The following is a 144,179-nucleotide window of genomic DNA, read 5'->3' as shown; positions in this document are numbered from 1 at the left end:
CTAAAAGATGAAGGCATGACTCAGTACAGGATTCATAGACCTTTTTAGAGAGAGAAAATCAATCATGAGAGAGAAAGTAGAGAGAGAAAGTGGAGAGAAAATCTTCGTATCTTTCAAAAGTGACAATCATGATTGAGATCATCAGAGGTTATATCAGGGTGACTTAATATGGATTAACCATGATCGATGTTATCAATTTCGAATAAGGATCGGATCGAGATTCGATCTACTGCACAAATTTTGGAGCAGCTCAGATTATCATATTTTCATTATCCTAAGGTTTGTGATACAATCAGAGAGAGAATGATCCTAGAGAGATAAAATCCATAAAAAGAGATAAAATATCTAGAGAGAGAAAATAAGAAAAAAATTTAGAGAGAAAAATAGAGAGAGAAGGTAGAGAGAGGAGAGAGGAAAGAGAGAGAAAATTCTCTCTTTTTTTTTCTTTTTCTTTTTTTTCTTTTTTTTCTTTTCTTCTTTTTCTTTTCTTTTCTTTCTTCCTTCTTCTTCTTCTTTTCCCGTTTTCTTCTTTCTTTCTCTTCCTTGGCCGAACAGGGGGAGGACCAAAGGGTGGCTCGGCTCCAACGAAGGCGGCAGTACGATCGGAGATCTGACAGTGACGGTCGATAATGGAGAGCAAGGGATCGTCGGCAGCAAGGCTCGACCGACAGGAGAAATATTTTCGGAAAAATAGGGGATCCGCCCCTTTTCTTTTTATTTTCCGATCATTGGCCGGTCACCAGCGGCCAAGACCTCCATGGAAAGAGAGGTAGAGGTGAGGGTTCCATCCTAAGGGTGAGACGCCGCAAATGATGGTGCCGGTGGCCGAAAAAGAGAGAAAAAGGACTCGTTCGAATAGGACAGAATAGGATCTCATCTTTTCATGGATTTTTTAATGATCTCGATGGCCGGTGAGGGTGCATGAAGCTATGGGAAGGAGGGGAAGGAAGAGAAGGAGGATCGGAGCTTACCTTCGATGCCGGTGAGGCTTTCCGACAAGAAATTGGATGGGCACAGATCAGATCTCCATGGTGGTTTTCTGACGATTACCGCCAACTGAGTCTCGGATCCTTGGTGAGAGGGAGAGAGGAGGGTTCTCCTCCTTAAATAGAGCCAGAGGGGGCTCTTTCCGACTCTGATTGGAAGCCAGTGAGAGGAGGAAGAAGACTCCCTTTGGGAGTCTTTTCTTCTGTTTTCTCTTTTTTTTTTCGTGTTTGGGCTTTGTGGGCTGATTTTGGGCCCAATTGGGCCGGATTATCACATTCTACCCCCTTAAAAAAAATTTCATCCTCAAAATTTAACATACCTTCATTTTGAAATAAGTATGGATATTTCGTCTTCATATCATCTTCAAGCTCCCATGTAGCCTCTCTCTCTTCATGATTACTCCAGTGAATCTTCACATATGGAATGATGCACTATCTTAGAACTTGCTCTTTTCGATCAATAATCTGGAGAAAAAATTCTTCATAGGTTAAATCTTCATGAACTTGCAATGGCTCATACTTTATCACGTTATTTGGATTAGGTACAATTTTTTTTTTTAGTAGTGAAACATGAAAGACATTGTGCACTTAGAATAAATCTGGTGGTAAAGCTAGTTCGTAAGCAACATCTCCTACTCGACTCAAAATTTCAAAATATCTAATATATATCGCGGACTCAGCTTGTCATGTCTCCCAAACCTCATGATACTTTTTGTAGGTGATACTTTTAAAAAAATATGATCGCCGAAGTGAAATTCTAATTCTCTTCTTTTTTGATCTGCCCAACTCTTTTGTCTATCCTGTGCTGCTTTGAGTCTTTCCTTAATCAGATAGATTTTCTTTATAGTATCCATTTATTATCAGTAAAATTCTTCCTTATTTACAACTAACGTATTTCATAATATCTTTTGATATAAAGGATTAATATTTCTAATCAATTCAGATCATCACCTTTTACTGTGCACTCTGATCTCAACTTACCAAATTATCTAAGTCTATCAAAAATATCTTTGTATATTAAATCAATCAAAGATAGATCCAACTTTCAGATTTCATATAAAATTTAGGATAAAATTTAAGGTTTCCTTATCATTACTATCTCTTAGGTATAGCACATCAAAATTAAATCTTCATCCACCTTCTATGTTTGAACTTATTACATAAGCTTCACCACTCCTCAAGAATCCAATATATCTAGAATTAATTTGAGTTAACCTTCGATTTACCTTACAATCATTTAGACAACTTTCAAACCAATTTTTCTTTGCAAAAAAATTAACATCAAAATCAGCAAAGTTATCACGTCCTTTATCCATATTAGTTTAGCATTCCAATGTCATCGAATATACCCACCATAATATATCAATACCTTCCACTTCATTCTAGGATCAGCACTTCTCGTACTCATGTCAATCTTGCTAATTGAAATCTAAGATATAACTCGTCAATTCTATTATAGACGTCATATGCCACTTATGCATAAATTTTATCATAATACCTATTGATTCAAAATCAAATTATTGAACATTTCTTTTATATCTATCATGTTCCTCATAATCTTAGCTTCAAGTTCAAATATCACTAAAGTCACAATCCGAATAATGATAACCTTAAGTTCAAATACCACTTAAGTTATATTCTCTAGTAATCATAACCTAACTTTACATCATTCTATCACGTCCTTAATGATCATAATCTTAAGCTCTGATATTATCCATTATACTTCACTCGGTCACATCCTATTGATCATACATAAAGTTTTGATATCACTTTATAATCTCAATGATCTTAAACTTAAGCTCTGATATTATTCTATCATATCCTAATCATTTATATCATTTATATCATAATCCCTAATGATTATAACCTAAGCTCTGATACCATAAAATGTCATACCCCAAATCGGGACATAACACGGCCATGCTACCGAGGATGAAGCCCAGGATAACACGAAGCCAATCCATCATAATCATCTAAAATTCATCAAATAAAAAGATTCAATTCATTATTCATCAAATAATTGAACCAATATTGGTTCAGAGCATCTAAACCCAAAAGCAAGTACCAACCCGAATCTCAACATTCATAAATAATTATAAATCTATGATTATAAAATAAACTAAACTTCTACTGCAAATTTTCAAACTTGCTATGCAGATCTTCAAGTTTGGATTCTTTTTGCCGATCCTACCTTATTCCTCTGTTCAAACAGAAAGAAAACAAAAAGAATATGAGCTACACTAGCCCAGTAAGTAGAACTTGCGCTTCTTTATCGGATCAAACATAATTTTTCATGATAATACAATATTTAAAAAATAACAGTAATACAAAATAAATATTTCATAGAGCATATAACAAAACAAGTTATAAACTCATCATGTATGCATAAATCATATATATTTCACAATCATGAATCGTAAATCATTTTCATCATGTATTCATGTCATGTTTCAAAATATTGCTCATAGATATTCGTGCTAAGGTCACTATTATACCCGTGACAGGATATGTTTCTTAATTGACAGAGTTCTTAATTCATGTACCAACTTTATATCCACTGGCAGGACCATGTTTCGTGTGGATGCTAGCTCCGGATGTCGATCTTCCCAAGAGATTCATTCATAGCCATCTGAGAGTCTTTTTGAAATTATTATATCTTTTTCTTAAAACATACATATACATAGATAGAAAATAATAAAATTTCATGCTTCATAATCATGCAACTTTTTATAAACTACATTCATGCAATCAATGCTCATAATAAAACATGCTTTTTCATATCACATATGCTGATCCCTATTTTATGAAAAAAATATGACTTCATCAATAAGAGATCATATGCATGAAAATCATGAAGATTTAAAAATAAATAAGGAGCGTAAGATCCACTTATATCATTCATCTTAGATCTTCAATTTCGTTAGAAGAATCAACTAATCCTATTTAAAATATCAAATCATCGTCAATTTCTATTCTATAAATATAATAAGATTAAATAATAAGGAAAGAGGACTGTTGATCGGATGTGTCGGACCATCCAGATACCAAGGCAATTCAGGATCTCTGATCTGAGGGTCAGATTCAAGTGATTTGATTAAGAAATTGTGAAGTACAGATTAGATCAAGATCAATCAATAGAGTTCATTAATAATAAATTTGAAAGATCCTTGATATGATCAAATGAGGTTGACATACAGTATGGATATCAAAGTAACTTCGGATCATCTTGTTAGAGTCAATATGAACCCCTAAAAGATGAAGGCATGACTCGGTACAGGATTCATAGACCTTTTTAGAGAGAGAAAGTCAATTATGAGAGAAAAATAGAGAGAGAAAGTGGAGAGAGAATCTTCGTATCTTTCAAAAGTGGCAATCATGATTGAGATCATCAGAGATTATATCAGGATGACTTAATATGAATTAACCATGATCGATGTTATCAATTTCGAATAAGGATCGGATCGGGATCCGATCTGCTGCACAAATTTCGAAGCAGTCTCAGATTATCATATTTTCATCTCAAGTTTATCCTAGGATTTGTGATACAATCAGAGAGAGAGAATGATCCTAGAGAGATAAAACCCATAAAAAGAGATAAAAAGTCTAGAGAGAGAAAATAAAGAGAAAATTTAGAGAGAGAAAATAGAGAGAGAAGGTAGAGAGAGGAGAGAGGAAAGAGAGAGAAAATTTTTCTTTTTTTTCTTTTTCTTTTTTTTTTTTTCTTTTTTCTTTTCTTCTTTTTCTTTCTTCCTTCTTCTTCTTCTTTTCCCGTTTTCTTCTTTCTTTCTCTTCCTTGGCCGAACAGGGGGAGGACCAGAGGGTGGCTCAGCTCCAATGAAGGCGGCAGCATGGCTGAAGATCCGACAGTGACGGCCGACAATGGAGAGCAAAGGATCGCCTGCAGCAAGGCTCGATCGGCAGGAGAAAAGTTTTCAGAAAAATAAGAGATCTGCCCTTTTCTTTTTATTTTTCGATTATTGGCCGGTCACCGATGGTCAAGACCTCCATGGAAAGAGAGGTAGAGATGAGGGTTCCATCCTAAGGGTGAGACACCGCAAACGGCGGTGCCGGTGGCCGACAAAGAAGAGAAAAGACTCGTTCGAACAGGGTAGAACAGGATCTCATCTTTTCATGGATTTTCCGACGATCCCGATGGCCGGCGAGGGTACGAAGTTATGGGAAGGAGGGGAAGGAAGAGAAGGAGGATCGGAGCTTACCTTCGACGCCGGCGAGGCTTTCCGACAAGAAATTGGACGGGCACAGGTCGGGTCTCCATGGTGGTTTTCCGACGATTGCCGCCAACTGGATCTCGGATCTTTGGTGAGAGGGAGAGAGGAGGGTTCTCTTCCTTAAATAGAGCTAGAGGGGGCTCTTTCCGACTCCGATTGGGAGCCGGTGAGAGGAGGAAGAAGACTCCCTTTGGGAGTCTTCTCCTCTGTTTTCTCCTTTCTTTTTTTTTCGTGTTTGGGCTTTGTGGGCTGGTTTTGGGCCCAATTGGGCCGGGTTATCACATATACAATCAAAATTGTCCACAACAAGAATAGTGAATCTATAGAAATTTAGGACAAAATATAGATCTACTATAAAAGTTGGTGGTAAATCTTATGAAGTATGAAAGCATGTAGCCTACTATTATCTTGAAAGACATGAGAGAAATCTAAATAGAATATTTTTTTTGTATATCTATCCATTAAGTATATTTTAGTTCTTTAAATTTTAAACCACTTATTTTTTAACAGCATTAGATGGCATTAGTATATATGCAAAAAAAAATATACATGTAAAATAAATATTTTATGAGACTATATATAAAAAATAATTTTATGAAAGTATTTATATAATTTTGTATATTGAGGCGGGTATATACTCAAAAAAAGCCTTAAAAAAAGATGAGCATATTGAGATAAAATCAGAAACAAAATGAGTTGCATAAGATCAGTTAGCAAAACCACCAGAGCACCTATGACCAAATCGTGATTGCTAGCTCAAGGATATGTGCTATTTAGGGAAGCTTGGAGGAAGATGCTAGGGTGTCTCTTAGATCAACTCTAACAACAAAAGCGACAACCTAACTATCATCTCTTTCTCTTAGTTTATTTTTGGAGTAGTTTAATTTCTGTAGTGCTCTAAGCTCTCTAGATATTAGGAGGAGCCTATCCTTAATTGACCAGGTGACAACCATTTATGCTACTTTGTTAGTAAGGATTAATGAAGATGCCAGTTTAATTTTTTTGTTTTATATTATCTGAAGAGCAAGTGTAACTTGGTCTACACAATTGTTTGGAAATGCGAAGTTATCTTCAAATATAGCTACATGTGCTTGCCTTTGAGCTGATCTTTGCTTTCCATCCTAACCTCTTGTGCATTATGTGAGCGGGTTTGTGACCTTGTTAAGCGAGCGCATGCCCCTTAATCAACCAAAGGGTCAACGGCAACACTTCCTCTTAGGGTAGTCTATAAGTGTTAACAAATCTCCCAAAGTAATGTATTTCAAAGCCTCAAAACTCTAACCTACAATGGCATAGCAACAACCTATTCTTTCCATGTTAGGCATGATTATGCATGGTTCCTTCACAAATTAAGTTTTTTTTATTATAATATGCCAAAGCATGCGAGTTATAATTAGTTAAATTCTGTTCGCACTGTAAAGAATTCTATGCCCAACCAAACTCAAGAACTCTCTATTTATGTCAAAATATTTGATATAGAAAACATCATGACCTATCGTACTTATCATATATATATATATATATATATATATATATATAATATATATATATATATATATATATATATATATATATATATATATATATTAAATTATAAATTTATATATATTAAATCGGAGATTTTTTAATGGAGAAGTCTCCATCTGCCATGTGTATCAAATATAAATATCTCTGTCCACCATGTGTTAAAAAAATAAGACGGACAACGCCCTGGGAAGGTGCAGGAGTCCGTGCGGATGTCCCGGGCGCTCGAGGGGTTATTGCATAGGATGGCGAAGCAAATTACAACATATTTCAACTCACTGCTTTGTAGCTTACTTCTGTGGACACTGTATCCACTCTAAGTCGACTTGCTTTTGGTTGCACAAACAAGATCGAAAAAGACTTTTTTAAAAAAAAAAAAAAAAAAAAAAAAAAAAAAAAAAAAAAAAAACTTAAAAAGATATATATATATATATATATATATATATATATATATATATATTAAAATAGAGATATCTGTATGTGTTGACAGTATCTCCATTTGACACATATAAAATACAAAAATCTCTTGTTTGACATGTGTTAATATTTGGTATTTAATGGCAGCCGAAGAGTTTGAAGGATACTAGGATCTATCTTTATTGCATGGCTTCCTCAAGAAAGTGGAGATCCCTCCCAGACTTCTTGTCGGTGATAGGCAGGCTAGCGAAAAAGATAGTGCAACTGATGATCTTGCCCTCATAGGTGACCTAGAGGATGAGGCCAACGATCTTATGGGCGGATTGCTGGTTGATCATATGCCTTCCAAGATGGCATAGGTCTCCATAGTAGAATCGAGGCCCAAGTCGTAGATATGCGAGTGGGTACTGATACACTCAATCTGAATAAAGTCCTGACTCTTTGACAACATCTTGAACTCCACCATGGCAGTGAAGAGGAATAAGAGAGAACAATCTTTGGAGGTGAAGAACAAAGCAGACAGAAAGCCTAGATGAGGATCTCGATCTTGACCATCTTTAAGGGAGAAGAACTCGAAGTCGGAGATGATGACGAAGGGGATCTCCTAACCTAAAAACTTGACGAGACCCATGACAATATATATAGAATAAATATTAATAAATCAGTAAAATAAAATATATTTTTTATTATTTTAATTATTTTTAAATATATATAAAATAGATATTAATAAATTAATAAAATAATTTAAAAAAAATTGTATCCCATGCAGGCACAGGGTCATAAGCTAGTTGAAATTAAAATATTAGTGCGTCTCACAAACATATCAAGAAAAGACATCCTGTCGTAAATTTGGTTCTTCATAATTTAGGCCACTTATTTTATGGAGCCAATGATTGGATGTCCATGTTCAATGAAACCATGCCCAAAAAAAACATATTTGCCGCATTCTATAGCTCTACATTTTCCCACACTCTAATCTAATATCCAGCAACAGATTTTATAGCTACCATGTAGAATCATATCAAGAAAAGAAAATATATTTAAGAAGTTAATAATTGGAGATCCTTTTTTTTTTTAAGAAATTGCACCAGAAAAAATGACATATTTGCTGCCCCTATGGTTTCAGGCTTTTCTGAACTTTACTCCAACTTTTATCAATAAATTTCATAGCGATATGTTGGAACATATCATATTTACCAAGGTAATGAAAGGACATATTCAATAGAACCACGCTAAAGAAAGCAGCAAGTGATTGGATGTTCAAATTCAATGAAACCATTCCAAAGAACAACATGTTGGCTGAACTCAACGATTCTAGACTTTCACAAATTCCAGTCCAACGTTCGCTCAGAGAGATCTCATAACCATAAATACAAGAAAATCTCAATAAAATTAAAATCTTCTATTTAAACAATCCACTAAATTTTCACATATAACATTTTTTTTTAATTAGTAAACCCTACCATATCAGAAACTTCGTTCTAACACCCTTGTTAACCCTATGGTTGATGTTAATGATTATCAAACGTTGAATAATTAGTATTCTAATCATGTATTTCAAGAATTGGATATAGAGCTTTCCAAGATAAAGATGAAGAAAATATCATAAAAATAATCTCCTTAAAAGAAACTAAGTCAAGACAATTCAAGATGAAATTTTAAATTTTCATTGCTACAAAACAGATCTATGGCAACGCTTACTACGACAGCAATTCAAAAACCACTGTCATAGCAAGTATAGTAGCATTTATTCGTAACCACTGTCATATGTTGGACATATGGCAGTGGTTATAAGTAACCACTGTCATAGATTGAACCTATATCCTGGTTAAACGTAACCACGGCCATAGTCCTAACCTATGGTAGTGATTACAAATAACTACTGCAATAGGCCGGTTGACTAACCGCGGCTATAGGTTGGAGATATAGCAGTTGTTACAAATAACTGATGTCATAGTTTGACTTATGGTAGCAGTTATGTGTAGCTACTTCTATAGGTTCGACATATAGCAGCGGTTATAGTAACCGTTGCCATATCTCTGACCTATGGCGGCGGTTAGGTGTAACCGCTTCTATAAGAAATCTATAACAACGATTAATAATAACTGCTGCTATAACTAATACAGCAATGTTTACGTAACCACTGCTAAAAATGTATAGCAGCAATTTGTGCAACCGCTGCTATATAGGCTGAATATAATTTTTTTCATATTTTTCTCTAAATATGATATAATTTTAAAATTTAAAATCCATCTTTACCGTTCATTATCTAAATAATTATCGTTAGATGTGATCACAAAAGACTTCCTCGATCTGATAGCCCTAGCTATGTCGATCAATAAAATTCGATTTCGACAGTCACGAATAATCGCATGATGATCTGATAGATAGAGACCACCAATGGATCCGAAAACTTACAATGATAATCTCATGATGTTTATAGCACACTATCAAAATTTACTTCAATCGAACATCATTATCATGGTTAATTTAGTATGGGATGATTTTGACTGTTAAATAAAAAATAAGTGATGAAAAGGCTAAACGACGTCCGATTATAAGATGATTTTTTAGATAAATAATTTTTACTACTACTTTAATTATTTATGCAGTGATGATCATAAAATCTAAACCGTGCCTATATGAACTGTCCATGTTAAGCAGATCTTACAAAAATACAGGCATAATTACTTAAAGACTTTAAGAATGAGAATCAAGAGATACATAATTTTGGATCGTTCATATACGTACGGTTTGAATTTTACGACCATCATTATACAAATGATTAAAATATGGCAAAAATTATTTATCTAAAAAATTATCTCATAATCGAATACCATTTGACCTTTTGATCACTCATTTTTCATTTAACGGTCGAAATCATTTCGTACTAAATTGACCATGATAATGATATCCGATTAAAGTAAAATTTTGACAGTATACTAAAATATCATTAAAATCATCGTTGCATATTTTTGGATCCATCGGTGGTCTCTATCTATCAGATCATAATGCGATCATTTGTGACCATCGAAATCAAATTTTATTGATCAACATAGTTAGGACTATCGGATTGAGACGATCTTTTGTGACGACACTCTAACGATAATTACTTAGATCGTGAATGGTGAAGATAGACTTTAAATTTTAAATTTACATCATATTCAGAGAAAAATATGAAATTTATATTCTACCTATGGCAGCGGTTATTCATAACTGCTACCATATGTACCTATTACAGCGGTTATGTATAACCACTGCCATAGGTCATGTATGGAAGTGGTTATGGATGGCATATGATAGTGATTTTTAAAATCGCTACCATAGATTAGAGCTTTTTCCTAGCTCACCCCTCTTCTTCATTTCGCGCCAGCATTTTGGTTTTCCTCCTCTCTCTCCTCTCTACCCGAGCCCTACCCTCTCCGCCGCCAACCCGCCCCGTCGCTGCCCCCTCCCTCTAGTGCTGCTGCCAGCTCCCTCTTCCTCGATCTCTCTAGCCCCGCACCCTGCCTCCTGTTCCCTGGCCTTCCCTAGCCCCGCCTCCCTCTTCCCCGATCCAGCCTCCCTCGGCCACGCCTTCTCCGACCCTACCTCCCTCTTCCCCTAGCCCTGCCTCCCTTGACCTCGGCCTTCTCCAGCCCCACCTCCCTCTTCCCTCGACCCCGGCCTTCCCCAGCCCAACCTTCCTCTTCCTCGACCCTACCTCCCTCTTCCCTTGGTCCCGTCGTCGGCCCCCTTTGGCCCCACGCCCCGCCTCCCTCGACCCCGGCCACCTTTGGCCCCCGACCCCCTTTGGCCCTGCATTGCGTCCTACCACCGCCCCCTTCCTCTGTGCCACTGCCGAGACCCCCTCCCCATAGCTGTAGATATGACTTTTATTTTTTTCATTTCATATCATATTATTTTTATAATTATATTTATAATTATATCATAATAATATTTAATAATAATTATGTCATAATAATATTTAAAGAAAATTATCGTTGGTGGGTTCTGGGCCTTGTCGATGGCTGTGGGTCGTGTCGTCAGATTCTAGACTGTGCCGATGGGGTCTGGACCATGCCGGTGGGTTCTGGACCGGACCGACGGGTTCTCGATCATGCCAGCAAATTTTGGACCATGCCGGTAGGTCCCAGATCGTCGGGTTCTGGGCCGGACCGGTGGGTTCTGGGCCGTACCGATGGGTTCTCGGTCGTCGAGTTTTAGGCCGTATCGGTGGGTTCTGGACCGTGCCACTTTATAAAAAGTATTTTTTTTCTTTCTTTCTTTTTTTATAAAGAGGCTGTGATGATTTTGGATAGAAAATAATTAATTCTTAGCATAATTTTAGTGATATTTCTCTCTTATTTTTTCTATTCTACAAATATTTTAATAATTCTGAATGATAAGGTGATCTTAGATGGCCTACGGCTGTTTAACGAGCAATCGTTCGCAGCCGATTTGGTTTACTTATAGCAGATACCTGAAGTAATGCTGCAATGCATGATTAAATAGTGAATCTAAGCCTCCCTTTTACTTTAGAATTAATGTAATTCTTGTTGTGGAATTTATTGCATAAAATTCTCTGAGTTACTGTTTAGTCCCTGTTGCTTTTGCTTGTTGCATTGCATAATGATAGATCCATCAATTGATTAGTATACATAATCTACGACATCCATACATTTATATATTTTTGAACAGATGGGAGAATTATATACAAAATTTACCTGATGTTATCAAGGTCCCAGATACATTTGTTAGGAGCGATGGTGATGTCCATATTGTAGATGCGATTAGGTGATGAGTTCAACATGCTGGTATAAATATTAGTGTTTATTTATTGATACTCTACTAATATTATTGTTCAACAATATGTTATATTAGTTAATGTTTATTAATGTTACAGGTCATGATGGCACTGAAACACCATCTAGCTTTTACCTCCATCCCTCAGTGGGCTACATGGAGCTCCACATCTAAGTTGCTATCGGAGCATACTCCATCTACTTTCGCATTAGCTTTGGCTTTGTAGGCACCACCAACATCTGAGCCTCCACCGACAGCCACATCTTCGACACATACTCCACTCACTGATGAGGCTCCACCGACATCTACATCACACAATCCCAGTGAGAGTAGATTTTTATTGTGTCAATTATTTATTTATTTATTTTTTATATAGTTATTGTATACTCTTACATATTCATAATGTATTTTCATTACAGGTGCATCATCCAGTAAGATATTTCATGGTCCCACATGCATGCTGCATATATGGAACCGCCAGCATTAGGTCATGATGGAGTACGATCAGGACGGGAGGTCAGTAGGAGAGACGACGTGGGAGATGCATTCCTTTTTGGAGTGCTTATGAGGCGGTCCGACATCATTTCTATACTGCTTGTAGTCTTGCGATTGATGGACACTGGTGTCAAGGACCAAATGTGGGAGGAGATTTGGGTAAGTGTATCTTAATTATATATATGTATGTGATATGTTTACACAATGTTTGATTAAAATAATTTTGTAACTGACTTCTGATAATTTTGTACAGAGGAGGTACAACTTTTCGGATCAGAGAGGACTCAAGATGCCCGACTGTAGAAGATTGGAGAGTTGTACCGAAACTACAAGGTCAAACTCCACAAAGGGTGGCTAGAGCACCGTAGGGATACTGAAGAGGAGCTTGTTCCATGGATATAGGACTGTCCCCTGAGTCAGTGGGAGGGGATGGTCAGCCATTAGAGGAGCTAGGAGTTTCAGGTTTAATTTGTAACTTGTGAATTTTTTATTACACTAATGATTATATTTGATTTTAACTTATATGATTTAAATACTTTTTAGGCTGCCTCCTGTCAGAATCAGGAGAACTGGACTGCTCAGGAGTACACCACACTCTCGATCATGAGTCTACGGCCAATCATATGCATAGAGAGATAATGAATTTTGATCCTTAGTTTACAAGTTATTGAATTATTGTTTTTTTGTATGTTTCTAACAAGCTAATTGATTGTTATAGCTAACGAGAGAGGAAGTGATGCCCACCTGTAGCACAATCTTTCGATCCAGTCATATGGATAAGAAGGGCAGACCAATGAATGCTGTAATCGAAAGAATTTTTATAAATAATAACTAAAGTATGATTAGTATAATAGCATATTCTTATAAGATTTTATTTGAATTTGTAATTACAAAAGTAGTTAGACATGCTTGCGAGCAAGGGCCCGAACACCTCTGCCCCCATGACCATCTTTCTCAGGTCTTGGGATCTGAGCACTTTAGGAGGATTCATTGCAGGCCCGGACATATGCCGACGAGCTACTGGTCTGAGGTAAGCATCTCCTCGCATGCTTTCGGGGTCATTAGTTAGGAGCAGCTTGATGAGATCTTGACGCAGATAGCTCAGGCTCGGGAGTGGGGCATCTCAGGCTAAGGAGTGCACATATCAACTACAGAGCATTAAGTCCACTATGGTGACACAGCTCTCTACTCATCTTGGAGTTAATTTTTTAAGTATTTAGGATATGTTGGCCAGCATTTCAGCTCCAGCCCCTCCAACTCCTGCTCCAGCTCCTATTTCAGCCCCTCCCAGTGATGATGAGATGCTTGGAAAGGAGGATTTAGATTTAACAGATTTTTGATATATTTTATTTTTATTTAAAAAATATTATAATATAATTTGATCAGATAACATTTGAGTATTTGAGACATATTCTTGCATTATTATTGAGTTTTATATGAAATTTTTTATTCTTTCAAATTTTAATTTGAGCAATTATATATTGAACAGCATTTATCAGATTAAAAAAAAAGATAAATTTATATATTTTTTGTTGTCCAACAGCCTATGACAGCGGTTGTGCAACCGCTGCTATATCCGTGCTAACCACTGCCATATATTTGTACCAACTGCTGTCATAATCTATAGCAGCGATTACAAAACTGCTGTCGTAGAGGATATAGTAGCGATTTTCTAATCGCTGTCAGAGAAGCTATAGCAGTGGTTTAGGAACCATTGCTATAGATGCTATAGCAGTGGTTTACCAACTGCTGCTATATACCGCTGTGATAGATCGATTTTAGTAGTAGTTTAATAACCCCTGCATTCCCATGTATGGTAGTGGTTGCAGTAACCGCTGTAACAACCATTGTTATAGACTTACGACGACGGCAACAGTGGCAGCGGTTGTGAAACCACTACCATAGGCTATGGCAGCGATTTTTTAGGCTATGATAGTGGTTTCGAATTACTGTCGTAGCCCTATCCTGTAGTAGTGTTCAGACTTAGTGGAGTCAACCTCAAGAAGAAAGGAGCCAACTCCTGCACTACAACGGACTTAAAATAGAAGAAAATTTAAATTTAGATAGTTCAGGAGTCGACCCCAATAAAGAGGAGTCAACTCTGACATGTTGGAGAAATTTGACACGTAAGTGAGCTGACTTAAAGAGGATCCGAACTAGCTCTCATAGAGAAGATAGAGTTATTTTTCAGACTGTTGCTCCAAGAATTGATTTTAATGATCACAAACTATTTGAGGGGACTACTAATATGTTTCTTATCTTTGAAAATTATTTTTATGATGTTTTAGGTAGTCCAAGAAATTGAGTTTAAAAAGCCTCATCTAGCGTGCCAAAGTTGAAGTTTCTGCAAGTTGGAGAGATTTTCGAAAGCTTTTGAGAGTGTCCAAGTTATTTGAAAGTATTTGAAAATGTTCGATAAGTTTTAAACTTTAAATGCATGAAAAACTGAACTGACATAAAATGAAGCGACCCATCTGAGTCATCCCCTTTCATTGGGTAGCCGGCACGCTTCATTTTGGCTCATGGCATGCAGTGGGATGATCCACCTGGGACGACCCATGCAGTGGGATGATCTATTTGGGATGACCCCTAAGATCCTGAGACTAAAACAGAAATCTAAAGTTTCTATTTGATCAATTGGGATGCCCCATGGGACGTCCCATTGCCAGTGGGATGCCCCATGGGGCGTCTCATTCCTGCAAGCACATGTAACGGTTAGTTTTCAGTCCATTTTTTATGTATTTAATGTGTATTAAACATACTCCAACGGCTCAAAATTAACTCTAAGATATTTTCAAAGGTAAATGGTGAGTAAAAATGCTCTCTTGAAGTGAAAAATCATAAGGTTAAGCAAGCATTCAAGTTCAAATCTGAGAAAAGCTCTATCAGCCCTAAAGAGAGAAATAGAAGTATTTAATCACTTTACCAACCACTCTCCAGTAGCAATCAAGTGTAAAATTCATTGAGGGTATTCAGCAAAAGCTTCTTTTCCTTAAGTATTGTATTTCTATTGTATTTATTGTGTTTATTTAAGAGATATTATGCTGAATTTTCTATACCCTATTTTTCTTATATTGTATTTAGATTTTTGAGTTTTAGGGTTTCAAAACTCAATTGGATTGATCCGAACTTTGAATCGAATTATTGAGGGTTGGCTTATATCCAAAAAATAAGTATTCTTGCTTGGATAGCAAGGGTTGGAGGTGTCTGATGTGGTGTAATCCTTGAAATTCGTTTAGTGGATTGAATTTCCAAGTACGGACTTGGAGAGTGGATGTAGGTGCAAGGTTGGCACCGAACCACTATAAATTCTTTGTGTTTGTTGTGCTTGCCTCTTTTTACTTGTTCTTTATGTCTTATACTTACAATCTTATCATTTGTATTTGAATTCATTTTTATTGAAAATCAACCTTCTCCACTCAAACACTTTAGCACATTGTTTAAGTGCACTAATCTTTAAAATTTTAAAAAGACCCAATTCACCCCCTCTCTTGGCTTTATATTTGGGCAACAAGTGGTATCAGAGTCCGGTGCTCTAGTTCTTACTTGATTTAACCATCAAGAGCTAAAGGTCTATGGCAGTCTAATTTGGCACATCTTTATAAGAAGGAATTTCAAGAAGTAGGGTGGTTTGGTCTCAGTCACAGGGCTGCGAACTACTCCATTGACAGCTTAGGCCTTGGAATTTGCTAAGAAATTCTATGTTAAGGGACTTGTTTTCCTCGATTGTTGCTCTTTTCTCTTTTCCAAATTTCCACCAGTAAAGCTCTTCTCCTTGGCTGATTAGGTCTTCTGTTTTAAAATTTCTATATTACCCCAATCAGGTGATTTAGAAGTTTCATCCGACTTGCTGCAATCCTCAGGGGCTCCTATTTCTGATTGTCGAGGGATAATGCACAAACGACCTTCACTTTTCAATGGATCAAACTACACCTATTAGAAAGCTCGGATGAGAATTTTCATTCAAGCACTTGAATATGACATGTGGAGTGTCATAGTAAATGGATCATACACATCCACTAAATTGATTGATGGTGTGTCTCTCCCTAAGCTGGAAGGTGAATTGGATGAATTTGATAAGAAAATAGCTCAACTCAATGCTAAAGCCATGAATGTTTTATATTGTACTTTGGATGCTAATGAATTTAATTGTATTTTCACATGCAACTCAGCTAAAGAGATTTGGAATAGATTAGAAGTCATACAAGAAAGCACAAACTAAGTAAAAGAATCTAAGATCAATATGCTTGTACACAACTATGAACTGTTTAAAATAGAACCTGAAGAATCAATAACTCAAATATTCACTCATTTTACTGACATCATAAATAGTTTAAAAAGTCTTGACAATATTATTCTAACAGTGATCTTGTGAGAAAAGTACTCAAGTCCTTATCAAGATCATGAGAGGCAAAAGTCACTACAATCTAAGAAGCCAAGGATTTAAATACTCTACTATTGAAGGAGCTGCTTGGATCCCTCATGACTCACGAACTGACTATGAAGCAACATACTAAGGAGGAAACTAGAAGAAAGAGGATCATAGCTCTCAAGTCGACAGATCAAAAAAAGAAGTCACAGAAAAATCAGACAATAGTGAGGAAGATGAGGACTTGGCTCTGATTACCAGAAAATTTAGATGCTTCATGAGGAGAAAATGATAAGGGACCAAGAGAAGACCACCAGTCAAGGGGAGCTGAGCAAAAAAAAAGAAAAGAACAATCCATCATCTGCTATGAATACAAGAAGCCGGATCACTTCAGATCAGAATGCCTCCAGCTCAAGAAAGGTCAAAAAAAGTTCAAAAGAAGAAGGCCATGATGGCTACATATAGCGACAGTGATGACTCCACCACTGATAAAGAATCTCATAAAGAAGCCAACCTGTGCCTTATGGCATATGGAAATGAGGTAACACCTGAAACTCAAAATGAATTTACTTATGATGAACTGTTAGAAGCTTTTCATGAACTTTTGAATGACCTAAAAGAATTAGGAACAAAAAATAAAAATCTGAAATCAAGAAACCATTATTAGCTAAGGAAAAAGAAGAAGTTGATAAGAAAAATAAAGAATTATAACTAAAAAATTAATCTCTAATAAAAAAAAAGATGAACATTTTAGTCAAAATGAAACTCTTATAAAAGAAAATCAAAAACTAAAGGAAGATGTAACCAAGTTAAAATCTATAGTTGACAGATTTATATTAAGTTCAAACAAACTTCAGATGATCATTGACAGTTAAAAAGCTATATATGATAAAGTCGGACTTGACTATAACACTCTAAGAAAGTAAAAGTTTTTTAAAAATATTTTTGTCAATGCATCTACAAAAAAACTGTCAAATATTACTTATTTTTGATATGGCAAGGTAGGGCATAAAGTTTATTCATATTTAACAAATAAATTTGATACTAGAAATGTTAAGAAAATATGGATTCCAAAAAGAATCATTATGACTAACTCCAAATGATCCAAGTTAGCTTGGGTACCTAAGATTAAAACTTGATTTCATGTGTGCAGGTGTATCTTGCATCCCAAGTAACAAAATAGAAGTGGTATCTCGATAGTAGATGCTCAAGACACATGACTGGTAATAAATCTCAATTCATCACATTAGAAGTCAAAAATGAAGGATGGTCACCTTTGGAGATAATGGCAAAGGGAAGATCATCGGTATTGGTAATATTGGTATCACTCCCTCCACTTATATTAAAGATATATTACTTGTAGATGGTCTTAAGCATAATCTTTTAAATATTAGTCAATTATATGATAAAGGTTATAAAGTAGTTTTTGAATACATAGTTGATTTTGATGATCTATCCTTACGAAATATACAATGTCTTGTGGCCATGAATACTAAAATTAATGAGACTAGTTGGTTTTGGCACCACAGGCTTGCACATATTAGTATGCACATACTTTCTAAAATCATTAAAAAAGATTTAATTTTTGATTTGTCAAAAATTAATTTTGATAAAGATAAAATTTGTGATGTATGTCAATTAGGTAAACAAATAAGTGTTTTCTTTAAATCTAAAAATATTGTTTCAACTTCTAAACCTTCAAAACACTTACATACGAATTTATTTGATCCTACAAGGACAACTAGTCTAGAAGAAAAAAGATATGATTTTATAATCTTTGATATTTTTTACGTTTTACTTAGATTTTATTTTTAGCTTCTAAGGATGAAGCATTTTCAGCTTTCTCTAATTTTATTGAAAGATTTCGAATGAAAAAAATTTATCAATTATTTCTATTTGAAGTGACCATGGCACTAAATTTGAAAACAAAGATTTTGAAAAATTTATGATGAAAAGACATAGATAATAACTTTTCAGCACCTAAAATACCATAACAAAATGGAGTTGTTGAAAGAAAAAATAGAATCCTAGAAGAAATGGTCTGTACCATGCTATGTGAAAACAAGCTTTCAAAGTACTTTTGGGTAGAAATAATTAACACAGCAGTTATATTTTAAACTGTGCCTTAATAAGACCAATTTTAAAGAAAATATCTTATGAATTATGGAAGGATAGAAAACCTAATATAGGCTATTTTTATATTTTTGGCTGTCGGTGTTTTGTTTTAAATAATGACAAAGATAGCTTAGGTAAATTTGATGCTAAATCTGATGAAGCTATCTTTCTTGGCTATTTCATTCTAACAAAATTTTAGAATATTTAATAAAAGAATACTAGCAGTGGAAGAGTCAATTCATATTATTTTTGATGAAACTAATGATTTTCTATCAAGAAAGAGAGAGGATGCTGATGATGCAGGTATATAGAAGATAGAATGAAAGAGCTCACCCTCAATGACTCAAATGAGCAAAATAAAGATCAATTAGATAAAAAATATGAAGATAAAAGCATCAATGATCAGAAATTCAAGAACAACCTCAAGACACAGGTAATCTCTCAAGAAAATAGAGGTATGCCCATAATCACCTTAGAAAATTAATAATTATGATCCAGCATAAGAAGTAAGAACTAAATCCTCACTTAGAGATATTTGTAATTATGTAGCCTTTGTTTCACATTTAGAACCTAAAAAAATAGATGAAGCTGAAAAAAATCATAACTGGATAATTACCATGCAAGAAGAACTAAATCAATTTGAAAAAATAATGTATGGACACTAGTTGCTAGACCTAAAAACCATTCGATAATAGAAACTAAATAGGTATATAGAAATAAATTAGATGAAGATGGAAATGTAATAAGAAATAAAACAAGATTAGTTGCTGAAGGATTTAATCAACAGGAAAGAATTGATTTTAATAAAACATTTGACATGTTGCTAGATTAGAAGCCATAAGAATGCCACTTGCTTTTGCTTGCTTTATGAATTTTAAATTATTTAAATAGATGTTAAGAATACTTTTCTAAATGGTTATATTGTTGAAGAAGTATATTTAGAAAACCTTCTGATTTTGAAAATCATAAATTTTCAAATCATATATTTAAGTTAAACAAAGCATTATATGGATTAAAACAGGTTCCTAGGGCATGGTATGAAAATTAAGTAATTTTTATTAAAAAATAATTTTTCAAAAGAAAAAATTGATACTACTCTTTTTATAAAAAGAAAAAATAAAAAAATTCTAGTTATATAGATATATATTGATGACATTATATTTGATCTACTAATGAAGATTTGTGCCAAGAGTTTGCCAAACTCATACAGGGGGAGTTCGAGATAAGCATGATGGGAGAACTCAATTTTTTTCTCGAATACCAGATTAAACAAATGAAGGAAGGGATCTCCATCACCCAAAGTATGTACACAAGAGAATTATTAAAGAAATTTGGAATGGAGAGTTCAAAAATTATAAGTACACCTATGATCCTTCTTGTAAATTAGAAAAAGATGAGCATGGTAAAAATATTGATTCAATTTTCTATAGAGGCATGATAGGCTCTTTATTATATCTGACTGTTAGTAGACCTGATATAATATTCAGTTATGCATGTGTGCTAGATATCAGTCAAATCCTAAGGAATCTCACTTAAATATTGTTAAGAGAATTTTTAGATACCTAAAAGGAACGCAAAATCTAGGACTTTGGTTTTAAAACAATCTTCTATAGACTTAATAGGTTACTCAGATGCAGACTTTGTTGATATAAACTAGATAGAAAAAGTATTAGTGAAACTTATAATTTTTAGAGTAAATTAATTCTTAATTTAGCAAGAAGTAAAATTCGATAGCATTGTCTATGACCGAGGTCGAATATATTGCAGCCACAAGTTATTGTGCTTAAATCCTGTGGATTAAGCAACAACTCATAGATTTTGATATTGAACTTAAAAACATCCCCATAAGATATGATAATACTAGTGCCATCAATTTGATCAAAAATCTAATTCAACACTCTAGGTCAAAATATATTGAAATTAAATATATTTCACAAGAAAAATGTTCAAAATAATGATATAACACTTAAATACATAAACACTGAAAATTAATTAGCTGATATTTTACCAAAGTACTTAATGAAAATAAATTTTATGAAATTAAAAGAGAATTGATCATCTTAGACCCTTCTGCTTGAATTTCAATTATAATTTTACTCTCAAAATTTATTTAAAATTTTTTGACTTCATTATCCTAATTTTGAGAGCCATCTATCATTTTTTGAGAATTTTTTAAGTTAATAAAAATTTATCAGTGCTATTCAGATGCCTTTTCAGATTTTTTTCTATGAAATATTCAATCAAAAATCTCATCGAAATTTATCTAGACCCCTTATGATCATCTTAACTCAATATGATCAATTTCTATTTTTTTTTTAAATTTTTTTTATTTTTAATTATTTTTTGAATCATCTGATGCAACCCTAGATAGGGTGTCCCATGGGACATCCCATTTGTGCGATAGACTCTTTTTATGTGAGTCGACCCAAATCTTATTCCATTAAAAGGGCCTCTGGGGTGTCTCAAACCTCAAAACCCTTCATCTCCCTCTCGTCCCAAATCTAGGAATCTCATTCTAGATCTCTCAAAAATCCCAAAATCCCATAAAATCATGGATTACTCTCAAATTTTTTGATGTCACGGCTCACTCTCTTGATTTTCCTAAATTTCAAATCCTAACCCATAAAATCTGTGAGAAACTCTCCAAAATCATCTTCTCCTCTTAGTTTCATTTCAATTTACATCCTTCTCCACTCTCTTGACCATTATCCATCCTCTTCTTGGGATATGGTCTCCAAAATGAAAATGTCACAAAGAAAAAAGTCGGTTAGATCCTTGGAGACAGAAGAAAGGAGGAAGAAGGCAGCACATCAGCCGACCCAAGCATCCCCACCAATCACTCCAAGTAAGATTCTCTTATCTGCAAGGAAAGTTGCTTTAGGTAGAAATGTAGACTTCAAATTTTTGAGGCATGATGATTTTTCAATTGGAGATAAACTAATTAAACAAAGATGGAAGTTTTTCTTAAGTTTGTCTGAGCTGATGTATATTGATTTGGTCAAAGAGTTTTACTCAAACTTGGTGTTCTCTGAGGGTGTTTTAAAGTCTGTTGTGAAGGGAGTCCAAATTATCTTAAATGCATCTAGGCTAGGAAGGTTACTTCAGATGCCTTGTGAGGATAGTTGTCTAGATGAACTACCTAAAAAAGAGATTGGACTCAGGACTATACTTGGGAGAGATGATGTGGAAGGATTCTGAAGATTGAGGCTAAAGATCTTAGTGCGGAGATGAGGCTACTCCACCACATGGTGTCCAGAATTTTTTCTCCAGAGGGGGAAGATATGACTTGATGACCGGTAGAGATATTTGTCTGATGCACCATATAGTTTTTGAGACTCCCCTGAACCTACCTTTTCTGATGATAGATGTCTTGAGGGAAGCCTTGAACAGGTTCAAGGCTTCTTTGCCTTATGGCATGACCCTCACTATGATTTTCAGAGAGTCAGGAGTAAGTTTTGAGGGAGAGGTTGTCTGTAGATTGTCATATACTGACACCTACAACAATCACTCCCTTAGGCACATGGGTTTTGTGAGAGTTGATGGTCGTGGGCTAAGAGACGAGCTGCAGCAGTTGAGGAGGATGATGAGGAGGAGGAGCATACTAAGGGAAGTATCCATCTTCTCCTGTGCCCAGGTCGAGTCCAGTTGATCATCATGTTTCAGAACCTGAGGCAGGATCCTTGGTCAGAGTATCCCCTTTGAGCCGTATCGTGCCTACTTTTAGCTTGGGGGATGTTGATATGGGATAGCTAGCTGAGAGAGTGGCAGTAATCTTATCTGTTCAGTAGCAGTAATTTTAGGATCAGATACTATAGCAGCTCCATCAGTTTCAGCTGTACCAGGAGCAGATTCTACAATAGGTACAGCAGCAGTAGCCACGGCAGCCACCGTAGTTTCACCCAGCTCCTTTGAGTGCCTTCTCTATTCCATCCTTGGATTCGTCCATTGTACCACATATTTTCTCTTTGATGGAGCTTCTGTCTGACTTGACTATTAGATTGGAGGGTGTGGAGAGCTCCCTTCTCAGATTCAGTGGCAAAATTTTCGATATAGAGAGGGAGGTCAGATAAATTATAGACACTCTCTCTGCTGGAGTGGGCACATCGACTTCTTCTACACTGCAGATGGATGACCTGGCCCAAGAGATAAAGAGTCTTCACAGTCAGTTTCGTTCGTCTCTTTAGGTAATTCGGACAGATATCAGGGACTCCAGAGACTTTGTATCAGCTGATCTGGATGGACTCAGACTTACAATACGGGGTATCCTGTCCCAGCTTGATGGTATTATGACTCAGCTTCAGTCTAGATCCTCTAATCTAGTGAGCCTGCATTCATTCAACCCACTGCTTTCTATCCTTCGACATCGTCATCTCGGATCAGACCCTTCGATCAAGGATGAGGCTGATCCTGTTTCACTTATCTTGATCTCGTGCTCGATGCCCAGTCTCACTGATTTCTCTATTTTGTATTAGATTACTTAGTTATATTTTGTAGATTGGATGTATGAGAGCTTTATGCTCATTATGACTCTTGTAACCTCTCTTTTTGGTGTAATTGAATGAGGTTATTATCATTTTATTTGGCTCATTTCTTTTTGAATGAATGAATGCCTATTATCATTTCTTTTTGGATGGATGATTAACTATTACACTTGAATGAATGCTCGATTATTTTGATACCTGACCTACCACCATCTTACTCCCTTTAGTCCATTCTTTTTGATGATATCAAAAAGAGAGAGAAATAATGATAAAAGCAGTATATTGTCTATAGTCTAGTCTAGTCTATATACATATTTTTTAACAAATCTTTGCTACTCTTTTAATTTTTTGCTCTGATACAGTATTTTGCACTGATACGTTTATTTTTTTCTCTGATACATTTGTTTTTTATCTTCATTTTGATACTATTTAAAAAATTACACTGATATATCTATTTTTCTTAAGTTCTCTGATAATTTTATTTTTGTATTAATACCGAAATGACTCGATACATTCATTTTTGATTTTATAAAATACTCAATTTCTTTTCTTTTAATTCTTGTTCAGGTGTGTCATTCTTGCTTTAAGATCAAAACAAGAAAAAGGGAAAGAAATATTTTTTCACACTTATTGCTCTGATAACAAAAAAAATAAGGAAGAAAAGAACAAAATTCTTTTATGAATCATCTGTGCGTCAAAAAAAATTTTTTTTTTTAAATTGAACACTCGTTATATAAGAAAGGGGGAGATCTTTTTCAAAATGATCAAAATAATCTAATTCATATAAGAAAGGGGATGATTTTGATTGAATAAGAATAATTTTTTGAAATACTCTGATACCTTCACAAATGGTTTCAGCAAAATAAATTAAATCATTAAAGTTTGCTGAAAATATGTATATCATGATCCTCTATGTTGAATCTTTGGCATAATTCTACTAGTGCTTCATAAACTCAAATTCTTTGAGCTTTAAAGATATATTTTATGAACACTCAAATATTTTATCATCATCAAAAATGGAGAGATTGTTGCTTCAAAATTGATTTTGATGATCACAAATCATTTGAGGGGATTACTAATGTATTTTTTATCTTTGAAGATTATTTTTATGATGTTTCAGGTATTCCAAGAGATTGGATTTAAAAAGCCTCATCTAGCATGTCAAAGTTTAAGTTTCTGCAAGTTGGAGAGGTTTTCGAAGATTTTTGAGAGTGTCCAAGTCATTTTAAAGCATTTAAAGTGTTCTGATAAGTTTTGAACTTTAAATGCATGAAAAACTGGACTGACACAAAATGGGACGATCCATCTAGATCATCTCTTTCATTGGATAGCCGGCACGCTTCATTTTGACTCATGGCATGCAGTGGGACGATCCATCTGGAACTACCCATACAGTGGGATGACCCTTGAGACCCTAAGACCAAAATAGAAAGCTAAAGTTTCTGTCTGACCAATTGGGACGCCCCATGAGACGTCCCATTCCTGCGAGCATGCGTAACGATTAGTTTTCAGTCCGTTTTGGGTGCATTTAATGTGCATTAAACATACTCCAACGGTCAAAATCAACTCTAAGATATTCTAAAGGATAAATGATAATATAAATGCTCTCTTGAAGTAAAAATCATAAGATTAAGCATGCAATCAAGTTCAAATCCAAGAAAAGCTCTATCAGCCCTAAAGAGAGAAATAGAAGCATTTAATTATTTCACCAACCATTCTCCAACAGTAATCAAGTGTGCAATTCATTGAGGGTGTTCAGCAAAAGCTTCTTCTCCTTAAGTATTATATTTCTATTACATTTATTTATTTATTTAAGGAGATATTGTGCTGAATTTTTTGTACCCTATTTTTCTTATATTGTATTTGAGTTTTTGAGTTTTAGAGGTTCCAAAACTCGGTTGGATTGATCCGAACATTGAATCGAATTGTTAAGGATTAGTTTGTACCCAAGAAATAAGTATTCTTGCTTAGATAACAAGGGTCGGAGGTGTCCGATGTGGTGTAATTCTTGAAATCCATTTAGTGGATTGAATTCTCAAGTAGAAACTTGGAGAGTGGATGTAGGTGCAAGGTTAGCACCGAACCATTATAAATTCTTTGTATTTATTGTGCTTGCCTCTCTTTACTTGTTCTTTGTGTCTTATACTTGCAATCTTATTATTTGTGTTTGAATTCATTTTTATTGAAAATCAACCCTCTCCGCTCAAATATTTTAGCACATTATTTAGTGCACTAATCTTTAAAATTTTAAAAAGGCACAATTCACCCTCCCTCTTGGGCTTCATATCTGGACAATATAGATCTTGTGGATCGAGCCAACTCATGACAAACTTGAGTTGACTCGAAGTCACAAGGAGTCGATCCCAAGAGAAAAAGAGTCGACTCCAAGTACAGAGATAACATAACAGTTAGTTTTCTGCAACATCTTCAAGAGCTATTCTTTCACTCTAACAGCTGGTTCAAATCTTCTAATGGTTTAAACTCACTCTTCAGCCATTGTCAAACCAATTAAAAGGTGGAGAATCAATTGAGAAGCAAGAGGAGTGGATTAAAAAGAGAAAAAAATATTTTTCATAAGTGAACTTTATTGAACACATTTAAGAAAAAGGAAAGAGAGGAATTTGAGCACCAAATTCAAAGGGCATTCAAGAGCAATCTTCCATTTTCATCATCCTCTCCAGCTTTAAAAAAGAGTGATCAAACTTCAAAAGAGCAATCTTTCAACCTCTTCTTCGTGCATAAAAGAGTTCTTTTCTGCTTTTCTTTTTGTGCTGAAATTTTATATCTTGTATTTTATTTTTTTTACAAGTAAACTTAGGGATTAGGCCCATCCAAACTCAGAATTGGACTTTGTAGATTTAGATTGATGAGCCTGTAAAATCAACTAGATTGATTGTGAGATCAAAAAATAATTAGTGTAAGATTTTGGTTGGTGATTCTAAAAAATTAATTGGATTTGTTTGTGATCTCGGATAAAATAAATTCTCTGTAATATGACTGATTATAATGGAATTCTCAAAAAGATCTTGAAGAATGAACGTAGGTGCGAGATTGCACCGAATCACTATAAATTTCTTTGTATTTTATTGTGCCCTCTCTTATTTTGCTTGCTTTCAATTCTTGCTTTATACTGTTTTAGAATTTTAGCTATTGCATTGTTTCTCTTATATCTTAAATCTGCTGTTGCATGTGTCAAGCACCTCATAATCACTCAAGTTAAACCTAAATTAAAGCACATATTGGCTTAGACTTTGATTTAATTAAAATTTTTAAATAATCCAAGTCATCTCTCCTCTTGGGTTGCTACCTTTCTGAGCAACAATTGATATCAGAAAGATGCTCTATTATTTATTGTTGACCTAACGGTCTAAAGTAAAAAATAATGACAATCTCGATTGATTTCTCATTTGTCGAAGATCAATCTACATCGAGACCACCACTCTTCAATAACACTAATTAGACTTTTTGGAAAGCTAGAATGAAGATGTTTATACAAGTTTTAATTATGATATATGGAGAGTCATAACTAGAGGACCACATACACCTACAATTATAGTTAATGGTATGTCTATTCTTGAACTAAAAAAAGATTGGGATGAATATGATAAAAAGATAGCTTAATTAAATGCCAAAGTCATCAATTACTTTATTGCTCTCTAGATGTATATGAATTTAATAGAATATCTACATATATTTCTGTCAAAAAAATTTAGAAAAGATTAAAAGTTACTTATGAGAGAATAAACCAAGTTAAGGAGTCCAAAATTAATTTGCTTGTTCACAAATATAAAATATTTAAAATAAAAAAATATGAATTAATTTTTGATATATTTTTAAATTTACTGATATTATTAATGTATTAAATGGCCTTGGCAAAACCTATACTAATTACGAACTTGTGTGCAAGATTTTAAGATCTTTGCTAAAGAAATGGGAAGTAAAAGTGATAGCCATACAAGAAGCGAAAGACTTCACTAAGTTATCCTTAGAAGAGTTGATAGGTTCCCTCATGACTCATGAGTTGAATATGGCTCAAAGAGAGAAAAAGGATGAGCCAAAGAAGATAAAGACCATTGTTTTTAAATCCACTGCACATTATGAGGAAAGCGATGAGTTGGAGGAAGAAGAAGATGAAGAAGAGAGTAAAGATGATGAGGATATGGCACTACTTACAAAAAAATTCAAGAAGTTTCTCATGGAGAGAAGTATAAAGAAGAAAAAAATGAAGAAGAAAAAGGAGTGTCACCTGCTACAATTGCAACAAGAGGGGACACTACAATCTAGATTGTCTCTTACTCAAGAAGCACCCCAAAAAGATCAAGAAAAAAGCAATAGTTGGGATTTGAGGACATAGTGACTTATTAAGTTCGGATGAGAAAGAAGTAGTAAATCTTTGTCTCACGGCCATTGAGGATGATGTATATATTGAAAACTCCTCCCAATTTATATTTGATGAATTACTTGAAGTCTTCAATGATTTAATAGATAAATTTAAAAAGTTGAGACTGAAAAACAAAAATTTAGAATATCTAATCAATCTTTGGATGAAGAAAAAAATAAAATATTAATTGAAAAGAAAGATATTTTGAAGGAAAGAGAAATATTAGCTAAGAAAAAAGTGAATTTAGTAAAATTTAAAAAATCCTTGGTTGATGAAAAAGAAAAGCTTTCAAAATCAGAAAAATCTCTCTTGGAAGAAAATGACAAACTAAAAAAAGAGATTGAAAATTTAAAACCCATGCTTGAAAAGTTTACAATTGGATCTTATAAGCTTCAATCTATTTTGAACAATCAAAAGGTTGTTTTCAACAATGCAAGAATTGGGTATAATCCTTTAAGAAAATAGAATTTTGTAAAAAATAAGTTCACAAAAGCTTCACTTGAAAATCATTCCATTAAATGCTTTAAATATAACCAAATTGATCATAAAATTTTAGAGTGTAACATTAAAAGAATTGACCATACGTTAGTCAAACAAATTTGAGTTCCAAAAGGAACCATGTGTTTTAACTTCTATGGATCCAAGATGACTTGGTTACCAAAGTTTAGCAAATGATTTTGCAGGTGTATTAAGAATTCAATAGAATGGAAAGATAAAATTCTTATAAATAGATGTCTTGGGAATAAAGTTAGATGGGTGATGATGGTTAGTAAAACTAAACTTTTTTTTTACATCATGCCATCATCATTTGTTAGATATATTTGATTAATTAATTGATTTTGATGATTTATTAGTGCTTGCAATGATTGTGTTCCATGATTTGAATATTTGGATATATTGATTTTACATTAAATACAAAATTCACATGCCTTCTTCTATGAATCATGTGTAGTTGTTATAAGTATATGCTCTCTTCAAGATTTAGCATGCTCTCTTAACTCCTCATGTATTGTTATATACTTAAAAAACTTAAATTAAAATAAATTTAATTGTATATGAATCTATTTGATTATAAAAATGATAAATAAACTAATTTTTGACATTCCCCCATAAGATGCTTAACTATCTAAATTCTCCTAAAAATTTGTATGATCTAAGCACATGAAGATAAGACACTCTAATCATAAGAGATCAAGTGCATGATATATTAATCTACACTGCATATTAAATTTTCCTCTAAGGATTTGAAATTTTCATAATTGAACCAAAATGTATAGAGCCTACATCTAGATTTCTCTCATTTGATATCTCTGATTTGATTGATTCTCTTGCCTCCAATTAATTGATTCTTGATGCCCCAACTTTATTTGAATGTCAATCTTGCCCCTCAACTTGATTGCAAATTTATCAAATTTTTCTGATTGAAAATGCCCTGTGAGGAGTCGACCCCAGTTTCACTGGAGTCGACACCTCTCAGGAGTTGACTCATTTTTAAGTGGAGTCGACCCCTATTTCAGGATAGGGTTTTTTAAACAAAGGGATCGTGGCTCTGTTTATTTCTTCTGTTTCATTCCCTTTCGAGCCGAAATTGAAAGATTATGCCCTACAAGCCAATCGCATATGGGATGCGATAGGGTGTTAATTGTAATTTATCTTTCAAACTTATGTAAATGATATTTATATTATTAATAAAATAGGTATTTTTGATTCATTATATGCTGCATCTTGTTGTTCTTAAGATTATAATAAACCCCATAGGTCCGGACAATGATTTTAGGGCCGTGATGAGATCACGCCAGTGAGACCTAATTCTTTGATAGTCCTAATCTAAAATATTTTTAGTCATTGGTACATTGAGTCAGAGATTAATGATATCGATAAGACTGGCATGTCCTATGTATGCTAAGAAATGAAAGTGATTGATCTCACAACCACTTGTGTGATGACACTAATACAAGGATATGGATGCTCATTAGAGAATGAGTTCACTGAATTAGCCTGTGAGAGAATATCAAATGAAGTCTTATTTACATATCAACTGATGATTCTCTAGTGGGAGTTGTATAAGTGATCCTTATACCTAAGGTAACTATGGTACCTTGTGTACATGGATCCATATTTTGGTTCACTATCTAACTTGATTCTTTAATCTTTGTGTGGAGTGTTTTGGATATGATGAAGTGTGTATGGAGATTGTGAGTGATCAATAAGAGATCAGTCACTCCTAACAAGGAGAGCGAACATCCTATATGATCTCATAGATCGATGATTCGGAAGTCTTTGATCAAAGCAGGATGATAATTAGAAAAAGATTTATAATGTATCATCAACTAAATCATTATCTTCAAATTGAGATATATATAGATAAATGATTGAATTTGATATATTTTCATATCCACAGCTCATTTGAGATGTTGTTTGACTGAAAGATTGAATTACACGAAAACTTGCCACTGAAGGATATTTTGATAATTTTTTACTAAAATTTTAAATCTTTTGGATAGTCATGACACATTGGTAGACATCAATTTTAACTTATAAAATCATTAAAATTTAAAAAATTTAATTCTGGAGTCAATTTAAAAGAGTCCAAGTTGATTGAAACTCTTCGGGTGACCTAATCTCATTAGATTGGGGTTACGTCGAAAGTCTTGATCTACTGCTGGCTAGATTTGAAACTTAATGGGTCATACACTTTAAGATTTGATCTAATTAGAGTTTAATATAAATTTTATGGGTTAATTTGATATGCTAGCATATTGTATTAACCTAAGTTCCTAAATTGGTTTGGTTCAAAATATTTGAGCTAACCTAAACCAGTTGCCTTTGATCCAATGTGATTGGATCAATTTAAATTGGAATCTTATCCAACATGGATCAGTTTTAAGTAGAGAAGGACTCCTCTGCATCCACCTAAAGCCATGGCAAAAAATAAATGCCGCCCACCCCTTATCTACATGTGAAATGAAGAGTCCTTCTTAACGAAGGCTCTTAATTTTTACGTGTTGCCATAATTTTCCAACCAGATCTCCTATGTTTTGTCACCCTTTTAATATGAATTTTTTATGACATGTAGAAGAAGGAGAGTCCTTCTATTGCAAGTATCTGAATCACTAAAAATTTATATAGTGAATTTATTCACTGCATGGAAAGTTGAAGCGCCAAAGGTTGGCACCCCTTCATCCCATGTGACATCCCTTGGTCCCCTATTTATAGGGGATGCCCCAAATGGCTGATTGTTGTGATTTTTAGTTAAAACTAGAGAGAAGGGATATGGTAAATATAAAAAAAAAAATTATAAAAATTTTAAAGAAAAACAAAGGAAAATTTGAGTGGCAAAAATTGCAAGAAGGGTGGTGAGATTTTTAGCAAGTGTTGCCAGTGTTCCCTAAAGTTTGATTTTTCTATGTGTTGGAGTCAAAAATCAAATTTTAGGTTGTATGACATCTGAAAAGTATCTTCTTGGTATCATTCTGATGGTAAGATCAAAAGTAACTGGATTTTGACACGATCATGACGCAAGTTCGAAGTCGACAGTGTTCTTGAGAAGATAAGGCTATGGCAGTGCACCGATTGGGAAGGATCTTGACCAACTTTCATGTGGATCACTATTGGAGGACTTCTACCTTAGAGTCTCATGGAGAACACCAATGTGCCACTTTTTATTTTCATAAAAGTATAAAATTCTATCCCTTTTTGCATGTTTGTTTTTGTTTTATCGATATCGGCAAGGTGATTTTAGGGTTTGGATTCTATCTCGGTAGTTTTATGTGATAGAACTACTGATTTGTATGATTTTAAAATTTTTAAAAATTACTTTTCGCTGTGTGATCGGAACTCAATAGTAGTATCAGAGCCATCCTTGTCTGATTCGATCAAACAAGTGTAATATCTTAGCATAGAATTATTTTTGTTTATATTCTGTCAAAATTTTTGCATTAATTTTTAGCATCAATTCTTTAAACTCAAAAAATATTTTTGACTTTATATATACCATGATGTTAAATTTTAGTTATTAAATTATAAATTTATTATAATTTTGAAATTTATATTATTATGGTAGTATGATGCTTAAATTGATGTATTGTTAAGGGTATTATGCATGTCTAATGTGATTAGAGTTTGCTATATTTCTTCGATATGCTTGTCATATGTTTTGATCTCAATTACACTCTTATATGATTTTTGGCATGATAATGTGATAGCAATTTTGAATAGTTGTAACATGCAAATTTACTTAATTTATAGTGTACATTTTATGCGCCTATAGTTAGGATGTGCCGAGATCAGTTTAAAGTCTCTCGTAAAAATTATATTAAGTTGTAATGTCGGGATTTACTTTCAATTCTAAAGTTAAATTTTTTAGATAAATTGATGTCAAAAAAAATATAAAAGATAATTTTCTAATTAGATCCATATGCTGGCCTGGCCAACTCTGTTGGTATTTAGAAAAACAGGCATCGAGGAGCTGAAACATCTGTTTTGATGAGATAGTCAAATCGTTTGGTTTCATCAAAAATATGGATGAATCTTGTGTGTATAAGAAGAATAATGGGAGTGCTATTGTCTTTTTGGTCTTGTATGTGGACGACATACTGCTCATTGAGAATGATATCCCGATGTTGCAATCGGACAAGACTTGGCTATCACAAAAATTTTCCATGAAAGACTTGGGTGAGGCATCCTATATAGTTGGTATGGATCGAAAAGGATGCTAGACTTATCTCAGTCTAGGTATATTGACCTTGTGTTGAAGAGGTTCAACATGGAGAGAAGTAAAAGAGGTTACTTGCCCATAGGTCATGGCATACAACTCTCCAAGAAGATGTCTCCTAAGACACCTGAAGAGAGAAATAGAATGAGTTCTATTCCTTATGCTTCAGTAGTAAGATCAATAATGTATACTATGTTATATACCAGACCTGATGTTACTTATGTCTTGGGCATTATAAGCAGATTTCAAGCTGATCCCAAAGAGGATCATTGAAAAACTGTGAAAAATATACTCAAGTACTTAAGAAGGACTAGAGATATTTTTCTGATATATGGTGGATCTGATTTAAAACTGAAAGATAATATCAATTCTAGTTTTCAATCTGATCCAGATGATAGTAAATCTATATCTAGATATGTGTTCATTCTGTATGGTGGTGCAGTAAGTTGAAAAAATTTCAAACAGTAAACTGTTGCTGACTCGATCATTGAGACTGAGTATATTGCTGCAAGTGAGGCTGCTAAGGAGGCCATCTGGATGAAAAAATTTATCACAGAGTTGGATGTGGTTTCGGAGATTGAACAACCAGTGCCTCTTTATTGTGATAATACTGGAGCAGTTACTCAAGTCCAAGAATCAAGATCTCATCATAAATCCAAACACATCCTAAGATGATTCCACCTCGTTCGGAGATAGTCGAAAGATGCGATGTGATCGTGGAGCAAGTTGACACCAAGAATAATATAGTGGATCTGTTCACTAAGATCTTGTCAATGTAGCAGTTTGACTGCCATCTTGATAGCATGGGTATCAAGTATAGGAGCGATTGGCTTTAGTGCAAGTGCTTTATTAAAAGATTATGCGCTACAAGTCAATTGCATATGGGATGCGATAGGGTGTTAATTATAATTTATCTTCTAAACTTATATAAATGATATTTATATTATTAATAAAATAGATATTTTTGATTTATTATATGCTGCATCTTATTGTTCTTAAGATTATAATGAACCCCATAGGTCCGGACAATAGTTTTAGGATCGTGATGAGATCACGCCAGTGAGACCTAATTTCTTGATAGTCCTAACCTAAAATATTTTTAGTCATTGGTATATTGAATTGGGGATCAATGATACCGATAAGACTGGCATGTCCTATGTATGTTCAAAAATTAAGGTAGTTGATCTCATAACCACTTGTGTGGTGATACTAATACAAGGATATGGGTGTTCATTAGAGATGAGTTCACTGAATTGATTTGTGAGAGAATATCAGATGGAGACTTATTTATATATCAATTGATGATTCTCTAGTGGGAGTTGTGTAAGTAATCTTTAGACCTGAGATCACCATAGTATCTTGTGTATATGGATTCATATTTTGGTTCACTACCTAACTTGATTCTTTGATCCTTGTATCGAGTGTTCTAGATATGGTGAAGTGTGCATGAAGATTGTGAGTAATCAATAAGGGATTAGTCACTCTTAATAAGGGGAGCGAACATCCTATGTGATCTCATAGGTCGATGATTTGGAAGTCTTTGATCAAAATAGGATGATAATTAGAAAAGAATTTCTAATATATCATCAACTGAATCATTGCCTTCAAATCGAGATACATATAGATAAGTTATTGGATTTGATATATTTTCATATCCACAGCTCATCTGAGATGTTTAACTAAAAGATTGAATTATATGAGAACTTGTCACTAAAGAATATTTTGATAATTTTTTATCAAAATTTTAAATCTTTTGAGTAGTCATGACACATTGGTAGATATCAATCTCGACTTATGAATTTATCAAAATTAAAAGACTTTAATTCTGAAGTCAATTTAGAAGAGTTCAAGTTGATTGGGACTCTTTAGGTGACCTAATCTCATCGTATTAGGAATACATCGAAAGTCTTGGTCTACTGCTGGTTAGATTTGGAATCCAATGGGTCACACACTTTGAGATTTAGCTTTAGTCTGATCTAATTAGAGTTTAATATAAATTCTATGGATTAATTTGATATGCTAGAACATTGTATTAACTCAAGTTCCTGAATTGGTTTGGTTCAAAGTGTTTGAGCTAACCTAGATTAGTTGCCTTTGATCCAATGGGATTGGATCAATTTAAATTGGAACCTTATCCAACTTGGATTAAGTGGAGAAGGATTCCTTTGTGCCCACCAGAAGCCACGGTAAAAAATAAATGCCGCCCACCCCTTATCTGTGTGTGAAAAGAAGAGTCCTTCTTAATGAAGGCTCTTACTTTTTACGCATAGCCATAATTTTCCAACTGGATCTTCTATGATTTAATGCCAATTTAATGTGAAATTTTTATGGCACGTAGAGAAGGAAGAGTCCTTCTGCTATAAGCATTTGATTTGCCAAAAATTTTATATAGTAAATTTATTCACCATGTGGAAAGTTGAAGCGCCAAAGGTTGGCGTCCCTTCATCCCATGTGATGTCCCATGGTCCCCTATTTATAGGGGATGTCCCACATGACTGGGTGCTATTATTTTTAGTTGAAACCAGAGAGAAGGGATGTGGTAAACATAAAAAAAAATTGAAAAAATTTTGAGAAAAAAGAAAGAAATATTTGAGTGGCAAAAGTTGCAAGAAGGGTGGTGAGATTTTTAGCAAGTGTTGCTAGTGTTTCCTAGGGTTTGGTTTTTCCATATGTTGGAGCCAAAAATCAAATTCTAGGTTGTATGACAACTGAAGAGTATCTTCTTGGTGTCGTTTTGGTGATAAGATTGAAAGCAACTGGGCTTTGATGCGATCGTGACACAAGTTCAAAGCTGGTAGTGTTCTTGAGAAGACAAGGCTGCGGCAGCGCACCAGTTGGAAAGGACGTTGGCCAACTTCCGTGTGGATCACCATTGGAGGACTTCTACCTTGGAGTCTCATGGAGAACACAAACATGTCACTTTTTCATTTTGATGAAAGTATAAAATTCTATCCCTTTTTGCATGCTTGTTTTTGTTTTATTGATATCGGCATGGTGATTCTAGGGCTTGGATTCCGACTCGATAGTTTTATTTGATAAAGCTATTGATTTGTATGATTTTAAAATTTTAAAAATTATTTCTACTATGTGGTCGAAACTCAACAGTGATATCAGAGCTATTCTTGTCTGATTCGATCAAACAAGTACAATATTGTAGCATAGAATTATTTTTATTTATATCCTGCCAAAATTTTTGCATTAATTTTTAGCATCAATCCTTTAAACTCAAAAAATATTTTTGACTTTATATATGCCATGATGTTAAATTTCAGTTATTAAATTATAAATTTATGATAATTTTGAAATTTATATTATCATGGTAGTATGATGCTTAAATTGATGCATTGTTAAGGGTGTTATGCATGCCTAATGTGATTAGGATTTGCTATATTTCTTCGATATGCTTGTCATATGTTTTGATCTCAATTACACCCATATATGATTTTTGGTATGATAATGTGATAGCTATTTTGAATAGTTATAATATGCAAATTTACATAATTTGTAGTGTATATTTTATGTGCTTATAGTTAGGATGTGCTGAGACGAGATCAAAATTCCTCATAAAAATTATATTAAGTTGTAATGTCGGGATTTACTTTCAAATCAAAAATTGAATTCTTAAGATCAATCGGTGTCGAGAAAAGTATGAATTTTGAGTTTTTGAAAAAAGAAGGCTTTGATTTTGGACAGAAAATTAAGAGATTAGGTTGAGAATTTGCACGAAAAACTTTTGTGTATATGATACGGCCAATAAAAATTTCTTCAAAAATTTGCATGGAGATTAGGTTGAGAATTCTTAAGATCAATTGATCTCTTGTATATGATACGACCAATAAAAATTTCTTCTCAAAGATCGATAGATTTGATTTTATATTTGGCCAAGACATTCGCTATATGTATCATATCATTCAAGAGATTTTCTTAAACCTGGACTAACCGTGTAGAGATCTCCTGAACCAACCGTTGTAGATAAAAGTACTATCAAATCTTTTATATTCACTCTTTTTCATTTTGCTTTCAAAATTCACTTAATCAAATGCGCACGCACCTGTATATATATATAGAGCTAGATTAGAATCAGATCTATCAAATTTGGACTCAGATCCGATCAGATCAAAACTCTATAATAGAGGTCCTACATTAATGATCCAAGCTATTGAATATGATTAAAAATCTCAAACCTACTTGCATGCAAAAAATCATATGATTTAGAGATCCTACCTTATGCATCAAGTAGTCAAAAATTAGACAGTCTAAAAAAATTGAATTAGATATATTCTTTGATCATTTGATGCATAGGCTAGAAGTCTTCAAATCATATGATTTTTTATGTATAAGTAGTTTTGAGGTAGTAGATCACATCTAACAGTTTGAATCATCGATGAAAGACCCACATTATCCAATTTTGATCTGATCGAATTTGAACCCAAATTAGATCAATTTTATCCAAATTTATTCTACACACATATATATATATATATATATATATATATATATATATGTAAAATATTATTTTAAAAATAAAAAATGATATCAATTCTTAACTTATTTCGTGACAGAGAAATTTTTTATGCACTGCGGGCGATGTAGAAAATCTGATGTGGAGCGCACCGTCTTGTCCGATTGATCTACATAGTCACCATTTTTCAAAACGTATTTAATATCTGCAGATTGACTTTTTCATTTAAAAATTTTATATGACAAAAATATTCCTATTTTTTGAAAAAAATTATGATATCTTGTGGTGTATTATAACCTAGGATATTATAATATGGTCAGAGTATCATAATATGGAAGGGATATTTTTGTCCAACCACTTTCCAACGCGTATTTAATACCTTCAGATCAATTTTTTTATTTAAAAATTTTGAATGATGAAGATGTTCCGGCTCTTTGAAAAAAATTATGGTACCCTATACATATCATGACATCCTGTATAATATTATGACATTCTGTGGACAAAAATTATTACTTTATAGAAGTAAGATGCTATAATATAAATATAAGATAATATAATTAAAAAAAATAAAATATTTTTATTATATAAAATTTTTAAATAAAAAATTTAATTTTTAAATATTAAATATATATTAAAAAAAATAATAATTATATAAAGCAATCGGATAAGGTGGCGCGTTACATGTCAAATTTTCTGCACCAGCGGCAGCGCACAAAGAATTTGTCCAGTGAAGTGATATGTCCAGGAACCGGCAAGTTGGGCAAGCCCATGGTAAAGCCCACTTTTTTCCGTCGGGGTGGTTACGCTAACCTACAAAATCACACTCCGTTGAATGCTGTCCGGGTGGAGGGGATTCACCGCTCCTCGCCTCCGGAACCGATCTCCTCATGCCACCCTTGTTCTCGTCACCCGATTTGGCATTAATTCCTTCCCCCTTCGCAGTGCGATTTTCTCGCTTCTTGCCTCCCTTTATACCCCGTCTCACCCACCCGTTCCTATCCGCCACAGGTGAAGTATGTCCGAGCAGTGAGAGAGAGCGAGGAGAGAGAGGAAGAGATTCGAGGCCCTCAGGAATCCTTCGGTGGTCGACCCAGTTTTCTCTTTCTTCTGATATCCCGATGTGAGCCGCCAAAATCCCTGCTTTTTTCTCCTTTTTTTTAGGCAATTTCTCGTTTTTTGGGTGTTTGGATCGATGGTTTTCTTTTTGTTGGAAAGGGTTGTTTTATTGGTGGATTTAAATTCGGTTTGCTAGTTTATGGATTCTAGATTTCTTCGTTTTATTGGAGTTTTTATTCAGTGGATTGTGATGGACATTCGATTAATTTCGCGTTTTTTGGTTTTAATGCATGCCTTGTGCTGTCAAATGGCTTTCTTTTTTTTTTTTTTCCGGCAAATCCTTGTTAAAGGATTTGGAACCTTTTGGAATCGCTATTGTTTTCTGCTTCTAAAAACCCAAGTAGAAAATGAACTAGATTGAGCAGCTTGTGTGACGAAACCCTTTTTTTCTGAAATTTCTTGCAAAATTTTTAGAGCTTTTCTGAAGCAAAGATCTATGGTTCTCAGAAAGATAGAAAATAAAAGTAAGGAATAGCAGAAGTTTTTTGTGCAAATGCTGTTTTCGACATCCATCTATGTTTGGGCACTTTGCTAATTTGTAGAGAAAGAAAACACAAAAAGCAAGAGCAATACCAAACAAGCCCTTAGTTGTTGCTTGGTTGCATGTTTTTGAATTATTCTTTGGCTGTTTTGTCTATTAAATTTGCTTCCTTTTGTGATTTGATGCTCATCCACTGTTCATGAAATGGCTCCCTTTCCGAGTGAACTTTGTTCTGCAATTCCAAGCCCAGTTTTAAGAAACCCATGTACTTCTTTTGGGGCTTCACCTTCTTGTTTATAGAGTATATTTTTATGTATCTGTGCTGATTCTTAATTTTGCCATATCCATGCATGCTTTTGGAGTTCCTTTTCCTCACCTTTCTTGTGCTATTTTTTTGTTCAGTTTAATTGAATATCAAGGAACTCTATTTTAATTCCACATTGTTTATGTTTCTTTGTTATTGAGTGTTTGTATGGTGATTACTATTCTACCAAATTATTGTTAAAGGATTTGTTATTGAGCCAATTGCAAAAAGACAAGAATGAATCAGAACTATGCTAATTTTAGAAATCTATTTTGAGGTTTTCTGGCTGAACTCAAATAAACCATTAAATTAATAGGAAAAGACAGTGTAACTATGTGTATTTTGTCTTAGGAAAGCAGTACTATTTGCTAGTGCTTGTGAGACTCCATGGGCTGGTTTGCTATTAACAGGATTACTGAATCTGCTGATTTCAAGGGGAAGATGGAGGGAGGTCTCTAAATTCCTGTGATATACTAGGGATTTTCCTTTTTTTTGTTGCTTTCTTGCCAAGCCATCTATCAATGGCGTTACCCATTGAACCCTGTGGTTCTGCTTTGAAGCGCAAGCAAGCAGAAAGTTCTGGATTAAGAGATGGTAAGACTCCCCGTGTCAGTGTAGAACATGGGCCCTCCTCCCGTTCTAGTGTCTGCAACTGCCACTGCTGCCGTGTGCAGCCCAACCTTGCTGAGACTTGCTTCAACTATCTCAACAGTGGCTTGCCACGCCGCATCATGTTCTACAACTGCGGCGACTGGTCAGACTTTCCAGAACCAGTGAAACAGTCTCTTATAGAAGGGTTCAAGGATGATAAGTCATCTGTTATGGTCATGGTTAATGGCCAGCATCTTCTTGTTGATTTTGTGTCAATGGTCCTGGTCAACTTGAGAACTAGGAAACAGTGTTCTGTGGCATGGATTGATGATTCTGACAAATGCTTCTTTCCTTCCCTTTTTTTTGATGATGTGGCTGAAGAGTTCTCTGAGTTGGGTTCAGGCATCATGAACAGCAGTTTCCAGAGACCAGTGCTGGTGAGGGCATTATGTCCTCCAGCTGAGGTGGTAAAGCGTGTTGTTATGGAAAATGCAGCTTCAGTTTCACAGCCTTTAACTGCAGAGTCATTACGCTCAAAGATTGAAAATGTGGAAAGGGACAGCGAAAGCTTTCTTTTTGTACAAAACCTCTTTCTCTTAGGAATGGGTCCTTTTGCTACGCCCCAAAACATATTGCAGATCCATCGCTATGCCCCAAAGGATCTTCCTTCACAGATTAGATGTGAGGCCTTTGAGAGACAGATACGGTCCACTAGAGCACAGCGAGGGGATGCAAATGTACGTTATGGATGGTTTGGTTCAAAGAAGATAGACATAGCTGGAATTCTGATTCATGGTTTTGGCATGGTGGGGAAGCCTACTGAGGGAGTTTTGGGCACTGGTGTTTATCTCACACCAGATAACCGTGCTTTTGCCAGGTGCCTTGTATAGTTTCTACTTTTTTTTTTTTAATACTTACAACACTTCCCTTCTCTGTTCAAACATTTCCAGTAGTTCCTGTTGCTTTGATTATACATTTTGTATATCCTAGTCTTCAGTTGTGCGAGCAGAGCAGATGTTACTTTCCATAGTTAAAAAGTATAGAAGAATATACAAGTTCAGGCCTGCACACTTATATTTAACCCTGTAAAAAACCTGCAGTGTTAATCTTTGTGATGTTGACGAAAAAGGTGTACAATGCATGCTGTTATGCCGAGCAATCTTGGGAAATATGGAACAAGTCCGGCCTGGGTCCAGACAGTGCTTTCCCAGTAGTGGGAATAGCGATTCGGGTGTAGATGATTGTTTGAGTCCAACATGTCATGTCGTGTGGTCTAGCCACTTGGGCAATTATATTCATCCAGAATATGTTGTTAGTTTCAAGCTGTCCTCACACATCCGAGGTAATTAGAACTAATAGGGTTGATGTACTCAGCAATGCTGTTGTGCCATATACAGATTGACAAATAATTTGGTTTCTTTAAATATTTTTTTCTCAGAGTACTTATTTGGACTGAAGGATGTACGGTTCCATGTAGGAGCAACAAAAGTTGTACAAGACTTTTCCTCTCTTCATCCTGTGAGTCAACCTTCCTTCTGTTTTGCATTGTGTAACTTTCAGAACCATTCTGGTTGTTCTGTGTTCATATGCTACCTGAGATGCTTGTTTAGTGATCACAGCTGGCAAATGGAAGTTTCCCTTACAGAGGCTGTGCTTTGCGGCTAAACTATGCTTGGTTTTTCTCTTTTCTGTTGAAAAAAAGACTTTGGATTTGTCGTATAGGTAATGTTATTCCTATTTTTACTTAAATCTTTTGTTCAGGTAAGATGTGAGCCAACAAGAGGGCCAACTTCACCATGGATGCCATTTACAGTGCTGTTTGCCGAAATACAAAATCATGTGTCTCCATTAGCAAAGGAGTTACTGCTTCGCCATTACGAAGAGTTGAAGGTATTGCTCGACATGATTTGGGTGTTATAACCGACCAAAATATTTACTCATTCATTTTCCTTCTTTAGTTGGATTAACATGTTTGTTGGGCTATCTCTTAGAATAAAGCAATAACTCGAGAAGAGTTAGTGAAGAAGATGAAAGCAATTGTTGGAGAACAGCTGCTGATGAGTACACTGACAAGACTTCAACGCAGTGTAAGTTGTTTTGTTCTTTTTGACAATCTTCATAATTTGTAATTTAAAATAAGCAGTGAGTGGAATACTTTGCTAATTGATGAAATCTGCATTTGGATTTTATTTGGGGTGTGCATGGTTTGGGTCAGGTTGGTTTAGAGATATTCTTGAAAACAAACTAATTTAAATCGGTTTCTTAAAATCAAAACCAAAATCAAACCAACCGTCTACAAAAACTGGTTCAAACCAACCCGAGAAATTTGGTTCGGTTCGGTTTATCGGGTTGAATAAGTTTGGGCCTGAACTTCTTTCAAATGGGCTAGGGCTAGTTAAAATACGAACGTCTTATGACTAGTTCAAAATGATGCTAGGTGGTGTAGTCAAGCGCATGTTAGGCTCGGCCTCGTACAAAGCAAAAATTGTCCATCCTATGGTCGACTTTAGCGCAAATGAACAATTGCCATGGGATGGAGCAAGATCCATGATCCTGCAGTTGTTACTTTTACAGCAGCCACCGAAATGATGTGACACCAACTTTGAACGCCAACCAGTCCCACCACAGCCACAATCCCCGCAAAATATCCCGTAAAGAAATAGAAAATTAGAACATTAATCTCTAATAAGGACCAAATAATGCTGTTATGTTGCTATAGCGTCATTGATCAGAATATTGGTGGTTACTTAGTTGCCTGTTAAGGTATCTACAAACCTGTGGTTCCATTACGTTGCTAGTTTTAATTTTCCTTTTTAAGTTAAGATTTCAATTCCATGTATTAAGGAATAAAATTAATAAAAATAAATAAAGGCTAATGAGGTGAAGAGTTTTCGCTCAGATCAGAGGGCTGGTGGAGTTGGAGGGAGTGAGATTGAGGGCCTCGTCTTCTCTGTTGACTTCCTTCATCTGATCATCTCCTTCATCCTCCACCTCTTCTTCTTCGCCGATCCCATCATCATCACACCCATATCTTCTCGTCATTGCTTGCCTTGTATGGAGTGGTGGCAGAAGTGGCTATGTTTTGGTCAGGGAGGGGCCAAGGGCAGAGATGATGGGGGGAAGGATGGTGAAGTGCTGTGGACTGTGGTTTCATGGGTCTATTTTTTTATGAGTATAAACTAGAGTTTCGAACTTTCAATCTATTTTTGGAAGAAGTGAAGAAGAGAGGAGAAGAGATCTCACCTGAGCCACTGAGTGAGGGACTGGGGGAGGATGGAGGCAAGGTAGAGTAGGTTGCTTTGCAAAGGGTGAACCCGAGTGGCAGAGTGGGAGGAGACATAGGAAAGCATGAAAAGAATGGGTTGCTAGGGCCGTTGAATTATCGAACCTGTTGGTGTACGTGTATATATGGGCTGATTTGATTTAAGTTGGTTTTTTTAAAACTCAAGTCGAAACCAAACCAATTTTTCTGGTTCGAAAATTTTTCAAACTGAAATCAGGTTGGATGTGAAAAAACATGATCCAATTGAATCGAAATAACCGGTTCGGGTTTGTTTTGCCATTTGGTCGATTTTCTTGCACACCACTAATTTTTATAACGTTAGAATTTTGTTTTTTTTATTTAAACAAATAGCATCTCATATATAGGCTTACACATTTGGTGGCATGATTAGAAATACCGAGATAAGCTTTCTGAGAATTGGAATTTTCTCTATTGAGGTGGAGTTACAATTTTCCTAGCCTTTGTTCTTGCCAAGGTCCATTGTACCGATCGCTATCGTACCATATTGGGTGTACCGTACTTGTATCAGTACCGAATTGGTATGCAGTCTTGTACTATACCGATGTTAGATACACCTCACTGTCTTGCACTGTACTGCGTACAAATACTGTAATAGGATGATACCTATGCAGGGTCTGGTACCGAAACAATGAACGTTTGTTCTCATGGTTCAGTTCTTTATTCCATGCTTATCTACCTCTAGTATTCTAAATGAACAAATCTTGGATTTTCTTTACTATTATAATGCCAAGGTTTGGGGGTTGCTCTCCACCCTATTTTGGACTTTGTTGTCTTTTTCCACATATTCCATCTTTCTGCCCATCTTTTCTCCACTTCTAGGCCTACATGAAATTATTTTCAAGTAGGAAACTTCTAAAATTGGCTGCTTGGCAAGATTTTTAAAGATAGAGATCTCGGTTATCTTGGCAGGTGGTGAGATTGAGATGAACCGAAATTTGGTTTATCTTGGCCAAGGAAAGTGGTCAATTTTCAAAGTAACCTAGGTCTTCCAAGATCCCAATCGATATTTTAGGGCCAAGATATCAAAATCTTGTCCAATATGGTCAATCCAAACACAACTATATAAAGCTACCAATTTAGAAATTTATTCATTGTAAAACTATATAAAAATGGTAACAAGGTGATTAAAAAAAAAGTATCGGCTAATATGTTCATATTGTATTGGCTGATATTTCTGGATTTCTTGGTTTATATGGCTGAGTTGTTTAGGTCTGAGATGTGTTCTATTATCACATTCAGAAGGTGCTGATACCAATACAAAAGAGATTGCAGCTGAATCTTGGCCAAGATGAGAACTTTGGTTCCTTGCTGATTTTAGTGGCCTTGAACTATAGGTCTGATCTGATTTTTTTAGGTAAATATAGAAACTTCATCTGGATATGGTTTGGCTTGAACTACGACTCCAAACTTCTCTAGTCTCTATCCTTAATTTACTGTTATAATTAAGTTTTGTTGTCCGACTACAACATAAAGTTTAGACTTTTGCAAGTCACATTTTTGCACATGCAAAACTCTAGAAACATCATAGTGGTAAAATCCCTTTAATATCAATATTATATTGTTAGTTTTCTAGACCAGCTTCACAGTAAATTTGAGTGACAGTTCCATGCTTCTGAACCTACCTTTTATATTTCTTATCTGCAAAGCTATTGATCAAGATTATCCATTTTCGTGGTTATTACTTGAAGTTGTTAGGCACATACTGGGAATCTTGAGTGAGTCTATATTTGTTGTGTCTACCCATTGATTGATCCATAAATGTTGTGGTTCCAGCACACTGACCACTGATACATTCTTATATTTTGGTGTTTGAAAAATTGCTCTCTTGACATGCAAATATCATTCATGACATCATGAACTTTTTTGATGACAGATTAGTTAACCGTTATTTGTCAGGTGATCAAACTTGGTTTCTGAGGTATCCCACTTTATGTGAAAGTCGGTTTGTTTAATTTTCTTAACTAAGCAAAATTTTTTTTTTAGTACAACAGTCAAATCGTGTCATTGACTGATGTGATTTGTGTACATTATTCAAGGAAGGAGTAGGTTGTCGGATTTGTTATCATTCAGTCCTTAGGAGTTTTTTTTTTGTTGTCATTGCAATTTTCAGTTTTTAGTTTGATGGCTGGATGAGATTAAATCATCTTATGGACAATGGGAAGCTGACTTATTTTTAATCCATAACTGAAGCTTTATAATAGCTTCACTCACTAAAAGAAGTTGGGTTGGTGGAGATGGTTCATAATTCTGGGCCTCACCTCTTAAGAAAGGAGAGAAAAGGCTTTTGGAAGTCTTAAGAATGGAGGAGGGGTTTGCTTGGAAGAATTAGCAGGTTCTGCGGTGGAAATTTTAGATGGAGAAATATGACTGCTAGAAAAATTTTGCAGTTTGTGATAGCAGAAATGCAATGTCAAACATCCTTTTCCCTTTCAGAAACTTTTACCTCAGAATGACCCTTCAATCATTGTGTACTTTATTTACTGCATTGTTTCTGCAGATCGGAGACTTTCTTTTAAATTTTTGGACTGTCTTCTTCAATGGAAAAATAGCGGACTGTCAGAGGAACACAACTTCTAATGTGCTCATACCATCAACTTTGTAGTGGACCTAGTGTCATGGGGAAGGACTCGACCTACAGTTTTATATTCCTTTTTCAGCTAGCATTTCACCTTTCTATCCAAAATATCTGAATTAGCATGTGACACCCTCTTATAGTCTTCCATACATTTTGCAACTTACAATTTCTTGTTATCATCTGTTGTAACTTTATTTGTAATTATATATGACATAAAGAATTTACATTAGGAAAAAAAGGAAAGTTCTTAAACCTATTACACCAATTTTTAATTTTTTAATCATGGTTCTTATATATTTTGGAATGACATGTCTTGCAATTTAATTAAAATTACTTTTTCTATTTTTGATTCTGGTCAAGTTTTTGAATATCTATCATGCATTTTAGGTTTTTAACTAAAACTCGAAAGCGGCATTTATGCTTTGGCTTTATTTGATAGCTGCACGCCCTAGAAGCTCCTAACTGGAAGCTTTTCTACTTTTATATTGATTGTTATGTTGCTTTTGTTTCTTTTTAAGCTCTATTTTCTTTTTTGTGCTTAATATGAGAACTTGATGGCTACTCATCTTAAAAGCTTTTATTTGAAACATTTTATTTTTTATTTCTATGTTTATCTATATGTTGATTTTGTTTCTAACATTGAGCTTTCACCACCTACTTATCGAAATCTTTGTTTTAGCTTATGATAGTTGAGGCGTAGAAACTACTTATTATCTAGTGCAAGGTTTGCCGAACCGGTATTAGGGCACATACTAGTCAGCGACCAGTTCTTGAAAGCTAATACTTAATTGAATCTCTAAAAGTATTATCATTTGCTATCTTTTTTGTGTTGTTCTCTTCATTCTTTTAGCAATAAGACATGATCAAACCAGTTTTACCTTTTGTTCTGTCATAGCCTTTTTGTTCTTTGATGACATAGGCTTCACATTTCTTTCATCTATTGCACCATTATTTCTTACATTTTTCTCCTTACCGACTTTTCCAAAGCTTTGAGTTCATGAACTTTAAATCTGTGTTGCTACTACTGCTGTCTCGGGATAATATCTCTCTGTCAATTAGCTCTTTGAATTCTTAACAAGCTTGTAAAAAATTGATTTCTTACCATGGTCCTCAAATTTGCTTCTTTAAAAGGTATTTTTTGAACATGTCATAATGAGTACTATAATATTTTTCTTCTTTAATCCTTCAATTTTTTTAAGATGCAAAGTCAGATTATTATGCCCTTCAAGTTTCCAACTCAAGTTTGTCGACTCTAAAAGATCCCTCCCTCCCTCCCCCACGGTCCCCCAAACCCCCCCTCTCTCCCTCCCTCCCTCTCTCTCCCTTTCTCCCCTCACCTCACCTACCCACCACCTCAATATGATGTATGAGATCTTGAAAAAGATTTCAATGCAGACTCTTATTTATGGCTTTAAAAAAATTGACAGTAATATATTTCCTTGAGACTTCCACTTTGTATTATGTACGATTTCTTTGTGTATTTGTCTTTTGTGTTCTACTTTTCCTTCTATCACCATTATTTTGATGCTCATTCAATATGTTTTTGACTTATGAAAGATGCAAGGATGTATCGGCATCAATAAATCCTGCCATTCTTGGACTTCTACTTTGATGATTACAAATCAAAGTAAAAAAAAATTGACACTTACCAAATATCCTATAGGCCGTTTTATACTATTGGCATCTTTGCAATGTTTTAATGATAATAACGTTGCAAAGATGGCATCTAGCATTGTGAACTTAAGAATTTAAAAAGGAGAAAGGTTTGCAATAAAAACCTGATCATGCATAGAATGTTGACCTTTCTTACCGCTAAGTTGAAAATGACCATTAGAAGTTTTTCATTATGCTATCTTAAGAGAAGATGGAATAAGAAATGAAGTCATTTGTAGGAAGGTGGAGGTAGCATGTTTACTGAGGACAAATTGAGAGGAGGATGGCTTAGATGGTTTGGACATGTATAATGAAGGCTGAGGGATGCACCGGTATGAAGGAGTGATTTGATACATGTAGAAGGAAGGAAGGATAAAATTTGACTGAAAATTACATGGGATAAAGTAGTAAGGAAGGATTTGAAATCGCTACATCTTATAGAAAATGTGTCCCTAAACAGAGCAGAATAGAGGAGAAGGATTCATGTAGCCAAACCCAACTATTTTGGGATTAAGGCTTAGTTGAGTTGAGAGTATCTTAACACTACCCTCCCTGTGACTGTCAGGAAAAAGGCAAATATAGGTTGATATTGGAGATAAATAACTCGTTCTAATTTTAGAAGGTTGTGAAGAAGAAACATATGATTATAATGATGAAGTGGTCCTCATTGGAAGTGCTGAAAAGTTTTTTTTTAGGTCTGTTTGCTGAGTAGTTAATCAGCATGTAGCAACCACACGTAGCTATAGGCCTATGAATATATTGATGCTAAAGAATTATTGCAATTCATTTCTACACAAAAGCACATTTTACCTGAAAATTATATCATTAAGGTCACTCTCTTAGATGATGGATACTTAAATTTTGCTTATGATGATGTTGCTTCTTGGCGTATGTATGTATTACACGCCCGCGGTATAAGTATAAGTATGTAGCATATTATGTATGTAATATGAATTCATAGAGATGTTTGATATGCAATAATTTTAACCATTTCTAAGGTTCTTTATGTTTGAATGATGGATGATGTGTTTTGTTCTTTTGAACAATTTCTCATCTGTATCTTCATAAACTGCACGAGCATGTCATATTGTGAATGCTATGAATTTTGTGATTATTCCATTTTCAAGTTTAGCCAGTGAGAAGATAAATGTGTAGGTACAAAAGGATGTGAATGTTAAAGATGGAGGTGAAGATATGTAAACTAATTATAGTAAGAAAACTCTGATTATAATTGTTGAAGCCATGGTAATGGTTTTAATTTAGAAGGCTACCATATCATACTTGTCTCCTTGACAGTGAAGTGATATTTTGCTTATGGAAAACATGCTCGGTTTTACAAATAAAAACTAGCATGGTAACCATAATGTTTTCATGCAGACGCGTGCACTTGTACAACTTTGTAAATGTTCCACCCAAGTTTTGGGTACAGGGGCATGCCATGTCATACCAGTACATTGTACCATACCGACACTACCATACTGTACGGGACCACGTACGGACACTAATAGGATGGTACAAGTACAGATTTGGCATCGAGATAGCGAACCTTGGTTCCACGCATCTTTACTTACCTAGTTTTGCTGGATGATATACCACCTATGGTTGAACATCCAGTCACACAATTGTCAACCTCCCTCGGACTTGGTCACGGCTAAGTGAATACCTGCAATCCTCATAGCACCTAAAATAAAATATCAAAACTAAAATTGCCTTTCATCTTGGTGACTGGTTAGATATGCCAATATTACCAGTGTTTCTCCTAATTTGCTTCTACTGGTTGAATTGCTGCATTCAGATGTTGCTCACATTTCACATGCAAAATATTGAATGCATGCTCTTTTTTGTGTGTGGGGAGGTGGGGCTTTTTATGAGCATATCATGCTGTCTCAGAAGATAATGCAATTAAATAATTGCATGATGGATCATCTGTTATACATGTATACTATCGGAAGCATTTCATATCAGTATAGCTGGACCATGATTAGGCCAATATGCTTCTGAACCCTGATCAGGTTGTCCTGTTTTGGAGTTTGAATTCTTTTGCTCTTGTACCCAATAAGATTCAAACCACCATACCGGAAAGATTCGGGTGTTGTCTATTGAGGAAAACTTTATGAAAGGGGGAATACTACAAAAGAAAATAATGAGTGGGAAATTACAAAAGGATATGCAAAGATAGCAGAAACTAGTCTTATTTCATCTTTGGTTTCATCACATGTTCAAAGAGTTGAAATGGAAGTATTGATGATACTGTCATTAGTTTGATCCTTCCTAGTCAATGAATCTGTATATCAACCTGTGCTGCATTGGGTGTTCTGCACTTGGCCAAACCATCAAAGACGTTTACTCCTTGGTTAGTTCATCGTTGTTATTGCTCTTAATTTCCTTTTTGCCTAGTTGTATTGTATTCCTAGTTTTGTTACATTTCTTTTCTGACATTCTTTAATCGTCTCCTGATATTCTGACATACAAAGACTATGGCAACCTGAAAACTGTGTCATTAAATTCGGTGGTTTTCTGAATAGCTGAAATTTGGCATCAAGTATTACTTCAGTTGATGGGATGGTATGGAGTTCCTTTTTAGACCCAAAGAGATCAGATACATATTCAGCATGCCAAGCTAGGGCACAATGTATCCCCTAAATGTTTAATGCTTGATCTACCTTTTGTAGATATTAGCTGAGAACAGTAATAAGAACAGAGATACCAAATTCTTGGAAAATATGTGGATTGATTAATGGTTCTAATTTATTGTGACATGTCAACCATATAATCTTTGGGAGGCTTCATTAGTACAAGTTAAATATTCACATGTTTAGATCTGATCAATATTTAATTTCATCCTATGCCGGAGACTCTGCTATTGCACTCAGTTGTTTATGATGCTGCCAATGCTATAACTGGAATTTGCCCTACAGAAATTGTATTTTGCATTTCAGGGACACTTGGCCTTGAGAAGTAGGGTATGCGAAGCTAATCTCACAAGGCCTCCTATCTGTATGTTATGTTAGATTTGAATGAATATGAAAGAGCACATTTCTTTTGCTATCTTGAATTTTCAGGATTTTTAATTCTTCTGGGAAATGAAGATGTGCTTTTACTATTATTGGTTCGCCTTAAGTTTTGTTCTAAACCTTTGCTGCTTTGGATGATCCATAATGTGCAATTTTTTCCTCTTATCTTTATGTAGCAAGGAGTATGTTCTGTAATATTTCATGTTCACTTATTTCTTTCTGTAATATATTATAACTACTTGTGAATTTAAAAATCAGATGCAGATCGTATTTTGTTGTGTAAATTCGGTTTTCTTTTGTCTACCAAAGATGCATGAACTCAAGTTACTCTTCCCAAGAAAAATATGTCAAACTGCATAGAGTCACTACCTTGTTTTTTCTATGTCATATTCTTTTGCAGTGAGTGCACATTTTCTGAAATTTTTATATAAAGTTGACTTGAAACTAAGGAAGAATTAGTGAAGTGTCTATGTTGAAGCTTACATTGATGTGTATATTACCATGTTCAGGTAATGATCGCATCTCTCAAATCTTCATTATGTATCTTTGGTTTTAAGTTCTTTCTTCTCTTTGCTCATATTGCAGCCATCCTCATGGTATAATAACTCTACTGCAAAAGAGAAGCCTATTGATCCTGATGAACCAACATCAGAGGCTAATGGCTCTGCTACCATGACAATGGAGCCAAATGAATCCTGTGCACTTAACATGGTAGCTATTGATGGTGCTGCATCAAACATGGAACCAATTGACCGTGTCAACCTATACATGGAGCCTCATTACTCCACTGCACCAGACATGGCGCCTACTGACTTTGCTGCAGTGAGCATGGAAGCTAATCATTTTGCTGCAAACATGGCACCTAACAGCTTTGCTGAACCGAACATGGAAAGTACCAACTTTTCTGCACCTAAAATGGAGCCTGGTGATTCTACTGCATCAGGCACGGCACCTCCTGTCTCTGCTCCACTGCAGATAGTGGGTAATGACTCTGATTCACCTAATAAGATGGAGACTGACTCTGCTGCAGAAAAGATGGTGGCCACTGACTCTGCTGCTCCAAAGATGGTGGCTACTGACTTTGCTGCATCGAAGATGATACTTACAGGCTCTGCTGCACTGAAGATGGTGCCTAATGACTTCGCTTTACTGAAAATGGTGCCTAATGAATCTGCTTCACCAGAGATAGGGCCAAATAACAGTGATGCACCAAGGATTGCACTTCCTGAATCTGCTGCAATGCCAAATGATGCTGCTATGCCATGTATGACACCTAATAATTCTGCTGCAACAATAATGGAGCCTGCTGAAGTTGTTACAGCATGTTTGGAACCTGAAGACTCTGCTCTACCAAGGATGGGACCTAATGATACTAAAACTCGATCCATTGTACAAACAAGCGAAAGCTAGTGGACAGACTCCAGCTCTAAGCCAGGTAATTTGTTTAAACTTGCAATTTACACATACAACTTTAGAGTCAGTATGACTTACAAAGGTCATTTCCTTATCTTACCTTGTGAATATGACTTTTTGCCTAGTTTGGTGCTCTGTTAGGTGTTTTGAGCCCCGGTGGATGCAACAGGGATCGATCATTTAGTGCTTTTCTTTTCCTCTTTGATATATGGGCATTAAAGCCTCAGCGCATGTATATGTGCATTGATGCACATAATGAAATAGACTTGTTGACTCTGAACCAACACCTTCAATCTTTTAAATTATGTTTGGTAAAAATTGAAGCATGGTTTCATCTTAATTTGTCTCTGAATTTGATGTGGCTTTTATTTCCTGGTTATCCAATTGGAAGCATGTGTTTTTTGTGCATTGAAGCACAGTTTGATATTTATTATTTATCATTTATTGTTGTTATTGGCTTATTGCTGTTGTGGTGGAATTAATGGATGAGAGATTTTTTTCTGGTGGAGATTTCTATAAACATTGGCTTGTTTGTCTCCATATAGTTAGTCGGAAGTCTATTATGGAGAATATTTGCTCAATATCGATAAAAAAATTCTAAATCCTGCACAGATATGACTGTTAGCGTGATTCAGCACTCCAACATAATATTGATCAGACATGTTTCCTATTGTCAATGGATATTGTGAAAAACAGTGATCATCAACTTAAAAATTGCTGAATGTGGTTATCCATACATTGAAGGAAGAAATATGTGAACCTGGTCTTCTTGAACCCATATCTTATAGGCCATTTTATAGATCATTTCATGCAACTTCCAACATGATATAGAACTCCATGGCACTTCAATTTTTGGCTTAATGCCTACAGGTTCCCTGCATTACATGGACACTTTAATGCTTGGAAGTGAGAACACTTTGGATACTTGGACATGGCACAACCTGATGTGACACATGACACAAGACTTCGTGGCACTCAGAAAAGGGTTGTCTTGCTTATGTCAGTTAAAATTGTTTGATACTTGGGATGTCTATTTGGAGTACCGTGCTGAAAAGCACCATATTGCAATTAATGCCACATCTATTTTCAAATCTTAAATGGTTCTAAAGTGTTCAGACCCCATAAGTGATGTCACATGTAATTCCTTTTTTTTATAATGTAATTATGATATGAATGTAAGTTTTCTATAACAAAAATTGCTATTGGATGGTCAACTTACTCTAGTTTTTTAAGTATTATATATTTTTTATTTGTATATTTTATTGTATTAATGGTTCCATGTGTTGAGATTTTTGAAGGTTAAACCATCAGATGCTGGGGGACCCCTGGACACTTGGGGCACTTGTCCCACGCATCTAGGTAAAACTATTTATTTGTTTATGAGATGATCAAAGCATTGTGCTTGCTGTCTCGTTCCTATGGATTCTGCTTTATAAGAACCTATTGGTTCCTTTCCTGATTGTACATGAACAAGAAGCAGGACACACTTCTTCTCTCTCCTGTCTTCTGATGGATTCTTGTAATTGGTTTCTGATCTTAAGCATTGTGGATTGCTTCTAATGTAGAGTTTGATGAGTGTCTATGTTTATTACAAAACCTTAAGGTCCTATGTGAACAAGCCTGTAGAGGTTTTTGTTATGAGGTGATGGCCATTGTCAGGCATGTTAGCTGATGTAGTGCCTTTAGGGGCTTGTTTTTCTTGAATGAGAACTCCTATTAAACCATTCAAGTCAACATAAAGCCCTTAGATGCAGTTCATCGACAATGACTATTGTTAGACAAACAAAACTCAACATGATGGATGACCTGTTGGGCCTGCTTGATAAAGTATCAGTTTTATTCCCTTCAGCTTGATGAGAAAGCCTTGTTTATGCTTTCCAGGAAACTGGGGCCACTTTTTGGGCTATTGTATTGCACATTAAATCCTTTGCATGAATTATGCTTGAACTATATACTCAGATATGATGCCTATTGGAGCATGCAGCAAGAATTCTGTGCAAATATATTAAATCAAAATGGCCTTACAAAGATATCGTAAGAGTTACTTAATATTGGTATATTCTTTAGAGCCAGTTTTTTTCATTTAATCAAATAGCTTAGTGCTGGGGCTTGTTCGCAACATTGGGTCAATAACTGGCTAGTTACTTCAGAAAGACATGCTTAATGGACCCTCCCCTTACATTGAGCTTGACCAAGATAAGAAGCAAAGATGCTTACTAAAGCCTGCTTAATAATTTTTTTGGCCAAAGTGGATGATTAGTTTATAAGAAATTAGCCTTTGTGGCCTAGTTGGCTAGCTGCAAATTATCGAGTTTATGTTATTTTTTGAAAGTCCGACTAAGTTGTTAGGCCTTGGATTGTTTTCACGACCTTGGCCCAGTTGTATGTTTATTGTAGCACCCTTTCTTGGACCTTAGTAGAAACTAAATTTAGGCTTTGGTACTGGAAAATCATGGCACTATTTGATGAACACTTGCTTAGGAATATTCAAAGGTTTTAGACATGAATCCATATATAGCCTTTGGTACAACAAATCTCACCCTCCTGCCTGTAACTGAGTCAGATCATTCTAGATTTGTGGATTTTGAATCTGTAAAAAATTTGGGCATGAACACTTGTCCTTTACATACTTCATAAAGTATGGATTTGTTATGGATTTGGTCCTTGTACCTATGCCATATCTGGACTCTATAGACCAGATCATTAAAATTTTCCTCTATGATCTCTAAAATTTAGCTTTAGATTTTGGAACATGTTATGGTAGAATTCACAAACAACCTAATGCGATCCCTCTGCTGGTCCATATTAGGCGGCAATGAGTCAAGTCCGGTCACGTCTAGTAAAGACAGCAATATACAAAACCTTGACTCATACCTGACTTGACCAGATATTTGGTCAAGACTTCTTGACCCAAATACCCACCCACCAGTTAGTTCAGGTCACCCATTTGACTGTGACCTAGTTTATTTGGTAAAGCTCAAACCCTAATAAACATATGCTAATCTATCAAATCTAAATCACAATTCTTTCCAGCTAATTTCCAAAATGGATTGAGCAACTGATGTGAAGAAAAAGACCAATCACTTAAAAAATTCTTATCCAAGATCATGACTCAACCGAACCTAAACTATTTGGACCCAAAATAGAATACTACCCTCATGACCTGAGTTGGGTGAACTTTGACTGATACCCAACCCGTTTAAAGTTCAGGTCAGAAAATCTGAGCCATACCCAATGATAACTTTAAAAAAAAAAAACAAAGACTCTTTGACCCAAATAGGCTCAGGTCGTGTTGAGTTTTTTGGGTCGGGTTGATTTTTGCCACCCCTAGTCCATGCCATTGTTTCAGTCGCTGCTCTACCAAGTTAGTATTGGCACCTAACACAGGTGAACGTGGCATGTATTAGTCTATTTTTTGTGTACTTGATTTAAATAGAGCCTATTTTTGTTTGTTGATAGGCTTCTGCACTGAATGACATATGTGCCAGCATGTTGATTGGCTTCTGCACTGAATGATGTGTGCGCGAACATGTGCTATGTAACCAATACGTAAATCGGTGGTACATGCCCGATTTGAATTACTTACAGTTTTGGAACCTTTTCCTGTAACAACCATGAAGTTTGGAAACCACCAAATTTTGCTCCTCATACGTATACTGTTTGGATCTGTAAGGATTCTGGTTATTGTACCAACTAAATTGGGGCTTAGATATCACTAAACTCTGTTACTTATTTGATTCACCCACAATCTGGATGACTTGAGGCGCCTTCCTGGGTCCAATGCCACTGCCTGTGTTGGGTTAACTTTATTAAAATCTCTCTGTAATTTTGTTTATCCTTTATTTGAATGGCATAAGGGCCTTGATTCTCAGGCTACCAAATTTGAGCTTATCTTTCACCAAATGATATTGCTTATGTTTTATACCAAATCCAAATTTGAGCTTATCTTTCACCAAATGATACTGCTTATGTTTTATACCAAATCTGGATGATCAAAAGTTCCTTATTTTGAGTCCAAACCTGATAAAACATCACTTAAGATTACTGGATTTGAATTTCTACCATATTTGTGCTTTGGTATCTCCCGATATTTCCCCTTCTCTCAAAATTTGAATGACTTGTCAGAACCTAGCCTAGGAATAAATGAAATCACTTCTATCATAACTGGTCATTTGACTAAATAAATGATACTCTAAATATCTGATCTAAGCTACGTCCTAGCAAAATTGTAACTGTTAAAAACATCTTCAAATTATCTGCATGATAGAGGGTCTCTTGCATTGATTCAGTGAGGTCTGGAAGGGTCTGACACTAGCAAGTAATGTGATGATTTGGTTAGAATCAGTTGATCTCCACTAAACAGTTGCTTAAAGGTTTGTCTATTATTATGATAGAAAAATCAATTATCCCAACTGAGCTTATGAATTTAAAGACACTGGAAGCATTAAACTTGTGTAGGTTTATGGGCAGCCATTCCCTTTGATCTGTAGTAGTACCCTACTCTGAATTCTGAAGAACTACTTGGACTTAAGCCTTTTTAGTTACTTGTTCTCTTGGAACTGCACAGTCCTTTAATGTGTCTCGTAAGATATATGTACCTTCCTGCTGTAAAGGTGTTCATCCCAAAATGGATTTTAACTCGAGCAATTTGGAGTCTAATCCTCATTTGATCTTGAATTAGATGCATATGCAACAAATTGTAGCATTTGTAGCTAATCTTTGAAGATAGATTTGGGTGAGTAAGTTGATTTAGGCTGCATATCTAGATCATTTCAAATGTCAGTAGTGGGGGAATCTTGTTTAACAATAATTTTATTTTCTTGGATGGAGTTGCAAACTGCATTGACCTTCTTCCAAGTCTGATGCATAAATAATTTAATATAAAAATCTTCACTTTTTTCTTGAAATATATATGTGAATGATTTTTTCCACTTCCTATGACATTATTATAAAAGGTTGATACCTTTAGTTAGGTATTCCATCATAGATTGTTATTAGTTGGTTTCAGTTTGTCATCCATTAGAGTTTCACCAAAAATATTCCTCAAGGATAACTTCTATTCATTGTTCATCCTCAAAATTGGTTCCCTCACTTGGCATTGTATGTAAGAATCCTCATCAGCTATTGGTTCATTAAAGACTTAGAATTTCTTGTAATTATTTGTACACTTGATTGTCTTTAAATTAGAAATAACTAATTCTGTTACAGCATGTTGAGGCAATTCTTGAAGCATTGGTGTTGGTTACAATTCATGAACTGGCAGAACTGCTCACTGGTGTTTGCCAGTATGTTCATCCATAAGATCTAGGACATCAAAGTTGCATCCATCTTATAGCGCCTTCACATAATCTTTTGCTTCTTTACTAAAATTTTGCGTGTTTAAGACAATCTTCACTCATATCTACACAATATCAATAAGGAGGTTCCTGTTTGTGCAGGACATTGAAGTTGCATCTATCTTACAGTGCCTTCATATAATCTATTGCTCTTTTGCCACTCAAGGTTTGCCGTCTCGGTACAGGACTCCGTATTGGTACCATTCTATTACAATATCGATGCGTGGTTTGGTACAGAACGAGATAGCGGACTGAGTGTTGGTATGGTAGGAGACACTGTACCGATTCGGTATTAGTATGGCACTGTATGCCCCATACTGGGCGGTATAGAAAACTATGTTGCTACTCGTTAAATTTTGCTTGATTAAGATAACTTGTTCAATCATCACTCATATCTACACAACATCAATATGGCTCACAGGTTCCTGTTTTTTTAGTTGGTTTTTATGTACTGCATTGATGAAATAACTGGTAATGTCAGATTATGATATTACATGGTGCTTTGACTTTCATCCAAATAAGAAAGATATGCCAGCAAAGGGAAGCCATGAATCTCTAAAAGTCTCAGCAAAATTCAGCATATTTCTAGCTCAAGTCAGAAACTTGTGGCACCACCAAGGAACAATATGGACTGCTGTTTGTGCAACCCAACTTTACATATGACTTCCAAGTTAATGAAACAACCATAAATCAGCAAAATGGAGTCTGATGTACAACAAAAGAACAAAAAGCTAATAATGAGCAATAGATCCAGAAACCTATCAGAATTTGGACTGCTGTCTGCAAAAGAATTCTAATACTCTAAACTTTAGAATACAAATTGTTACATAGATACTGAGTTGGGTCTTTCTCTTATGTACATATCCCTATAGAGAATTATCGTGCTTAAATTTTTCGTTGAATATTTTGAATGGAAATAGGTTTTATGATATAGTGCAACCAGACTTCTGTTGCCACAAGACAGCTGAAATATATCAGAAAGAAAATCTTAACCTGGACTTACTGAAATTTTTGGTGTTCTGGATATAAACACTATGCATTGAGACCTAACCACATCTAATGAGATCACACCTGCCCCGGTTGATTCAGCCGAGGGTGCAAAGGACTGCTGCTTGTTGACGAACTTTAGCTGGTATCAATTTTAGATTTTTTTTTGACCTAATTGTAGCACCAATTACTGCCAACAGATTGCTGTAGTTGCCTTGAGGTTGTTGCATAATGGTGTCAAAGTAGTAGTATATGAAGCAATGTGAATTAAAGAGGCAATTGGATCTGTTTAACGTCTGAGATTTTATCCCCTTTTGTCTGCTTTGAACATCTTTAGCTCAATTACACTGAAAGAGGAAGGGGAGGAGCTTAAACAGGAGAGAGATGAGAGAAAAGGGAGCTGGTAGAGAGTAGGATAAGCATGTGAGGGGATGAAAAGGCCATCATGATCCTAGTTTTCTTTCTTATTCAAGTAATACTCAATATTCTTCATAAACAGCTACTCTTTCCTCCTTTAAATAGGTTCATGCAGCCGCTTGATAAATCCAATGATGACTTTTTGTATAAGAAATATGCTAAACAGCACGAGTTAAATGCCTTTTGCTGGTGGCATGCCAGCATAGGACTAGCTCGGTTTGTGATTTATGCCATGCCAGTGCTTGGCACGCCTGGCATATGCTAGAGTTGCAACATCCAAGTATTGGCATGCAAATGATAACATGCCAGTGTGTTGCACGCAGCATCTCATGCCTATGCCAACTGGCACTCAAATTCTATGCTAAACATAAGTAGCCAACTAAGATCTATACTTAAAGTGGAAAGTTAAGCACTTGTTATTTTTCCTGTTTGATTCCTTTATTGCTTTTTAAAATTATGATATGATGACTCCTTTTTGATTCTTTAAAAGGATAATATCCAAGATGATTTTATTGCATAAACTAGACATTTTTGGGAGTTTATGGCATCTGAACTAAATCAGCTAAAAGAGCTGATACTTCCTAATGCCCAAAAGTCTCCTAACATGACTTCTAATAAAATCAGAATACATGGGGTTCAATTAAGCTGTTCGAAGATGATTTGGAGAAGGAAATGTACTATAACTGAAGTGAACAAAGATGAATTGGAGAAGGAAACATGGGGTTCAATTAAGCTGTTCAAAGCCTTAGTTCTTTCCTTGACCAACAAGGCTAGCTAAGGGCTTCATGGTTTTGGTTTGGTTTTTTTTCCCCTTGACCAGCAATGGCCAGACAAGGCTCTATTAGTATTGGGTTTGGTTCTTGGCTATTTTTGGCCTTGCCAATTTGCTTTCACTGCATGCAGCCACTGCACACGGGATTGTCCTCAATTTTGTTTGGGTGACTGGGTTGGCTTCCAACGTGGATATAGACCCAATATGTGCCTTCACCATGATTAGGTGCAATCATCCTGGCTAAGCCCAATTCAAAACCGGCATTCATATGGATACTATAACTGGACGTTGGCTGTAGAAGCCAGTTTACATTATATGTTACTTCTAGCCTACTTAACCATTTCTCTCTTAATTCAAGTTTGGATCTTGCCTGAAGTTTGAGATCTCAATATCTATCATGAATCAGTGAGTCAAATAGGGGAAAACAGGTTTCAATGCTTTCTTTTTCAAAATTGTAAATGTGATTATTTTGAAAGAGAATTATTTATCTTCTAAGTAAGACACAACTGCATGCATCTACACACAAGTCGATGCAAGATTCAACTTTTTCTCCTTTTTTTTTTGGGTGAGGGGTTGAGAAAAGAATGCCCCTAATTTCTCCAGCCAAGAATGTGGAAATTGTGCAAGGAAGAATCCCTAGTTCAGTTTTGGTCTGTTCTTAGCAAGTGACAATGTCTATATCCCCCAATCATGTCATTTTTTTGAATGAAAAACTAATTAATAACCTCATTTCGGAAGACCAATATTACAAATCTCCCAAATAATTGTTCTAAACCTTTAATCTTCTGTATCATTCATTTTGTGTCACATTAGGTGATAATTTACATTTTCTCAACAATCTGAATAAATTTAGCCCCACAAACAATATTGGCATGATCTTTTGTATCCTTCTTTTCGACTTATTTGTTCAAAGAACTTTGAGTTGCTTTAAGATGAAAGGCATCTGGATCTACATTCTTCTAGAGCTAATCAATGTGTCACAACTGGCAAAAGTGTAAGTACCAATATGCATAAACAAACAAGTTTGTCAACTGGTGCAGGTCATGCAGATGAAATGACAATAATGTATGACAATCCTGCTTGACCTACTGTGCCTTGCCCCTCCATAAGCATTGGTGTTGGCTGCAATCAGATATTTCAAATGAAATATACAACCGGCATTTTTCTATATATGAAAAACTTATCTAATTGCTACATAGATTGAGAATGTATGGTTTACTATTCTAATTCCTTTGGTCCAGTGTCCAATGAGCAATCCGAGTAACACTGGACTCACACTTGCTCTTGTAGTGATTTAATATTGACCTCTCCTTCAATTTAATAATGAAGAAAAAGAGGCCTTTCTCCATGGTAGGCAAGGTTTTAAATCCCACGGCACGGGGCTGTTTCAATTTTTTTATGGAACGGGACGCACCGCCATCTCGCCTTGTCTCAAAATTTGGGACAAAGGATGTTCTAAGATGTCCCGATTAGATGCTGGGATTCTAGTGGGACAGTCTTGTCCTGACATATAAGATGGTATCCTATCCCGATGTCTCGCCGGACGTCCCGTTGGGACCTGAATCCTTGATGGTAGAGTAAAAAATGAAGTCTTTAGGAATAAGGATGTGGTTTCTATCAACATGATCGATCTACTGACGTTTGTTTGCTGAAAAGAGCTTTAGTGGTTTTAAACATGATCTTAGACACTGTTTGGATGAATCTTCAATGCTTTTAAATAGCATGTATCCAAGAATCCAAGTTGATGACTATTGTTTTTGTGTTTTTGCTTGAAATCTTACCATATTATTTATTTATGTTGTATGTCATCAAATTTGAAATGAATGGTTAAATATCCCATCATAAGTGAAACTTAATCAAAGAATCAATGTTTTTGAGAAGACATCAAATAATTAATGTAAAACTCAATTTTTCTCAGTGTAACTTTTTGGGTGTTTTTATTATGTTCTTTATCAATCTAAATATATTGATGTAACTTAATAAGTTTGAACTTCATATCCATGCCTATTTCACTAGATTTAGTTATTTGAGCATTTGCTTTTATGAAGTGGATCTTTCTGGGATCCTGCAGTATCTAAAGTGTGCTTGGTGGATTACAGTATCTATCCTTTACTAGATTGGACATATGTTCTGCTTTAAATAAGATACAATATTCATCAGTTATGATGTAAATAAGATGCATCATTCTTCTTCTGCCTTAGGTATCTCATCATCAAGCAGTAGAATGCATCCTTTGCTATCTCAACTGGAACATGTCTTGGAGTCCCATTTAAAGATTTTATGTTTGGCGGAAATTTGATTTTAGATCATCATTTTGGGCCAAATTGAATTTTTTTTGGGTTAGTGGTTTTGGCAAACGGCAGTGGAGGTCGACTGCTAATTTTATTTTTTTAGTGATTAGAGATATTTATGGTTATTTATTCATTTCTATGTTTATTTTGGTTTAATTTTTTGGATTATTTCTTTGTTTCATTTAGTCAAGGCTCAAGACTAAGGAGCTTACTCATGGGTTATAATTTTTCAATTTTTGAGAAGAGTTTTCTTAGCATTATTCTCAAATGTTGCCAGTTTTGAATTAGAATCATTTGAGTGTCTGACTTCAAGAAGCTTAAGAAAATTCAAAAGTTTGATATATGTTCAGGCACTCTCAGATATTTTACAAGTAATTGAGAATATGTTTTTGTAGCTGGCCCACCAAAAATTAGCTTAATGAGTTTTGAGCTTGGCTTTGTTGGGTTTAAACTCAAATGTCTGAAGAATTTTGATTATTATGCATTAAAATGGTAGATCTTGTTGTATGATGATGCGAAACATAATTTTTAAGTTTTTTTTTTTCTTCCAATGTTTGATAATTTTGATATTTTTAACTTGGAACTGCTTAAAACATGCGATGAACAGCTGCAAAGAGTACAATTTGCTCTTTGCATGATCCAGTGCTGTGTCACTCTTAAATTTATACCTCCACTTCTCATTTACTCTTGACCCTTAATTTTCTACAAATTACATGTTTCAAGATTTTTTTTTGTTATATTTGTATATAATCTGAGTCAATATAAAACACTGAATTGATATGTTTTTAGTTTGAATGGTCCAATTGGTGATATGGCCTTCAGTTCAATCTGATGTGGATTCTGAATAATCAAAAAATCGTACTTCATCATGATGAGGCTTGTTTCTGGCTCTCATGTAGTTTCATCCACCTTTTCGTTATTGTTGTCTTGTACAGACTGTATGGTTTTGCATAGGTTGTTGGTGAGGTACTGAGGAAATTATTTTGTCTCCCTTGTTATCAGCAAGCATGTTAATGCAATTTTTATGCACCACTATCAGTCATTCCAGATTCTTCTGCTTTGTGTTATTGGAGATGACCAGGCACAACTTACTTCACCTCTACATTAGTTATAGTCTTGTGATTTTAGGTGTGCATTTATGTAATGATTTCTGTGTTCCTTGTTGCTTGCATTGAGCTCATCAAGCCTATTCTGGATGCGTGGATATCTTAATCTTATGTTTCGCTCAATTATTTGGTATTTCTTGAAACAATATCAACTGATCTTTGCTGTTGCCTTGGTCACTGAGTTGCCATTTTTTCATTTCATAGTGATTTATGTGGCATCTCGTGCTCATCTGGCTTATCTCTGGTTTAGGCATTGTTTGATGCAAAGTGCAACGGCAATATTACTAACTCATATCTTAGTCTTCCCCACTTTTTTTTTTCTTTTTTGTGTGTGCGCGTGATACATGTGTATGTGAAAAGATTATAACTTATTCCTCTCTTACACAGTCTAGAAGTAAAATATCATGTGATGTCAATGTTTATCATTTTTTTTTTTGAACTCGTCATTTTACTTAGAATAGGAAGTACTTTCTTCACTTTCTTTTCATCTTTGTGATTTTTGGAGTGCCATCCAAAGTGCTGCAACCTGATCTCAAATAATGTCAACTGTGGAAGAATGAGGTTTTTGACTTTTTGCAGTCTTTTGAGGCACTCTGGAATTTGGATATCATGGACAAAATAGTGGCATTTCATGCTCTGACCCTACCGACATCATGTTTATACCATCATTGGTTTGAACTGATTTTGAGCTAGCAACATTTAGTAGATTATTATTGAAAGTTGAGTCAGATTAAGTTCTGTTGCGCTTCTTCAAAGAAGTCTGAAAAACTTGCATTATAATGAGTCATCGGTCAAGCTGTCCATCAAGATGCTTGATACCAACACAAATAATTGATGTTGTTATCAAGCAGATATAGGTCAATTGCAATTTGATTCTTATATAGGGACGAACATTTGGAGTTTAAAGTTTGCTTGACCATTAACACCGTGATCTTCTTACCCTTCAACTATGAGATCCCCTCCTTATAAAGTCTATATCTCCATTTCCTTTGTTTCTTTAGTTTTAATTCTAAGCCTCGTTTGAAGATCTTGATTTTAGGTGAATCACTCCTGAAGTGCTGATTTTAACAAACATTTGCCTTAGCATCTTTATTTATTCTAAGCTTATCTTATGCATTTATATTTGTTTTATTCTAACAACAAATATATGGATCACTATTCTTTGATTTCCAATTTGTTTTTTGATGATTGTATAATGCGTTGTCATTTATTTGCTATATCCATCCTGCTTTCAACATGTTGTAGACATCCCTTTCTTTGTCTCCATCCAAGGTAGCAGAAACTTTTCTGCATATCACTTGCTCGCAATTTCAACTATGCTCCAACTTCTCAGTCCACCATACTCCCCATAAAGTTGTATCATGCCCCCTATTTTGAATTTTGGCTAAATTTAAAAACTTTTGGACTGTTTCTAATGTTCCCACTTAAGTTTCATCCTATCTCAAGGCACATATTTGCAAATTTGCATTTGCAAATAACATACCTAATCACCTCTACTTGGTGCATATTTGAAACAAGTGAATAATTGTTTCTCACCGGCGGCATCAATGATTCGAATCTGAAAGGTGCTCCTGAAAGAAGAAAGCTATAAAAGTACATGGCCTCTTCCATGCAAAGTGTGCTTATGTATTAAGGTAGTTGGTCTGCATTATGGCATTATATATTTGTTGATTGAAATTTGTAACATTGAAAGTGAAATTGTATAATTTCTTGCTCAAATATTTAAGAAAAAAAAATAAAGCTAGTATGAATGTTAATATAAATTGCTCTGGTTGATAAGCTATTTTATTCAGATGAAATGTTTGAGTCAAGTTGATCCATCATATAGTGAGTGGAATCAACATATTATGATCTGTTGATGAGTCGAACTGTTTAGATTTGCTTTCTAAGCTTCATTTCTTTATTGCTTCAGCTTGAGAGAAACTATTGAAGATTATGTAGTCAAATTATTATATTTCAAGTTTTCAACACTGCTGTTGACTGCCTCCTTCAAGGCACTGTATGCACTTGCACCATGTTTAAAAACCATTCAATTTAGGATTATTTTTAAGAAGAAATTAATGTTAAGAAAGCAATTTGTGAACTTTGTTACTAATCTGTTGCCTTTTTTTGTTGCATTTCATTATATATAATAAGGTGCACGCATATTACATATTAAAATGTGAAGGGTAACATGTTTCAAAATTTTGTATATGGATAAAGAAGTTTATGAGCTTCTTGAGAAATAGAAATCCAGAGTGATAGGTTGATATATGTTTGTTACCTCAAACAGGACTATCTTTTCTAGTGGAAGCCAAAGGCAAAATAAAATATAAAATCAGAAAACAAGATAAGGGTAATAAACTGCAAGAGATTGAACCTAATTGAATTAATTGAATTGACAAACTATTTGGCATACAAGTAAACAGTTCGAGATTCACTAGTCTATTTACAAGTTTTAGGGCAGGTTAGACCTTTCCATCAGGCACAAGTTCCTAGTCATAAGGTACATGGGTTTTGTTTAGGATGAAGCTTGATATGGCAGTTGCTCTGTGGCCCTGAAAGTATGTGCAAGAGAGATTGTCTTCGTTCCAGACTTTCCTTTTATACCTAATTCACTGCAGTAACCATTACTTAAGCAGTTGCTCTCAGGTAATACTTGCAATGGTGAATTAGTTAGAAGAGCTAACCTCCTTGAAGTTCAACTTGTGCCCCATGCCTTCTTTGCGGATAACCATTCTTCTAAAATGAGCAACTTTAAGAAGTACATGACATCCAGTAGTTGACCTAGAAGTTTATGGTGATATGATCACAATTATCATTTGACATGTGGCCTTATTTCTTTTTGTTCTAATGGTAAGGGGGAACATATGCCCCCCTCTTTGGATATTTATATTGTTGAACTTTTCATAGTCTAAAACCACTATAGTCATTGGAATTATTTAATTGCAACAGTTAGCCAACGCTGCCATTTTTCCTTCCAAATAATCTTTTTCTTGTTGGGTTTCAGTAGGATATTTTGAAAATATTCATAACAATAGTTCTAATGTTGTTAGAATTCTGCTTTATGTACACTTCTTTTTTTGCCTTTACCCTTATCTTCATCTTCAATGTGTCTTGCTCATCCTCAATCTAAAATCCTAGATTTCTGGAGCTTGATTTCTATTGTCTCTAGTCTTCTCTCAATCTTCCATTAGATATAAACATGGTCCTTGCTGTAACAATGTTGAAGTAAGATGAACTCATGCAATCCCTTGACTTCAGCCTTGTGGTCTTTGCCTTAGAATGTTTATCCCATAATTGGCCTAGGCAACATTTGCATTCTTGGAGGTGAATCACTCTAGGCACAGATAGATTCTCTTGAGTGGACTGGCCAAGACCAAAAGCTTTCTACTTTGCCTCATTGTTCTGGTGACTAGGAAGAATAGATCAAGTGAATGGGGGCTAACAGTGAAGCTCGGTAAAATGCTAGATTTTTGAATCCATTCAACTTTCAAGGTACAAGATCCCAATTCCTTTTCTTTTTCAAATTCTTCTTAGTTGATCATATTCAATAGTCAACCAGCCAAACCAAGAGATTGAGGAAGAAAGAAAGGTATGGTCAATGTTGAGAAATATTGGTCCTATCATTAATTTATTAGGTAGCTTATATACAGAACTAAATTTTCATGCCTATGCACAATCTGCCATTGCTCTTCTTGGGGTTGCCATCAGGGAGTAGCCTTAAGAACTGACACTTATGGCTTGAGATGACCTTGATAGCAATAGGAAAAGTTGATTTTGTGTTAAGTCGTTAACCTTCAGTCTTTAATGATGATTCACCTCCATCAAGATTAATGCCTGGCCCTCAGTTGTCCAAGGGAACAACCATCTTGAATAGAGAATCCGACATCTAAGTCTAGAACATTGGTAGAAATATTTGCAATTGTTGAAAGGAAAAGTTCCAAAGGAATTCCATTCATTAATGAGATCCCATCTTTTAAAATAGATAATAAACAAGTACATAAGGAAAGAAGTACAAATTTGGAAGGCAAGTACATACCATGTTTCGAGATATGCTAAGCTTAGAGACATACTAAATATGTCCTTCCTATATAAGGATTATTAAATAAGCATAATTCTAACACCCTCTCAAGTTGGAGCATATATATCAAACATGCTCAGCTTGTTACACAGAGAGTTGAATATATCAAAAGATAGAGATTTAGTCAAAATGTCAACTAACTATTTGGATGATAGAGTGAATAGTGTTATGATGGTCTTGTTTATCATAGCATCTCTTTGAGGGTGTCCTATATTTGTTTAGCCGTCTTCAGGAACATGACACCAGCACTAACTTTTTCCTCTGTGCTATTCAACAACCATGACATAACACAATAGTCATTAGCCAGCCAGTTGTCATAGGATCTTTGGAATTTGGAGGATCTTCAGTCAGGTGTTGCGCCTTTCATGGACACCAATAAATAGTTTGAATGATTGGATCCAGAAAAAGTAGTGCCATTGAGCTTTACCGTAGTCACTGTTAAATTCTTTATCACAGTGTCAGAACTGGAGGTTAGAAGTATCGAAAGTTGTTTGTTGTCATAATTTAAGGACGCCATAGTAGCCAGAGAGGAGGATAGAAACAATCAAATGACCAGATAGTAAAAGAGGAAAGGAAGATATCTTACATGGTAGCCAGAGAAATCATGAGCAATGTACTGCTTCTGTGATTAGTAGATAGTCAGCAAGACAGCCAAAGGACTTTTGCATGGCATAGAAAGGAACCTATGTTGATTTGTCTAAGAACAGATTGCTCCTCGGGATGCATAGAGGGTCTCTTAGCCAATCTTGTAGAATCACAAGCAGATTTCAGCAAACAGTGAACAGAAATATTAATTAGACCTCCAAGATGGCAAAGGATGGATTGCTATAGTATGAATATATTGATTTCAAGACTGCAGTAGTAAAGATCCAGCAAGGACAAAAATCTGAAGTCCTAGGTGGCGGCTAGGATTCTAGCAAGAACCAAAGGCAACTGTCGCCAGAGATCTCTAACGTGGAGGAAGAGGGTGATGAAGAAGGCTGACGAGGACATGGGAAGTGACGGCGGCGGTGGTTTAAAAAGCTTTGAGAAGGGAGGAGACAGGTAAGATTTTTGAGAAGGGAGTTGGAACCTTGGTGCGGCTAGGGCTTTGAAGGTTGCCGGAGAAGAGGAGGGGTTGTTGCGGCAAGGGTTGCTGTGGCCTGTTGTGGAGGAAGGAGGGGCGGCAGAGGCTAGGGTTGTGGAGAGGGTGCCGCAACCGCTCTGATATCATGTTGAAAGAAAAGCTCAAAAGGAATTTCATTCATTAATAAGATCCTATCTTTTTAAATAGATGAGAAACAAGTATATAAGAAAAGAAGTACATATTTAGAAAGTAAGTACATACAATGTTTAGAGATATACTAAGTTTAGAGACATACTAAATATGTCCTTTCTATGTAAGGACTTATTAAATAAACATAATTCTAACAGCAACCTTAGCACCTACATCTCTTGCCTTACAACTTTGCACCTTAGCTGCCTAAATGAATCTTAAAGTAGCTTGACCAATTGGTAATTCCCACAAAACATAAAGAAGCAATGAGGAAGAAGCATCATTTTTCAAGGTTGTCAAAAATTTCTCCTTTAGCTGTTCATCTAGACATCAATGAGATGACTGTTCAGCTTCTATCACCAAGAATTTAGGAAAAAGTGGTAAGTTTGTCTTCCCCTTCCAAGTTTTCTTCTTTGCCATAGAAATGTTCCTAGATTGATTTCACTTTCATCATTTTGTGTTCCTATCAGCTTTTCATTTTTACTATTTTATTCTACAGTAATTTTCTTTGTTTTAAACATATGTATAGGCATTGATGTCTTTCTGATTTGTGGATCAATCAATCGTGGTCCCTTTTGCATAAGTTGGGGCAGAAGCTTCTCTAGTCCAATCAATAAGCCATTACTTGAACCAATTCATACTGAGAAGACTATAGCTCAAAACATTAAAGACCCCATCCACATGCTTGTGGTGACAGATCAAGCGATCATGGAATAGATGAAGGCACAAAATATCGGGCATTCTCCAGCTAACCAAAGTATCAAACTATTTTTCGTTGAGTGATTTCATAGAGTGATATTGATGATTACATATAGTGGCTTCCATCACTTCTCCTGCTATAACTCGGGTCTGTCTACTCTAATATGGATTGTTGACTTCATTCCCTTCTATCTTTCTGATGTCATCCAAGGAAACCATTTCTCATAGCACATCCTTGGGGTCTTGAGCTTAACGTCTTTGGTTTCCTAGTCGACTAGCTCCATTTTGTTTGATGATCCAATTCCATTTCTAGTGACTGAAGGAGTCTCTCCTTGGTGAGGTTGAATTGTTGGCAGCCTATTCTTTGTTCACTCAAGCTCCTCGACCTGCTTAAGCCTCAATCTCAACTTCATCAACCACCATAACTGAAGAAGCTTGAAAGATTATGAAAGAGATGATGACCCTAGACTTCTTCATGTATACCTGGACAGTCTATTTAGCCTAAAGTACCTGTACTCAACACTTAAACATGGACTTCTATATGACTCTCGGACATGGCTCTATAAGAAGACATTCTTAGATATTGACAGGATCCAATGCTTGGACTTGAACTAACACCTAATACAAGAACTCGTGTCCATGTACCAAGCCAACATATCTTAGCTGAATTTGAACTTTCATTACATCAGCCTCTGTATTGTTAACTTCTTCCAATTTGACCACTCTCTAGATTGAGTGCCTATGAGAATGTATCCGACTCATCCCTTCCTTGGCAAAGATCCTCCATTTCAAAACTACTTCCAAACACCTTGGTGATCTTCAAGCCACCAAGGATCGAGACTTTTCAAAGTTGGTGGAGAATGAGAGGATTTATAATGAATTAGACAGCTTTTTTTGCCAAATCTAAGGGGAGAAAGGATTCTCTAGATTTGGAAGTAGACCAAAACAACATTCAAGCCTTGTAGGTGAAAAGTTGTTTAAGACAAGAAAAGAAATAAGAATACTAGTTAACAGTTTTCCATCAACCTTTTGTCATGGAGGAATGAAAATAAGCCCTAGAACCTCAGGATTGCATTAGTCTTTTGATTGATTCTTTCGCTATGGTACCAATTGCCATGATTTGTAAATTTGAACTATAAAACTCAAGATAGGACTTCTTTGCCACAATGGAGCTGATGATAAACAAGTTCTTCCCATTCTCCAGTGCCCATGACCAAAGTATTCATTCATCATTTCAATCACTTGTCCCTTATTAACCAGAAATACATGGCCACTAGGTCTAGCCTGATATCAAATGATTTCTCTTTCTTTGTTGTTAGAATGCAGTGCAACAATAAAGTTGCTCCATTATCACCTAGGCGTCATGGATTAGAAACACGGAAATAGTCTTTCTGCATGCGGGGTAAGGCGGCGTTCATTTGACCCTGCCCAAACACTGCAATGATGGGAGCTTGATGCATTGGGATGTCTTTTTGTATTTCTCCATTATTGTTAAAATCTTATGATTCAAAATATGGATCTTATGATCTGGATTAAAAGCACTAAACAATCCGGATCCCATCCATGTATCGGGATCAATTTAAGATCATAAGATTCAAATCCATATGATGTACTATACATTCCTTTGGATGACAAGATTCAATTTTATTATGTTATTTACATATTAAATCACATGCTGAGCATATGATTTTTAAAATACTTATTGATAACAAGGTTTGCCAATTGGTGCTGGCAGGGTACAGTATGGGTTCGTATTGTGCCATTCCAGGGCCTACCAAAGCAAAGAGAGGGAGGAGTTAGAGGGAGGGAGGAGAAGAGGGTTGACTCACTTGGTCTTCATCGGTTAGGTTTTCGAGAATGGAGCTTCTTCGGGAGGAGACTTCCTTCGAAATCTTAAGATAGAGTGTCATGAGGGACCAAGGGAGAGAAGGGGGTAGAGGGAGACACTAGAAGCCCTAGTATGGGGATCGAGGGGGAGAGGGAGTGTCGACTCACATGGGCTTTGTTGATTAGGGCTTCGGGCATGTAGCTTCATTTGGATGGAGCTTTCCTTCTTCCAAATCCTGGGACAAAGCATCGTGATCGATTGAAGAGGCTTAAAAAAGAAAAATGGTCAAACTAGCTAGTTCGGCAACCCCCGATTGATAATAAATCTCAAATAGTACAACTAGCAAGTTTATGGTTGGAGTTTGTAGAGCCAAAATAACATGCAGAATTTTTATATTTTTAGAGCCATACCCATGTTTATTCTAAAGCATTCTACATAAGAGGATAATTAAATTGATTGATAGTATAAAAACTAAAATAATTATAGGGAGCAAGGTTTTCAAAATTGGTACTGGACATTGTTCCGGTCGGTCGGTGGCATAAATCAGTATGGCCCCGTACCGGATCGGATTGGCGCAAACCAACGAAGGAAGGGACGAATCAAGGAGGAAAAGAGAGAGAGAGGAGGGAAGCAGGTTGAGGCAGCGGAGATGCTGCTGATGGCCACCGAAGGACTGCACGGCCCTCGCAGGGCTGCGGTGGCCATCGTGGCTCTGCATCGTCCGCGGGAGAAGAGAGAAGAGGGGGGAGGGAAAGAAAAGGATCGAGGGGGTCCGATGGAGAGGGCCTCTGATTGGCTGCTATGGCCATCGGGCGGCGTAAATGCCACTTGCGGCTCCGCAGTCGTGAAACAGGGGTGATTGCCTCTGTTTCATGGGGTTTTTTAAAAAAGTCCGACATCGCCCCTGTTTCATGGGTTTTTTGTAAAAAGTCCGACAACAATGAAGTCTGCCATGGATTTGCCGGTTTCACTGTTTTTGAATTTTTTTTAAAAACATATTGAAATAGTGAAGTCGATAATATGTTTTTTTTAAAAAATATTGAAATATTGAAGCCGGCAAACTCATTGTCGGCTTCACTATTTCTCGATTTTTTTCTAAAAAATTGAAATAGCGAAGCCGACAATAGATTTGCTGGATTCACTTGAGTGAAGCCGATAGTGGGTCTGTCGGCTTCACTATTCATCATCGTTTTTGAAAAATGCGACGTGAGGAATAGGGACGATCGCCCTGTTCAACGGCAGCAGCTCTGTCCGTGCATTTTTCGCCGCTCGATGGCCACAGTGGCCACCCAGCGACGCCAGAGATCCCTCTTTGCCATCGTCCCCATCGTTCGATAGCATCCCTCCCCTCTCTATCTTAGGGTTAAAGCCCGTATCAAATGACACCGAGCGCGGACGCCTTGACGGCCCTTCGATGGCGTCATCTGGCATTTTCCTCCCTTCTCTCTTCATCTCTTTCCCTCTCTCTCCCTTGGCGCTAGTGTGTGCTGCTTTCCAAGTTGGAATTGTCCTGGTTCCCCGTTGGTTCGGTTCGGCACGTCCGGAACTGTTCGGATCGGGACGGTTCTGAAAAATATGACAGGGAGTGTTTGTTTTATTAGAGACACTATATATGGACTTAAGTTTGTAAAATTAGACTTGTAAGCAAGATTTGCGAATTTGGTGTCGGAGTCCGTGTCGGCCGACTAGCGGTATGGATCAATATATGTCCATATTGGATCGAACTGGTGCGAATTGATACAGAAGAGACGAGGCGAATCGGGAGGGGGAAAAGAAAGAAAGAGGGGAGAGAGAATGGGGGAGGCAGTGGCTGGAGGAGATGCCGGCGGTGGTCACAGGCGGGCCGCCAGCATGCTTAAGAGGGCTGTGAAGGCCTCCATTTCATCTGTCACTCGATCGAGAGAGAGAGAGGGGGGAGGGAAAGAAAAGGAGGGAGGAGAAGCTATCGGAGAGGCTAGTCGGAGGCCAAGTTATCGGAGAGGCTGTCGGAGGGCCTCCAATTGGTCGTCATGGCCGTTAGACGGCGCAATCGCAACCTCCGGCGTCGCGAGCATTGAAACTGGCGATCGCGCAGGGGGGAGCTGCGGCTGTGAGTTCAAAATGTTGAGTTTCATTGTCCCTTCTTCGGTTGACCTTCTCTTTCTATATCAAGAGCATGTTGAACAAAACGTGGGCTACTTTAGGATAAGAAGCCTCGTTAGAAGGACCAGCAATGAAAACATTATGCTTCTAGCCATATTTTGGCTGTTATTACTGAAGTTTTGACTTGGTATATTCCTGGCAACATTTTGGCCATCAACATTGACCGGAATTTCACTACGTGGTTCAGAGCTTCCTTCATCCAGGTTTTTGTCTGCTTGAACAACTTCAATGCTTCAATTTCATCAGTTCTTACATGTTCTTAGACCAGTCTACATTGTCTACTTGCTCACGGACAATCTCATTGACATTATCATTTTGGTTCACACTTCGTTGTCACCTCTTATTCTAAATATTTGTCCTGCTACGTCCTACTGAGCATGTCAAAGGCATTTCTTCAGAAACGTTAACCTAGGTCTTAGGTTGCTTCCAGGTCAATAAGCATGCAAAATTGGTTTGGTTGATCAAATATGTAGGGTCAAAACAAGGACTTAGAATTTCTCATGGAAGCAAAGGCAAACTAAAAATGAATGATGATAGAGTAAATAAACCACAAGAGAATGAACCTGATTGAATCAATTGGATTGACAAACTATTTGAAATATAAAAAGACATATTGAGATAAGCCAGTGAATCCACAAACTCCAAAGCAAGACAGACCTTCATTTTGGAGACAAATTCCTATTTCCAAGGTACATGGGCTCTGTTCAGGGCATGCGTAAATCAATGGTTGTTCTTTGGCTTTGAAAATGTGCAAGAGAGAGCATCTTCAAATTTTCCTTTAATACCCGGTCAACAGCCATAACTATTCCTTTAATCATTGCTCTTGGTGAGCAACTAAAGTGGTGAAGCATCAGGAGAACCGATTTCCAGTATGCTTACCACGTACCCAATGCTTTTGCCTTCTTCCTGCATGACCTTAACTGCTGTTCTGTCACAAGACTAATTCCAAGAAGCACATGACATCCCATGATCAACCTTGAAGTTTTTAGTCACATGATCACCATGTCATTTGAGATGGCCTTTTTTCTTTTATAAAATTTAAGGTAAATGACATAAATAAGCGAATGAATCCCAGCTTGGTTATTTCATAAAATATGGATAAGATTTTCAAGACCATGTGTAGATTTTATAGAAGTAACCAGTTTTGAGAAGAGAATATTTGGAAACATTTACCTTCTTTAGGATTTCTTAGAACCCCTCTTGAATCCATCTAAGACCCTCATTTCCACGTTATTATACTTGCTCTTTATGATATTATAATATCGTCTAGGTGCTTCTCATATGACATGACATTACCAAAATAAACCAAAATTGATTTGCATTATGTCCGTATAAATTGCACTATTTTTTGATGCAACTGATTGGTTGATTTGTTTAAATTTAATGAAGTTAGATATTTTGGAGAATATGTTAAAATATTTTTGGGGGTTTCATATGCATGTACGATTTACAAGTGCATCAAAGAGGAGATTATTGGTTGTATATTTAAAACAACTCATCAACTTGCATCACCTTTTTAAGTAGTTCTGAATTATTGTCCCAGACTTTAAAGCTAGAATGGAAATATCTCATGAAAGATTACTGGCTATTTCCTTATTTGTTCATTGCCGTTTAAGCCTATAGAAACTTTACATTGGACTCTGGAAAGAATTTCCTTATTTGTTCATTGCAGTTTAAGCCTATCAAAACTTTACATTGGACTGGAAAGAATTGCATGAGAATGAAGATGACAGGCTGTGATGTATTGAATCAAATTCTGCTCGATGTAAGATGAGATGGCTATATATATATATATATATATATATAGGGATTCTTTTCATCATTGGGGCACACTTTGAGCAACAGAGTCTAACTGAGATAAATTCTGATTTTGATCGGAAAAAGCTTGGATGATGATGGAAATGGTCGAAGGGGCTTAATATGTGCTCCTTAGCAGTCTTGTTTTCAACTTCTAACTAATTATACGCATGCATACCAAATTTGGTCCATTTAACTCTGCTGAATTTAGAAGAAGACTGGTCATCCAAAAGCCCTGAAAGATGGTGGGTTTTGGATTTGTTCAGAGCAAATCAATCCATGTCAGTTGTTTTAGTTCGATCCAAAACTTAAAACCATGGTGCAGATGAAATCTATTGTGTTGGACAATGTACTTCTGAACTATGCCACGAGATTGTATGAGGGTTGTGAACTAACGTTCTTGACAGGAAGCTGATAATCACTTTATCTTTATGCAAGAAGGGTCAAAATCAAATAATGAGGTCCGTCTATGCCAATGCTTGGGGGGAGGGGTGATCCTGCTAAGCATATGATTAAGCACTGTAAGCAGTGATTTGAGCAGCGTTAAGGTAGGTAAGGTGATTGGGTGGACACTGATATTGTTGATGCATACTTAGGAGCAGATACTGATAAATAGTTCTGAAGAATGACCTTGTTCTCTTTATGCTTACGTTGTTGGAATGGCTACCTGTTTTTTAGAGTATTGCCTATATCTAGGATTGGATTACGAGTGTATGTCAATAAGATACCGCTGGAGAAAAATTGTCAAACAAACATGAAGTTCATAGATTGATGTGAATGGGACTCAAAATAAGACCCAGTAATTTGATTTCTGAGATCCATAGTTATTTTTCTTTTCTTTTTCTTGCCTTTATTGCAGAATAGTGATGGAATGTTTTAGAGGAAGATGAAGCATATCTAAATTCATAAATGGGACTTGGCTGCATATCCACTTGGTCACATATCCAGAATGTTGGGCAATAAATGTGATTGGCAGTAAAAGATGCCAGTTGCAGTGATGAGAATATTAAGGTGGATGCATCATAAAATTGTGAAAGATGGAACTAGCATTGTTAATTAGGATAATGTGCTTATGTTAAATGAAGGAAAAACACTAAAAGACATTTTGTTTGGAATGGATAAACACAAAGCAAAACCAACAAAATAATGGTTGTTATCAGAAAAGAATCTTAACAGCTTGTCCTGACAAGGGCTTGGGATGTATAAGATATTCAAGAAGGATTTTGAAAGCTGCATCCAGAAATAGGGGCTGAATTTACTGATCTTGCTAACAATTATGACTACTAGTTGTCCCACTCTGATATTGAAATGATGCAAATTTTCTTTTATGAGCATATGCAAAGAATATATAACATGCATTTGTCTTCAGAAGTCTGTGGATATGAACTTTATTATTGGCTTGACCATGCATACATTCTTTTTTCTTTTGATGGACAAGATGGGACTCACCGCTCTTTCTGACATCTGGCCCCTATTTCCTGACTTGCAGCTGGGAAAATCTTTCTAAATGACCAGCATTAGTAATAATATCCTGATGGGTCATAACGTCCTATACATTACAATTAATTGAGTGATATTTTCTTCTGAATTGTTCTTGTTTATTCCTAATGTTACATGATAGGATAGTTTGATTATGATTTTATTTTGGTCTTCATATTGCTTGTTATGGTGCATATATAGGTTTGAGTTGTGTGTTACATCTATGTTCTCTTATGGTATATTGACCGTGATGGTGGATATCATACTTGCATATATCTTCTACTGTCCTATGGCTTGCTTTTCAACCTTGTTTGGTAACTACTGTAATGTTTTCAAAGGTGACCCAGACCAAAACAATCCTCTCCAGTTTCTATGACTTCAATGACCACTGGAGCCTCTGTTGATTAGCCCAGTTGTTGGATTTTTGATTGGCCCACTTGTGCATGCTTTGCCATCATGGAAAGATCTGATGGATCATGTCAAAATATGATGACTGTTTTCTGGACAACAATTGCTACCAAAGTCAAGAGTGAATTGAGATTTCAGAAACTTTGGCTTGTCAAGAATGGCACAACATGGATGCGAAAGGCTGATGATTTGAATATCTGAATTCGCCACTACTGCCAGCTGGAATTTTTTTGGCTTTCTTACCTCTTTAGTATACGTTCCTCCCCACATTAATTTGGGAAGGTTGGTGGTGAGATTCCATTGCCTTTCTTGGTATGTCTTCCAGCCACCAGAGCTTCAGTGATTACTGGTGATTAGTTCTGTCAGCTGTTCCCTGCTTTTAGGGTTGCTATGCTGTTGTGTGGACTTTGGCTGATGAACCCTATTGTTGGAATAATCCACCTTATAAATTTTATATGAACTTTGTTCAAACACCATTTTTTATTCTTGTTTTTGGTGTTTTTCATTTTGCTATTTTCTTGCTTTCGCACCAGATGCCTGCTTTTTGTTGTATAGTAGCTTGTTGCCTATGTTGTGTTTGGTTTCTGCTTCATCATGTAGGTTCCTTTTGCACTATTATTGTTACATAACTATCTGCTCGGGCACTCTGTCTGTCTTTTGACCAAACAGCTTGTTGACTTGTTCATGAAGTAGCATGCTACTTGGATTCTCGACCTCCTTTATCAAACTCTTGATGTATGACTGGCCATGAGTTTGAGAAAAGAGGAGGAGCATCTAGATGTAAGTGATATGAGTTATCCTCAATGAAGGCTTTATGCTTGCTTTCCAACTTTTATTCTACAAGTCACATGCTTTGGATCATGTTATTTTCCTTGTTGTCAAAGTTAAAAGTACTGGTCTCTAGCAATCTGTACAGGCTGCATTGAAGTAGGACAATACCTGGGATGCCTTTGGTACTTGCATCCAGAAAAGGAAAAAGGAGAAGAAAGCCATAACAACAAACACAATCGGTGGTTGCTGCTTTGCTGCCACCAGCTAACATTCTGACAGCACTTTAAGGATGGCATAGTGGATGGCACCCTATTGGTATGGGTCCTAGTTTTTAGATTTTTTATCTTGCTTGTTGTGGAAAAAGAAAAATCCTAGACTTGAATATGCATGTTTGTGTGTTTTCTACACACACACACACACACACATACATATATAGAGCCGATTATGGTCATCAAGTTCCATCTCCGTATCCTACTCCTGACCAAGTATTGTTTATGTCCTTTACATGCAAAACATCAACCAACTTGCTTACATTTATTTCTGCTGCATTTTTTTGGTACAATGTTTTGACAAGCTACATTGACTTTGGTAACAAGGTATAGATTTTTGGATTTGCATCGATACTTTATCTCTGTAATTGCTCCTGGATGGTTTTCTTTTCTATCTTTTAGGTCTGAAAAATCAATCATTTTGCTATAATTTTTGGTTCTACATAATGTCTATTAGAGATTCTGGCATGCTAGATCGTTTTACTTTGGTTATGATATATAGATTTGAATTTTTCATAGTTTGTTCCTATATCTGTAGTTCTCCTTTTATTTATTTTCTTCAATGTGAAATAATATTTAAAGCTTATATCATATATAAGGAATATAAAATTTAAATGCATATTGAACACTGACCATGTCACCTAAACCTTGGAAAACTCATAATTTGCTTGCAAAAATCTACCATCATATCCTACGTCTCTGTGTGCAATGATTTCTATAATTTCATAAAGAATCATTACTGCAATTTCTTTCTTATATCCACTGGCATTGTGATGAGCATTTTATCAAGTACTATAAAATACTGAACTATGGCGATTAGGACTTTCTTTGGAAAGAGGAAACTTGAGCATAAGTTGGAAGCTATCCTGTTATGAGTTTTAGAAGGGGCTTTGCATAGTAATGCTCTGGAGAAAATCAGTAATGAGGTTCGACAAGGATCACGAGCCTACTTGGTAAACCTGAAATAAGGTACAGAAAAAATCCATTGAGCTGAATGTTATATATTTTTCTAGACAATGTTATCAATCACATGACAGTATGAAATGCATCTTTAAAACTGGTGTTTCTTCCCTTTTTGGGGAACATGAGTGAGTGTACTAGGTTATTCTAGAGGCACTTAATTTTGCGCGGGTGGGGGGGAGGGGACCCAAAATTGAGTATGTTATTTTAAAAATATATCTTTCTTTTTATTAAGTGCCTTAAGCAAGCAATAATAATAATTATTATTATTATTTTTTGTGTGTGTGTGGGTAGGGGGGGTTAACGCCATATGATTTGTGCATATGATGCATCTTAAGCAAAGTTAAGTGGACTGATGATTGGGTGGATGTGCTAACATGGATTGGTTTTTGTTGAAATTCAAGTAGGTCTGGTTGTGATTTGAAGCATTGGACAGTCTGACCTGGCTTGAAGTCAGGTCAAATTTGATTTAGGCTGAAGGATCAGACAACATAGCTGACGCAGTCTATAGCGCGGCGATTGTTGGGAAAGAAGGATGGAAGATGCATGAAACAAAGAAAGACGGAGAAAAGAAGAAAAAACTCTCCTCACGAGTTTTGATTCAATAATCTCCAAAATAAATTTATTACAATAATAGCCAAGGGCCTTATTTATAGTGTAAAAGTCTTAACTCAACTAAAAGAGAGAATTTGAAAGGAAATAAAATACTAAACAAATCAAAACACAGACTATGTCGGATTAGGGCTCTTGCGTGCTCCCATAGGCTTATCAGATGATTGAATTAGGCTCTGAAATTCGCAGTGGCGGCGAAGTGGCCAATCTTGTAGAGCTCGAAAAGAGCTTTTCGGAATGGGGTCAACTGAGGTATCTAACATCAGATGATAAAGTTATGACCTTTTTACTGAGACTGTCAAAACTTTACAGAAATCGGTGGTACCTCGGATATACCTTGGATACTTCAGTATATACCTCGGATAGTTTAGTGTATACCTCAGATATCTCAGTGTATATCTCGGATAGCTCAGTGTATATATCGGATGTACCATGAATACCTCGGACTAGTCAGTATCCTGGTAAATATAATGGTCAAGTCGAATTCGCATCCTTTCGGATCTTATCCCTCAGATCCAAGTATCTGGTGGCTATGACGTCTGCGTCATCCTCCCCTGACTGGAAAGAACTCATCTTCGAGTTGGTAACCTGATGAATCACCTATTTAAGGAATTAAATACTTAACGTTGAACACATCAGATATTCGAAGATGACTTGGTAATTTTTGTCATTGACTTTCTTGACTATCTCGAAAGGATCCATCTTGCGTTGGCTCAATTTGTTGTATTATTTCATTGGATATCAATCTTTGGTTAGAACAGCCCACATAGTCACCAACTTCAAAAGTTACCTTCTTTCTATGTTTGTCTGCAGCCTTTTTGTACTTGGCATTGTTGGCTTCAATCCGTTCTTTTACTGATTGATGAGTAGCTTGATATCTGCCACCAAATCCTCAGCTTTTGCACTGGATCATCTTCTGAAATTGATGGGGTTTCAGTCCAAAACACTGCTTGGGTTCAGTTGTAGATAATTTGAAATGGAATTGTAGCCTGTACTTCTATTTACTGAACGGTTAAATGCGAACTCAGCCTGTGGTAAGATCAAATCCCACTGCTTCGGGCGCTTGCCAGTAAGACTCAATAAATTTTCTAAGCTCCTGTTAATAGATTCGGTTTGACCATCTGTTTGAGGATGATATGCTGAACTGAACTGCAAAGTAGTTTCCAAACTCCACAGGCTCCTTCAAAAATGACTCATGAACTGTCTCGGTCAGATGTAATGGATTTGGGCACTCCATGGAGTCGTTCAATCTTTTTGAAAAATAACTGAGCAATATTTGAAGCATCCATTGTTTTGCGACGGACGATGAAGTGGGTCATCTTAGAAAATCGATCCACGATCTGAATTGCTCCTTTGAGTTACAGGCAATCCCAACATGAAATACATGCTAACTTCCTCCTAGGGATGATCAAGAGCAGGTAAAGGAGTGTATAGTCCGGTGCTGGTCACTATTCCCTTAGAAATTTGATAGATTCGGCATCGCTGCACATGGTAAGTCATATCACGCTTCATCTTGGGCCAAAAATATTTGCTGTGAATCAATGTGAGTCTTATCTCTATCAAAATGACCCTTTGCATGAAGCTCCTGTACTATCTTCTCCCGCAAAGAACAATCAGAGATACAGAGCTGTACATCTCGAAATAAGAAGCCATCATGTAATTAGAATTCAGTTCGTTCATTAGAATGTACCTGTTGTAGAATTTGACCAAAGTCTGGATCATTGGCGTAGAAGTTCTTCAGGGTATCAAATCCAATCACCTCCACACGAAGAACTCCTAGCAGCTTGGCCATCCGACTTAATGCATCTGCCATCTGATTCTGAGCATCAGAATTATGTTTCAGAATAAAGTAGAACTCTTGCAAGTAGTTCATCTATTTGATATGCCTGCGGCTTAATCTTTCTTGTCCATTGATGAACTTTAGAGCTTCATGATCAATGTACAAGATGAACTCCTGGATCAAATAATGTCGCCACTGTCGAAGCGCACTTATCACCGCATAAAACTCGACATCATATGTGGAAACAAATGAGTCACCCCTCTTGATTGAGTACTCCACCGATCCCAATAGAGGATGCATCACACTCCACTTCGAAGATCTTAGTGAAATCAAGGGCAAGGACATCAGCAGAGGTAATCTTTTGTTTGATTTCTTCAAAAATAGCCTGTGCCTCGGGAGTCCACTGAAATCGCCTTCCTTTCATGCAGTCAGTCATGGGAGACATCATCGAAGAAAAATCTCAGATGAACTTGCGGTAAAATGATGTCAGGCCATGAAAACTTCGGACTTCAGAGATTGCACGGCACCGGCCAGTTCTGTATAGCTCGGATCTTGGATCGTCAGCCCTCAATCCTTCAGAGGAGACGATATAGCCCAGAAAGGTCAGGCTATCGCTATAAAATTGCATTTCTTGGGATTGGCGAATAACTTCTTTCTCAGTGTGCTAAGAACCTCCTCGAGATGCTGCAAGTGATCTTCCAAAGTAGGGCTGTAAATAAGTATATCATCAAAGTAAACCACAACGAATTTACCAATGTATGGTTGTAGCACATGGTTCATCAGTCATAAAAGTACTCGGTGTATTAGAAAGTTCGAACGGTATCACCAGCCACTCATACAGACCCTCCCTCATCTTGAAGGCTGTCTTCCACGTCTCCAGGTCTGATGCGCAATTGATGGTAGCCACTTCAAGTCGATTTTGGTGAACACCTTGGCCCCAGCAAGTTGATCATGTCATCCAGCCTCGGGATCGAAAATCGATATTTGATGGTGATCCGATTGATGGCTCGGCTGTCTATGCATATGCACCATGAACGGTCTTTTGAAACTAGCAGAGCAGGTACTGCACACGGACTCATACTCGGACGAATGTATCCCTTATCCAATAGCTCTTGGATCTGTCGCTGCAACTCATGTTCAGTTGGGCTCATGTGGTACGTCGGTTTGTTTGGTAGACTCATCCCATGAACAAAATCGATGTGTTGTATTGTTCCTTTCTGATGGTAATCCTGTAGGCAAGTCTCAGAAAATACATCAGCAAATTTCTGAAGTATAGGACGTACCAGAGGTGGAATATCATGCTCAGCTGATTCGCTCTTCTCCACCACCGTCAGTAGGTAGTTGCCTCCATTGCCTCCTTTAAACATGTGTGCTTTGTCAGAAGGTTGATGCTGATCTCTGCTTTAGGCTTGGGTAAGTTCTCTTCTTTCATCGGCGTCAGAGTGATCTTCTGATCATCCTTCCAGAAGGTATAGATATTCTGACGGCCATCATGAATAACACCATGATCATACTGCCATGGCCTTTCAAGGAGTAGATAACAAGCATCCATTACAACAACACACCATATCTTGTCATAATACTTCTGTCCAATAGAGAATGAAACAAGACAGCGACCGTCAACAATCACCTCTCTTTTTGAAACCAAGACAGCTTGGTGCTTTTCGGTGGCTAGATTCAATTTTGTAACAGCTTCTTGGGAGATGATGTTTTCACAACTTCCACCTAGGATGACCTTGCAGACCTTATTAATGGTGCAGTAGGTATGAAAATATTGGTCCGTCTTCAATCCTCTTTTTCCTCTTTTTCGGGAGCAAGTAAGCTCTTTCGAATAACTAGAGCCTCCCCACTTTCGCCAAATAGTAAGGAGTCATCCTCTTCGTTACCAGTTTCGTCATAAACAGGCTCTTGTTCTTTCTCAGATGGTTCTCCTTCAATCAACAACTGTTTCCCAGGACGTCCAATGGGCTTTTTACAATTATTCCGTGCATGTCCAATCTCATTGCAGTTGTAACACCGCAGATTTGATGAACCGGTTGAAGTTGGATTTGAGGATCTTGTATCAGCAGTATGGAATAGGAGGGTTAGTAGTATTGCGCTGCATATCACCTTGGTTTCTCGTCGCTTGATTGCTTCATTGGGACGGATCAGATTTGGGTATAGGTCTGTGCCGCAGCTGATTCTCAGTCACAACAGTCCGATGATACGCCTCTTTGACTATCCACATGGTGTGAAGCTTCAGGGCATCTTGGATCTGCTGTCGTAGACCTCCAAGGTATCGTGCGACCATCTGCTCGCTCTCCGCCAGATCGTTCTTAGTCATGAGTTGGTAAAACTCTTCCGTGTAATTATCCACGGATCTAGGATCTTGTCGCAGGTTCTGTAGGCACTGGTACAAAGATTGCGTATAGTTGAAGGGTAAAAACGGTTCCCTCAATGCTTTTTTCTCCTCCCAATCTTGAATCTTTGGTTTGCCTCGGCACTTTCTAGTTTTCTTCAATTGTTGCCACCATGCAGAAGCTCGGCCTGTCAATTTTAAGGCAACAAGTTTTATCTTTTTATCATCAAGTACCTTGTATTCGAAGATGCACTCGATCTGGTCCAACCAATCAAGGAACACCTCCATTTGTAGATTGCCTGAATATTCAGATAAGTCTACTTCGATAAAGTCGAACCAACGGGTTGATCGCTTGAACAATTCTCCGCGAACCTCTCGTCGGTGTGTGGGAAGACCCCCATGAAAAGGATTTTTGAAATATGAACTCCCCTTTCGATCTGCGATCATCAGGTTCTGTCTCGGATCTTGCATCCCGGGTTTCTAACTGCATAAGACGCGCAGTCAGATCCGCCACTTGTCTCCTCAAATTTTCGTACTCCAACATCAGATCCCATTTTCGTTGCATAATTTCTTTATGGACTGCTGCTTGATTCGTAGGTTGGTTCTTCTTATGACCATCACCCGCCATCTGAACTGCAGGGAAGAATCAACACTCACGGATCTAAAAGGGCTCGATACCAACTGACGCAGTCTATAGCGCAGCGATCGTTGGGAAAGAAGGATGGAAGACGCACGAAACAAAGAAAAACAGAGAAAAGAAGAAGAAACTCTCTTGTTATGAGTTTTGATTTAATAATCTCCAAAATAAACTGATTACAATAATAGCCAAGGGCCTTATTTATAGTGTTAAAGTCTTAACTCAACTAAAAGAAGGAATTTGAAAGGAAATAAAATACTAAACTAATCAAAACATAGACTCCATGTCGGATTAGGACTCTTGTGTGCTCCCGTAGGCTTATTAGATGATTGAATTAGACTCCGAAAGTCGTAGTGGTGGCGAAGCGCCAGTCTTGTAGAGCTCGAAAAGAGCTTTCCGAAATGAGGTCAACTGAGGTATTCTGATATCAAATGATAAAGTTATGACATTTTCACTGAGACTGTATTAAAATCTGCAGAAATCGGTGATATCTCGGATATATCTCGAATACTTCAGTATATACCTCGGATAGCTCAGTGTATACCTTAGATAGCTTAGTATATACCTTGGATGCACTATGGATGCCTCGGATCAGTCAGTATCCTGGCAAATATAATGGTTGTCAAGTCGAATTTGTATCTTTTCGGATCCTATTCCTCAGATTCAAGTATCTGGGGCTATGACGTCTGCATCAATAGCCCAACCTATCCAACCAAAAAAAAAAAAATCCCTGCAGCAAGGCTCCAACCCAAACCTAACCATAATAACGGGTTCACATCCAATACCATCTAAAACTGCCCCCAAGTAATGCTATGGGGCCCAACCTTGTTACCAGAAAAGGCCCACTGCAGGTAGCATGCCATGTGACAAAGGAATTGGTGTAGAAGGGCTCAGTGGTTTGGCTAAGTAAGGTTAGAGAGAGAGAAGTCATGGTTTAAAATAACAGCCGCTATAATGTTAATAATGATATTTGAAGTATGCATATTAGTGGTTGGTTTTTAAATCATGGCAATTATTTGTCTGTTGTCTTTTGTAACAACTATTATTTAACAAGAACAATGCCATTATTTGACATTTATTTCTTCATGGAATAAAATAAATTTAAAAATTTAATCTTTTTTTGACAATTTTCCTTCAAAATAGTTTGTACCCCCAGAAAAAGAAGTACTTTTTGATTGAATGAAAAGTTATGGACGATAATGTTCTTTTTTATCTTTTATTGCTTTTTATTTTCTATTACAATGTCGCTTTATGGCCTTTATAATAGTTGTTATTATATATAAGTATTTCCAAATCATATAGGTCGGTGCCAAATAACGACAGTTATGATGGTCAATAACAGATCTGGTGATGTTTATCATAACATAATAATGTTATTATTAAAACTTGAAGGGGGGTGTTGGGAAGGATGGAATAAACTATACGCCATTATTTTTCTATTATTTTTCATTTATCAGGTCATAATAATAGCCATTATCGTAGCCATAATTTTATTAATCATAACTCCAAATCAAATTTGTTGGGGTACATAATGGCCGTTATAACTGGTTATAATGATCGATAATAAATTCAATGAGCCCTGTTAAGACATTATAATTCTGCTATTGAAACCTTTATTAAGGTCTATTATTTTCCATTATAATGCAAGTATAACAATCATTATAATAGTCATGGTTTTTTTATGATAAATAATTCCAAATAAAATATGTTGGAGCAAATAGCAGTCATTATAACCACTATAGTAACCATAACAATTGGAATAAGGTTTTTTTGTTACAACCGAGCAACATTTTTATGGAAACCTGGGGGAAAAGGAGTAAAATAAAATAGGGATAGAGGTCAAGAATAGAATAGGGGAGGGGAAGAAGGAATAAAATGAGGAAAAAGGATTGAGAATTTCCAACTTAGAGGAGAGAAAGAAGTGGTAAAATGGCAATTTTATAGAACTCTGAACAAAATTTATGTCAATAAGCCAAAAGGATAGGGGAAAAAGGATATGTATGGAATTTTAACAAATATTAAAATTCACAGTATATATGTAACCAGATTTCGAAGATACAATTCTCTAGCTAGTGTTGATCTTTCCCCCACTGAAATTAAAAAAGATTTGGGGTTGAAAATTTTGGAGGTCATTTTATTTTTGCCTGGTTGTTCAAACAATTATGTTGCGTATGTGTGTTGAGTTCATCTGTTTTGGTGCTTAGGCTAACCTATCATAGAGCTCTGCAGGGGCGTAGACTAGTGGAATTATTTTAAAGTTATGACAATATGTATTCATGAAAAATTAAATCAGCTCATTGGTTGCCTCAATCAAGTTTTTGCTGCTATTTCTATTTGCAATTTTGGCATAACCATCTAACAGAACATGGGACCTGAGACCTCCATGGTTCAACAGATCCAGACTAGACATTAATGTGGCTGAAGAGCTAGGTTGTCGGATCAATTGCCTTATGTAAAAATTATGGACATATTGACTGGCAGATTGTTTAAGTACCAAAAGTTTGAAACATTTGTCTTATAGTAATTCATAGGTAAAGACTTTTCCTATGTCACTTAAGATACCAAACAGTATGTAATGTAATCTGTTAAAAATACTTACATGCTATTGGGTTGGTTTGTATAAAGTAGGATTAAATGCACTAAAAAAAAAAAAAAAATCATCTTCAACAGATTTGAAAAAATTCCGATGCCCAAGACTAAAACAGAGCAGTAGGGGTTTTCTCTGATTTTCTTTAAAGAAAATTAAATTACTATTTGATACTGAGAGAGGGAAAGGTTGATTAGATAGAAGGAAGGGGGGGTTAAGGGTAGAGAGTAGGGAGGGTGCAGGCCAACTTGTTTCTTCTATCCATCATCATGCCTTCGAAAGCCACTCTTAGTGCTCCTTTTCCTCATTTCCGCTCTCATCCAGCATGGGGCTTGTTGCTTTTCTTAACTATTTCCTTGAAGAATTGGGTACTAAATGCTTTACCTAGTTTATTCAAAATTCTTGGATGACAGGTTTGTAAAAAACCACTTGTCTCAAGTCAACGTACACAATACCGTACCAAATCGGACTGTATGGGGCATATACTGTGCTATACTGGTTCGGTATTAGTACATGGTATGGAGGGTATATCGACACTTGGGATGTTGAACTGGCCCCCGTACTGAGTGTACTGGCACAATGATAGGGTTGCACTGGTACAGGGTGGGTTATTTTTATGACCGATTTATTTACTTTCCAGACTAGGCAAAGGGGTGGTTCGCTACTTCACCAACCAAACAGGGTGGTCAAAGGTTTTAAATGCCATTGTAGTGAGACAGCACCACTAGTACCATACCGTTCTGGTGCCAAATTTGCACTAATATAGGCATTGAGACATCAAAATGATGCAGGATGGTGGTGGGTTGTTGCTATAAAAGAAGGTGGCCATAGCATGAAAGGGCCACTTAATGCAGGAGAAGATTAAATGTGTCGATATGCCAGCCTGATACACGAAGAAGGAACTGCGTCATGCTGAAATGATGCAGGACAAGGGCGGGTCACGGCATTCATGGGCCACTCTATCATCGCCTCCTGCTTCTAGGTTGAGTAGGGAAGGCAATGGCTGCACACATGGAGGATTGGGAGTAGCAATGGCTAAAGGAGAGGGGATTTGGGAATCTTCCTTCTTCACTTAATGTACTTGGGATGAGTGCTAACTGGCTTTTGTAAGCTAGATGGTTTATTCTAGGCTTTAGTGCTCATTTTACCCTGTGCTCCATGAAAAACCTGGTCGGTCATGATCAGAATGCCACCCCATTATGAGCATTAGGAAGGGATAGAGAATGGAATGTACCAATTCCTCAAAAAACTGGGACACCCTGGTACCACAGGATTTGAATCCTTTGGCTGGTCTCATTTGATTTGACAACAGAGTCGTACGCAACTGGCTTTATTTGGACTTATAAACCTTTGTGTCATCAAAACAATTTAAGCAGTAAGGGGAGAAGGATGATGCAACATGTGTGACCCATTTGCCACAACGTACTAGAAATACCTTTATGTTTTTGCCCTTGCTCTGCACTTCATTTACCACCACGATATAAACAAAGGCAGTAGATCTTATATATTTGGCCTGTTACTCTGTGGAAGGTATTATGTTGCTTTTTCTATCCTTTTTTCTACTAGTAATGGTTCTAGTCCACAAAATTGTGATAAGATTATCCTTGCATTAATTTGATTTTGTAAATACTGTACTTGGTCTGTCTTGATCTAGTGGATTTGTTCTTTAGTGAATGGCTAGGTGGTCTATCCATTCAGGAAACAATAAACTAAAATGTCTATATGGCATGTCACACCATAGATGTCCAAACTGAAGCATTATGGTGTTGCTGCATCCAAATAATTTTTGAAATGGCATTGCTTTAGTTTTTTTACTGCATTGGGGTCTTTTGTAGAAGAACCGAAATTTAGACCTACACTAAGCTTTTTTCCTCTATGGACTTGGGTTCTATTCTTGCCTTTATCCAAATAGAAATATGTGGAGCCCAATGGACCATAGATACATTGTGTACTGTCATGTATACTGTACCGAGTAAATTGAGGCCTTAGGCCTTGCAATTTTGTGTTCAACTCTTGAATATGTTTTTCTAGGTTCTTACTGTACTTAATAAATTGACACCTTATGCTTTGCACTTTTGAACTAAACATATTGCTATAATATGTCTGCTTTTAGCTTGTTATATCGGACTTTACTGATCAACAGTTCAGAAGAATGGGGAGAAAGAAAAAAGACTCAAAGCCTATAATCCTAAGCATCTTTAAGCTGGTAGGATCTGACTAGTATAAAGTGATACTTTCTACTTGGATCTACCAATGGTGGTTGCTTAATGTTACAATATTCTATACACCATAATTTCTGTTTGACCGCTGAGTACCTTGCTGTTCTATTAGATATTCAATGGCAGGCAGGTGGAGGCTTGCCAACTTTCGCATGCTGTGCTGTGGAACTCAAAAATGTGGACTCGTAGTTATTTGGGTTCTTATAGTTTTATGAACCTCCATCAGTCTCTTAGTTGCTATTTTTGTTGCTCTAGCTTTACAATAAATGGAAAAAAACCTTTGAGCTACTCTCCAGCCAAAGGTCTCACAGAGCTGTCAGTATCCTATCCTTTTTTTCTTTTGTTTCTTGAAGGAGGGAATAAAAATGAAAGATCGCTCGACTTCAGATTGTATGCGTTGAGTGGCTAATCTCAAAATCTTGAATGAACAATGAATGTTTGGGATTCTTAATGCAGTGATGCTGTGTGAATGACCCTGTAAATGGCATTCGAAGCTCCTTTTAGATTGCTAATTTATTATTATTACTTTTCGCTATGCAATGTATCTGGAAGATCCGATTTTGTAATTATCAGCATCAATGGAAAAGGCAGGCCATGTAATTTACATAATCATTTGGTAGTCAGAGGCCTGGTGGTATAGCCCAAAATCTAATCTCAGCCCACTAAAGTCCAAAAACGAAAAAAAAAAAAAAAAACAGAGGAAACCGGGAAGAAGACTCCCGATAGGAGTCTTCTTCTCCGGCGAAATTCGGACGAGATTGGGACTCCTAGGACCCCTCGGAGTCCTAGGGTTCCCTATAAGAATACCCTCTCCCTTGAGACCAAACATCGGCCTCTTCCCTCTCTCCTTCTCTCCGATTTTCTCGAATTAGAGCTGCGGACACCGTCTTGTCTTCGCCGTGATTGCTCTCCGCCGTGATTGCTCTCCGATGAAGTCACCGGAGGTCAAGGTAAGCTTTCCTCCTTTTCCTCCCTTCCTTCCTCTTCCTCCCATGCCCTGTGCGCGGCTGCCGGCGACGAGCGTCGTCGATTTTCGGTCGGTGAAAGGGACCTCTGTTTTGGTCTCTTTTCCGTGAACTTTTTCGGTGCCGGCGATCGAAATTGACCGTCGGCCACGCTCCTCCGTGATCGGGGGAGTGGTCCCCGCTGCCGCCGACCTCCGCCGCGGCGACCATGGCCCGAACGGCCGGTCAAGGCCGGAGGATGCCGGTCCCCTCGGCATGGGAAGAATCAAGAAATAGAAGAAAAAGAAGAAAAAGAAAGAAGAAAAAGAAAAGAAAAGAATAAATATAATAATAATAATAAATAACAAAATATATATATATATATATATATACTTATATATATATATAAATAAATAAATAAATAATAAAATAAAATAAAATAAAAGAAAATGATGAGAGAGAGAGTTTCTCTCTCTTCTTTCAGTCTGAACCCTGACTTCTCTCTCTGAAATTGGACTTTCTCTCTCTACTTTCTCTCTCTAAAATTTTCTCTCTCTGGAATATTTCTCTCTCTTGATGGATTTCTTTCTCTCTAAAGTTATTCCTTTAGGATTAGCGAAGTGTAAGGCTTCCTCTGATGATTTTGATCGAGTTTAGGGAAGAGTCTGATTTTAAGTGAGGTTTTGATTTTGGAATTTGTTAGATTTAATTTTGAATTAAAATTAATATACAAATATAATTTTGGATAATAGGCACGGAAGAATCTCCTAGAAGTTAGTCGATCTGTTCATTCAGTGCTCCGTGAAATGTAAGTAATGATTCATCTTATCAAGATATTCCATATTTATTCTGAAAATAAATAATTATTCTCTGAAATTATGCATGATTTATGAAATTATGTTTTAAAAGAAAAGTGTTTTTGAAATGTTATGGTATATCGATTTATGCACATATTTAGTAAAAAATTATGACATATTATGGTACGGTGTTTTGATATAGATCGGATTTATGCTCTCAGCCTATGTTTCAGTGGACCCTGCCAATGGGGATTATACGTTGGTACTCAGTGGATCCTGTCAGTGGGGGTTGTGCGCTGGTATTCTGTGGACCCCGCCAATGGGGGTTGTGCGCTGGTATTCTGTGGACCCCGCCAATGGGGGTTAAACGTTGGTCATAGTCGAAGCTGTTGAGTTACGAGTGTTTTGAATCGAATCGGATTTATGATTATATTATATGTGAATATTTGAAATTATTAGATTTGCATTAAATTAGCATGAAATATACTCTTATGTTTATTTGCAGCATTATTTTTGAAAATTAGATAATATCTGAAATATCTGGTAGAGATACTTGTTACTTACTGGGCTGTCTAGCTCATTACCTTTCTTTCTATTTTTTAGATTCAAATAATTAATTTCAAGCGTGGGAAGAAATATTGGGACAGAGCTTTTAGAAGCGAGATTTAGCGTTGTCAACTTCATTGAATTTAGATCTATTATTTTATTATTAGCAAAAATTTTATTGGAGGTAAGACGTTTGATTTAATTACTTGAATTACAGTTGAATAATAATTATTTGAATTTATTTCGCTGTGATGCTTTGATATCGTGATGAGATGCCTTGCATGCTTATGGAGAGAGTTCTTCATGAGTATGCGGCGGTTGCCGCGACCCTCGATTCACAATCTCAGGTCGGGGGCGTGACAATTAATATGGTATCAGAGCATAAGTGGATAAATTATGACACATAGAATTTGACATAGTATGAGTGTAGGTGGGTAAACATTAGGAATATTGGGATGTTAAAGTATGAGCATCATAATAATAAAAACATCAAAAGTTCAGTTAAGAGAGCAATAGATAATAAGACTCAACAGATTGATGGTAAGTAGTGCTCCAGATGTGGCAAAAAAAAAAAAAAAAATCATGCAGACAAGGATTGCTATTGGAATACCGGTGCTTGTTTCAAATGTGGTCAGAAGGATCATAAAATTGCTAGCTGCCCGCTAAATACTGAAAATCAAGTTGGCCAAAGAACTTATGAAGGACAACATAAGGGTGGTGGACAGATTCCTAAAAACCAGGGAAGAATGAATGTGCTTACTCAACAGAATCCACAGGCTTCCAATACAATGGTGACAGGTATGAAAAATTTTGAGGACAAAATTTTTTTTTAGGGGTGAAGAATGTTATAGCCCAAAACCTAATCTCAGCCCACTAAAGACCAAAAATGAAAAAAAAAAAAAAAAACAGAGGAAACCGGGAAGAAGACTCCCGATAGGAGTCTTCTTCTCCAGCGAAATCCGGACGAGACCGAGACTCCTAGGACCCCTCGGAGTCCTAGAGTTCCCTATAAGAATACCCTCTCCCTTGAGACCAAACATCGGCCTCTTCCCTCTCTCCTCTCCGATTTTCTCGAATTAGAGCCGCGGACACCGCCTTGTCTTCGCCGTGACTGCTCTCCGACGAAGTCACCGAAGGTCAAGGTAAGCTTCCCTCCTTTTCCTCCCTTCCTTCCTCTTCCTCCCATGCCCTGTGCGCGGCTGTCGGCAACGAGCGTCGTCGATTTTCGATCGGTGAAAGGGACCTCTGTTTTGGTCTCTTTCCCGTGAACTTTTCCGGCGCCGGCGATCGAAATTGACCGCCGGCCACGCTCCTCCGTGACCGAGGGAGTGGTCCCCGTCTGCCGCCGACCTCCGCCGCGGCGACCATGGCCCGAACGGCCGGTCAAGGCCGGAGGATGCCGGTCCCCTGTTCCGGCACGGGAAGAATCAAGAAATAGAAGAAAAAGAAGAAAAAGAAAAGAAGAAAAAGAAAAGAAAAGAAAAGAAAAGAATAAATATAATAATAATAATAAATAACAAAATATATATATATATATACTTATATATATATATATAAATAAATAAATAAATAATAAAATAAAATAAAATAAAAGAAAATAATGAGAGAGAGAGTTTCTCTCTCTTCTTTCAGTCTGAACCCTGACTTCTCTCTCTGAAATTGGACTTTCTCTCTCTACTTTCTCTTTCTAAAATTTTCTCTCTCTAGGATATTTCTCTCTTTTGATGGATTTCTTTCTCTCTAAAGTTATTCCTCTAGGATTAGCGAAGTGTAAGGCTTCCTCTGATGATTTTGATCGAGTTTAGGGAAGAGTCTGATTTTAAGTGAGGTTTTGATTTTGAGATTTGTTAGATTTAATTTTGAATTAAAATTAATGTAAAAATATAATTTTGGATAATAGGCACGGAAGAATCTCCTAGAAGTTAGTCGATCTGTTCATTCAGTGCTCCGTGAAATGTAAGTAATGATTCATCTTATCAAGATATTTCATATTTATTCTGAAAATAAATAATTATTCTTTGAAATTATGCATGATTTATGAAATTATGTTTTGAAAGAAAAGTATTTTTGAAATGTTATGGTATATCGATTTATGCACATATTTAGTGAAAAATTATGACATATTATGGTATAGTGTTTTGATATAGATCGGATTTATGCTCTCAGCCTAACTATGTTTCAGTGGGCCCTGCCAATGGGGATTATACGTTGGTACTCAGTGGACCCTGCCAGTGGGGGTTGTGCGCTGGTATTTCTGGATCCTGTCAGTGGGGGTTGTGCGCTGGTATTCTGTGGACCCCGTCAATGGGGGTTAAACGTTGGTCATAGTCGAGGCTGTTGAGTTACGAGTGTTTTGAATCGAATCGGATTTATGATTATATTATATGTGAATATTTAAAATTATTAGATTTACATTAAATAAGCATGAAATATACTCTTATGTTTATTTGCAGCATTATTCTTGAAAATTAGATAATATCTGAAATATCTGGTAGAGATACTTGTTACTTACTGGGCTGTCTAGCTCATTACCTTTCTTTCTATTTTTCAGATTCAGATAATTAATTTCAAGCGTGGGAAGAAATATTGGGACAGAGCTTTTAGAAGCGAGATTTAGCGTTGTCAACTTCATTGAATTTAGATTTATTATTTTATTGTTAGCAAAAATTTTATTTGATGTAAGACGTTTGATTCAATTACTTGAATTACAGTTGAATAATAATTATTTGAATTTATTTCGCTGTGATGCATTGATATCGTGATGAGATGTCTTGCATGCTTATGGAGAGAGTTCTTCATGAGTATGCGGCGGTTGTCGCGACCCTCGATTCACAATTTCGGATCGGGGGCGTGACATCTGGATGAACAAAACTGGATGTACGTGACTCTATCAAGAAAATGATAATAATCGTCGTATCCAGGTCGTTGGTGCTGTTTGTCTTCTGCGTTGATCACGCTTGAGAATTATGTCAAGAACAAAGTACATTTAAAGTTAAAGTGCGTCAGCATGTAGATGGTGTCGCTTGCACCTGACCTTGTTTAGATGGTTTCTTGCCAATGTTTTCTCCATAGATATCAGGCATGTTACAGATGATTCTGTAACATATGCATCGATCATTTAGGGAGAGAGGTAATATGTGCAACAGTTTTGACTCATTGATTTTTACATATAACAAAGGATAAATGTGGAATAGGGCCTTCAAACAATAGCTTAATAGCGTGCAAACAAGATCGGAATGCTCTTGTATTCCTGAGATCTAATCTAAACCCTCCATCAAGATTTTCGATGCTGCCTCTAATGGCACCAACCAAGTGGAGCATAAGTCCAGATGGAGGCTCTTGGGGCAGGCTCACGGATATTGAATAAAAGTTAAGAACATGAAATTGAATCAAAGACAAACTCCCAAACATAAAATGGCCTTGAAATCCACTAAAATAGTAGAATTTGGGCTTGAAAATTCGAGTGAATTGGTAAATTTGTTCACGGTTGTAGGGTTCAAAATGAGTTTTCTGTTGATATATTATGGATCTTATAACACTTTATGGATTAAAAGTTGTGGCTGTTTGAAGTTTAGGTCTCCATTTTACCACTCCAATCCATTTATTTGGACTTTCATTACTTCTTATGATCCATCTGGCTCAAGTATTCTTCAGCCAGGAATTCTGGGTCATTCTCCTTCTCTTCTCCTCCATTTGAGAAAAACCCATCATCGAATTGTCATCAGCATCGGGATACAAGATTTCATCTTCTAGAAAGTAAGGATAAATATCAGCAAAATTAAAAGTTCTGGAAATACCCATACTTCTGCTGCAGCTTACTATAGGTGCTAACTGAAAGTCTTTCTTTGTGAAAGAACACCATGATCATGTCCTTTTTAGCAAAAATTTTCTTCTTACGATGTCTAGCAGCAGTGCTGAATTCAAGTTCCTTAGGAATATTCATCAAATCCACCACATGCCTCTAGTTTACAAATAAATTATTGAGAACGGCGACCTCTCAGTAACACCATGTTGCACACTGTTATATCTAAACTCTGTTTGCGCAAGTGCTAAATCTCACTGCTTCAGCTTGTCTTCACAAATATTTCGAATCAGGTTACCTAGAGTGTGATTAAGAGACTCAGTTTGTCCATCGGTTTGTGAGTGAGTTGTGCTACTATAATTCAAAGAAAAATCAAACATCCGCTACAAAGTCCTCTAGAAGTGACTTAAGAATTTGTTGTCTCTATCGAGGTAACGATATTAGGCACGTCATGCAATCGAACCACCTTTCGAAAGAATAGCTTAGCAATATACTCAGCATTTGAAGTTGTTGGAGCAACGCGCACCGGATTGGATCGATCTGGGCTTATGATCTAATATCTAATTTCTTTGAGACAATTCACCAAACACATTGCAGGCATAAATAAACAAAGACAAAGAACCAAGATTTACGTGGTTCGGCACAAAAGGCCTACATCCACGGGGAGGAGGAGCAATCCACTATATATCCGTCCCAAAATTTAGGTACAATATGAGGTATAAAATATCTTTTTCCGAAACCAACAAGAAGGCAACAAAATATCGAATAGAAGGCAACCAAGATCCAATAGGATCAACCAATCTCAGCCTCGGCAATAGATCAAGATAAATCAATACCTGAGATGAAGATACCTTCCTCAACCCTCGGCAAAAAATCAAGATGATACCTCCTTACCAGCTGTAGCAGCACAAGGTGTCCGTGAAACCGAGAAAGAAGAAGACAGGTAGATCACCAACCGAAGGCCAACAGAAAGAAGCCAGAAAGCAACCCGCACACGAGGCACAGCCGAGAGATCGGCCAGAGAACAGGCCAGCACCGAAGCACAAGCAAGAGAGATCGGCCAGAGAACAGAACCCGCACACAAGAGATGACACAGGCCAAAGAACAGAACCCGCGCACAAGAGGCACAGGTGAGAGGTCGACCCGAGAACAGAGCCTGCGCACACAAGAAAGCAAGGAAAAATCTCGCACAAGAAGCCCTAGATATGTCTCCGCCCGCTCTTACCTCTGTTCCTCAAGAAAGGATGCCAGTGGCCTCCTTATAAAGGAAGAAAACCTTCTCAAAAATAGAGTTTGAGCCGATGTAGTATTCCCAACTGTCACGGGAGAAGGATATGGAAATATGATTTGGAGCCAAATATAACAATCCTCCTCCTTGCGACAAATATTGTACCTTTTATATATCAGATGAAAAAATTTATAACCTTCTCCTCACCACAAGCCCCGCAGGGCATTACCAAATGTTTATTCCAATCAAGTTCAGGAAATTCCTGAACTTAATTGCAGGGATTGGTTTAGTGAACATGTCAGCTGGATTATGGGTAGTGTATATTTTCTGAAGTCTGACATCACCTTTCTCTACTAGATCTCTGATGAAGTGATATCTGATATCTACATGTTTTGTTTGTTCATGATACATCTGGTCTCTAGCAAGGTGCAAAGCACTCTGACTGTCACAATGAATGTCTAAACAATCCTGTTTGAGATCCAAATCCTGTACTAACCCTTTTAACCAAATAGCTTCCTTTGCTGCCTCTGTCAATGCCATATATTCTGCTTCAGTGGTAGATAAAGCAACTGTAGACTGCAAAGTAGCCTTCCAACTGACTGCACATCCAGAAAGTGTAAACACATATCCTGTCAAAGATCTTCTCCTGTCCAAGTCACAAGCATAATCTGAATCACAAAATCCTGTAACTATGCAATTACTCTGTGTAGAGAATATCAATCCCAATTTAGAAGTGCCTTTCAGATATCTAAGTATCCATTTCACAGCTGACCAGTGAGCCTTCTCAGGTTTATCCATATATCTGCTTACTACGCTTACTGCCTGTGAAATATCAGGTCGAGTGCAGACCATCGCGTACATGATGCTGCCAACTGCGCTCGCATATGGCACTTTAGACATATATCTCTCCTCATCCTCAGTCTGAGGAGAGTCTCTGGCAGAAAGTCTAAAATGACTGGCAAAGGGGGTAGTGACAGGCTTGACTGTAGACATACCAAATCTGTCTAAGACTTTTTCAATATAACTATGCTGAGTAAAGAAAAATCTACCTGACTGCCTGTCACGAATAATCTCCATCCCAAGTATCTTCTTTGCCGGTCCAAGGTCCTTCATGTCAAATGCAGTACTGAGCTCGGCTTTCAGTTTCTGGATGATTGTCATGTCTTTGGCTGCAATTAGCATATCATCCACATATAATAACAAATAACAAAAGGACCCATCTGAAAGCTGCTGGTGATACACACAACTGTCATATGGAGATCTACTGTATCCATGGTCAACCATAAATCTGTCAAATTTGCGGTACCACTGTCTTGGAGACTGCTTGAGACCATATAATGATCTCTTGAGTAAGCATACATGATCTTCTTTATTTGGAACCTCAAAATCAGGTGGTTGTTGCATATAGATCTGTTCCTCTAAATCACCGTGAAGAAAGGCTGTCTTAACATCTAGTTGTTCCAGCTCCAGATTTTGAGAAACAACAAAAGCAAGTAACACACGGATAGATGAGTGTTTGACTACAGGAGAAAATACCTCCTTGTAATCAATACCCTCTCGTTAACTGTATCCCTTTGCTACCAACCTGGCCTTATATCTTAAGTCTTGGGGAGTGGCTCCTTCTTTCCTTTTGAAGATCCATTTGCAGCCAATTGCCTTTTCACCTTTTGGTAATTTGATTAACTCCCAAGTCTGATTCTTTTCTAGAGACTGAAGTTCTTCAACCATAGCCATGGTCCATTCATCAGCTCGTGAACTACTAATGGCCTCCTGAAATATGGTCGGCTCATCACCAATGGTGTCTGCAACACTCAGAGCATAATAGACTAACTCAGCACAAGCAGAATCCTCAAAACCATACCTTTGAGGTGCTCTGATCTGACGCTTTGGTCTGCGAGTGGCAATACTCTCAATCTGATCCTGATCTTGTAATGTCACCTCCTCCTGAGTCTGAATCTGTGCATCTGTCTGTTGTTGTTGTGATCTAACAGTCTGATCAATGTCTACAACCTTCCTATCCTGCTGACCCCGATCCTGATCACTTTGAGAAGAATTAGGCTGTAGCTGTCTTGAATCAATGGCTGTCTCATGGAATGTCACATCTCTACTGACTAGAAATCCTTGAGATCCAAGTTCTGTGCACCATAATCTGTAGCCCTTTACCCCATACGCATATCCAATAAATATGCACTTTTTAGCCCGAGGGTTCAACTTTCCATCTTTTACATATGCATAAGCTGGGCACCCAAAGATTCTGAGTTTTGAATAGTCTGCAGGTCTTCCTGTCCACATCTCTTCGGGAGTCTTCATGCTTAATGCTGATGCTGGAGATCGGTTTATAATATAGCAGGCTGTGTGAGCGACCTCTGCCCAAAAATCTCTACTTAATCCTGAACTAGATAGCATAGATCTGACTCTCTCTAATAGTGTCCGGTTCATGCGTTCTGCCACACCATTCTGTTGAGGTGTACCTACTGTTGTTCTATGTCTAATAATGCCTTCTGACTTGCAAAAGTCATCAAATTCTGTAGAACAAAATTCTAAACCATTATCAGTACGAAAAGTTTTCACCTTCCTTTCAGTTTGCCTCTCGACCATAGACTTCCACCATTTGAATATTTCAAATACATCACTCTTATTTTTAATGGTGTATATCCAGACTTTTCGGGAGTAATCATCAATAAAAGTGAGTATATATCTTGATCCACCCTTGGATATAATTGGGGCAGGTCCCCATAGGTCAGAATGAATATAGTCTAATATACCAGTTGTCCTGTGCATGCCTGTAGTGAAGCTGACTCTGTGTTGTTTTCCAAATATACAGTGCTCACAGAATCCAAGTGCACCAATCTTCTGACCTCTCAGCAGACCACGTCTGCTCAGCTCCTGTAGACCTCTGTCTGAAATGTGTCCTAGTCTCTGGTGCCATAAGTGTGTCAACTGCTCAAGAGAAGATTGTACTGCTGATGTCTGACCAACAACTGTACTGCCATCCAAGTAATAAAGGGTTTCACTTAATTTACCTTTTAATAAAGTTAATACCCCTTTATTGATAGTAATAGATCCTCTACCCCATCTGCCCTCATATCCTGCTCTGTCAAAGGCATGTATTGAGAGAAGGTTCTTTTTTAATTTAGGAACATATTTAACATCATCCAATATCACCATGGTATTTGAATTTGATTTAATTTGAATTATTCCAATACCTTCTATATTACAGATACCATCATCTCCAAGAAGAACAGTACCACCTTCACAAGATCTAAAGGAAGAGAACCATTCCTTGTGAGGTGTCATGTGGAAAGATGCTCCAGAGTCCACTATCCAAGTGTCAGTATGACTAACACTGCAGGCAGCTGTGAATACTGCATCATCTGATATACTGCTATGACTTCCTGAAGAAACTGCAATTGATGCTGTATCAGAGATTGTTCCTTTATCCTTTTGTTCCTTTTCCCTTTGAGATTGTAGAAGTCTACACTCAGATTTTCAGTGACCTAGCTTTTTGCAGTAGTGACAAATACCTGATCTTTTGGGCCTAGACTTTGATCTATTTTTGGACTTACTCCTACCTTGTCCACCCTTTTTCTGTTCATCTCTACCTCTAACAGTAAGACCTTGAGCTGAAGTCTGAGCCTGATGCTGAAGCTGTACTTTTAATCTAAGTTCATTGGATAACAAAGTAGCTTCTACTTCTTCAAGACTTATTGTTTCTCTTCCATAAAGCATGGTAGTGGTAATATGCTCAAAGGACTTGGGTAAAGAGTAAATTAGAATCAAAGCCTTATCTTCTTCATCTACATCGACACCAACATTTACTAGATCAAGCAGGAGCTTATTATACTCATCCAAGTGATCTTTAAATGAAGTTCCTTCTGTCATACGAAATGTGTGTAATTTTTGCCTCAAATATAATCTATTAGTTAGGGATTTTGCCATGTATAAACTGTCTAATTTTTTCCATACACTTTTGACTGTATCTAGTTCCACAACATTATGAAGGACTTTATCACTTAAACCTGAAAACAAGGTTCCTAGGGCTCTCTCGTTAATCTCTTCTTTAACAGCTTCATTATCTCCCAGAATTGAATCTATACCCTTAAGGGCTTTTGCAACACCTTCTTTAACTAACAGATATTTCATCCTTACCTTCCATAGTGAAAAATCTCCCATGCCATCAAAGACGGCCACTTCATGCCTGACGGTGGTGGAGTGAGAGATAGATACCGGATCATTAGCCATTGAGAAACTTGGTTTCTTGTCACCAGCCATCCAAGAGCTCTGATACCAATTGTTGGAGCAACGCGCACCGGATTGGATCGATCTGGACTTGTGATCTAATATCTAATTTCTTTGAGACAATTCACCAAATACATTGCAGGCATAAATAAACAAAGACAAAGAACCAAGATTTACGTGGTTCGGCACAAAAGGCCTACATCCATGGGGAGGAGGAGCAATCCACTATATATCCATCCCGAAATTTAGGTACAATATGAGGTATAAAATACCTTTTTCTGAAACCAACAAGAAGGCAACAAAATATCGAATAGAAGGCAACCAAGATCCAATAGGATCAACCAATCTCAGCCTCGGCAATAGATCAAGATAAATCAATACCTGAGATGAAGATACCTTCCTCAACCCTCGGCAAGAAATCAAGATGATACCTCCTTACCAGCTGTAGCAGCACAAGGTGTCCGTGAAACCGAGAAAGAAGAAGACAGGTAGATCACCAACCGAAGGCCAACAGAAAGAAGCCAGAAAGCAACCCGCACACGAGGCACAGCCGAGAGATCGGCCAGAGAACAGGCCAGCACCGAAGCACAAGCAAGAGAGATCGGCCAGAGAACAGAACCCGCGCACAAGAGATGACACAGGCCAGAGAACAGAACCCGCGCACAAGAGGCACAGGTGAGAGGTCGACTCACAGGTGAGAGGTCGACCCGAGAACAGAGCCTGTGCACACAAGAAAGCAAGAAAAAATCCCGCACAAGAAGCCCTAGAAATGTCTCCGCCCGCTCTTACCTCTGTTCCCTAAGAAAGGATGCCAGTGGCCTCCTTATAAAGGAAGAAAACCTTCTCAAAAATAGAGTTTGAGCCGATGTAGTATTCCCAACTGTCACGGGAGAAGGATATGGAAATATGATTTGGAGCCAAATATAACAATCCTCCTCCTTGCGACAAATATTGTACCTTTTATATATCAGATGAAAAAATTTATAACCTCCTCCTCACCACAAGCCCCGCAGGGCATTACCAAATGTTTATTCCAATCAAGTTCAGGAAATTCCTGAACTTAATTGCAGGGATTGGTTTAGTGAACATGTCAGCTGGATTATGGGCAGTGTATATTTTTTGAAGTCTGACATCACCTTTCTCTACTAGATCTCTGATGAAGTGATATCTGATATCTACATGTTTTGTTCGTTCATGATACATCTGATCTCTGGCAAGGTGCAAAGCACTCTGACTGTCACAATGAATGTCTAAACAATCCTGTTTGAGACCCAAATCCTGTACTAACCCTTTTAACCAAATAGCTTCCTTTGCTGCCTCTGTCAATGCCATATATTCTGCTTCAGTGGTAGATAAAGCAACTGTAGACTGCAAAGTAGCCTTCCAATTGACTGCACATCCAGAAAGAGTAAACACATATCCTGTCAAAGATCTTCTCCTGTCCAAGTCACAAGCATAATCTGAATCACAAAATCCTGTAACTATACAATTACTCTGTGTAGAGAATATCAATCCCAATTTAGAAGTGCCTTTCAGATATCTAAGTATCCATTTCACAGCTGACCAGTGAGCCTTCCCAGGTTTATCCATATATCTGCTTACTACGCTTACTGTCTGTGAAATATCAGGTCGAGTGCAGACCATCGCGTACATGATGCTGCCAACTGCGCTCGCATATGGCACTTTAGACATATATCTCTCCTCATCCTCAGTCTGAGGAGAGTCTCTGGCAGAAAGTCTAAAATGACTGGCAAAGGGGGTAGTGACAGGCTTGACTGTAGACATACCAAATCTGTCCAAGACTTTTTCAATATAACTATGCTGAGTAAGAAAAAATCTACCTGACTGCCTGTCACGAATAATCTCCATCCCAAGTATCTTCTTTGCCGGTCCAAGGTCCTTCATGTCAAATGCAGTACTAAGCTCGGCTTTCAGTTTCTGGATGATTGTCATGTCTTTGGCTGCAATTAGCATATCATCCACATATAATAACAAATAACAAAAGGACCCATCTGAAAGCTGCTGGTGATACACACAACTATCATATGGAGATCTACTGTATCCATGGTCAACCATAAATCTGTCAAATTTGCGGTACCACTGTCTTGGAGACTGCTTGAGACCATATAATGATCTCTTGAGTAAGCATACATGATCTTCTTTATTTGGAACCTCAAAACCAGGTGGTTGTTGCATATAGATCTGTTCCTCTAAATCACCGTGAAGAAAGGCTGTCTTAACATCTAGTTGTTCCAGCTCCAGATTTTGAGAAACAACAAAAGCAAGTAACACACGGATAGATGAGTGTTTGACTACAGGAGAAAATACCTCCTTGTAATCAATACCCTCTCGTTGACTGTATCCCTTTGCTACCAACCTGGCCTTATATCTTAAGTCTTGGGGAGTGGCTCCTTCTTTCCTTTTGAAGATCCATTTGCAGCCAATTGCCTTTTCACCTTTTGGTAATTTGATTAACTCCCAAGTCTGATTCTTTTCTAGAGACTGAAGTTCTTCAACCATAGCCATGGTCCATTCATCAGCTCGTGAACTACTAATGGCCTCCTGAAATATGGTCGGCTCATCACCAATGGTGTCTGCAACACTCAGAGCATAATAGACTAACTCAGCACAAGCAGAATCCTCAAAACCATACCTTTGAGGTGCTCTGATCTGACGCTTTGGTCTGCGAGTGGCAATACTCTCAATCTGATCCTGATCTTGTAATGTCACCTCCTCCTGAGTCTGAATCTGTGCATCTGTCTGTTGTTGTTGTGATCTAACAGTCTGATCAATGTCTACAACCTTCCTATCCTGCTGACCCCGATCCTGATCACTTTAAGAAGAATTAGGCTGTAGCTATCTTGAATCAATGGCTGTCTCATGGAATGTCACATCTCTGCTGACTAGAAATCTTTGAGATCCAGATTCTGTGCACCATAATCTGTAGCCCTTTACCCCATATGAATATCCAATAAATATGCACTTTTTAGCCCGAGGGTTCAACTTCCCATCTTTTACATATGCATAAGCTGGGCACCCAAAGATTCTGAGTTTTGAATAGTCTGCAGGTCTTCCTGTCCACATCTCTTCGGGAGTCTTCATGCTTAATGCTGATGCTGGAGATCGGTTTATAATATAGCAGGCTGTGTGAGCGGCCTCTGCCCAAAAATCTCTACTTAATCCTGAACTAGATAGCATAGATCTGACTCTCTCTAATAGTGTCCGGTTCATGCGTTCTGCCACACCATTCTGTTGAGGTGTACCTACTGTTGTTCTATGTCTAATAATACCTTCTGACTTGCAAAAGTCATCAAATTCTGTAGAACAAAATTCTAAACCATTATCAGTACGAAAAGTTTTCACCTTCCTTTCAGTTTGCCTCTCGACCATAGACTTCCACCATTTGAATGTTTCAAATACATCACTCTTATTTTTAATGGTGTATATCCAGACTTTTCGGGAGTAATCATCAATAAAAGTGAGTATATATCTTGATCCACCCTTGGATATAATTGGGGCAGGTCCCCATAGGTCAGAATGAATATAGTCTAATATACCAGTTGTCCTGTGCACGCCTGTAGTGAAGCTGACTCTGTGTTATTTTCCAAATATACAGTGCTCACAGAATCCAAGTGCACCAATCTTCTGACCTCTCAGCAGACCACGTCTGCTCAGCTCCTGTAGACCTCTGTCTGAAATGTGTCCTAGTCTCTGGTGCCATAAGTGTGTCAACTGCTCAAGAGAAGATTGTACTGCTGATGCCTGACCAACAACTGTACTGCCATCCAAGTAATAAAGGGTTCCACTTAATTTACCTTTTAATAAAGTTAATATCCCTTTATTGATAGTAATAGATCCTCTACCCCATCTGCCCTCATATCCTGCTCTGTCAAAGGCATGTATTGAGAGAAGGTTTTTTTTTAATTTAGGAACATATTTAACATCATCCAATATCACCATGGTATTTGAATTTGATTTAATTTGAATTGTTCCAATACCTTCTATATTACAGATACCATCATCTCCAAGAAGAACAGTACCACCTTCACAAGATCTAAAGGAAGAGAACCATTCCTTGTGAGGTGTCATGTGGAAAGATGCTCCAGAGTCCACTATCCAAGTGTCAGTATGACTAACACTGCAGGCAGCTGTGAATACTGCATCATCTGATATACTGCTATGACTTCCTGAAGAAACTGCAATTGATGCTGTATCAGAGATTGTTCCTTTATCCTTTTGTTCCTTTTCCCTTTGAGATTGTAGAAGTCTACACTCAGATTTTCAGTGACCTAGCTTTTTGCAGTAGTGACAAATACCTGATCTTTTGGGCCTAGACTTTGATCTATTTTTGGACTTACTCCTACCTTGTCCACCCTTTTTCTGTTCATCTCTACCTCTAACAGTAAGACCTTGAGCTGAAGTCTGAGCCTGATGCTGAAGCTGTACTTTTAATCTAAGTTCATTGGATAACAAAGTAGCTTCTACTTCTTCAAGACTTATTGTTTCTCTTCCATAAAGCATGGTAGTGGTAATATGCTCAAAGGACTTGGGTAAAGAGTAAATTGGAATCAAAGCCTTATCTTCTTCATCTACATCGACACCAACATTTACTAGATCAAGCAGGAGCTTATTATACTCATCCAAGTGATCTTTAAGTGAAGTTCCTTCTGTCATACGAAATGTGTGTAATTTTTTTCTCAAATATAATCTATTAGTCAGGAATTTTGCCATGTATAAACTGTCTAGTTTTTTTCATACACTTTTGGCTGTATCTAGTTCCACAACATTACGAAGGACTTTATCACTTAAACCTGAAAACAAGGTTCCTAGGGCTCTCTCATTAATCTCTTCTTTAACAGCTTCATTATCTCCCGGAATTGAATCTATACCCTTAAGGGCTTTTGCAACACCTTCTTTAACTAACAGATATTTCATCCTTACCTTCCATAGTGAAAAATCTCCCGTGCCATCAAGGAAAAATCCTGCACAAGAAGCCCTAGAAATGTCTCCGCCCGCTCTTACCTTTGTTCCCCAAGAAAGGATGCCAGTGGCCTCCTTATAAAGGAAGAAAACCTTCTCAAAAATAGAGTTTGAGCCGATGTAGTATTCCCAACTGTCACGGGAGAAGGATATGGAAATATGATTTGGAGCCAAATATAACAAAAGTCTTCTTAAAAGAGATAAAATGCACCATCTTAAAAAACCTATTAACAACAACAAACACAGAATCCACACCTCTTTGGGTGTGGGGTAGGCTAAGAATAAAATCCATGGGCAGATCTTCCCTAATGTTTTCAAGAACTTGCAAAGGCATATACAATTTTGTATTCTACGCCTGTCTCTTAGCTGTTTGGCAAGTGTAATATTTTTGAACAAATTTGCCAACATCTTTCTTCAGTTGTGGTGAGTAATATCTCTCATCTATTGCAGCAATTGTTTTATCTTATCCTAAGTGACCTACTAAGCCGCCTCTATACAAATCATGAATAAGTTTCTCCCGTAAGGAAGAATGAGGGATACATAATTGATTACCTCGCACCAGGAAGTCTTTATGTACATGGAAATCTATAGCTAGATTTTTTTTAAATGCATTTGTGCCAAAGTTTTCCAAAATCCTCATCATCCGCATACTACTCTTTCAAGCAATCAAAACCTACAATCTCCAATTGCAAGGTCACCAATAAAGCTGCTTGCCTACTCAAAGCATCTGCCATTTTATTCTGAATCTTGATCTTATATACTAATTTCAATGAGAACTTCTGAAGAAAAGTAGTCCACCTCGTATGCATATCATTGCTTATCCTCTAGCTATTCAAATATTTCAAAGCTTGATGACCAGAATAAAGGATAAACTCCTGTCCAATCAAATGATGCTCCTAATACTAGAGAGTTTGAACTACAACACAAAATTCTTGGTCATATGTGGACCACTGCTGCTTGGCATCATATAGTTTCTCATTGAAAAATACTACCAGCCTCCTCTCTTGTGATAGAACAGCCCCAATGCTAACTCCACAAGCATCACATTCCACCTCAAAATAGCTTATGAAAGTTAGGCAGTGCTAATATAGATGCATTGCTTAACTTTTCCTTAATCAATATGAAACTCTTCTTTGCAGCCTCATTCCAATCAATTTTTTTCTTCTTCAAACACTAAGTGATAAGTGCCATAATGCTGCTGAAGTCTCGAATGAACCTCCTATAGAAGGTCACTAAGCCATGAAAGCTTCGCACGTCACTGGCTGTTTTTGGTGTTGGCCAATCTCCAAATGCACGTTCCTTCTCCTTATCAACATGAATCACATCTGTACTTACTTAATATTGAATATTAACGATGGTATTAGTGACGGAAAAAAATTTCGTCGCTAATAACACTTTTTAGCTACCACAAAATCGATCAAAAATCTTACCATCGTTAATACTATTAACGATAGTAATATAATTATTAGCGACGGTGTTTGCCATTGCTAAAAATATTTAAATATTTTAATTTTTTTATAATATTTAAATATAAAATAATTATTAGAGATGGCAAATTGGGGTTATTAGCGGCAGAAATCTTGTAGTAGCTAATATTTTTTTAAAAAAATCTAAATAATTATTTGAAAAAAATATTTTTTTTGAAAATATTATTAGCGATCGAGTTAGTGATGGTGATATTTTTCTATCGTTAATAATCCAAAAAATGATTTAGGTTCAATTCGAATCTAAATTTGAAATCCTGTCAAATCTAATTTAATTAGGCTTTGAATCTAAGTCCTACTTAGATTATAAAATTTAATTAGCATCAAAATAAGTCAAGATTAATTAAATTAAATTTGATTTAAATCAATTAGGAGAAAATAATTTTTAATTTAGATTTAATTCGAATACAATTCAAATCCGATTTGAATTCAATTTGAAATCCTATCAATCTTATTCAATTAGACTTTGAATCGAAGTCTTATTTGGATTGCAAAATTCAATTATCAAATTAAGTCAAGCTTAATTAAATTTAATCTGATTTAAATCAATTAGGAGAAAATGATTATAAATTTAGATTCAATTCGAATCTAATTAGAATCCGATTCGAATTTAATTTGAAATCCTATCAAATTTAGTTCAATTAGACTTTGAATCCAAGTCCTAATTGGATTGTAAAACTCAATTACCCTCAAATTAAGTCAAACCTAATTAAATTTAATCTGATTTAAATCAATTAAAAAAAATAATTTTTAATTTTTGTTCAATTCGAATTCAATTCGAACTCGATTTGAATCCAATTCGAAATCTTGTTAAATATAATTCAATTAGACTTTGAATCCAAATCTTATTTGGATTATAAAATTCAATTAGTCTTAAATTAAGTCAAGCCTACTTAAATTAAATCTAATTTAAATTAATTAGAACTTGATCCATGATTCAATTCGAATCTAATTCGAACTCGATTCGAATTCAATTCGAAATCCTGTCAAACCTAATTCAATTAGGTTTTGAATTCAAGTCCTACTTGGATTATAAAACCTAATTAGTCTCTAATTAAGTCAAACCTAATTAAATTAAATCTGATTTAAGTCAATTAGGACTAGATTATGATTCAATTTGAATCTAATTCGAATCCGATTCGAATTCAATTCGAAATCTTATCAAGCCTAATTCAATTAGGCTTTGAATCTAAATCCTACTTGAATTATAAAATCCAATTAGTCTCAAATTAAGTCAAGCCTAATTAAATTAAATCTGATTTAAATCAATTAAAACTTGATCTATGATTCAATTCGAATCCAATTTAAACTCGATTCGAATCCAATTAGAAATCTTGTTAAATCTATCTATTGAATCCAATTTTACTTAGATTATAAAATCCAATTAGCCTCAAATTAAGTCAAACCTAATAAAGTTAAATTTAATTTAAATCAATTAGAACTTGATCCATGATTAAATTCGAATCTAATTCAAAATCCTGTAAAACCTAATTCAATTAAGCTTTAAATCCAAGTCCTACTTGGATTATTAAAATCTAAGTAGCCTCAAATTAAGTCAAGCTTAATTAAATTAAATCTAATTTAAATCAATTAAACTTGATTCATAAATTAATTAAGCTCAAAAATTTAATAAAATTAATAATAATTTTTAGCTACCCAAAAAATGATTAAGGAGAAAAAACTAATATTAAAATTTAATAGTATTAAGATGGCATTAGAGAGAGAATAATTTGCCATCACTGAAAATTTTTTAAAAATATTATTTTAAAAATTTTGAAAAAATTTAATATTAAAATTTAATATGTCAACAAAAATTTAATAGTATTAGTGACGGTAAATGAGAATTAGCAAGAAAACTGCAGTCGCTAATACCCTGACATGTAGAATGGTGTTTTACCGATCGTATTATCGATGGCGATCTTACCGTTGGTAATAGTCCTGCTAAAATATACCCCCAATCCATCTGTGGGAAAAAAAATTTTATGCTCGTTCTCCTCCTTCCTGTGAATCTCCTCTTGTTCTCCTCCTTCCTGGCTTTCCCTACCTCATCGGTGCCTCCTGACCGATGGCGACCCCCCTCCCTGGCTCATCCTTTCTGACGTTCTCCGCTCCTCGTGCGTCTCTTTCTCGATGTCTCGACCTCGCTAGTGCCTCCTACTTTGCGGCCCCAGCCCTCACCCTGACCACCGCGACCCCATCGATGCCTCCTATGCCGCAGCCCCGAGCCAGATGCCCAGCCCCACCTCACCCACGGCCGCCCCAACCCCATCGGTGCCTCCTACGTCGCGGCCCCAGCCTGCTGCCCTGGCCCCATCTTGCCTGTGGCCGCCCCCACCCGACGACGCCTCCTACACCACCGTCCCGGCCCCACCTCGCTTGCGGCCGCCTCGACCCCACTGGTGCCTCCTATGCCGCGGCCCCGAACTAGCCACCCCAGCCCCGCCTTGCCTGTGGCGCCCCGACCCCATCGGTCGAACCCTGTGGCCCCACCCTACCGCCTCCTCGTGGTCCCATCCCCACCAGCCTGACCGGGCAGCCCTTCCCCGCTGCCCTCAGCCCTTGCCCCGCAGCCCCTGCCCCGCGGTCCCATCCCTGCACCAGTGCCTATTGTGAGTATTAGCGATGGCATTAGCGATGGTTAATATTGTCTAGTATTAGTGACGACTAGTGCGGTCACTAAAAGTTAATTAAATATTAATTTAATTAATTTGTTAGATAATTAATTAATTAATTAATTAGATGCAGGGACTTGGGTCTTGGCATGTAGAGTGCTTGGACTAAGGGAAGGTGCCGGGTAGCATTGCAAACACGGGATCGGGGTGTGCCCAGCGTGCTGGGCCTCGGATCACAGCTGGCATCTAAGGCATCTAGCCCTCGTGCGCCCTATGTACTCAGGCTGATGGAAGGTACCGACAGCATTAATTATGTGTAATTTTAATAAAATTTGTATTGCATAGAGCGATAGACCCGTATATAGAATTCTCGAAGAAATGATTAAGATGAGCTATATTGGAGGTAATAGTGTCATTCTATTTAAGTGTCAATGGTTCGATACTAACAATGGTATGAAGATTGATTCACAGCATAGGCTTATTGAAATTAAACATGGATCAAAAGCTTATATCAACAAGCCATTTGTACTAGCTACACAAGCTGCTCAAATGTATTATATTCTTTTTTTATCAAGAAAAAGAGAAAGAAAAGATTGACAGGTTATATGCAAAATTAAGTCTGAGCCGTTCATTACGCGCTCGAAGAAGAAAAAGAGCCTCAATTACCAGAATGCTTTTAATAGGATGAGACAGTAGGAGTTTATCAATCCTTTGATGATGTGGAATTGGATGCTCCTAGAATTCTCCTATATGAAGATGGCCAACATGAGAAGTAGATCCAACTTAGATTGTTTTAAAGGACAATCCTCCCAGGAAGGGGAAGAAGAGGAAGAAGAAGAGGAAGAGGTGGAAGAAGAGAAAAAAAAAAGAATCGAAAAAAGATTTCGAAGGATACCAAACATCTGAGAGATCGATGAGTAGTGCTAAGGATATAATACTTGGATCATTTTAATTACTTGTCTTGCATCATTTTAAATCTTGCATTGCCATCTATAATTATATAATTAATTTGATAAATCTATTTATTTTTATTTTCAGAGAGCATACATCATGTTTTTCAGAGGTCGGAGCCGCACTAGCCAAGGACAAAGCTCTCAAGGAGAGAGCGATCATACAACCAGCTCGTATGGTTCTGCACCTCTCACACCGGGCGGTAAGCTCTAATACTTTATATATTCTTGTTTATATTATTTTATCATTTGTTAATTAATATAATATTTTTTGTATTAGATGTTTTGCACTCAGATTCGAAGGATAGGAGGTCACCAGTGATCCCACAGTCGCATGCAGTAGTGACCGCTGGCTCTCAGACAGCACCATGGTCGAGGACCCACCTGGCTTGTAGCACCTCTGACTCGATTGAAGGATAGAGAGATCATCCATATCCAGAGCCACTTGTAAGTACTACATGCTCAATTAATAAGTTTAGAATTTAGTAATTTTAGACTTAACATTTGTTCTTCGAAATTAATTTTACAGTATATTCAGAGAGACTTCTACATCTCATGTCGTTATCGGGATCATACATCGATTGATGTCGGAACCGATGAATGAGTTTTTAGTTGGTCGTCGGGAGCTCGTGATGCAGCCTAGGAGATGTTTCTGGTAAATCAAAACTAGTATAATTTTTAAATTTTTGATACGTTGGTATTTTAATTATGTATTAATACATATTTGCTTCTATCTTGTAGGAGTACTACCGATTCGAGACTCCCCAAGATGAGGAGGCTGGCCGTTGGACCTTCGAGGAGATGGCCACATGAAAGCTCCGAGATGGCCTCTATAGCCTCAGCAGTTTGCCATCCAGTACTTCGATTTTCAGTCACCACCAAACTGGAGGTCCTTCACGGATCACTGAATATGGATGATATATGGCAGGCCCTCTATGATCAGTGGAGCAACGAGTACTCTGATAGGTGAAAGAGGCCCAATAGAACCGGACCGCCAGCAGGATTCGATCAGCATACGAGCAACTCGATCGCACACATTTGTGGCCAACAGATTGATAAGAAATCTATATCAAAACTCATCATTAGAATAGTAAAAACTCTTATATGCATGCTTTAATTAATTTAATTTTATTATTTATTATTGTAGACACGGCAGCTAGGTCACCCACCAAAACAGCTGTAGTTGTGGTTGACCACACATTAGTCTAGGAGGATAGTAACTATTTAGATTTATGTCGTGACAGATTCGGTAAAAACTTCAAATTTTATTTACTAATTATGTTGTTAAGGATTTAATTTTTATATTAGAATTAATATATTTCTGAACTGTGTAGATGCGATACGTGGCATACGTTGCTGAGAGATACGGTATGACCCATTTTCTCAACCCCTTTGATCTTAGGGATGGCTCAGTGCCACCGGGGGTGTAAGTAAGAGCTGGATCATAGAATTCAGCCACAGCTTCGACTCTCTACCGATTCAATATCTTTCGACATCCTTACGGCCTCGATATTCCAGATCTGGAGCGATGCGCACATGGAGGAGGTCGTGCAGAGGCTTCTGAGCCAGCAATCTCAGAGCCTCCTGGATGCCATCCACAATATGGTCGTGGAGCTTCTTCGAGACCGCAACTGTGCGATCAGTTAGGCTCGTCATCCCAGCCATCACATCAGATAATTATATTACTAAATCTTTTTACTTGGTTTAAATTTTTATACTTAAAATTTTATATATTTAGATTTGAGTCTGAAAAGGAGATCTAGAGGCTAAAAATGAAATCTAACTATCCAATCGATGGATCGGGTATGTCTATAACTCTGTATATCGAATAAATATGTAAAATAATTGTTTGAGAATCAAAGAGTGTATCAAAGACATCCTCCATATTAAAATTTACTAATATTATTTTATTTTTTCATTACAGGATGCTGGGACATCTAGTTCTCATCCACCAGTTGCTGGAGAGGAGCTAGAGGGAGATGGATGACAACGAGGATTGGACCTGATTTTTTTTTGATGTATTATATTTTTTTATACTACTTTAAAAAAATATATAATTATATTTTTATATAATATAATTAATTTTTAATTTTTGATTGTCATATTGTCTTTGGATTTTAATTATAGTAGGTATTAGGAACCATAATTCATTATAATTAATTAAAATAAGTTTTAAAAAATATTATTATTAATTTTTAAAAAATAAAATTAATTATTAGCAATAGTATTAGAGAAGGATATGTCATCGCTAATATTTATTAGCGATTACATTAGCAACGATAATACCATCACTAATATTTTTAAAATTTTTTATTTAATTTAAAAATTAAAAAAAATTTGAGACGCATTAACGATGGTGTTATTGGTCGCTAATAATTATTAGGATGGCATTAGCCACGAAAATACCATCACTAATAGTTTTTTAAAATTTTTTAAAATTTAATTTAAAAATTTAAAAATAATTAGCGATAAAATTTTTTCGTTGCTAAAACTTCACTAATAGTCTTATTAGTGACGTTATGATTTTCGTTGCTAATAAAAATATTTAGTGATCAAATTTTTCAGATTAGCTGTTACGACGGAATTAGCGACAGTGAGGTTATTAGCGATAGCAAGTGAATTATTAGTGGCAACTAGCCGTTGCTAATAGTCTAGATTCTTGTAGTGTCACAATATGACTAAAACTAGCAACCTATCAATCATAAATATATACTTCTTCATGTTGATAATAGTTTGTTCTCTTGCAAAACTATCATTACTATCCTTAAGTGCCCATATGTCCTCCTCCTACGCAACTATAAATCAAGATATTATCAAAATAAATAACAAACTTGTTGACAAAAGATTTTAGAACTTGATTCATAAGTCACATAAAAGTACTCGGGCAATAGACAGCCCAAATGGCATCACCTACGATTCATATAGCCCTTCTTTGTCTTGAAGCAGTCTTCCATTCATCTTCAGATCTAATCGAATTTGATGGTACCTACACCAAATCAGTTTTTGAAAACACTACATATCCATGTAGCTAATCAAGCATATCATCCAACCTGGGGATTGGAAATTGTACCCTATTGCAATCCGATTAATGGCCTGCTATCAACATATATCTGTCAATGCCATCTTCTTAGGAGTCAACAATATAGGTACTGTACATAGACTCATGCTCTCTCGAATTACCCTTTCTACAGTAGCTCTTCTACCTTTTCTCTCAAATTGGTAATGAAATCCTCGATATTGAGATCTCCATTAAAGGAGAGGATGTCTGCTTTCAGATGAAAATCTTTAACCCCCATAGATATTGATCTAAGTTATGATGTCGATTATAATATGCATAATCTACTTCCTGGTCATCGTAATCTTCTTGAAAGCCCATATAGTCTGGTTGTCTATGTGGGTTCCAGGAATAGCTCTATTGATAGATAGGCCACGAGCTCAATCTCCAACAAATCCTCAATCTCTATATGATTCTTGTTTGCATTGGTCCCAGAGCATCAAACCGCTCGCATAAGCCATGTAAGGTTTGCTCCATGCGTGCAAACCGCCGCTCGAGCGCTCTATTCGTCGCTCCAGAGTTTTAATCGCTGCTCCCTAGGCATGTCTCATCTCTCAGTTCACCTATACCCTTTAATCAACATCAACATGATGGTTGCTTCTAACTTCGTCACAGTTATCCATCAAGAAGGGTGGTGTTGTGACTACTCTGATACCATCTGATGCAATGTTGGTAAATAAAAAAAAATTCACACAAGATGAAAACCTTCAAGATACCAAGGAAGAACCTTAGACTCCAACTGAAAAATAATCCCATGATTTTTATTGATAAGACACAAAATAAAGATATTTATAGTGTCTCAATCGTATCAAGGGCAATTATGTAAATAGTAAAATTATAATAATATCAAAATAAAATTAATAGTCTAATTAAAAATTAAATAAAAATTAAGAATATGAAATTAAATTAAAAACGGACTCCCAAACATAAAATAACTCTGAAATCTACTAAAATGGTAGAATTTGGGCCCGAAAATTGGGGTGAATGGGTAAAACTGTTCATATCGGGGCTCAAAATGAGCTTTCCAAAAGTTATGGCTATTTGAAGTTTATGTCCCTATTTTGACACTCCTCCTTTGATCCATCTGGCCTACATACTTTTCAGCCAGACATTCCGCACCAATTACACTAAAGGTTGATTTGGTTTTAGATTTTTATAAAATATAAATATATTAGAACTTTCCTAAAGTTTAACTAGCTTTTAAGATGTTGTGATGCTTTGGTAGTTTAATATGATATTTAAGGCAGGGTGTTTTGTTTTACAATAAGAAGAAAAAGGCGGGGTAAGTACATTTACAGGCGACGATGCACTTAAGTCTGCATCCAAATTCCAACCGTTCTCTCTTTTCGAATTTATGACTTCCACCTGTCATTCTCTTCATCGGAATCTCAAATAGAATAGACTCAACCATATACAATTTAATCATATGTTTGGAAGGCTATAACGATACGTGCAAGTGTGGATCTAACCTATTTGTTTGGGGGTTGCACCTTGTTGAGCTGCTATAACCCCAAACACAAACTAAATGCGGCCGAGTACAGTAAGCCTCGTCTAATTGGTTCACACGGTGCAGTGGCATAAAATATATAAAAAAATATGACTCATAAGATAACCGATTGATAAATTTAAAGACCGAAGGAGGGGGGAAAAAAAATGATGAGAGGCTCAAATTTGGGAAACGTCTTGTTTGCATCGCCTGTTAACACCAGCTCATGGCTCGCCAGTAATCATTTTACGAGGAACACAGATAGCTAATTATAATATGGCTATCCAATTTGTCATTAGGTGACACTCTCGAGGCCATGACCAGTAATCAGATTCCTTTTTGAAAATCCTCAAGGCTATGATCGTTTACTGCATATCAAAATTCTGATACCAGTCTTGAGGGGCACAAAAAAACAAACAAACAAACGACTGCGTACTGCATAAAGAAAGCTTCCTCAATATTTTCTGCCTCCGAGAGGCCAGAAGCTATAATTTGGAGACAACATAAATAAAAAACAAGAAGAGAACCACATGAATTGAATTATAAACAATCAATTCTTGCATATATGCAAACAACTTTCCCTATCACACTCTTGGAATAAAGAGGATTCATCTTCAAAACAAAACAACTGAAGATCAAGGAGGCCCTGTTGTCTCCAAATTTCTTTTTTTTTCTTAGATTTATTTATTAAATAAATTAAAAAGACTGATGATCATAAAATACGATTACTTTCTTTAAAAAAATAAAATAATTGTTTTTTGGGAAACTAATTTTTCGAGTCTTACGACTTGTCGGATTTTGGTACAACAAATTTTAAATAAAAGAAACAAATAGGCATTTTTGTAAAATTCATTCATTTTGTCTCTTTCTACCTTCTACAAACTAGTCAATCGAAGAACCCCCTAGGGAACCTAGACTATGGCCTTTTTGCAAGCCCAAGCAGTTAATCTATGAATTAATTATTCTTAGATAAGAAGCTATCAGGAAGTTAACTCTGATGATTGAGAAAATCTAGTAATTGCAGGAGTTCAGGATTCCACTCCTCTGATTTTATAGGGATATGAAAGATCATGTTTATATTGATCTCTATAATCCCTGTAAAATTGTGACAATTTATTCCGAGATCCGCATTCCCCAATTTATCATTTCCAGTTATTTCTCAATCATATTTCGGAATTGGGAGTCTGCACGTCCAAACAGGCCCCTAAGAGAAGAAAGAAGATGGATGAGGTAGGGGAAAATACCTTTTTTTAATAGAAAAAAAACTTTCAAAATCGTGCAGGAAAAAGAATTCATGACATCAGCGACCAAAACAGCCCTAAAGAATGATATAATCAAAGTGTACGGCTTAAGACTGTTAGGAAACCAATTAAGTTGGCTGGAAGCTGATTGACGCCTTACCACATGCTACCAAAACCGAAGGAAAAAAGAAGATGAAGATTTACAAAGCTCTAAACTAAGAATGTTGGTGGGGTAAACAAAAAGCTGCAATGCCATCAATATGCAGAATGATTGATTTTGTGAAAATATAAAGAATAATTGTAATAAGCGAAAACATTCCATTTGTCACTGACCCTTGCAATCATGGACATTATTTTCGGAGTCTGCACAAGAATTGGAAGACAAAAGTTTGGCAGTAATACATTTGGAAAGATTTTGAACGAAGCCACTGCAGTTGCATTTCACATGCTTCTGATGCATTTCCAAAGCAATCATGTCAAATTCTCTTCATGTATATGAAGATATTTGCTGTAATTCCCTTAAAAGTAACATAAAATAGCAAATTTTACATAGTGGTTGGCACGTCTTCATGGTTTGCAAAGGAGCTTAACTGGAAAGACTAGAGATGAACCTACCAAACTTCTTTTTGGGTTTTAGATGGATACTTTTCACAATCCACACATTTATCCGTCATGAAGTACAAACAAAATAGTCTAGTCTGAAAATATTTGAACTCACTGAAAATGGTTCCATGGATGATATAAACATGGAGCAGACTTCTAGATCAAATAGACCAACAATATTACTACATCTGATATAAGCAATCCACACAAACAAGCTCCAGTTGAGAATGAGATGCAGAGAATATGCAAAAGGGCTTGGCTTTTTGATCGACTTCAATCAGCAGACTTTGAGGACACATAATGTCGTGCATGCCGAGCAGCAGAATAAGCTGAAATTGCTGAACTCGTCATACTCAAGGATTGCTTGGTGAGGTTCACGCTTTTTTTCACAGCCAGCCAGACAACACAAAAAAATCCAACCCAACCTGCAGCCAGATGCATTGACAAACTTTACATATTGGCGTGGTAAAGAAATCTGAAGCGGGAAAAAACAAAAAGAAAATCTGTTTTCCAGGGTAAAATGTTAAGTAATCTTTAAGATTCCGAAATTAACATTCAGTAATAAAAATCATTTAGCACCCCCGGAAATTCCTTTTCCTGAACTATTTTAACATTCCGTTAATTGATTCCATTTTAATATTATTGGTAACCCTTGTCTATGAGCAGGATATATAGATTACATATTAGTGGTAAAGTAAGCAAACCATATATAAGCCATGCACATGAGATGTAGTAAAGATGGCTGCAACATCCCCATCTCATTGCTTTTTGATTCAGGTAATTTGGTAGATGCATTCTCAATTTTGGGAGGTGCAATTGTCTCGTTTTGTTCCCTCAAAGTACAAAATGCAATAATTGGGAAATATTTATTCAAGGTAATAGTTATCATGAAGGTATAGAAATGAAGAAGAACAAAGGACAACTCAGCCTCCCAGACAATGCACACCTGGGTGTTCGGATGGAAACCAAGGGCAATGCAAGTATGTGGAGTTTTGAAAAACTACTAGAATTTTTCCCAGTCCCATCCAGAAAAAACAAAAGGAAAAAAGGGAATCAAACAAATTTAGTTGTAGCATTTCGCTGATGAAAATGGCAATGAAACAGTGCAGTAGTCATGTCTGAAGAGCATGGTTTTGAAAACCAACCCGAACCGCTCGGTTTGGGCCGTACCGGCACCGAACCGGGTCACCTGAAAATTAAAAAGAAAAAAATATTATGAACCGTCGGTTTGGCCTGAACCGGATGGTTTGGGCTTGAATCAGACGGTATGTAGCTGTTTCAAGCCGAACCGTCTGATTCAGCTCATATTGGACTGTTTTTATATTGAGATACAGAGAAAGTCTTTCAAGACTTGTTTTTTCAATCTCTCTTTCTCACTCTCTAGCACTGAGAGTAGCAGGAAAACTCCGAAACAATGTGGATTAAAAATGTTTTTTATTTTTTTTTTTTTTTTGAAAATTCATAAAAATAGAAAAGCAAAGGGAAACCATGTCCAAATTTTTTTTTGGGAATGATTTTAATATTTGTAGATCAATGGATGATCTACACAATAACACTAAAATCATTAATTTTGTTAAGTATATAATTTTTTAAATTAAAAATATATATTTGAAATAAAAAATTATAAAAAATAAATTTCAAAAAATAACTATAAAATCAAATTATTATTTAGAAACTTGCAAGTTACTTTAACATAAACTTGGATGATATCTAATCCATGTATTGATTATGTAAGATGCTAAATAACATAATATCATACTTAGATTCGCATCACACGTGATTAAAAATATATCAATGTGATACGTGAAGAAAAAAAAAGCCTGTTTCTTGCGAATAACCATGGTTGTATTTAAAATTTTCTATATATCCAACTAAATAAAAATCAAATCTTTACCTGAATTGCAGCAGAATGGAGATCAAATCTCCGAAATCTGGATTCAAGTCCTCGCATAGGCCTGGATCTGCAAGCCCTTTACTTTGGACGCACGTCAAACTCCACAGAAAGCGGGATGAAGCTTCGGATCGAAGCACTTCGCAAGGCCACCAAGGGAGGAAAGAGAGGTGCTGGTGTGATGCCTCACACTAGCAAGGGGGATGCCCAAAGAGGGCCCACGGCTTCGAGAAGAGGGGCGGCAAAGAGGGAGACACGCCAAAGGGGGGCCCACTAGCTCACACCTCTTTCTTTCTCTTTTCTCACACTTTAATTGTTATGCATCCATAGGTAGAGACCCTCTCTATTTATAGATGATTCCCATGACCTAATAAGAATAGGACTCCTAATTCAAACAACTTTAAATCAGTTCACAACTTATCAAAGAAGGATTCCTACATGAGAAAGGATTGGCGCCTCATATGGCGCCTACTTTGCACCCATGCCACACCTATGTGGGATGGCCCACAACCAGCACCATACCAGGTGCTGGTCGGCCATGGTGGGAGAAAATCTTAGTGAAAATGGACTCTAAGGATCTCATCTAAAATGGATTCAATTCGAATCTAATTCGAAGTTATTCGAAATAATTTCGAAAGACTGTCAATCTTAAACTGTTTAGGACTTTAGGACCAAGTTTAATTGAAAATTTTGAACCCAATTAAGTCTAATTAATTCAGATCTAATCTGAAATTAATTAGCACTTAAATCTAATGTCTCATAGGCTCCTTGGATTATAAATCAAAAACTGTTTATCCCCAGGATTGAACCTGAACCTCATGTGTAGTACTAGCTAGACAGAGTTAATTCTTCAATCCCGTTTGATCTATAATTTAGTTCTTAATCAAGTTAGTCTATATGTTCAATCAAGTCAAGTACTTTAAATTGGACATATAAATATAGACAATACTTTCCTACATCACCTACCTTGTGTACGTGACTCCATAGGTTCGAACACTAAGTCGGTAGCACAAGAATAATTTTTTGCACTAATCGAAGATACCATTTAGCAATGGTTCTCGATGTCCGAATAGGTCGAATAATCGCAAAAGAATATTCCAGAACCTATGCATATGGTTACCGCATAATTCATCCTTTGACCCTGAATGCTTTAGGTGATCTAGGATTAACTGTCAACTCAGAAGTTTCATCCACATTGTATTTTAACCTTTCGAATCTATCTCATGAATTATCCTGACCAAGGCTTTACTAAATTGAAATACAATGATACATCAACTCCTATAATCCAGAGGGATCAATCCATCTTGATCCACACAGACTTCGCAAGTACTTGACTTAACCAGTAGCCTTCCGTCACTGCATTAGAAATCCAGATAGTCTGGCATTAAAGCATAGTGAGTTGCTCGCAAGTTACTATGGTAATCTCAGGTCTGAGGGACACTTATGCCCATACGCTTCACGAGCAGCTCTTGACAGCAGAACGCTCAGCAAGTGAGTTGGTTCAGTAATGATGTACTCCTACATCTCACCTGTATGCCATACTAGTGTCACCATTTTTGGTTAAGAAGATAACCAATCCATATGACACACAACGACCTCCACTTGATAAACGTCATCGTCCTGTAATGACATATCATTTGGTCGCGAACATATTAAGAACTATACGATAAATCCTCTCTTTATCGATTACTAAATAGTTCTAAAGACTTCATCACAATACGAGTTCTACAAGGAAAATGCAACTTTGTGATGAAAAATGATAAAATAACTTTTATTTATCAATGAATAATTCATATAAAAAAAAACTCAATCATCATACATTGATTTTAGGACACAATTTCAACAATACAAATATTAATTAATATCACTAAATATCAGTTTGAACTTCAAAACATTCAATAATCCATAAAAAATTGATTGAACAACCCCCCATCAAAAAAAAAATTCAAAAAAAAATGGCATGCCAGTTTGGCCGCACGCTACCATACCATATCTCGATACGATACCAAATGATTGGTGACTGGTACGGCCATCGGTATTGATTTTCAGAATCTTGCTGAAGAGGCTCCTGTTGGACTAAAATGAAAACATAGAAGGAAACTAGGAATCAGGAGATAGCATGGATCAAAGATAGCCAGAATAAATGTATGCTCTAATGACTAATATGTGGCATATATTCTGCTCACAGCACAGAAAAAGAGGTTGTGAGAAGTAAAGCACATGTCCAGCCCCACATAATTCCATTATCTGACAAGAGATGCAACTGAGAACCTATCATATCTCACCAGTGGCAATCATGACAGCGATCATTGTTGAAATGGTTGTTGTAGAGATTATGAAGACTGCAACAGACAATGCTCCAATATAAATTGCTGTCAAGCAGGCAAAGAAAAGAGCTAAAAATCCTCCAGCAGCAGCCAGAGACATGAGAAAAGCGATGATGATAGCATTGAGTGTTGCTGCCAAAAAGAAAAGCATGAAAACCAGCAACCCTGTCAAAGCCAGAAGTGTGATTGTTCCAACCTGCCATACACGAAAGAAAATCAAAAGTGCAAATTGTACATTCATCATGGAAATAATAAGATATACATATTTCTCGACTCTCCGTGGACTTGCATTAATACACTCAAATCTTCCTATCAAGGATCAAATATATTTGAGCATGATTAGTTGCACACTCTGGTATCTTAAACAGTACTAAATTAAAGCAAGCACCTAGTAATGGCTCAAATCACAAGAGAAGTCGCAAATATCAATATTCTTCTTCTTCTTTTTTTTTTTTTTTTTGATTCACCAAGATCGCAGTTTCAAATAAGAGTCCTGAAACGTATTAGTTTTGTAGGGGCTTTCAAGACCCAAATTCAGAAGAATTATTCTCTAAAAGCAGAAATGCCAAATGACTGAATCCTACGAGATAAAGCAGATCATCTTATACCCACATAACCAGATATGTCTGGACATGCAGATAGTTCCACTGGTGTCCTCTGGAACTTTGAAAAATGCAATTGTTGTTTGTATTTAGCTTCACATAAGGAGTGCTAGATGACCATTTGACAAATGCATCATAAATATTAAATGAATTTATTTAGGCCCATCAGGATGGGCCAGTACTGGTGGTGGCAAACTCATTACAATCTAACTGCCACTGTACGAAACTTAAACCTGATTTCCCAAAAATACAAAGTGGTATTCAAAACGTGGCTGCAATATGCAGCTTGTCAACGAACCATATATAACACAACTGACATAAGTGACATGCATATGCATACACAGTTGATAGTTTTTAATAAAAAATTCAAATAAAATACATAGAGATAATCATGATGTTGGTGACCATGATGACAACGACGATGGTGATAATAACAAGATTAGTTACGACAGCAACTAAAAATAGTACTTAATAGTAAATAGCAATAATTATAACTTTATTAACAAATTAACATTACCATCAATAGCCAAACTTGGCCCATCCAAAACCCATGTCCAGCCCTGCCTAAACGTACCATTCTATAAGGGCCCACATAGGAGTGGGTTGCAAATGCTAAGCTGGTTACCTATTTAGCCTGTGCAACATAAAGGGAATGCAGATGGTCAGGGGACTGGATTCTTATATACAGCATCGTGGGCTGCTTAAAATGATGTTTAAAATTCCAATTACAGATAATGAATTGTGTCCATAGGATAAGTCAAGCTGAGTCAGGCCTAGTCGATGTCATCTCAAAGGTGAGACTGCAGATCCAACCACAGCATTTCCCAAACAGAGCCTGAGGGTACTGGGCCCAAGTCAAACACAAATTAAGGTATTACATTTGGTCAAGGCCAGGCCCTAATCTAAGCCCCATTCATATTTTAAATTTAGTTCTAAGCTCTAGGCTGGCCCAAAATTCTTGGGTCACCTAAGTTTTAGGCTTAATCACACTTTGAGAACACAGGTACTAGTGGTGCTGACCTACCTCATCAGTATTATCCCATTCAACAGAGAGAACAATATACAGGATGTGTGTAGGACACTGGTTTCTTCATGCACCAGATTCCTCACCCATCCTGCTTGAACGTGGTCAAGGCAGGTGCTATCAAGGCTTGTTTGATAGTTACCAAGCACAACTAGGCTGGTTCACTTTTTTTGGGAGGAAATAAAAGAGAGAGAACAGCAGTGGGGATCCATGCTTTTTTCTCCTGGGTTTTTTTCATGGATGTGCCTCTGTTGAAAAAGAGGGAGATGTTTAAGGGCATTAAAACATATCAACATATTACCATTTCATCTATGAAAGAAAGTTTAAAATATTTTAAAAAATAGCATTCCAATTTGCTATATGGGTGCCAAACAATCCCAAGAGTCAAGGCAATAGCATCCTAGCGCCATCCTATTCCAGGACCAACCCTGTATGAGGGTTGGAACTATTTGAACCTTTTTTTAAGGCATATAGAAAAATGAGCTTGGATGAAGGAGGGTATTCTGTGGATGGGAACCTATCAGAGTTTAGGACTTGACTCAATCTATATGTTGCTAGAAAATCCAATTCAAACCTGAATTTTTTGATTAAGATTGAACTACAAATGCTGGAATTAATACATCAAATTGATAACATATTTGGTGGTAAATCTAGATAACATGAAACTACAGCCAGACTAGTAGGGTAAGATCTAAAATAAAAGAAAGGAGGACTTGAAGGGTTATTGAATGACTTATATGTGCAGTATTATTTATGATTGGGTGAACTATTTAAATATCAAGAAAAGTAATTTGGGATCAACACACTGCAAACAGCAGAGAAAAAAAGAATTAGACAGGAACAAAATAAAGAAGAAAAAATAAATTATCACGAAAAGAATAAAGAGAAAGATAAGAGGTGATATCAGACTTTAAAGAAAAACACACACAGAAAACCAGACTCACTCCAAATGCCTAGGTATCACAGCCAGGGTTACAAGCCTCATGGCTTTTTTAGGGCATCACCACATAGTTTCATTCATATTCTGCATCCCCATCTGATTACAAAATTCAGTTTCCATATTTAAGGAAAAAGAAAACCCTAACAGGACATGTTGAGTCCCTAAAGTACCCCTTGAAATGCCAGTGTTTGGTACCATCACAGTTGCTGTAGCATAAACAGTGCCACAGGCAGTAAACGCTACATTATTGTTCCCTTCACCACTTATTAATAGTAGATGTGGCCTTTATTATCAAGTTGTGCCGCATCGTTGTCACATCTAATTGTTTAGTATGGCTTTTGAGATACTTAATCTCAGCCATACACTAATTAAAACCTGCTAAAGCAAAAAGAAAGTAGAAATAAAAGAATAAAAAATCAAATTGACAAAATACATTAAATTCAAGTGAAGTCCCTATCTCCTGCAGCCCTCTAATGCAGCATGACAAAACCTTTGGTCTCCACATTCACTTCTGCTGCATAACAAGTTCCCTCAAGTATTTTGAAGTTAAAAGTGTGGTGATTGGTTATCTGGATGATGAACGTCTAAAAATGGATGTTGCATTATCCTCCCAAGAGAACTTGAACTCCAGTTGATGCACAATCCAATCAAACACAGAGGTACTAGATTAAAACATATATTGAATTGCTTCAAATCAAGCCAAATTTCATGATATTTTTTAGTTGTGCCCATCGTGAAACTATTTTTGAATGTCATAAATGCTATTATGCCATAAATGCTATTATTTGTTTTATTTGAAGTGACAAGTTCTTCAAACTTTCTTGGGTCTTGTGGGCTAGCTTGCTTGTTAAACTTTGGAGTATCGTATCATGGGAAGAAACTTTACCAACTTTTGGGAAGAAAATTTCCCAACTTCTGTAAGTTCTTATGTATGAAAATCAGCATCCGGAGATCACCTAGATATCACCTCATATTCTTCTGGTATGGTTGCAAAATCTCTAACATTCATAGGTCCATAATTATTTCTTCACCAAACTCTAGCATATGTGAATCTTGTGAAGCTTACCAACAACTGCATTTTCTTCAAAAATGCTTTTAGAATCTTGCACCTGTTCCGACCTGTCCTCTTCTTTCAATACCATAACCACACAACTCAACTTGACACTCTTTTTACTGCACTAGGTCCAAAAATTATGCAACGACACTTGGATGCTGCTTTTAAATGAGAATGTCTTGATTGTTGGACTTTTGTCCATGTATGAAAATACCCAAAGATGTTAGGTGCTTAACTTTTTCATGCACCTTGTTTTTCAATAGCCCTTCCATTGCAAAAGCAAGGCCATTTGCTAATTGGATCTGTGAACTTTTGGAAGGTTCTTGCTCTTGTGCAAAATACTTATTTTGGAATCTTCTTGGACAGAGGTTAGACATATTTGTTTCTATGCTGAATGATAACGATAGGGCAGAAAATGCCTTTCTTTGAGCCGCTTCTCCATCTTCCCAATTGACAACAAGAAGTCAACTTCGATAATTCATCTAATCGTCTATGCTTCTCCACTTTAAGTTGAATCTTGGTGAAGTGGATCCACACTGGTCAAGCATGATACACCACTCAAAGAATCTTCTACATCAGTGATTCAATTTAAAAACTCATGGGGTTAAAGTTCTTTGAAATCCTCATAAAGATATGTTCATTCCTGCATTGTTGATAATCAGATATGCTCCACACTTTGGATTGCCAGTATGGTCAAACATGCTGGCACATTAGAGATCTAATATACAAATCAATGTAGGACAATCTAGGGATAGTATCATGAGGGTTTAGGACTCAACCTGTATGCTGTTGGAAAATTCAATGGAGACCTGAATTTTGATTAAAAATGAACTATGATTTTTGGAACTAAAGTACCAAATTATTAATGGGTTGTGAATCTAAAGAACATGAAATTAGGGCATGACTGGTGGAGTAAGATCTAAAACAAAAGAAAGAAAGACTCATGGCTATTGAATAACAATAGCTTATCTATGCAGTAAAATATATGACTGCATGATGGGCTATTTAAATATCAAGAGAAGTAATTTGGGATCAATACTCTGAAGAAAATATGGAAAAACAGATTAAGATGTGAAAGAAATAAAGTAAAAGAAACCATAAATTATCATAAAAGAATAAAGAGAGACAAAAGATGACAAGGACCTAAAAAAAGAAAAACTGATATAAAAAATAAAGAGAAATCAAAAGAAAACACAAAAAGCCACAAGAAAGACTCAGGGGGCAGAAACAATAGAACTGGACCCACTCTGGGACCTAGAAATCACACCTGGGATCACAAGTCTCATGCTTGTTCCATGGCATCATGCGATAGGTTAAAAGATAACCCTGAAGATTTCATTCAAGCTATACAAACCCATTTAGATACACAACTCAGTTCCAATATGTAAGGAGGAAAAAACTAACAGGACTATTTGACTCTCTAAAAACCCTTCATAATGAAACAGTTACTGCTATTTATACTTACTGGAGAACGAATAATGTTGATCATACAAAGTTTATCACTTTTCATGAACCCATGTTTATAGACACTTAACTATAAGAGCAAGGGAATCAAATTTTAACTGTACCATACAACCCCATATCATGCACTGTATTAACCCACATTGACACAAGCATTGTCCAGTTGGGTGAATCATGAGTAGATACGAGTCCTGCACCCTATCTCACATTGTACTAGTATGTGACCTACACAGGGACATCCGCATACCACAACATTTGAAACCTTGTCTAAGACAATATCTTCACATTCTATGACTTGCATATTATTTATGATGAAAAACGAGAACTCTTAACTAGTATAATATGTCGAACTCCTAATCAAAGATTTCACTTCATTAAAACAACCCATTTTACAAAATATATCTAACTTTAGCCTCCTAAATATAACTAGCAATCCTCAGACCTTGAGGACTTTCTAGTAATCACCCAAAAATAAATCTGAAAATATTAAAAATGTTTTAGTGCATCACAACCTAAGGTATCCATGTGCAAAATTTAGCACAATCCATCCCTATAACTTAGACTTTGTCCTCCCAAGAAATTGAAGTGCAAACCAAGAACATACATTTTAAAATTTTAGTTCTAGCCATCTTCAGTAAAGCACAAACCAAGCTAAAAAAATTTAGGTTTGACTAGTTGAAATGTTAAAGTTTAAGCAAATGCACATGTGCATATGTATCAATTTCATAATATTGGATTTTGCCCATGTAACAAAATTTATTCGTCCATACCAAAAGGAAAAAAAATAGATTATCACATACAAAAATTAATGATAAAATGTCGTTCTCACTTGAAAGCAAGAGACATGTAAGAGTGCATTTTGAGAGAGCAAGCATGTCTAATAGAAGCCCTTTATAAGCCAATCTATTTTTATGTAACTTCTCCTGTCACAATTCCTTATATTTCATCATTCTTCAACTAAGACAAAAGGAATCTTGCTTTGTAAATAATCCACCCTCACTTTATGGTCGCTTTCCCCTTATTTGTACCTCCAAGAGTTTGATTAGTGCTTTAAAATAATTGAACCAGCCACTCATGACCATTGACCATTGAATTAAAAAGCATGCTCCCTAATCCACTTTTGACCTCAACCTTTCATGAATGATCTAGAAACCTTAAATCAGCTGTCCTTGGATCACAGCATTAATTAGTACTGCCTACTTAGCTTTCCTAAGATCTATTTTTTATGAATCATGGTGAATTCCTTGAAAACCCAGAAATAATGTTAAATAATCCATCAATCTCACTCCTCAAACAACATAGAGCCACTTCAAGAAACAAAGAACAATTACTATTAAATTTCAATAAGTAAATAATATGTATCTTATATGCATCCTCAACGTTTTTTTATAAGCATAAAGGATGGACTTCGATACTACAAACAGTTGAATGAGGTGGCAACATGCAAAAGAATGTGATGAAGTAATACTCCTTCGAAATGATCCATAGCAAGAAAGAAATATGGAGGCATATTTAAAACTATTATAATTGATAAATTAAATTCATAAGATGATTTAACATAACCTTCATGGCAAGTTTAAAGAGGGGGAATAACATTAGTTACATTTGAATTGATTTAGATAAACCAATGGCGGCAAAGCAAATGTTATTTGCATGAAATTACAAAGTACTGGAAGTATCTTAGAGCAAGACAAGTTTATGACTTCATGCTGCACCAGAAGAAGCTTATTCCTGAATGTACATTATGACATTATCTAATTGATTAGCTGCCCCATTTATATAAGCTCCACAAAGTTCCTCTGACATATGTGTCTCAAGAAAGGTGCCCCATAAACTCATTAGTATGCAAATAAAGGGATTCTCATGAAAGAGATGCCAAAGTGACTTCTCTTACATAAAACAAACAAAAGGAAGATTTTTTTTAAAAAAAATATAGAAAACAAAAAGAAAAAGCTAGGTGCGTATATTATTAGCATGCCAATAATACTAAACTAAATTAGCCAAAACGTCCCAACAAGGACATCAATCCCAGAAAAGTTAAAGACGGGGAACTAATCAAGATCATGCCATACTTGAAGAAGTATGATATAAGTAACATTAGTTTACATAGTTCATTAAAATCTGTGCCTCCAGATTTCATTTCTTTTTCTTTTAAGTCCAAAATCTGTGCTTGCCTAAATGCAACAGTGATAGACAATTCCTTTTCCAATCTATTCCTTCATACACGTAAAGTTGATCAGCAAAAGCAAAGTAGTTGTATCTACAGTGCTTTGGTGTTCACTCTCAAAATATTTGTATGAAGATCAACCTCCTTAAAAGCATTTGGAAAGAAATATTCACTCTCTTTGACATCATCTACCAGTAATACATCACGATCAGCATTCGACTTTCTTGGATGTCTAGAAAAAAATAAAATCCCTTTAATTTCATTAAAATCATTCATGCCTTCACATTTATTTTGGTTAAATATGTGTCTGCAGCCCAAATGATGACTTAGATGCAAAAAAAAAAAAAAAGGGAAAAAAATCATTGCCCTTCTCTGAAGATGATAAATGCAAATTTTTACTCCTTACCACTGAGGAAAAATAATCATCGAGGTGAACTTTAAAGTTGTTAGTACAAGTGATTCTTTTAATGTAGCAAGCAAATCAAGTTGCATCGATAACATATATTGCATATTTGTCCAGAAAAGTACAAAAAGAGAGACCATAAAGCTATACATCATCTGATTTCTTAAGTGTGAAGGCAGAAGACAAGAACATTTCAATCAAGATAGGACTGATCCAGATGGGTGACATATTTAGTGCCTAATATCCCATAACTGAAATGCCTTGAAAAGGTTTTGTATTGACCGTAATGTACAATTAGACTCAATCCTGAGTATCCTATGTTCGGGTTTACAAACATCTTCCAGTGACAGGACTTCCCCGTTCTTCAAGTACCTAAACAATCAACATCTCTATTTCAGCATCAACAGCATGCGATACTTTGTACAGCAGACAGTCACAACATGCTAATTATCGTAGCTATCCATTCCTTTTGTTCTTTCTGTCATGTTTTTTCCTTGTCTGAACATATTTCATGAATCTGCAACTAGGCAACTCATGGTGCAAAATTCTTTAATTTTCCTATGGAATCAGCTCATGTGTAATTAACAACTTGATCTTTACAACTTCTACTAATTGATTATGATTATGCATGCCACATTAACCATATCAACCAAGCTAATCAGTTATTATCCATATCTTCACCAGCTTTGTGATTTTGAAACTCATGCATCCTTGAATAACCAGCCTGTGATTCATTCTCCAACAGCAAATTTTTGAATTTCATGCCCCCATAACCCCCTCTTTTGGAGAGGACTGGTTGGTGAAATGACATGACTTCATTTCTGAAGAACTACGCAGAGATACTGGAACCACCAACCTTTCTACCAATCCATAGAGGAATCTCTTCTATCAAGCAGCAGCTGGCATTCTTAGCAATAAACTCAATGTCACCAATAATAATATCATAATCATCATTGTCTATGTAACCTGCTTCCTCCACTACTGGAACAACAAAAATATATGCCGCTAGAACAAAAAGGCTAATCACAAAAGCAACAACACATCCTTATCATTGATACACTCATCAATCTTATCCACAAATTTTGCACCCAATGGTTCCTTACCATTATTGTTGTTTATCTTTATGTCCCACTTAATGTAAGATCTATTCACTGGCTACCTTGTACACATACTAGTAGTAAGCAATTGATTAACGTAACAGTTCTGAACTTGAGATTTCTCATACCTTTGAGACTTGCCATATGTGTTTATACTTCTCATCTTCATCATAATAGATATTCCAAAATCATGATCACAATACCAATTAGGCCACTGCCAAATTTACAATCTTATCTACTTCCTTTTTGACCTCCATCTAACTTGTCAGTCCCAAACCCAAGCCTCTTTGGCTTGCTTAATCAACAACGATGACAACCTATGATCTAGTAGATGTTTGTTGACTTCTGTGAACCCATGATCTCTTCCCTGATCATTTAATATATGACCATAGGCTAACTCGTATCAGAAAGGACACAATTCAATCTCCCAATAGGCGCCTGCAATATCTGTATGACTTTTATATCAACAACTTGTCCACCCATTACACAGACTTGATCACAGATATGGCAATTAGTCTGCCAAGTTAGTCCATATGTTCGCTATGAATACTTCATCCTCAAAGCTTCAAATTTTCTCCGAGGATTTCAACGTGCATGTTCTTTGCTTCTTTCTAGCTCTCAAGTGGATCCTATTCCTTCTTTTCTGTTTTTACCCTCTCCCTGAAAGTCCGATTGTGCAATTGTCTATGATAAAGCTTTCTTGTCCTTTTCTCAATGCATCTTAGTCCCATCAGTTGGTTATCTATGGTTTCATATGCCACCATTTATCAAATCCAAAAAGTATCCCAGACACAAAAGGATACTTTCACATAGATGCGATTGAATTATTCCCAAAAATAACTAATTAATGTTTTACACAAATGAAGGGGCACATGTCAACATCCTCAAAATTATGTGGCTCAAATATCAATTGTAGTAACCAATGGGCTTCTCTGTCTTGAGTAAACAAAATGACAGAATTGCAACAATTTCAAAACAAATAATCAATGTCTGTTTTGAAGCCATCCATACCAACACTAGAACTAACTCCTAAACTAGCTCCAAACACTGCTTGCTGTCAAACATTATTGAACCTATTTTCTAATCCCCTTCGGAAAGATACTATCCTCAACTACAACCATTAAAATAGTACTTTAGATAAAAGGACTTTCCTCTACTCAAACATGGAAACGGCATGACTTCATGGAATCTATATTTCCCAAGTTTGTTTCCAAAGTCTAAGAATTTTATTCTTCCACATTCAATAGTAAATATATATTATTCATTTCTACTCAAGATCATGTACCATAAATTTCCTCTGCGAACTACTTCACAAACTTTTTCCAATTCAATCAAGAACGTCTATCAACAATAGGCAATACAGTGCTCGATACTCACAAAATTCGACTTAACCAAAAAAATCATCACAAATTCAAAAAAAAAAAAAGAAGAAAGAAAAAAAGAAAGACAGAAAGAGGCAAAACAACAAAAGAAAGGTGAGCCCACCCTCATTTCTCTATAAAAATATAAACAATTTCTTCAAGGTCAAAATTTTGGTCTACATGCTTCTTTTTCAAGCATTTTTACAAAGCTTTCCGTTTCCATCAAGAATTTCTGCCAACAATCGGTAGCATAGCAAGTATTTTCACAAGATTTACAGCTAACCAAAAATTTTAAAAACTCATAAAAAATCCAAGAAAACCAAAGAAAGATTTCTTTTTCTTTACAAAAAGGAAACCCTATCTTACATCCTGGAGTTATGAAATTCAAATAGCCGTCTATATTTCAAACGCATGTACCGAGATGACGAGGAGGGCGCGAAAGGGGCTTCCCTGGCGGGTCCAGAGAAGGAGATCGTGAGCGGAGTTCCGAAACGCCTGCCGGAAACGGGGCGCAGCCTTCGCGGAGGAGGCCTTGAGTCGCTGGATCAGCGGGGGCGGCGGCGACGCGGTGGCGTCCGGGGAGACAACGCCAGCGATGAATGCCCGGAGGACGGCGTAAAGCGTCTCACCACCGCCGCCCCCGCCGGAGCCGTCGATCTCGATCGGGCGGGAGATATAGACCCTCGAGACGCCGTTGGTACCCTTGCTCCCCTCGTCGGTCTCCGCCATCGCCTCTCTCTCTCCCTCTCTGTCTCCACTCTAGTTAGTCCACTGAAGAGGTCGGACGCGAAACTTTAAAAAAAAAAAAAAAAAAAAAAAAAAGCTAGGACGTCGAGAGAGAGAGAGAGAGGGGCGTGGAAAACGGGACGCGTGGAGGATTCGCGGCAGCCAAGGTGCCGACTTGTGTTCAGGGAAGTCGCCGTCGTCGATCATTTCGCGGGCGTCTCAATCGTGTGTAGAGGTGTCCCGCGGACGATACACCGGCACATATGTGGCTGGGATTGCTAGTTTTATCTTGGTCGCGATGACGTGTTGTTCACCTGATAATCTCTATTAGATCCATTTCACATAGGCGTGATACAAAGGATCATGTTATTTTAGTTGGAACCAGGCCCCCGTATACACCTCCGGATCACGAAAACAGGAGAGGAAAGGTTGGGGCAGCGTACAATGGAGAAAGGCATCCGTCAATGATTTATAATTTTATATTATAACTGTCGCTCGATGAGAAGATTTGGGAGTAGGTCGGTCCGAATTTTTTTTTTTTTTTTTGTTGGAATAAGTCGGTCCAAATTTTACAAGAAGAAAAAAAAGATCTGCTTGCTTTCTCTGTCACACTTGAACCAGACAAGCAGTTTGCCCCTCGCAATCTAAAATATAAAGAGTTGATACAATACTGGAAAAGATGAAAAAAACAACCCTCAATTGTTCCCACACCGACAAAAAGAGAGACATGCTTGGGCAATTAACTACTCAACATAAAATTTCTAGCTATCCAAGCCAAAGAATTGTTTCCTTCCCATAGTGTTCGGATCGGTCCACTCCAAGACTATATATATATATATATATATATATATATATATATATATATATATATATATATATATATATATATATATATATTGTTAGGATTTTATTCGATCAACGGAATCCAACGAGATTAAGATCATCTCAAATGGAGAAGATATGTGGCTGCAGGCTGGTGGAGTGGCGGTAGAACGCCGCCCAACGCACGGCAGCGTGTGGTCTGGCCCAGACGCTGCGCCTGGGCCTATATCCCGATCCACCGTAGATCGGGTGGTCCACGGTCCAACACGTGGATCGCAGAAATATTTTCCAGCCGTTTCTCGTGGTCCAAGATACTATTCCATGGACCGATCGCGATCGGACGGCTTTGATGGCTTGCGGTGATGATCCAACAGCTTGGAAAGGATTTTGGGCTTGATTAAGAGTGTTAAACCTAATCTAAATGGGTTTAAGCCTTATAAAAAGGCCCTGACCAAGTGAAACCTGTGGGTGTGGCTTCTTTGTTCGTGAACAGACCCGTGGGGGCTTGGTTTTTCTCACAGAAATTGTGAGGCCTGTGGACGTGCGGATCCAAGAGAAGAGAGAGAGCCGTATGCTATAAAGAGAAGGAGTAGGGCTCCTGGACAGCGGACAGCGGTCGCTTCAGGAGTTCAGAGAGATCTTCTAAGAGAGAGAGTTTTTGTGAGGGAAAACTTTCTGTGAGAGAAAAATTGGGTGTACGAGGGTTGAGGGTGAGATCTCTTCTTGTAATTTTTTTTTTCATAGTAAAGTTTGCATGCCCCGTGGAGGCGAGCCCTTTTGTGGCTGATCCACATATTTTAATTATTTTTGTTTTATTTCTTCTTTCTTCCTGCTACATCACGCAGTACCAAAAAGGTCTTGAGAGGTAGTGTCCTGGCCAGATATCCATCCAACAAATAGTATCAGAGTAAGGCGGTACAAATATGCAGACTGCAGTGGTGGTGAGCAAGACTGAAGATGGAGAAGACAGGAACAATCAAAATGGAGATCAACAAATTTGATGGTAAGAGTAATTTCTCCTTGTGGCAGGCAAGGGTGAAGGACGTGCTCATCCAACAGAGGTTGATCGATACTCTCTTGTGTGAGGAAAAGTCGACCACCATGGAGGTGCAGGATTGGAAACGGCTACAGATGCAGGCTGTAAGTACCATCCGCATGTACCTAGCAGATGAGGTGGTGATCCATGTGCTGAGCGAGATTTCTCCGACGGTGCTGTGGTCGAAGCTCGAAAAGTTGTACATGACGAAGTCTCTTACCAACACTCTTTTTCTCTGGAGGCAATTTTACCAGCTGCGGATGGCTGAGGGACAGAGCATGCAGGAGCATCTAAGCCACTTCCAGAAGATCCTCACCGACCTCCTCAGCATTGGTGAGAATGTTGAGGAGAAGATCAGGGTGCTTGTTTTGCTAGCGTCGCTTCTCCCTTTGTATGAGGCCTTAGTGATTGCTCTTCTAGTGGGGAAGAGCACCATCAAGATGGACGAGGTCACCATGATGATACTCCAGAATGAGGTTCTCAGAAGGGAGAACCCAGCTTCGAGCTCAGGTGAAGGTAGCTTAGCTTTGGTGGCTTCTAGAGGAGCCGGAGGCGGTAGATGGAGCGACAGGAGATCGCGACGAAGGTGGTCCAAGTTCAGGAGGGACTTGAGCAAAATCAGGTGTTACTGATATGAGGAGTTGGGACATCTAGCCAGAGATTATCCTCAATTGAAAAATCGGACGATGACTGCTATAGCGACGGCCGACAGCAATTCAGATGGAGATGTCCTAGAGATATCTGATGAGGTATCTACTTCTTTCCAACAGTGGATATTAGATTCTGCATGCCCCTATTATGTATGTTGCAGAGATGAGCAGTTTGACTCTCTAGAGAACAGTGAGGGCACTGTATATCTACCGAATGGATCGAGCTGTGCGATCAGAGGCATTGGGACGGTCAGCTAGAGGATACATGATGGTGCAATGAGAAGATTGGGGGAGGTCTGATACATACCCAATTTCAGGCGGAGTCTTATCTCACTTAGCAGACTGGATTTGAGAGGCTATAGGATGGTAGCTGATGGAGGAATCCTGAGGGTGCTTCACGGCGATAGGATTGTGCTGGAGGTGAACAAGGGGAGTAGAGGATATTATTACGTAGCAGGAAGCCCAGTGTGAGGTGGAGCTTCAGGAGCCAGATGGAGTTCAGATGAGGTGGAGCTCCAAGTGGAGGTGGATCGAGCACGAGATAGGAGACTCGGGAGGACGAGAGGCGACGTCGCAAGGTGAGATTCCTATTGCGGCAGGATGATCTCTCGAGTAGGTTTCAAGTCAGGAGGAGCATAGCATACGATGGAGATGGGATCGAGCAGCCTGGCTCGACTCCCATGTTTGCCCATCCATGATCAGCAGGCGATTATCCCAGGATATGGGGGCGAAGATATCCAGAAGCTCTTAGAGTTAGGAGGAAGTGGAATATCGAGTCGAAGTGGAGATTGTTAAGATTTGATGTCTCGAGATTCGATCCATATTGAGCTCACAGCGAGGTTCGCGATGAAAAATGAAGTCCAATGAGATCAAGATCACCTCAAACGGAGCTCGGACGGAGAAAATACATACTTTTGAGTTGGCACACAACCTGAGACGGTGGAGGACCATCAGTGCCCGACGGTGGGCCGGCAAACCGACGGCGGTGCTGCCACAGGCGGCGTGACGCCGCCTAGTGTGTGGCAGCATGCGGGCCAGGCGTGCAGGGGGTGGCTCGACGCGGGGTGTGTGGCCCAGGTGCGGGCGTGTGGCCCAGCCCAGGCACGCATGCGAGGCATGGCCCGGGCGAAGGCGCCCGATGCGGGTGCGGCCCAGGCCCAAGCACCGCGCCTGGGCCTGTACCTCGGTCCATCATGGATCGGGTGGTCCACGGCCCAGCGCGTGGACCGCATAAACGTTTTCCAGCCATTTCTCACAGTCCACGATACTATTCCGTGGATCGATCATGATCGGATGGCTCTGGTGGCTTGCGATGATGATCCAACAGCTTGGGAAGGATTTTGGGCTTGATTAAGAGTGTTAAACCTAATCTAATTGGGTTTAAGCCTTATAAAAAGGCCCTGATCAAGTGAAACTTGTGGGTGTGGCTTCTTTGTTCGTGAATAGACCCGTGGCGGCTTGGTTTTTCTCACGAAAATCGTGAGACCTGTGGACGTGCGGATCTGAGAGAAGAGAGAGAGCCGTACACTATAGAGAGAAGGAGCAGGGCTTTTGGACAGTGGACAGCGGTCGCTTCAGAGATTCGGAGGGATCTTCCAAGAGAGAGAACTTTTGTGAGGGAAAACTTTCTATGAGAGAGAAATTGGGTTTACGAGGGTTGAGGGTGAGATCTCTTCTTGTAAATTTTTTTTTTCATAATGAAGTTTGCATGCCCCGTGGAGGCGAGCCCTTTTGTGGCTGATCCACATATTTTGATTGTTTTTATTTTATTTCTTTTTTTTTTCTGCTGCATCGTGCAGTACCGAAAAGATCTTGGGAGGTGGTGTCCTGGCCAGACATCCACCAAACACATACATATACATGTATATATATATATACATACATATATATATATATACATACATATATATATATATATATATATATATATATATATATATATATGAATATATATACATATATACGCGCGCGCGCACACACACATACATATACACACACACACATACAGATACACACACATACACACACACACACACACACACATATATATATATATATATATATATATATATACACACACACACACACACCGGTGAGAGGTCTCTAGCCCCACTAACGAGAGATCTTAAGTTCAACCCTAGGGCACCTCTTGCTTACAATCTCATTCTACTAGTGAGATATCCTAGGTTTAGTCTTATTGCATCTCTTATTTGGATTCCTTTTTTGAGAAATTTTTCTACAAAATTTTGCAAAATCAAAGCAAAAAGAAAAAAAAAAAGAAAATATGAGATTTGTTGGTTTTTAATATACATAACATATTCAAACAAGAATGGTCTAAAAGAGAGAATTTGTTAGTTGTCTACTTAAGCGAAAAACAATAGATGATTATCCATTTAATATATTCTAATTTTTTTTAAAAAATTATAAAATAAGTCCTAACAAACTAGTGAGCATACATATAAATTCTCAGACTAGTAACCACTCCATAATAATATCCTTAATCATATTAATATAACTAACCAAAATTTTTCTCTTTTCTAATACCTACCATAAGACTTCAGTCAGGACTTTATCATCTACCTTCCTAAAATCAATAAAAATCATATGAAGATCTTGTATCTTTTCTTTGTATTTCTCTATTACCTTTGAAGGATAAAAAAAAAGGCTTCTATAATTGATTTTCATGGCATAAACTAAATTAGTTTTCTATTTTTTATGTTATATCTCAATTTATACTTAAGTACCCTCTCTCAAAGTTCTATAGTGCGGCTCATAAGTTTAATATTATGATCATTAAAAGAATTATGAATATCATCTTTATTCTTCCAAATACTTCATGGTGACATTCCTTGGTCATGAGTATGCTATCATAGCATAGCTTTTGTAAAATGATACATACAAGATGAAGTTTGGTTACTACAAATGATGCATCAAATACTTATTTAATTTTATATGATTTTAATTCATAATTTTTTTTTGTTGGATCCGTGAATTAAATAAAATAGATCATTCCTATAAAAAATTTTGATCAATAATTTCATGTTGTTCCTTTATTAAAGCATTAAATTTTCTACTGTATCTCATAGGAAAAATAATATGGATACAATAAAATGTATAATAAAAATAAATTAATCTTTATTATACTCCAGTGTATATGGCTTTATATAAATTAGATAAAAATATTTGATTCATCATCTTTAACAATCAAAACTTTATCTCATAGCTATGAGCTAGCTAGACTTCACAAATTGAACACCCAATTACATTCAAAATTGAATGGAAGAAGCTACCACCTAATGCTAGCTTGAATGGTACCTCCTCTCGCCTCATTGGTGAAAGGTCTCTCATCCTACTAGTAAGAGGTGCTGGGTTCAATCCCAGGGAATCTCTTGCATCAGAAATTTTTCTGCAATATTCAACCAAAAAAAGAGAGATCTTTTTCATTGTTAGTGTCCATATTAAATTCATTTAAGAGAGGTCTAAAAGAGAGATTTTGTAGTTGTCTACTCAAGCAACAAACAGTAGATGATTATCCATTTACTATATAACACATCTAAATTCACAAAAGAAGAAAATGCACAAAATAAATCTTAACAAGCTAGTGAACATATGCAAGTTCTTATACTAGTAGCTGTTTGAAGGAACCAGATCTAGGATTTTAGGGTTAGATCTTAAAATCCTAGATCTTGAAACTTTTTCAAGATCAGACAGCGAAAAATTAAAATAAATCAAAATTTATTTTTCAAAATCAGAAAATCTCTAGATCTAATATCCTATTACATGATTATTACATAGCATTAAATCAGAAATTAAAATATATAGAGTATGAACTATATGTTGATCATATCAACATATTTCTATACTACATCTAATGTATGTATTAAATAATAGATCAGATCTATTACCTTGCAAGTTAGACGTTCTAACCTTTCTGATCCGGGCTTGAGGATAATGTTGCAAACCACACAGCGTCCGATCTCTAGGAGTCGTCCAAATGAGCCCACGAATCTCGATCAGAAGTCTTGCTTCAGGAAAGTACTGCACTGATCCTTCTTCGATGGTTGATCAGGTGCCTCCTTCTTGATTTAGACTCTTCCAAAGATGAGAAGTAGGAGGAGGAGTTTTAGATCTGAGACGCTCTCAGAAAACTCAAGATGGAGGAAGGGAAGAGATGAAACTAACAACCCTAGAAGAAGACACTCTTCTTCTTCTCTTTACTCTCTCCTAGACACTCTGTCTTGTATTTATTATATCTCCACGATCCAAAGGTCTTTCTCTCTGATTTTTGGATGCCCCAAAGGTCTCTCAAATATCTGTGTTCACCAAAAATTTCATAAAGAAACTCATTTTATAGAGAGAGATATGATAGAGTCCTTGTCTAAGTCAAATACTTAGTCAAGGCTTATCCAAACATGGCAAGATAAGGGGCACCCAACTCTTGGGTGCCTCCTCCTTATTTTTATTCATGGACCACCAACAAAGGGTGCACAATGTGTGCCCTAAAAGCCATAAAAATTTTAAAAAAAATCTGAATAAATTTGGTGCAAAAAGGAAAGAGTTTTGGATTTCTAAAACTCTATCTCATAGAATTTGAAATCCAAACTTATTCCTACTTTGATTTGATCCACAACTACTTTCCATATAAGAAAGAAGAGAGAAAACCTTTTGGATGTGGGAAAGACCTAGGAGAGGGCTTCTGTCGCACAAAATTAGAGGGGATTGGCATGGAATAAGAGAGAGGGCATTGGGGGCTTATGTGGCGCAAGGTGGAATCCTAGTTTTACTAGGATTCTATCTTATGACTTGTTTTAATTTGGTTTCTCAAACCAAATGAAACCAAAATTAGATCAATCCAATTAAAATAAGTCTTAACCCAATTAAGAACCTAATTTAATTAGATTAAATTAGATTTAAATTTGATTTAATTTTTTAATCAAATTAGAAATTAGGTTGACCCAAGTCCTAATTGAACTAGGACTAGTTTTTTCCTTGCACTTGGCTTATCCAATAAACCAATTGGACTTGATCCAATCCAGTCCAAACTAAATCTAATTAAATCATATTCAATTAGACTTAATCTCAGCCCATTGGCTTAATCAAATTAAGCCAATTAGCAATCAAATTGCTAATCGATCCTCCTGCAACACTTGCACTAGATTAAATATCAATTGTATTGATTATTTAACCCTAGAACGATTCTTAATCATTGATCAACCATCTGATCGGATCATGAACTCTAATGTGTATGACCTCATAGATCCGAACCTAAGTCGATAGCACAGGAATAAATTTTTGTACTAATCGAAGTGATCATCTAGCAATGGTACCCGACGATTGGATAGGTCGAATGTGTAGAACAACATCCTTAGAACTCATACGGATATAGTTTCCATATAATTCATCTCCTTGACCAAAATGATCATAGAACACCTCAGAGTTCAACTGTCAACTCTGATCAGGTTATCCACATTGTATTTCAAAATATCAAATCCATCTGATGGATTACCCTGGCTAAGGTTTTGCTAAATTGAAATACAGTGACTCATTCTTCTCCAACTCTTGGAGTGGTCAATCCCATCTCGATCACACTCTAACTTTGCAAGTACTTGACTATACCCAGAAGCCTTCCGTCACTGAATTAGAAATTTGTTAGTCCAGTACCAAAGCACAGTGAGTTGCTTGTAAGTCACTGAGGCGATCTCAGGTCTAAGGGATACTTATACCTATATACCATCAGAGATATTCTCGACAGTAGAATGCTCTGGAGTTGATCACGTTAAATGACGATGTACCCTTACATCTCACCTGTATGCCATATCAGTATCTTCACACTCCTTAGTTAAGAGGACAACCAACTCATATGGCCTACAGCGACCTATGCTCGATAGAAGCTGTCATCCTTATTAACAGCCTATCATTTAGTCGTGAACAGTTTTAAGAACTAATCGATAACTCCTCTCTTTATCGAATCTAAATAGTCCTAAGGACTTCATCATAACAACGGAGTTCATTAGAAGATGAATGCTTATGATGAAAATGCCAAATATATTTTATTTATTAACAAATCAATTACCATACTTAGTTGCTCAACCGTCAACAGCTTGACAATTGGCTTTTGGGACATATTTTTCAACAACTCTCACTTATCCTAAAGCCACTCGGCACAGTATCTAATACCCATCTTCGACTTGTGGTTGTCGAACTCCTTTATTGTCAGGGCTTTAGTGAAGGAGTCGGCCAGGTTCTCCTTTCCGTCAATCTTCTGAAGGTCGACGTCACCTCAATCCATGATCTTTCGGACCAGGTGTGCTTCATCCGCTGTGTGCTTTGGATTCCTTCGCTTGAGCTATGGCACCAGTGCTGTCGCAGTAGGACAGGATCGGACCATCGAGGGAGGCTGCTACTCCGAGCTCGGTGATGAATTTTTTCAGCAACACAGCTTCCTTCACGGCATCCGATGCTGCGATATACTCCACTTCACAAACAGAGTCTGTCACAGTATGCTGCTTGAAACTCTTCCAGCAGATAGCTCCACCATTCAGAGTAAAGATATAATCCCACACGCTTCTGCTGTCATCATGGTCAGATTGAAAGCTGGAGTCTGTGAACCCCACAAGTTTCAGATCTGATTCGCCATAAACCAACCATTGATCTTTAGTATTTTTCAAATACTTAAGGATGGCTTTAACCACTTTTCAGTGATTTTCTCCAGGATCAGATTGGTATCTACTCACTACTCCTAGTGAGTATGCCGCATCTGGTCTTGTACATGTCATGACATACATGATAGATCCCACGGTCGAAGCATATGGGACTCTACTCATATGCTCTCTCTCTTCAGGAGTTATCGGACAATCTTTCTTAGAGAGAGAAATTTCATGGCCTATTGGTAGATAGCCCTTCTTGAAATTTTTCATGCTGAACCTCTTCAGCACAGTGTCTATGTACGTGGATTGGGATAATCCAAGCATCTTTTTAGATCTATCCCTATAGATCTTCATCCCTAGGATGTAGGATGCTTCACCCAAGTCCTTCATGGAGAACTGCGATGACAACCAAACTTTTATTCCCTGTAGTACGGAGATGTCATTCTCGATTAAGAGTGTCATCTACGTACAAGACAAGGAATACCACAATTGGATCATTTGTCCATTTATAGATGCAGGGCTCTTCTCCATTCTTAATGAAGCAATATGTTTTGATCACCTTATCAAAACACATGTTCCAACTCCGAGAAGCTTACTTCAATCCATAAATGGATCTCTGAAGCTTGCACACCTTGGACTCATCTGTGAATGTAAACCCTCAGGTTGTATCATATACACCTCTTCGGTCAGCTCTCCATTCAAGACAGCTGTCTTTACATCCATTTGCCAGATCTCATAATCTAGATGGACAGCTATTGCAAGTATTATCCAAATGGATTTGAGTATTACCACAGGAAAAAATATCTCGTCATAGTCAATATTATAACGTTGACGATACCCCTTGGCAACCAGACAGACTTTATAGGTCTCCACCTTTTCGTTTGCGCCCTTTTACCTTTTGAACACTCATTTACACCCAATGGGTTTAACCCCTTCAGGTGGGTCAACCAATGTCCATACATCGTTGAACTTCATGAACTCCATTTCGGATTTCATGGCTTCAAGCCATTTCTCGAAATCAGATCTCTGCATTGCATCCATATAGGTGATCGAATTCTCATCGTTCTCATCGAGTTCGATGGGATCACCGTTTCGGATCAAAAAATCATAGTATCTATCCGACTGACGCGGTACTCTATCGGATCGCCTTAATGGTGCAGGTACATTGGGCTTCGGATCTGATCTAATCAAATCCGACTCAGGTTCAACTATTGGTGTCGGTCCTTCTACCTGTTGAACTTCATCAAGTTCAACCTTAGAGGCAACGGTTCCTTCACCAAGGAACTTTTTTTTAAAAAAGATTGTCTTAAGGCTGACGAACATCTTTTATTCATCAGCATGATAGAAAAAATATCTTTTGATCTCTTTGGGGTACTCGATGAATGTGCATTTGTCAGACCTAGGTCCAAGTTTGTCTGTGACTAATCGTTTGACATAGGCCGGGCACCCCCGTACCCTAAGGTGTGAAAGTGCTGGCTTACGTCCTGTCCATATCTCATATGAAGTCTTAATTATAGACTTACTTGGAACCCTATTTAACAGATAACAGGCCGATTCGAGTGCATATCCCCAGAAGGATATCGGCAAGTTGGCAAAACCCATCATGGATCGGACCATGTCTAACAGAGTCCAATTTTTCCTTTCAGACACACCATTATGCTGTGGTGTTCCTGGAGAAGTTCATTGGGAGAGAATCCCATTCTCTCCTAGATATGTGAGAAACTCACTAGAAAGATATTCCCCTCCTCGATCAGATCGAAGAGTTTTAATACTCTTTCCAATTTATTTTTCTACTTTACTTCGGAATCATTTGAATATTCAAATGAATCCGACTTATGTTTCATCAGATAGACATATCCATATCTGGATAGATCATCCGTGAAAGTTATGAAGTAGAAATATCTACCTCTAGCACTTGTGCTCATGGGTCCGCATACATTAGTATGTACTAGGCCCAAGAGCTCAGTAGCTCTCTCACCTTTTTCAGTAAAAGGTGACTTGATCATTTTATCAAGAAGACAGGACTCATAGGTTGGAAGTGATTCACAATCACTGACTTCGAGGATTTTTTCTTGAGTCAACCTGTTTATTCTATTCTTGTTTATATGACCTAGCCTACAGTGCCATAAGTAGATATCTGACATACTATCTAATCTAGGGTGCTTGCTAGTAGAATAGACTCTTATCAGGCTTGATCTTTCTGGTCTGACCCTACACTGATGTCCCAGCCTGAGCTTGCACCTTCTTCACTTTCTTCTTCTTGTTCTTCTTCCCTTTCTCAAAGGGTCGGAAATCAGAAGATGAACCTCCCTCTAAGTTCACCGACTCCTTGTGGAGTTGGTGATCCTTCTCAAAGTTCTGAAGCAACTCCAGTAACTCGTGGTAGTTTACTTCAGGCTTTGTTATTCTATAATGAGTGAGGAATGGGAGATAGAACTTGGGTAGTGAGTTCAGTATTGTATTTTTCCCAAGCTGCTCATGCAAGAAAAAGCCGAGCTTGCTCAATCGTTCCATTAGCTTGATCATGTACAATACATGATCAGTGACAGAGGCACCATCCCACATTTTGGCGTTGAAGATGGCATAACTAGTCTTGTGCCTCTCCACGTCATCGGGGTGTGCCAAAGGCATCCTCCAACACTTGAAGCATGTCCTTTGGCTGAGCCGTCTCGAATCTGCGACTGAACTCGTCGCTCATGGCAGCCAGTATGATACAGCGCACCATGGTCCGATCACTGAGTCACTTCTGATAAGTATCTCTGACTGTTCCACATGCATTGACAGCTGGCTCCTCAAGTGCAGGATCCATTATTACATATAGGATTCGTTCATGCTCCAGGACTATCTTCAACTTTCGGTACCAGCTACCGAAGTTGGGTCCCACCAACTTATCATTGTCCAACAATGATCGGAGTGATAGGGAAGTGGCCATATTTGCACAAAGAAAAATCATAACCTAATTAGTAATTGATTCATTAAACCTAAAGATTTGGACTTTAATCAAAAGGTTTTCCCACTATTTTATTCGAATTGATAGCCTCTATCTCCAATTCGAGGAATTACCCTAATTCCTTAGTGGGTACTAGAATCCACTTAGACTGCACACAAGCCCAACTTTGGTTGGCTAACCCATGTACATCTAAGGGTAGGTTCATAACCAATTATTTCTCTAAATAATTTTTAGTAATTTTAATTTTGCCCCAGAAATCTAATCAGTAGGCTTTGGCCTCCACTGTAAGGATCCGGTTAGGTCCAACCATTAACATGACCATACTTGGTGCATCTAACCAACGAATGATTAAGCCCAACTTTGGTTGGCTCACCTAACCACCATTAGAGAGATACTTTCAAGTCGTCATATGATGAGTGATAATTTCATTAGTCAACAAGCACCAGGCCTTTGGGTCTGCAATGATTATTAAGTTAATGGACTCATTATCAAACACCTTAATGGGAGGCTATGACTCAGTTATCTCCATAACTTTATCATTTTAAAGATTTAATAATTTTAAAAAATTTAAATAATTTAAAGGATGAGATCAGATGAACCAGCTTATCATGATCCTCCTACTGGCTTCACCAAGTCAGCTTAAGGGAGACCATTAAAAGGGCTGGTCTAGGAGTACCTAAATCAGTCACACTGATTTACCTAGCTGACATGGGTCAGCTCGAATAGTCAAGTGATCCAATCAAAATATAATTTCACCAAGAGGTCAGGTAAGTTCGATCAGTGGGAGGGTCGGTCAACGCTTGCCTTAGACACTATAAAAATGGTCAGGTAAGTGGGCTTCCAATTAAAAAACCACCAGTCTGGTTTACCTTAGACACCAACTGGTTTAATT

General features: G+C 36.9%; 2 protein-coding genes across 16 annotated transcripts; one reads left to right on the top strand and one right to left on the bottom strand.

The window, feature by feature from the left end:
- Window positions 1-37,807: 37,807 nt before the first annotated feature.
- Window positions 37,808-88,543, top strand: LOC105032759 (inactive poly [ADP-ribose] polymerase RCD1). Of its 15 annotated transcripts, XR_012139687.1 has the most exons (12): window positions 37,808-38,078; window positions 39,211-40,327; window positions 40,551-40,792; window positions 40,889-40,968; window positions 41,212-41,340; window positions 41,442-41,537; window positions 49,922-49,945; window positions 50,582-51,431; window positions 52,708-52,768; window positions 76,659-76,769; window positions 76,894-77,075; window positions 88,087-88,543. XR_012139687.1 is itself a non-coding variant. In XM_073253862.1 (10 exons), exons 2-9 carry the CDS (start codon window positions 39,381-39,383, stop codon window positions 51,404-51,406), a joined length of 2,256 nt encoding a protein of 751 aa, XP_073109963.1. In that variant the 5' UTR covers window positions 37,808-38,078; window positions 39,211-39,380; the 3' UTR covers window positions 51,407-51,431; window positions 51,535-51,749. The 15 variants fall into 15 exon arrangements, 9 of the variants coding, with proteins under 9 accessions (XP_073109963.1, XP_073109960.1, XP_073109962.1 ...); XR_012139688.1 differs by lacking the exon at window positions 52,708-52,768 and having other exon boundaries at window positions 76,906-77,075; XR_012139685.1 differs by lacking the exon at window positions 52,708-52,768.
- A 27,457-nt stretch (window positions 88,544-116,000) lies between these two features.
- LOC105032758 (uncharacterized) lies at window positions 116,001-131,241 on the bottom strand. The gene is made up of 3 exons (XM_010907310.4): window positions 130,874-131,241; window positions 120,306-120,543; window positions 116,001-116,554 (listed from the first exon to the last, which is right to left on the bottom strand). The coding sequence occupies exons 1-3, from the start codon at window positions 131,183-131,185 to the stop codon at window positions 116,403-116,405; spliced, it is 702 nt and encodes a 233-aa protein (XP_010905612.2). The 5' UTR covers window positions 131,186-131,241; the 3' UTR covers window positions 116,001-116,402.
- Between the last annotated feature and the right edge of the window lie 12,938 nt (window positions 131,242-144,179).

This window comes from Elaeis guineensis, chromosome 3 (genome assembly GCF_000442705.2).
Source record: "Elaeis guineensis isolate ETL-2024a chromosome 3, EG11, whole genome shotgun sequence".
Lineage (NCBI taxonomy): Eukaryota > Viridiplantae > Streptophyta > Magnoliopsida > Arecales > Arecaceae > Elaeis > Elaeis guineensis.
Note: the sequence above shows the minus strand (reverse complement) of the source record. Positions and strands in the feature narration are given on the sequence as shown.

Coding starts and splice junctions, on each gene's coding strand:
- LOC105032759 (XM_073253859.1), top strand. CDS start 39,381: ATGGCGTTACCCATTGAACCCTGTGGTTCTGCTTTGAAGCGCAAGCAA. Junction 41,538..49,921: donor TGACAAGACTTCAACGCAGT/GTAAGTTGTTTT, acceptor TTTGCATTTCAG/GGACACTTGGCCTTGAGAAG. Junction 49,946..50,581: donor ACTTGGCCTTGAGAAGTAGG/GTATGCGAAGCT, acceptor CTCATATTGCAG/CCATCCTCATGGTATAATAA.
- LOC105032758 (XM_010907310.4), bottom strand. CDS start 131,185: ATGGCGGAGACCGACGAGGGGAGCAAGGGTACCAACGGCGTCTCGAGG. Junction 120,544..130,873: donor GCGCCCTCCTCGTCATCTCG/GTACATGCGTTT, acceptor CGTGTATGGCAG/GTTGGAACAATCACACTTCT. Junction 116,555..120,305: donor CGCTGTCATGATTGCCACTG/GTGAGATATGAT, acceptor ATCTGGCTGCAG/GTTGGGTTGGATTTTTTTGT.